The sequence below is a fragment of the Antechinus flavipes genome, chromosome 3 (genome assembly GCF_016432865.1).
Source record: "Antechinus flavipes isolate AdamAnt ecotype Samford, QLD, Australia chromosome 3, AdamAnt_v2, whole genome shotgun sequence".
In the NCBI taxonomy this organism is placed as follows: domain Eukaryota; kingdom Metazoa; phylum Chordata; class Mammalia; order Dasyuromorphia; family Dasyuridae; genus Antechinus; species Antechinus flavipes.
The window spans coordinates 263,702,548-263,846,726 of record NC_067400.1 but is presented as its reverse complement, the minus strand read 5'-3'; the positions used below and the strand labels follow the sequence as shown (position 1 = coordinate 263,846,726).

At 36.2% G+C, this 144,179-nt stretch overlaps 1 protein-coding gene across 1 annotated transcript; it reads right to left on the bottom strand.

Annotated features, from left to right (window-relative positions):
• Positions 1 to 113,164: 113,164 nt before the first annotated feature.
• Positions 113,165 to 113,418, bottom strand: LOC127557906 (transcription and mRNA export factor ENY2-like). Its single transcript, XM_051991187.1, has one exon. The coding sequence runs from the start codon at positions 113,411 to 113,413 to the stop codon at positions 113,165 to 113,167; it is 249 nt and encodes an 82-aa protein (XP_051847147.1). The 5' UTR covers positions 113,414 to 113,418.
• Positions 113,419 to 144,179: the final 30,761 nt, after the last annotated feature.

Below are 144,179 nucleotides of genomic sequence, written 5' to 3'. Positions count from 1 at the left end.
TTAAATTTTTCTAAAAGTTTATAGATATCAGATTAAGAATCTCTGTACTCTGTAGAAACTTCAATAGAAGAGACTTTTGAAACTGGGATTTCATCTTTTTTTTTTTTTTCCATTCATTAATCTGATAAATATTAAGTAGAAGCATGGAGTTTTGTTTTGTTTTAACTTGCATTTATATCTCTTATCTATTATCAATTTGGAACTTTTTAAACTGCTTATACAAGTAATTGGAAAAATTTATCTATTGGGGAATGGCTCTTGTTCTTATATGTTTGAATCAATTCCCCATATGTCTTAGATATCACACTTTTACCAAAGAAAGTAGCTGAAAAAAAAAAAAACAGTTAATTGTAAAAACAAATATCTTCCCAAAAAAATTGTCCTTTTAATCTCCTGTGATATTCTAAAAATACCTTCTTTCCTGCTCTTCTAATTTGCTTATGATGTAACCTTTAAATCTAAGTCACTGATTTTAAATTCTTTTGGAATTTGCTGTGATGTAGGTGCTTTCTAGTTTGAAATCACTAAGTCTTCTTGCCCTAGTATCCAGGCTTTGCTACTAGATTTGTTTGCTTCTCTCTGTTATATACCTAATCTAGTTCAGTGGTCAAGTTTTATAATTTCTTAACTGCCACAAAATAATTTCAAAAATATATATTTTGTAGTACAGTTTGAAATCTGATAATACTAAGCCCCTTCCTCCTCAGTTTTTTCATTATTTTCCTGATTTAGAGTATTTTTTTCTTCTTTGACATGAAAATTCCAAATTTAGGCTATGCCATTTCTTGGAGTTTTCATGCTGAGTTTACTTTTCAAGATTTGGTCAGTGTGTTCTTTTTATTTTTACTTTTCCTCTTGGTTGTGATAAATATGAGTAATTTTCATTTATAATTTTTAAAAACATGACATCCAGAATTTTTATTTGATCATAATTTTCAAGGAATCTATTGCTTCTTAAATTATCACTTCTTAATCTGAGTTTCTAGGTAAGTTGTTTTTTTACCTTAAATTTTCTTGTTTTCTGGATGGCCCACAAATATCTTAAATTCAAAATATCTAAAACAGAACCATTTGTCTTTAAAACAACAATGACAAAATACCTCACCCATTCTGAACTTCTCTATTTCTTTTGAGGATTCCACAATCTTTCAGTCACCCAGGCTCACAACCTAGGTGTTGTCATCAACTCCTTGATTTTTCTTTCCCCAAATATCCAATCTGCAACCAAGCCCTATTGATTTGACATTTGCAACAGCTGTCTAATATCAATCAATAAATATTTATTAAACACCTCTTATGTTTTAAATACTGTGATTGAGTTGATCATCAAATAAACTTGTTACTGTGCACAATGTTCTGTTTTTGATCACTTCACTCACCATTAGTTCATGTAGGCCTTCCCAGACTTTTCTGAAATCAGCCTGCTCATCATTTCTTATAGAATAATAATAACTTTAATAACTTAAATAACAATAATTACTTTCATATACCATAACTAATCCAGCCATTCCTAAACTGATAAAGATCCACAATAAAAATATTTTAAATCTAATGCCTCTTTTAAGTCAAAATCATGATCTTGAGGAAGATTTATCTATTTATTTGTTTTAATGAACATTTACCAAATTATATCTATGGAAACAAAGTTCCTCTCAGTGTATTAGAGAGTATCCCATGCCCTTAGTGTAGTTTTAAGGCTTAGCAACTTCAGGAGTTATTTTAAAAATTATAAACTCATAGAAAAAAGCATTTTAAAAGTTAATTATTTATATTTAAAATATTTATATGTTTCTTATTAAAGTTCAACATAATCATTGTCTTCTGCTGTGCAGCTGCCTAGAGGAAGTTGGGTGGAATAGTTGATAAAGTTCTGGGCCTGAATTCAATCCAGACTCAAAAATTTTCCAGCCTCAGAAATTCTGTGAAACCTTTCATCAGTTGTTGTTCAGGATTGCATTCTATAATGTTAGCCTCAAGATCAGTCAAAAAAAAAAAAAAGAGAGAGAGAGAGAGAGAGATTTTTGAGTCCAATGTGGAGTTTTGATGTGATATCACAAAAAAAAAAAAAAGTCTAATGGAGATAGATCAGGTGACCAAGCTTCCTCTATTAAACCACCAATCTGAGAAAAGTGTCATACAGAAACTATCTTAACACATCATATGTATTGACAGGGTACCCTCTCTTGCCACAATTTAAAAAGCTTTGAATTCATTATTTTAAAAAATCACAAACTGAATAAGTATGGAATAAATTTAAATGATTAAACTTTCAAATAAAAGATTTTTTAAAAACTTGTAACCTTTATATTTTTAAAGTTATTAAAGCTTAAAACTGAACTAAAACTTTTGGGACAAGACAATGGCAAGGAGGACAATATTTCCCCCCTCCAAGAAATAATTTATGGCAAAAATACTGAACACAACACATTTTCAAAATGAAGAGAAGGTTGATTTTTTCAGTTCCCTCCCCACACAATGTCGAACAAATTCAACAAGCATTTATTAAGAGAGTGAGATTCAGGGACAGATATAAAATATCACATCCTAAGTGATTAAAGAGATAAAATCAAGCGCTCTATGAGGTATGAGGGGCAAGTCATCATAGATAGGGGGGCTCTAGAAAAGTTTTCAAGGAGGTGGTATTAGAGATGGGTTTTGTAAAATAGGCAGATATTCAACAGATAGAATAGGAAGAGAAATCAGAAGGAGTCTGAGAAATATGAACCACAAGCATGAAAGAAAAAAAAACATGAAGAATATTTGGAGAAAGAAGAGTAGTATAGATTGACAAGAGCAGAAACCAATCAGAAGGAATTCTTTAACAATCATCCCTGGGAATTAGATCATAAGTTTCTTATTGCAAAATTCAGACTTAAAGAAAGTAGGAAAACAATCAAACTGTATAGGTAAGATCTAATTCCCTTATGAACATGAAGTATAAGTGATGAATAGATTAAGGGATTAGATCAGGTCGATAGTCTGAGGGACTATGGACAGAGGTTCACAATGTTGTATAGGAGGCAGCAATAAAAAATATTCCAAAGAAAAATGAGAACAAGAAAGCAAAATGACTGTCTGATGAGACCCATACAAATAGCTGAGGAAGGGGGAAAAAAAGAAAAAGGGAAAGTGGGGCAGTTAGGTGGTGCAGTGGATCAAGCACTAGTCCTGAAGTCAGGAGAACCTGAGTTCAAATTGGATCTCAGACACTTAAAACATCCTAGCTATGTGACCCAGGGCAAGTCATTTAACCCCAATTGCTTTGGCAAAAAGAAAAAGGGAAAGATATACCCAAATGGATGCAGAATTCCAAAGAATAGCAAGGAAAAATAAAATTTTCTTAAATGAATAATACAAAGAAATAGAAGAAAATAGAATGGGGGGGGAATCTCTTCAAGAACATAACAGATATTAAGGGAATGTTTCAGTCAAAAAAATGAGCACAATAAAAGACCAAAATGATAAAGATTTTACAGAAGAAAAGATTATTAAGAGTTAGCAACATCTTCAGTAACTATGATGGTGTAGTTATTGATCTAGAGCCAGACATCCTAGAGAATGAAGTCAAGTGGGCCTAAGAAGCATTGCTAACAATAAGAGTAATGGAGGTGTTATAATTCCAGTTATTAAAAACCTAAATGATGATCCTATTAAAGTACTGTCCTCAGTACTCCAGCAATTTTGGAAACTGCAGCAATGGCCACTATGTTGGAAAAGATTGATTTACATACCAATCCTAAAGAAGATCAGTGTGAAGGAATGTTCAAATTACTGAACAATCTCACTCATTTCACATGCCAACTAGATTATAATTATAAACTTCAACTATATATAAGCCAAGAATTATCAGAACAGGCTGGTTTTTAAAGAGGAAGAGAAAACTAGAGACCAAATCACTAGATTCTGCAGAAAGCAAAGGAATTCCAGAAAAAAACATTTCCTCTTCATTGACTTGACTTAAGCATTTGACTATATGGATCACAACAAAATGCGGCAAGTCCTTAAAGAGATGGGAATACCAGACCATCTTACTTATCTCCTGAGCAACTTGTATGCTGGCCAAGAAGCAACAGTTGGAACTGAACATGGAACTGAATATGGATTTGTTTAAAATTGAACAAAGAAAACAAGACTGTATATTATCACTTTATTTACCTAATTTATATTCGGGGTATATTGCACAAAAATGCCAGATTGGAGAATCAAAATGGCAGAAAATGAAGAGAAATTAAGAAGCCTCTTGATGAGGATGGACCTTGAAGTTTAATATTAAAAACAACAACAACAATAACAATCTAAGACCTTGGCAACTGTTCCTATAATTTGTTGGCAAATAGAGGTAAAAAAATGGAAGGCGTGTCAGACTTTATATTCTTGGGCTCAAAATTAAGAGATGCTTGATCCTTAGAAGAAAAACTATGGTAAATCTACACAGCATGCTGAAAAACAGACATCACTTCGCTGTATAGTCAAAGCTATGGTTTTTCCAATAGCAATGTATGAGAGTTAGACTCTAAGGAAAGCTGAACACTAAAGAATCAATGCTTTCGAATTGTGGTACTAGAGAAGATTTTTGAGGGTCCCTTGGATAACAAAGAAATCAAATCAGTCAAGACTTAAAGAAATTGGCTCTGGCTATTTAATGGAAAGTCAGATACTAAAGCTGAAGCTTAAATACTTTGGCTACATAATGAGAAGATGGGACTCATTGGAAAAGACCCTGATGTTGGGAAACATTGAAGGCAAAAGGAACAGGAGATGGCAGACGATAAGAAGGGTAGATAGAGAATGCAAACAGTTCACATGAGTTTGGAGAGACTTTGGGAGATAGTGGAAGATAGAAAGGCTTGGGGTGCTATGGTCTATGGTGTCAAAATGAGTCAGATATGACGACAACAACATAATCTAAACTCAGTAGACAACACAGAGCCACTATTTTCAACAGAGAAAGGATATGACAAGATTATTCTTTCATTGATAAGAAGAATGGAAAGGGTAGATAGAGAACAGAATGAAGTTGAGAAAACCTATTAGGAAGCTTGATAAAAGTCAAGGCTGGTGGTAGACTTATCATCTTCCTCACTAAAAATGTTAACTTTTTCTTTAAAATATGCCTACAGGATTTCTGTGGATCTCTCTTTTGCCTCTATTAACTTCAACCTTTGTATATTAATCTGTTGACATGTTGGATCCTTTCCCCAAATACTACTAAACTAATGGTGATCATTAGATTGTAAGTTCTTTGGAAGCTGGAACAAATTTTTGCTTTCCTTGGTTCCTCAATCCTTAGCACAGTGACTGGCTTATAACAGGTACTTAAATGTTTATTGAATTTAAGTAAAATGAAAGATCCATTAGGGCAGAGATAGTTATGGTTTTTTTCTCTGTAGCCCCAGTGTCTGATGGGGCTTAATAATAAATTTTGCCTGAATTAAGATGAATTGAACTGATTTGACTGTTGATAGTGATGATAGTATTTGTCCTTCATTCATGAAGAGGGCCATGATATCAGGGAAGTGATGCCATGACATGAAATTAAATTGGATTTAAATGAGGGAGGGCCATGCAAAGTCATCAGCCTTACCAGGAGCCTTTCTCCTCTAGAGCCATTTGGGTCAGTAGGACTGGATTGGAGTTCTGAATTGACTGTTGTTATCCATGGAACTAAAATTCATCAAAGATTCAATTAAATTTTATATATTGTATCTAATGAGAGAGCATACAGTGTCTAGTATATTAAAAGTGATTAATAAATGTTTGCTGAATCTGACTAAAGTTAACTTAACCAGAACACTCCATTTCCCCAAAATATTCTAATTAATACAGGTTTTACTGTCAATCTTCAAAGACATGAAGACGACCTATAGTCTTTTCTTCAAAATTCAAGACATGGGAATTGTTGTGCATTGGAATTCATTTCTACGCCATATGTGGTATCAGAAATAATAGATGCTGAATGCATTAGAACATAAACAGAAAAAAACTGGTGTTACCTCATATGTGACATTTCTGATGATGATGCCTCTACAGGGAGAAAAATAATCAAACACAAATAAAATCCAAATAGAAACAGACACAACATTTAAGTCATTTTTCTGGCATTTTTATTTTTGGTGAAAATTTTGCTGGTAATTCTTCAGACACCACTTTGTACCTCGCTTTTTTTGGACATTGGTTTATTCAATAGGGATAAGTGAATTTTCTATTTTCAGAAATGATTATTACCAGCAATGCAATTAAGCATATTGATTATTCACTATCAACATTTTAAATGGAAATGATAGTTATTTTAATAAAGATTTGCTTTGGGCAAAGTTACGACATAAGTAAAGATGACCTTAGTACTTCAACTAAATCACCAAGAATAAGCATTAAGGAAAATCAAAGTGATCACCCTGGGAGCCCAATACAATGGGAATCAAAGGGAGAAGCCTACCATTGAGGTACCCTTGGTGCCCAGAGAAGACCACCACTGTCAGCTAGGACTCCTTCCCCTTTATCACTATTCAGCTAGTCAGAATCCATGCAGATGTCAGAAGGCCTGGAAGAGCAAATGCTTTGGGGATGTCATCTTCCAGCCTTTCTACCAATGTCTTCTTCCCCTTTTTCCTTCTTGGCAGGACATTGACCATTGCAACCCCATTCCTGGAGAAAGGAATACAGAATCCCCATTCCACTCAGATTCTCAGGTTTACTTCCTCTTTCCCAGTGATGGTAAATCAGGCCCCTCCAGGACCCATCATCCTTCTCCCTTTGAAGAAGATATGACTGCTCACATTGCTTGGATGAACAGAGTCATCAATTACAATCCTTACCATGGGGTCTTAACATCTGCCCTGCCATTGCACCCTAAGGACCACTTTTTCTTGAAATCTGACACACCTCTGAATTTATAGGACTCTTGGGATCTTCCATCCACAGTATCCCAGAACCCAACTACAGAGGAACACAAGGAAAACACAGACAGTCTTTGGGAGTTCCTGACCACTCTCCTGATTCCACAGCAATAACCATTCAAAAGAGTCCTGGAGAACATCTAGAAAGGAATCACAGAGCACCATATTTGAAGCACTAGAAATTTCCCAAAGTCTTATCCTATTCTCTTTATTACTCTCCTATGCACATTACCAATATGGCCCTGTTTTAAACAATTTTACCTAAGCATTAAATGTAGCGCTCACATACACAAATAATAACAACATTTGTTATTATTATAATAACATATATAACATAATAATATATTATTATATAATACAATATAATAACATAATAACAAAAACTTCTTTCCTGAACTAGATAGCTATCTTTTAAGTTTGTCTCTGGTGACTGGTCCCAGCCATGTCCTTCAACCACCACACATCTGCTAACAGATTGCTCAACTAATATCTTAGAAATTAGCCTATACTATGGTAAAAACATTTAATTTTAATGAAAATTAAACATTTAATTCAGTAATCTGCATATTTCCAAATGTTGTTGTGCCATTTACACTATCTAGAGAAGTCAATTTGATATAGTAGCTAGTGAGTCATCCTTAAAATTATGAAGTCTCGCCTCTGACACATGCTATCTGTTACCTGGCTAAATCATTTAATGTCTTAGATGCTTTTAGACAATGCTCTAAGACTATAACTCACAGATAAATTGCCAATTTTCATCAGTGAGTAGAGTTTTGACAAAGGGACTTTATAAGATCTTAAACTGGATCTTGGTAATCTAATCCAACCAACTCATTTTTTTTTTTTAGGGACTCATAAATTTTATGAGCATTAGGATTAATTTGAAAAAGAATCTAATTATGTTGAGGGCTAGATTTAAGTATTTGATCATAAATTAGAATTTCAGGGAAAAGATTATTAGACTATAAGTAATATATGCTTTAAAACTGGGGATTTGTTTATTCAACCCACCAACAAAATATCTGTATTTAAAAGCAAGAAGAACAAATCAAAGTTAATCAAAGTAAAATCAACCTACTCATTTTACAAATAAGGAAATTGAAATTTCAAAAGATTAAGTATTTGCCTAGGGTAACACAATTAGTAATTGTCAGAGATAAGGTCTTATTTTGGGGGGCTTTTTGAAGTGAATTGCAGTTTAATGATTTGCCTAAGACTCCACAACTAATAAGTCTCTGAAGCCTAATTTGAATTCAAGTTCTGTTGACTCAAGGGTCAATGCTCTAATCACTTCACCTAGCTACCTCTGACTTCTTTTTTTTTTAAAACCTCATGTATTGACTCAAAGCCCAATACTATCCATTCTGCCTCTTCATGATTAAATTTCAGTTTCAGACATTACCCCTCCCCCCTCAAAAAAGACATATAAAACTTATATTTGTTATCAGAATGTTTTTAAATACCCAATTATTATTAGAAGAAAAAAATATAAGAAATACAAAGATTCCAATTCCTACAATTTATAGTGCTGATAAGTTAAGACCCAGCACTCATAAATAAGTGTGGTACCTTTGATTGTCAAGAATATTAATTGATTAATGTCAAATTAAAGAGCTTACTGCTAACTTGTTAGTTTAATGTCACTTCCATAAGAGAATATCAGTCACAAAGAAGTTTGATTTCTTCACAGGACAAATGCCAAACCACATGGAATTGTTCCCCAATATACATTTTATTTTCTCTCAAGTAAAGAGACATCAACTACAAAAACTAATATTGCTTAAAGAAAACCACAGTCCAGGTCTTTGTACTCCACAGGCTCACAATACTCCAGTATTTTATAGAGAGAGGATATTTTGTTCATTTTTCTTGCCTTGTTGTGAGAGGTTGTCTTTACATGTAGCATAGGGGGTGAGATGTCAAAGGAGGATAGAACATACAATTCCAGCCTCTTTCCCTCACATCTTTCTCCAAGGGAGATTTTATTTCCTGGTAGGAGGGGAAGGGGAAAAAAAAGAGATGAAGGCAAAAGAGAGCAAAGAATAAATTGAAATTTGGCCCCTTTTCTTTTAAGAGGGGAGCAAGAATTGTATCTGTCTGTGCCTTTAAATATTGTTAGTCTGGGAGATGAGATTTTCAAATTCAGTGTAACTTCTGATTACCATTTCATTAACTGGGGAAAAAGGAATCCACACTTTACATCTAAGGCTTGACTCCATTTCCCATCAATGACCATATTATATATAGCAATTCTAAAAGGAGCCCATTTACCCAATTTGATAGGCAAACAGAAGTCAGTGAAAGGAGAGGGCAATTGGGTTGTGTAGTAGATATAGTGCCAGGCCTGGAGGCAGGAAGACTCATCTTCCTGAGTTCAAATCCAGTCTCAGACTCTGGGCAAGTCACTTCAACCTGTTTGCCTTAGTTTCCTTACTTGTAAAATTAGCTGGAGAAGGAAATGTCAACCACTCTAGTATCTTTGCTAAGAAAATTCCCAAAATAGAGGCATGAAGAGTTGGATATAACTGAAAAACAACTGAACAATACATAACAATATATACCAGATAATATGAGAGTGAAAGAACTCTCCCACTAGCAGTAAAATAACTCACTAGGAGGGAGAGATAGAGAGAGAAAGAGACAGAAACAGAGATAGTTGAGGAGAGAGAGACGGGGGTGGGGGGAAGAGAGAGAGAGAGAGAGAGAGAGAGAGAGAGAGAGAGAGAGAGAGAGAGAGAGAGAGAGAATTTTATATCTCACCCAAGGAGTTCTTCAAAATCTCTACTGTAGCAAGCTAGAGATAGAACATGATAGAGACTGCCAGTTCCTTTATGTTGATTTCTTCCCAGTTTCTTTTTCTTCACCAATGTGATAAGATATTAGATTGGCTTCTTCTAACTCCTGTCTTGAAAATGGAAGGCAAAAGCCCCAGAAGTACTGTAGAAGAGCTCTCCTCTTTCTTGCTGTTGCCAACTCCATCCCTCCTCTAACACAAGTACATGGCACTAATCATCACCAATAAGGAAAAAGTACCATGAACTAATGCATTTTGGGACTGAAGCTACAATATTTATCTATAAGAAGTTGGAAGGCCATCCATCTCCTTGTCATTTTTTGTAACTCATGATCATAGCTGTCAGCACCACTTGCCCTGCCCTTTCCTTGGTCCAACAGCAACTAAAAGACTGAATTTTATTTTTTTTTAATCTGCTGCTTCTATGACTAACAATTTCTATCCCCTGTTTCTCTCCATCTTTTTGTATTACCCAATTAATTAATTAATACCAATTAATTACCCATAAATGAAAACTATTTCGCATTCCATGTTCCTGTTTCTTCATCCTCATGATAACTTTGTTATTATGACCCAGTCCAACCCTGCCACTATGCACTCTGAATTTTCCATTTCATTGTGAACAAACTTTCCTTTTTCCATTTCTCCCATAAAATACCCTAGTTCTCTGCTCTCCCACAGGGAGTGGTAGAGCTGAACCTTTACAGACATCCCCCACAACTCTGGCCTAAGAGAGGGAGTCAAAACACTCCTTACTTCCCACTGCCTCTTCCAGACCTTCCCCTTTTCACTATTATTTAGCAATTGCTCTTCCTCTGAAGCCTATAGTATTAAATTTTCCACCTAGTTCAGATAATGGTAACTTTTATAGACTGACACTCAGGTCATTTTCCCTTTTTCAATGAGTTTAGCACCTGCTTTAGTGTCTTCCTCTTCTACCTGAATGTTATTTTTACACTAGAAGATTCAATATCCATGTTCACATGTCTTAAAAATCTTTAACCTCCCAATTTTTCCATATCCTTATATCCCACGAACTATTCCCTCATTCCACTTCAGACACAATGGATGGTTGTACACTGTATTTCACAGTTATCCCCAAAAGTGTTCCACTTTCCTAATTAAAAATTCTCGACATCTCTCTAATCATTATTTCCAATAATTCCCTTTCTCCCTATTCTCCCTCACTCCTCCTCAATCCAATCTTCATCTTCTTTAAGACCTCTACCTCTCAGCAATTTCTAATGACATTATCTATGACTAACTCTACTTCTAGTCCTTTTCCAAGTTTGGCCCTGTAATTAACCAATTCAAATCTGCAGTGTCTCCTACTCTCAAATTTCTTATCCCCTTGTCCATCACCAACACTCTTGTCTTCCTGAGCTTCAGATATAAATCATTCCCACTATCCAATTTTGTTTTTACTCATGTGCTGCTAAGGAAGGCTAGAGGAAAGCACATCACCATTCTGATTAAGCATATTATAAATTCACATTATCTGATTTCAACTGAGCTTTCACTGCAACAAGGCAATTCTTTTCTTATTCCCCAATTCATCCTGCATCTCTCTCCTTACATAAGCTTTTACAAACCTTTTCTTTTCTCCTCAATCCTTCTATACTTTCACCTATTATTTTCTCTCATAGCTAAGAAAATCGCATCTTGCTTTACTGAAAAAATAAAATATAGCCTTAAATCAAGGCTATTTACCACAAAATATTTTTTCTCTGTTTCTCTTCATCTCAGAAGATCTTGACTCTCACTTTTTTTCTTTCTCCCACTATCTGAAAATGAGGTAGCCCATCTCCTAGCAAAGTCAATCTGTCCCCATATGCCTTGATTCTATCCCTCTTGTCACAACAAAAGCTTTAATTATACTCTTCCCTCTAAATCTTCAACTTTTCATTATCTATTGGTTTCTTCCATTTGGCATTCAACCATTTACAAACTTCACATTCCAGCATCCTGAAAAAACAAACCAATCAACAAACAAGCAAACAAACAAAAAAGAACAAACATCTTTTCTTTTTTCTTTTTTTTTTAATTTTTATTTAATGATTACTTTATATTGACAACATTATCCCTTGCACTCGTTTCTTTTCCGATTTTTTTCCCCTCCCTCCCTCCACCCCCTCCCCTAGATGGCAAGCAGTCCTTTATATGTTGGATATGTTGCAGTATATCCTAGATACAATATATGTTTGCAGAACCGAACAGTTCTCTTGTTGCATAGGGAGAATTGGATTCAGAAGGTATAAATAACCCGGGAAGAAAAACAAAAATGCAGATAGTTCACATTCGTTTCCCAGTAGAACAAACATCTTTTCGTTAGACTTTTGTTGTTGTTGTTCAGTCATGTCCAACTCTTCATGACCCCATGGACCATAGCATATCGATGCTATCCAGATTTGGGGGATTTTTTTGGTAGAGACATTTGGAGTGGTTTGCCATTTCCTTCTCCAGTGGAATAAGGTAGACAGAGATTAAGTGACTTGCTCAGGATCATATAGCTAGTAAAGTGTCTGAGGCCAAATTTAAAATTAAGTCTTCTTGACTCCAAACAAAGTGCTCTATCCACTAAGCCACCTAGCTGCTTTCTTATTAGACTGTACCATACCCTTTCTCATACTCCTGGGAGTAGGAACTTATTGTCTCTATTTTGCTCCTCTCACTCATTCAGTTTTTTGCTATCTGGTCTCTTACCTCAATACTTATAAACTTTTCCTATTAAAACTAGCAATGATCTCTAAAAGTATTGTATCTTAAAGTCTTTTGTCAGATTTCAAAATTCTCAATCTGTTTACTACATCTGACTCTATTGACCATCTTGTAGATGATCTTTCTTATCTGGGCATTTGTGATCCCAGTCTTTCCTGATTCCCTTCCCTTTCCTTTCCCCTTCCCATCTCTTCCCTCTTTCCTTCCCTTCCCTCTAGGTCTATTCCCAACTTCAGCCCAACCTCCACACTGTTACCAAAATAATTTTCCTTAAACTCAAATTTTACCATGTCACTCTTCTAAATTCATCAAACTCCACTGGCTCCCTCAATCAAAAAGAATAAAAAGGGGATGATCAAGACTATCAGACCCAAAAAATAGAAATGGCATAAATACAAACAAAGCAAAGCAATGAGGGAAAGGGGTTGGGGAAATGGATTGGTATAAAGCCACAAAAAGGAGGCAGAGAAAACTCAAAAATAGCTATTACTTTCACATTGTGGTGGTTAGGAACATAGAACAATGCAATCTGGAAAATCCATGTAAAATTTTTTGGCTTCTCACTTCATCCTATAGAAGTCTGATTTTTTTTTTCTTTCATGGAATTTTTACAGTACCTTATTGTAAAATTTGGGTTAAGTATTTGGTCACAGATTTCGCGTCATCTGCTGGCCCCAGCAAAACTTCACCAAAATTTCCATTTAATTTCTTATGCCAGCCCATGAAATATTAAGGCCACAATGAGGAGAGTCACAGTGTAGAAAGGATAACTGTAGAAAAGAGGAAATTTCAGAGAGAAAGTGAAAGCACTAGGCAAAAGAACACAAAGAAAGAAAAATGGTGGCAGGAAAAAAAAAACTAGGAAAACAGAGAAGAGAAAGATCTAAACTAAGAGGACATAGAGGTAGGGACAATGAGAAAAAGAAAGGAAAATAAGGGAGGAAAGTAGGCTGGAGGAATACGAGAGAGAGAGAGAGAGAGAGAGAGAGAGAGAGAGAGAGAGAGAGAGAGAGAGAGAGAGAGAAGCCTGAAGATGAAAATGGGAAGATGTTGATTAACAGAAAATTAAGTCTCAAGTTTAGACTATGATGTATAGAAGAGAAAACTTTTCTTAAGTTCACAACTGTTTTAGGAGTATTATTATACTAATTATTAGTATCACTGAGCGAATAAGAGAAGGAATGAAGTAAGAATGAAAACATATGATGTATAATGAAGTGTGATGTGTTTGTGATTCTTAAATATGAGTAAACAAATAGACAGGTTTCTAGAACTGTATTAAGAAAAGATGATCCGCAGAAGCAGAGGAAGTAAAGGATGTTCAAGTTTTGGAAGTGATTCTCCTACTCTACAAAGAGATATGTTTAGGGACAAAATTCCAATAAAGTGCTGCAAAAAAATAAAGCAATAGCAGAACTCTCTCTACCCACAATAGGTACCTGGAGAGGCTAAAATACTAGCGTGGACACTGAAAACAATGGAATTTATTGTTTTCATATACAATCATTTATTGTTTATGTGCTTAAATATTTGTGGGGTTTGGCAGCTGCCAAGCTTAAAATACAAATCAATCAATCAATGAACAAATGAATGAACAAGATGAAAGAATCAAATAAAATACTAGTTTAGGGAAGAGAAATTCCAAGAACATTACAAAGTTTATGGAGAAATGTTGAATTACCTAAAAGACATTGCTGTCCCTGTTTCCCACATTGCTGCTTGAAGGCCACTCTTTTCCAGTGAAAAACCAGTGAACCAGCCAAACAATCTTCTTGTCTTTCCTTCTCGTAGAGAAACTTGTAATCACTAATTAAGCTCATTAGTGATATTCTTATTTAAAATGTTAGTATTTCAGCACCCATTTGAAACTTTTGTATCACAAAAGCTGAAAAAGCTGACCAAGTCTGGTGCAGTCCATGCAACAATGTTATCATCCCAGCCAGACCCTCCCCCCCGCCCCCACTCAGGTTGGAAGGAGACAGCCAAATTAAAAATAGATTCAAACCTTCTCATGACTCCATGAGACCAAGGGAAAAAAATAAAAATAAACTCCAACTCACATGAAAATTTGGGTTTCAAGAAAGGAAAGAAAAACAAAAATGAATCATCTTTATGTGTTTGGAAAAGCTGGAGAGTCCGTTGCCATGGACACAGGGTCCTGTTTACAAGCCCCAGTTTTTCCCAGCAAGTCCAAGACCAGCAAAGGAACCAATGGAAAAGCACCAGCTAGACCATTGCATCATTGTCAATATGTTATCACCACTGTATCTGCCATTCTGTAATTCTCAGTATGAAGCAGATGATGTTAATGACTGTCATGTCAAGCTTAATGTCCTCTCTCCGTGGAAACACTCTATGCTTAGGAGGAAGCTTAAGAGGGATGCCAATTGCCTCTGGGATTTAGGAGAGACCTTTCCAGGTTTTGTAATTTTCCTAACAATAGGAGAAGGCAGTGCTGACTTGTGGAGGAGCCAAAAGACAAGGTTCTTAAATCATTAGAAGAGAAAGCATGCTTTCCACCAGACACTAAAGATACCTTGCATTCCAGTGCCCATTGCCTCTCAAATCTAAGACACAGGTCAGAAGACAAAGAAAAATGAAAGAAAAGGCCATGGGATCTTAGAAGACTGCAAAAATGAGGCTATGCTTGTAGAAGAATCTTTCAGAGTTAGCGATCTAAATCACAGATCCACATTGCCTATCAGACCTGTATCTAAGTCAATGATGGTGCACCCCCAAGTAATGGCCCCCTAAAACTAATTTTACATGATCCAGAGTCCAGAACTAGAATTTCAAGAATTTATTCCATTGAAATGGAAGGGAGATTATGACAGTAATTTTACTCTAGCACAAGGTATGTTTTTTTTTTTTTTTAATAAAGTAACTTTTCTACTTTAAGAAAACCTGATGAATAAAAATTCCAACTTGGAAAACAAATAAGTTGCTAGGGGAGAGGAAAAAAAGGAAATTCAAATTATTAAAGAATTCTTCATTGACAAAAACCATCATGGGTTTCTTCTAATAGTATACTTCAAGTAAAATTAGATTTGTAAAATCCTGAGTTATGAACAGAGAAAGCTTCTCTGAATTTTTGAGAAGCTGCTCTCTCTTGATTCTCCTATTACCTGTTTGACTGCTCTTTTTCAGTCTCCTTTGATGGATTATCCTGTATGTCACACCCACTAATTGTGGGTGTAACTCTAAGGTCTAATGCCTTTGTCTCATTTGTCTCTACAGATATCCCTTCCACATTACTGTGGTTTAGGGCATGGAGCTCCCTCAATCTGGAAAATCTGCGTGAAATTTTTTGGCCCTCCCTTTATGCCAGAAAAGAAGTCTAATTTTTTTTTCTTTTTCTTTTATGGGGTATTTAGAGCACCCTACTGTAAAATTTGAGTTAAATATTTTGTCATAGACTATATGTATGTCAATGTTAAATAAAAATATAACATGAAACATAAAATTTTCTGCATTATCTATTGGCCTTCTGTCATCTGTGGCTTCTGAAAAACTCTGTCCCCTTAAATTCCCATTTAATTTCTTATGTCAACCCCCAATATATTGCAATGGGAAAAGTCATAATGTTAGAAGGCATAACTGTAGATTTTCTCAGTTGTTGATTTCAGCAGTTCCCATGAATTTAGTTATCATTACTATGCAGGTGATTCTGACATGATAGATAGATACCATATGTATGTATAGATGCGCATGTATTTGTTTATTATATTTGTATTATTATGTATGTACATGAATAATCTAATTTATATTTCCCATGATCAGCTACCAACTTGATATTCTTAAGTGGTTGTCCTATAAGTATCTCAAACTCAACATGAAATAATATTTGTAAAGCATTTAGCACAGTTTCTGGCATATAGTAGAATAAATGCTTGTTCTGTTACTTCCCTTCCCCCCATGTCTAAAACAGAATTTATCTTTTTCTTCAGTCCCACAACTTTTGATAACTTTCACGTTACTGTCATCATTCTAGGCCCCCAGGCTTACAACCTCAGTGTCAGCCTCAATTTTCACTCTTACTTACTATATATATATATATATATATATATATATATATATATATATATATATATATATATGTGTGTGTGTGTGTGTGTGTGTGTGTGTGTGTGTGTGTGTGTGTGTGTGTGCTCAATTGTGTTGTTTTTATTTCTAAACTACCTCTCATCTCCACTTTCACAACTATCATACTAATTCAGGCTTTCATCCACTCTAACCTTGACTATTCCATTAGTTGCCTGGCTATTGCACCCCACCTCCAAAGACCATGACATCTCTCTCCCCCCAGTCCATTATCTCTACCAACATACAATGATACTATCGTCTTCTTATTCTCTCCAGTCTGTCAGATCATTTCAGCTCCAACTCCTTTGCTTATTCATCAGCATCTTGCAGTCCCTCAAGTGTGGGAAACTTCCTACACTATCTTTTATCTATACTTTCTCTTTTGATGGTCTTATTCACTCCTCTTGGTTCAATCATCACATTGATATGAATGATTCTTATCTTTACCCAAACTTCATCCCACATCTCCAGGTATCTGCCAATGACATGGTACTTTTGCCTAGATGTTTCCCACCACTTCAAGCTCAAACAAGCTGTCCCTTCTCTTAATATAATTAGTTGATAGCAACAGGTATCCTCTTAGTCTCCCAAACATTGGAAGAATCTCTTATTTTCCATGCTCATCTTCTCCATCAAATCAGTTGTCAAGACCAGTTGATCCCAATTAGATTGATACTTTGTTTCTTCCCTTTTCCAATCTTGATGCAATTTTAAAAATATAGTTTATTATTTATTTTGATAGTTTTTCTTTTTAAATTTTGAATTCCAAATTCTCTCTCTCCCTCCTAATCCTTTTCAAACTCACTGAAATGACAAGCAAAATGATATCAATTATACATGTGGAATCATGTAAAACGTATTTCCATATTAGCCATATGGCAAAAAAGCAAAAAAAAAGTTAGATTATACTTCATTTGCAGTCAGTTCTATTTTTTCCATCAATTTTTTTTTCTCATTTTTTCATCACTAGTCATTTGGAATTGCCTTAGATCATTGTATGAATCAGAGTAGCCAAGCCTTTCACAGGTGACCATTATTATAACATTGTTGCACAATGATCTCCAAGTTCTTCTTAGTTCATATAGGTCTTGACATATTTTGTTTTGTTTTGTTTTCTTAAAGTAGTCCCCTCATCATTTCTTACAGCACAATACAATCATATGTCTCAACTTGTTCAGTCATTCCCTAATTGAAGAGCATTCCTTCAATTTCCAATTCATTCCCACCACAAAAGAGCTGCTATAAATATTTTTGTGCATTTAGTTCTTTTTCCTTTACTGTTTTTGGGGTACACATCTAGTAATGGTATTGCTGGTATGCACAGGTATGCACAACTAATTCCTAGTTGTTCTCCACAATGGTTGGACCAAATCATAATTGTTAACAGTGCATTAGTTCCCAGATTCTTAAACTATGGGTTGTGACCCCATATGAGGTCTTATAACTGAATGTGGGGGTTGCAAAATTATGATTTATTATCAGTAAATGTTTGATTTGCATTAAAATTCGTGGATGAAAAGGGGTTATGAATGGAAAAAGTTTAAGAAGTTATGCTTTAGGGTATCTATTTTCCACATCTTCTTCAGCAAGCATTTATCATTTCTGATAGGTATGAAGTGATACCTCAGAGTGGTTTTAATTTTTATTTCCTAATCACTAGTGATTTAGAGCATTTTTTATATGACTACAGATTATCCTCATGTGGGTATAAAAAATAATCTCCCCATTTTACAAGATCACTATATATATATAGTGAGTTCAAATCTGGTCTCAGATCCTTTCTAACTGTGTGACCCTAGGAAAGTTATTTTACCCTGTTTGCTTCAGTTTTCTCATCTGTGAATGAACTGGAGAAAGAAATAACAAACTATTTCAGTATTTTTGCCAAGAAAATTCCAAATGAGTCAGGAAGAGTTGGACAAAAAAACGACTGAATACCAACAAACTGAAAGTAACTCAGAAGGAAGGCATTAGGACAAAGAGAAGAGAGAAATACGATATCCAATTTATGTTATATTATTCCTCTCTACATATTTTATACTTCAACTATAAGCTGCTAAATAGTCTACATTACTGTTTTCCATATTCAGAAAGTCATCTCCCACCTCCATGTATTTCCATAAGCTGCCCTAGCATCTGGAATTTACACCCTTCTCATCTCTACCTGATGAAATACTTCTCTTCCTCGAAGGTTGAATTCAGTGGCCACTTACCACAAAAAATCCTTTCTAATCACCTCAACAAAAGTCTCCCTCCTAAGACATTCTTGGAACATCCTTTTTATATCTTTTCTTTAACTAATCCAAGCATATCTTGTGACATAATTGTTGTGAAGTTGTTGTTCCTACCTTTTTAGACTGGAAACTCTTTGAGAACAAATAATTATTTTGAAATATTGTTTTGTTTTTTATTTTTGTATTCTCACTGTTTTGTCATTCTCAATATAATGAAATCAATGACAATGGAGCAGAAGACTAAAAAAAATTTCTGGTAAATTGAAGCATAGCTCCTCAAAGAAGTAAATAAGAAAATTGGTATGTATTTCCCTATGGGATATATGGTTATTTTGTATTACATCATTCATGGTAATGATTTGCTAAAAGACCACGATGAAAATAATTGAAGTTTACCAGCTCCTACCCAGATGAAGATATGAAACAAACTCTGTGAAAATTTTAATAGAATCTCCCAAGCAATTTTTTTTCAAAATTGGGGACTGCAAAGCAAAAATGGGTACAGATAAAGACAGTGAAAAATATGTTTGAAAATATTGTTAAGGAGAAAGGAATGAGAGAAATTAAAAACTTATAGAACACAGAGAAGCTTTACATCCACCATCAAGAATACTTTCTCCAGGGACAGCTAGGTGGTGCAGTGGACCCGAGTTCAAAACTGACCTTAGACACTTAACACTTCCTAGCTATGTGGCAAGTATTTAACTCAAATTGCCTCAGCAAAAAAAAAAAAAAAAAAAAAAAAAAAAAAAAAAAAAAAGAATGCTTTCTCTAATAAATAAAAATCAAAGAATTAAGAGGCACTGAATAACATCACATTAACCTATAGGAAACATTCTGTTATTGGTAGGTCATGCCTGAATCTGCTACCTCTGTACAGTTAAGTGTCCAAATTGTTAGAGAAAAAATAAAAATTAACACAAAACTAGAAGAAAGAATAAACATTTACATTACATTTACATTACAGTGTACAATTAAAACAATGGCAATCTGGTATATTTAAACAAGTTGTCTGAACCAAAAAAATATGAAATTGATGAACAAAGAACATCGCAAATTTTATAATAATTTTGTACAAAAGTCTAACCAATGAAAATTAATTGCTACAACAAGGATACCAAAAAAGTCTTTTAAAATCCATTAGTCTTGATATTGTTGCCATACAGAGAGGATAATACTAGTTAAGATTATAAATTCATTTTTAAATCTAAGAGAGAAAGATGGTAGAAGACAAGAAGGAGTATTGCCTATAAAACAATGAAAAGCTATGGAAGGAAAACCAACATAAAGAAAGCTAGTGAGATACTCAGCTAAACAAAGTTATCTGTAATGTATTAAAGGAATTAAATTGAAAGTAGGACTATAGAAACCATATGGGAAGCATCTAAAAAAACTGTTATGAATTAATAGTGAAAAGAACAGAACCAGGAGAATAAGTTATGAAATGACTACCAATAAAGTGAAACAAAAACAATTTTGAAAGTCAGGTCAAGTCACCAGTGATCTATTTAGCACCTACTACACACCAATCACTATAGAATTCTGTTTAATGAAATAGCCAATCACTATTCTAGTAATCAGATAATAAATTCTGCTTCCTATCATCTCATGACTGAGAAGTGAAGTATGATATAGAAATATATATGCTTATTTGTAAAGAATGATATAGGTATAGATATATATATAGAAATATATGTGTGTATATATATCTATATATGTGTGTGCATGTATGTGTGTATGTATTAGCAATTTTCCCTGATAAATGAATCCATTTTATTTGACTATACTTATCTGCTATAAAAAAAAAAAGACTTTTCTTTTGGTGAGAAATAAAGGAGAATCGGACTTCCGGTTAAGATGGCGGAGAGGAGGCTCACAGCTACATAAGCTCCACGCTTTCTCTCACTATCCATTTCATTACAAGCCTCTGAATCAATGCTTGACTGAAAAAAACCCACAAATAGTTACCAAGAGAAGCCATCCTTGAGATCCGCCAAGAAAGGTCTGTCTTTACTGGAGGGCTGGGGCGGTTTTAGATCGGGAGCAGGCGGCGGGCAGTGGCAGTGAGGGCACAGGAGCAGACTGGAGAGGGGGTGGAGAGTGATCGTAGCCGTCTCTGCGGGGAGAGCTTCGCTACAGGTTTGGATACTTTCCTCCGCAGCAAGTCAACAGCCCAGCAGAGAAGCTAAAAACACCGGGGCTGAAGAATACAACCCCAAACAGCTGGAGTCTCTCGGGACCTGGCCGCCCCCCCTTCCCCCCCCTCAGTGACTCAGCACGCTTTGGGATCTCAGAGCGCAGGCGCAGCACAGTCCTGCTAGTGCCTCACTGCTGCCCCCTGCAGTCTGTAGAGGAAGCTCGATAACACACCCAGCCCCCCCCCAAAGAAAGACTCCAGTTTTTTCTGTTTTTCTTTGGTAGTTTGTCTCTGATTAATAGACAGAATGAGCAAGAAGCTGAAGAGGACTTTAACCCTTGACAGCTTCTATACAGATAGAGAGCAGACTCTAAATCCTGAGGAGACTAAAAACAGGCAGTCCCCAGGTGAATCCCCAAAGGAGGAGATCGTCTGTTCCTCAGCACAGATGAACCTCATAGAAGTGATTAAAAAGGCTCTCACAAGGGAGCTAGAAGAAAAATGGGGAAAGCAGAGTGAGGCTTGGGAAAAGGAGAGGGAGGCTTGGCAAAAGAGCCTGGAGAAAGTTAAAGAGAGAGTGGATAAAGAAGTAAAATCCTTGAAAAATAGGATTTGTGAACTGGAAACAGAAAACAGCTCTAAAAAACAAAATTGGCGAAATGGAAAAAAATTCCACAGAACAAAAGAACTCAATTGGACAATTAGAAAAAGATTTTAAAAAAGTGAGTGAAGAGAATACTTCACTGAAAATCAGAATTGAACAAGTGGAATTGAATGACTCGAGGAGACAAGAAGAATCAGTCAAGCAAATCCAAAAAAATCAAACAATGGAGAAAAATGTGAAATACCTTCTGGGGAAGACAACAGACCTGGAAAACAGATCCAGGAGAGACAATCTGAGAATCATTGGACTCCCAGAAAAACATGATGAAAAAAAGAGCCTGGACACTGTCTTCCAGGAAATTATCAAAGAGAACTGCCCAGAAGTCATAGGAACAGAGGAAAAAATAAACATTGAAAGGATTCATCGATCACCCACTGAAAGGGATCCTAAAATCAAAACACCAAGGAATATAGTGGCCAAATGCCAGAACCCTCAGATGAAAGAAAAAATATTGCAAGCGGCTAGAAAAACCCAATTCAAGTATCAAGGAGCCACAATAAGGATCACCCAGGATCTGGCAGCATCCACATTAAAAGATCGAAGGGCCTGGAATATGATATTCCGAAAGGCTAAGGAACTTGGTATGCAACCAAAAATAACCTACCCAGCGAGAATGAGCATCTTTTTCCAGGGAAGAAGATGGACATTCAACGAAGTAAGCGAATTTCATCTATTTCTGATGAAAAAACCAGAACTTAACAAAAAGTTTGATCTACAAATATAGAACTCAAGAGAAATCTAAAAAGGTAAAGATTAATCTTGGGAACTATATTTTGACTATATAGATGTATAAAGAATACATGTATACCTTGTTCTAGAAATTGATGTGGAAAGGACATTGTACCAGAAAAAGGGTAAAGTGGGGGTAGTACATCTCATGAAGAGGCATAGGAAACCTATTATATCTGAGAGAAAGAATGGAGGGGGATGAATATAGTAGGTATCTTACTGCCTTCAGAATTGGCTTTAAGTGAAAAATCTTAAGACATATTCAATCTATGGTGAAACTTCTCCCATCTCATTGAAAAGTGAGAAGGGAAAAGTGGAAAGGGAAGGAATAAGCTAAGCGGAAGGGAATACGGGAACTGGGAGGGAAAGGGGGAAGATAGGGGGAGGAACTCTAAGGCGGGGGGAGGGACACTAAAAAGGGAGGGCTGTGAGAAGCAAGGGGTGCTCACAAGCTTAATACTTGGAAGGGGGGGAAAGGGGAAAGAAGGGAGGAAAACATAAACCGGGGTTAACAAGATGGCAAGTAATACAGAATTGGTCATTCTAACCATAAACGTGAACGGGGTAAACTCCCCCATAAAGAGGAAGCGGTTAGCAGAATGGATTAAAAGCCAGAATCCTACAATATGTTGTTTACAGGAAACACACCTGAAGCGGGGAGATACATGCAGGTTAAAGGTAAAAGGTTGGAGCAAAATCTACTATGCTTCAGGTGAAGTCAAAAAAGCAGGGGTAGCCATCCTGATCTCAGATCAAGCTAAAGCAAAAATTGACCTAATTAAAAGAGATAAGGAAGGACACTATATCCTGCTAAAGGGTAGCATGGATAATGAAGCACTATCTATATTAAACATATATGCACCAAGTGGGGTAGCATCTAAATTCTTAAAAGAGAAACTTAGAGAGCTGCAAGAAGAAATAGACAGTAAAACTATAATAGTGGGAGATCTTAACCTTGCACTCTCAGAATTAGATAAATCAAACCACAAAATAAATAAGAAAGAAGTCAAAGAGGTAAATAGAATACTAGAAAAGTTAGATATGATAGATCTCTGGAGAAAATGTAATGGAGACAGAAAGGAATACACTTTCTTTTCAGCAGTTCATGGAACCTATACAAAAATTGACCATATATTAGGACATAAAAACCTCAAACTCAAATGTAGTAAGGCAGAAATAGTAAATGCATCCTTTTCAGACCACGATGCAATGAAAATTACATTCAACAAAAAAGCAGGGGGAAGTAGACCAAAAAATAATTGGAAACTAAATAATCTCATACTAAAGAATGATTGGGTGAAACAGCAAATCATAGACATAATTAATAACTTCACCCAAGAAAACGATAATAATGAGACATCATACCAAAATGTATGGGATGCAGCCAAAGCGGTAATAAGGGGAAATTTCATATCTCTAGAGGCCTATTTGTATAAAATAGAGAAAGAGAAGGTCAATGAATTGGGTTTGCAATTAAAAATGCTAGAAAAGGAACAAATTAAAAACCCCCAGTCAAACACTAAACTTGAAATTCTAAAAGTAAAAGGTGAGATCAATAAAATTGAAAGTAAAAAAACTATTGAATTGATTAATAAAACTAAGAGTTGGTTCTATGAAAAAACCAACAAAATAGACAAACCCTTAGTAAATCTGATTAAAAAAAGGAAAGAGGAAAATCAAATTGTTAGTCTTAAAAATGAAAAGGGAGAACTCACCACTAACGAAGAGGAAATTAGAGCAATAATTAGGAGTTACTTTGCCCAACTTTATGCCAATAAATTCGACAACTTAAATGAAATAGAAAAATACCTCCAAAAATACAGCTTGCCCAAACTAACAGAGGAAGAAGTAAATATCCTAAACAGTCCCATCTCAGAAAAAGAAATAGAACAAACTATCAATCAACTCCCTAAGAAAAAATCCCCAGGACCAGATGGATTTACATGTGAATTCTACCAAACATTTAAAGAACAATTAACTCCAATGTTATATAAACTATTTGAAAAAATAGGGATTGAAGGAGTCCTACCAAACTCCTTTTATGACACAGATATGGTACTGATACCTAAACCAGGTAGGCTGAAAACAGAGAAAGAAAATTATAGACCAATCTCCCTAATGAATATTGATGCTAAAATCTTAAATAAAATATTAGCAAAAAGATTACAGAAAATTGTCACCAGGATAATACACTATGACCAAGTAGGATTTATACCAGGAATGCAGGGCTGGTTCAATATTAGGAAAACTATTAGCATAATTGACTATATCAATAACCAAACAAACAAAAACCACATGATCATCTCAATAGATGCAGAAAAAGCATTTGATAAAATCCAACATCCATTCCTAATAAAAACACTTGAGAGCATAGGAATAAATGGACTTTTCCTTAAAATAGTCAGGAGCATATATTTAAAACCATCAGTAAGCATCATATGCAATGGGGAAAAACTGGAACCTTTCCCAGTAAGATCTGGAGTGAAGCAAGGTTGCCCACTATCACCATTATTATTTAATATCGTATTAGAAACACTAGCCTCGGCAATAAGAGTCGAGAAAGATATAAAAGGAATTAGAGTAGGCAATGAGGAAACCAAACTATCACTCTTTGCAGATGATATGATGGTATACCTAGAGAACCCCAGAGATTCTACAAAAAAGCTATTGGAAATAATTCATAATTTTAGCAAAGTAGCTGGCTACAAAATAAATCCCCATAAATCCTCAGCATTTTTATACATCACCAACAAAACCCAACAGCAAGAGATACAAAGAGAAATTCCATTCAGAATAACTGTTGATACCATAAAATATTTGGGAATCTATCTACCAAAGGAAAGTCAGGAATTATATGAGCAAAATTATAAAAAAGTCTCCACACAAATAAAGTCAGACTTAAATAATTGGAAAAATATTAAGTGCTCTTGGATCGGCCGAGCGAACATAATAAAGATGACAATACTCCCTAAACTAATCTATTTATTTAGTGCTATACCAATCAGACTTCCAAGAAAATATTTTATTGATCTAGAAAAAATAACAACAAAATTCATATGGAACAATAAAAAGTCGAGAATCTCAAGGGAATTAATGAAAAAAAATCAAATGAAGGTGGCCTAGCTGTACCTGATCTAAAATTATATTATAAAGCAGCAGTCACCAAAACCATTTGGTATTGGCTAAGAAATAGATTAGTGGATCAGTGGAAAAGGCTAGGCTCACAAAACAGAATAGTCAATTATAGCAATCTAGTGTTTGACAAACCCAAAGCCCCTAACTTCTGGGAAAAGAATTCATTATTTGATAAAAACTGCTGGGATAATTGGAAATTAGTATGGCAGAAATTAGGCATGGACCCACACTTAACACCATATACCAAGATAAGATCAAAATGGGTCTATGACCTAGGCATAAAGAACGAGATTATAAATAAATTAGAGGAACATAGAATAGTTTATCTCTCAGACTTGTGGAGGAGAAAGAAATTTGTGACCAAAGATGAACTAGAGACCATTACTGATCACAGAATAGAAAATTTCGATTACATCAAATTAAAAAGCCTTTGTACAAATAAAACTAATGCAAACAAGATTAGAAGGGAAGCAACAAACTGGGAAAACATTTTCACAGTTAAAGGCTCTGATAAAGGCCTCATTTCCAAAATATATAGAGAACTGACTCAAATTTATAAGAAATCAAGCCATTCTCCAATTGATAAATGGTCAAAGGATATGAACAGACAATTTTCAGAGGATGAGATTGAAACTATTACCACTCATATGAAAGAGTGTTCCAAATCATTATTGATCAGAGAAATGCAAATTAAGACAACTCTGAGATACCACTACACACCTGTCAGATTGGCTAAGATGACAGGAAAAAATAATGATGAATGTTGGAGGGGATGCGGGAAAACTGGGACACTAATGCATTGTTGGTGGAGTTGTGAACGAATCCAACCATTCTGGAGAGCAATCTGGAATTATGCCCAAAAAATTATCAAATTGTGCATACCCTTTGATCCAGCAGTGTTTCTATTGGGCTTATATCCCAAAGAAATACTAAAGAAGGGAAAGGGACCTGTATGTGCCAAAATGTTTGTAGCAGCCCTGTTTGTAGTGGCTAGAAACTGGAAAATGAATGGATGCCCATCAATTGGAGAATGGCTGGGTAAATTGTGGTATATGAATATTATGGAATATTATTGTTCTGTAAGAAATGACCAGCAGGATGAATACAGAGAGGACTGGCGAGACTTACATGAACTGATGCTAAGTGAAATGAGCAGAACCAGGAGATCATTATACACTTCGACAACGATATTGTATGAGGACATATTTTGATGGAAGTGGATTTCTTTGACAAAGAGACCTGAGTTTCAATTGATAAATGACGGACAAAAGCAGCTACACCCAAAGAAAGAACACTGGGAAACGAATGTAAACTATCTGCATTTTTGTTTTTCTTCCCGGATTATTTATACCTTCTGAATCCAATTCTCCCTATGCAACAAGAGAACTGTTCGGTTCTGCAAACATATATTGTATCTAGGATATACTGCAACATATCCAACATATAAAGGACTGCTTGCCATCTAGGGGAGGGGGTGGAGGGAGGGAGGGGAAAAAATCGGAACAGAAACGAGTGTCAATATAATGTAATTATTAAATAAAAAATTAAAAAAAAAAACAAATAAATCAAGAATTCACAAATGGAAAAAAAAAGAGAGAAATAAAGGAGAATCAAGGAAATAGAAGAAACATACCTATAAAAGAGAATAGAAGGAAGAACAGAAGGGAACACAGTCTAGCAGAGCAGTGTTGATACTCTTGTGTTAAGTTTATTATATACTTCTTCAAAAAATGCTGAAATTCACATTTCATATATAATTTTTGTTCTTTATAAATTTATTAAGTCCTTCTAATAATGTCTCATTCTGTATGATCCCATTTGGGGTTTTCTTAGCAAAGATATTGGAGTTTCCTTCTTCAGATCATTTTACAGATGAGGAAACTGAGGCAAACAGCATTAAGTGGCTTGCTCAAAATCACACAGTTAGTAAGTATCTGAGGCCAGATATGAACTCAGGAAGATGAGTCTTCCTGACTCCGGATTGGGCACTTTATCCACTACTTCACCTAGCTTCCCCTATATAAGGAAATGTTCGAATTTGTTGATGTTTAAATTCATAATGAATTTATGTTTAAAGTTTAAAAAGAAAAAAAAAATCTATAAAGATTTTTACAGCAAACTCTGTTCACCATCACAGATAGCAGAAACACCACATTTGGACTAAAAATTACTGTCCTAGAGGCGCTTAAAGGGGAAGTAAAAATGACCCTTAAGAGAATAAAGCAGAAAAGTGGCTGTAAATGGCCTAAAACATACAGAGGACCTTCATGTTAGAGGCAGCATAATTTTAGAACTCTGGGCCTAGAGTCAGGAATATTTTAAATTTTTAAGTTTAAGAACTGCCTTAAATAATTATTAACTGCTACAAGTCACTATCTCAGTTTCTTTAAATGTAAAATGGGTGATTTAGATTCAACAGCCTCTAAGGTCTCTTCCAGCCCTGAATCTATGACTTTTCTATGAGAAATTCACGAAGGGTGTGCATAGCCCACTACAAAGAATTATGAAGAAGTGGTATAAAGAATATTATCAAATAATTATATGATAAAAAAGAAAGATTGACCAGTCATATAGTGTGAGCAAAAAATAGCCAAGAGTCCACATGATCCATGGGTATCTCTCAATATCAGGATAACTGTAGGAAAACCATATTGTCTTAGTGGGGAACTCATGAGAAGCAGGCAAGGATATTTCCCTGGAGAAAATATCCACATCAATGGAATTGTAGATCCACTAGAGCATGCCCCAGTACTGAGCATAGTGCTTTTTATGTTTGAGCTTTAATAAATGTGATGAATTCAATCAAATTGATGGTGGTATGTTGGCTAGAATACACAATCTGGAATCAGAAAATCTGGTTGGAAATCTGGCTTCAGATATCTGCTAGCTATATGATCTTGGGCAAGTCACAACCTTTTCCTGTCTCAGTTTTCCTCATCCATAAAAAAGGAGTAAAAATAGCACCTATGTCCCATCACTGTGTTGTGAGGGTCAAAAGAGATCGTATTTTGCAAACTTTACACAAGTATACCTCATTCTCTTCATTGGTCTTCTCACATATTGCATTTTTTTTTTTTTTTTTTTACAAATTGAAGGTTTGTAACAATCCTTCCTCAACCAAATCTATCAGTCATTTTTTTTTCTAGGAGCATGTGCTCAAATTGTGTCTCTGACACAATTTGGTAATTCTTACACTATTTCAAACTTGTTCATGATTATTATTATATTTATCATATTGATCTGTGATTGGTCATCTTTGATGTTACTATTGTAATTATTTTAAGTTGCACAAAAGATGAATAAGACATAAAACTTGATCAATAAACATTGTATGTTCTAACCATTCCAATGATCTGCTACTCCCCATCCTTCAGGTATTCTTATTAACTGAACACTAAAATTAGGCCAATTAACAAGCCTCCAAAGACCTGTAAGTGTCCAAAAGAAAGGGAAAGTCAATTGATATGTCTTATTGTAAGAAACTGACACAGCCAATTCACCCTTAACAATCAACACTCTAATCAGTCAGCAGTCATCAACATGGAGGCAAGATCCTCCACCAACAAAAAGATTACTTATTCACTGAAGGCTTAGATGATAATTAGCATTTTTGACAATAAACTATTTTTAAAATTAAGATCTGTACATTGTTTTTTAGATATAATACTATTAGATTTAATGGACAATAGACTATAGTATAACGTAAACATAACTTTTATATGCACTGAGAAGCCAAAAAATTCATGTTACTTTTTTTATTATATTCAATTTATTACAGTGGTCTGGAATAGAGCCTGCAATATCTCCAAGATATGCCTGTATGAAAGTTTGTGATGATGATGATGATGATGGGAATTACTATTTTTGCTAATATTATATCAAACATTTGGTCAATTCGGTTAATAGTTAATAAATATTTATTAAGTACCTACTTATTCAGTGCTTGGCACAAGTGATACAAATAAAAAACAGAAAGACACAATGAGTTCAATCTAATGGGGGAAGACAATACACAAAAGGAAACTGGAAAGAAAGGGAAAGAGTGTGTGGGGGGAGGGGGGTGTTGAGAGAGGTGCCAGAGGATACCAGGCCTAGAGGTGTGATGTATTCTCCAAAAAGGGAAGAACTTATGACTTTGCCTTCAACCCTCCAATCAAAGAGGAGAGGCAATTGAAGCTGCCGAGGAGATATTGAATCACTCAAACTCCATGAGGTGAGAGAATCATGATTTTGGTAATGGAGGCAAAATCGTGTAAAGAAGCTAATAGGAAACAAAGATTTAGGGCTGGAAGTAACTTTAGAGGCCAGCAAGTTCAATCTCATTTTACAAATAAGGAGACCGAGATCCAGAAAGGTGATATGGCTTGTTAAGGCCACATAGGGTATTAGGTGTTAAAAGAAAGAATTAGAACCTGGTTCCAGGACTTCTTCTCATTGTATCATTCATTGGGTAGCCTCAGTGGTTCTCAAACTTTTGCAGGGCTGGAGTCTTTGTAAAGGACTCAGTAATGTTGAATTTTAGCATTGGAAGGAACCTTAGAACCTTAGAATGAATCTTAGAAATCATTTCATCCTATCCCCTTGTTACAGACACTTGTTAAACCCAAACTTATCCACAGTCATTCAAGTGGTCACAGAGCTAAAAATGAATTTCAGGTCATTTGATTCTTCAATTCTTGTGCCACTAAACTAATATAGACTCATTTTTTAATATAATTTTTAATACCAACTACTAAGGCTCCCAAATAAGGGAAGACTGAATTATTTATTTCATATATTCAGATCAACTATTTTAAACCTAATAATATAAGTAAATTACTTGGTGAGAAGGATATGATTATTCATTATCGATAAGTGTTTTATAATTGGAAACAAAATTTAATGTGATAGCTCACCTCATAAAATGTTTCACAACAACTTTCGTTTCCCCCTTTACTTATGTAAGCCTCTATTTGGGGGTTGGGAGAAGATGATTTCAGTTAATCATATTTTCTCTTTGATTATTGTAAGAAACTTTTCCAATTTACTGAGTATTTTTTTCATAAATGAATATTAAATTTGATGTATTCCTGAAGTTATTTTTAGAGAGGTTTTTAACTTTAAAATCTAGCATACACAAATGTATACACATTTGCTATATGATCATGGTTGAGCCATTTAATTTCTTGGTGCCCAAGGTAACTGTCTAAGATTAAGGATTAATTGTTGATTCACATTGGTGGAAAGAATTCTGCAATCCAAATTTCTCATGCTGATGAAATAATAATTCTGAATCAAATAGCTTTATTAAGTGCTAGATGAAGAACTAATCAGATCAATATGGGCATTGATTATTAATAATTACTAATTAGTAATGAGTATTAACAATATTCAAATCAAAACAAAAAAGCAAACAATAAAATCAAATAACAAAAAGAAAAAAATCAGTGGAATTGGAATTAAATTGGACATAGCCATCATAACATTGTGATTTAGTGTTATACATAGGATCCTGTCCTACTGCATCATCCAAATCTTGATTATTGATACTTTTTTTTTCTTGCCTACTCTAATTTTCCATTTCCAAATTATAACCCATAGTAGACATTTTTACAAAAATGCTAATTGAGGGAGGGATGGGCGGATGCCCTCTCCTTCCTCCTCCCAGTTCCTTATGTCTAATTCCTTCCCACCTGTCAAGGCTCAGGTCAAATACCATCTGTTTAACAAAACCTTTCCTGATGGGAGAAATAGATGTAGGATGGGGGTGGGGAACTTGCCAAGAATATAAATGAACAAAAATTAAGTACATGAACTAGTCTGAGACAAGCCTACCACCATGTAACTACATCATAGATTACTGGATAAATTCAGTGATTGATTCCAGACCAATAAGAAGTCTGTTTTTGACCACATGATATGTCTTGACTCATTTCTAATGATTCTATGCATGATTAAATGCACATACTATTTGAGACTGACTCAGGCAGCAAAACAGATAGGTTTGCAATGTATTAGAATCCCTCCTCAAGCTTGATGATTCAATGGAATAGTTTGAAAGCCCCCTTTTTTTTCTTTAAGAGTAAACCTACCCTCTAGCAGAATTTCAGATAAAAATAATCTAAAATAATATACAAACTTGAAAATTATTTACATGTATGTACCCAATCAAGATTTTACCTTTCATTGAGCTGAGTTCAGTAGAAGCTGTCCTTAAATAATTCATAACCTTCTGCTCACCTCCATGTCCCAAGGGAGAACCAGGTATCTTAGGACTATAGTCTTTGCCTATTTATACATTACTATCTATCTATCCTTATAATTGCCAGAGATAAAAGGTCAGTATCTTCTTATATCACTCTTCTATGAGACTTGGACACTGATTCATTTTGCATTATGTGACTCAGCAGTGAGCTAGAACTTTTAGGATTCAAGTCATAACACATTGGAGGTCTCCCTCACTATGTAGTGATCATGTGCATGCACACACACACACACACACACACACGCACACACACACACATCTACATAACATGGGAGAGCTCATTAATGGTAATTATCATCTCCAAGTTATTCTATAATTCATTCAACAGCAAATATCTCAAATAAGACATCATCTCTTTCCACTTAGAGCTTAAAAGTGCAATGAAGGAAACATAAATAACTACATCAAATAAAATGTGAAAATACAATAAGGGATGCACAAGGTTCCTATGGGTATTCAGAAAGAAGGAGATTCAAATCTTGGAATATTAGAGATAGAAAGGATCATAACTTTGAACAGTTCACTAAATTTCTCTGATTATGTTTCATTATCTATCCAACATTTGACACAATAGGCACTGAGTAAGTGTTTGTTGAATGGCTTTTTGATTAATTCTAAATAAAGTGATTGGTTTCCAAGATTCTTTCCAATTCTAAGCTTACAACATAGTCCAATCCCATCTCAGGATCTGTGGACAGTTCTACAGGTCTTAATATAGAAATAGGCAAAGACTACAGTACTTTGGAAACTTGAAATGCAATGATTTACTCAGTTATATTTAAGTTAGCAGTAAAATCAGGACTCCTGACTTCTACTTTACTGTTTATTCCACTATTCCTTGTTGCTTCTGGCTAGAAAGATAAGGAAAGAGATCCTGGAGTGGAAGGTATTTGACCTGGGCTTTGACAGGAAGGAAGGAATTGGATATAAGAAAGTAGGAGGAGGCAGAAGAAAACATTTCAGGTAGAGAGAAGAGTGTGAGGAAAGAGTTGGAGGCAGGAAATCATAGAATGTGTTTAGGTTCAGAGTGGTTGAAGGGCTATGAAGAATATAATTCATAAATATAAATTATAAGTAACACAACATTTTTAGAAAAGATTCACAATCAGTGGGGGCAGTGGAAGATACTAGTAAAGAGAAATTAGTCCCTTTACTAGTAGCTACTGTCTTCTAACTTTAGCATTAAATGAAGGCCATAATTGACTATACTATGCTTTCAATGTTTAGAAGCCTGCTGGTGATTTTCATTGAGGCTTCCTAGGACTGTCTCTAGTTCGAGTACCTCTGTGACAGGAGGTTCAAAAAGCACAGAAGATTTTAAAAATATTAAGTTTTACATTAAATGAATGAATTGTTTTTTAATATGCCCTTTATATTATTTTCCAACTTCAGAGAATGAAAATTGTGATGAAAATTGCTAAAATGTTTTGATTTATTATTACTTTTCTTTGAGATCATATTTATTTTAACTTTTAAAAATATATAACTCAAATTTTTAAGACACCCAAACTGGATGCTAGAGAGAAAAAAAAGATTGCTGGGAATATTTAACTAAAAAGAGCAAAATAAATTACAACATGAAAAATACAAATTTACAGGTACTGTCCTTGTAATGCAAAAAGAAGCTGGCTTGCTGCATTCAGGAAGGTATATATGGTCTATGTTGTTTTCCTTTTTTAAGTGCACAGAAGAAAAGCAAAAGAAGCATGACTCAAACACAAGCCACAAAGAGACTGCTTACATGAAGTCCACCAAGAGTGACTTCTGACCTAATTTAATAACTGTATTTGAATATTTTAAGAATCCTAACTTCACTAGCACTTCCTCCAGCTGTGCAGACACAAACCCTCTAAAACTTTGTGAACAATCTTTGAAAGTTACTGTGGCCAAGAGAAAACTAATCACTGCATTTGACGAACCTTTGATTACGAACATTAGTTGAGGCATTAAATAATGTGAAGCATGTTCACTAAAGTTATCTCTCATCTCTGAGAAGATGGACAGAGAATCCAAGTTGATGAGGGATTTCACATGGAGAGTGAAATTCTCTAAATGTTCCTATTTGGAGATGACATTGTACTGGTTTTCTCAAGACATGGAACTTTATAGAAGGGATTCATATTCACTTAAAAGTATTTGACCTGACTCTTGTCATTGTTGTTATTGTTGTTTTTCCTTTGTTTTCAAAGAGGTCTGATAACATCACATATATTAATTTGGATTTAAGTGAGGCAGAGTTGCACAAAGTCATCAGTCTCATTCTTTCTACCAAAATCATCAAAGTCCAGTAGCAGAAAAGAAGTCAAGACAACTGTCAATGGTCCAGGATGCAATGGGTAACATTGGTATTTTCAATCCCCCACCAAACTTTATATGTTCCACATCACCTGCTTTAGTCACCTTTGAAACAAATTCTTTTCCTCTATCCATTCCACCAGGGGAAATCTTCATATGCTTAGGGTGGACTGTCCATACCATATGAAGAATGGATATTGACCACAATATGACATAAAGTTAGAAAAGCTGTTGAAATCATTCCTGTCTATTTAATTATATTGTCTGCTCAATACACGTCTACATGTATATGTATTTAAATTTTCAATAGATGACATGTCTGGGCAACAAATTAGGCACAAGATTGAACAGATTAGACTAAATTATCCTTAAGAAATGGCAAAGTTCTTTTAACCACAAACTTCTCTGAAAAATAAAGAGTCTTCTTTTTAATACTAATATTTTGGCAGAATTATATGGCTGCAAGTTACAATAGTCTCTGAAGAATTGAATATGAGTATTACTCAAAAGGCAATTGGGAAGCATATAGTGTGGGTAGGAGCTAGAAATAAGGAATTTAGAAGAACTGATAAGTGAAGCTATGGATAAGGTAATGGACATGAGTCAGGAAGACCTGTGTTTAAGCTCTGCCTCCCACACTTGCTAATTATTTAATCTAAAATAAGTCACTTTGTCTTTCCTCAGCCTTAGTTTTTTGAGAATGGGGATAATATGTATGGAATGGGGATGATAATAGCATCAAATTCACAGAATTGTTGTAAGGGTGAAATGAGAATAATGCCTATAAACTGTTCTGCACAATTTGAATTCTACTAATAACTAGAATTAAAGATGTCATCAAGGAAATATTTTAAATTGTCAAAGAACAAAACAATTATATTAATTAAGAAGCATTCAGAAGAAACTGAAAGATGTTGGGTTAAGAGATAACCAGTAGACACCCATGAGTTCCACTGATGTTATCACAATGTCAGGAGAAATTGCAGGAGGATTCCAGAACATCAAAAGGTCTCCCTCTGTTTAAATTATGGAAGGGAATAGATAAGAATCATACAAAATAGGTACACATGGATGAGTTCCATTTGTATTATTGTAGGGAAAGCCCTTAACAATGAAATCCCAGAAAAAAATGAGTTTGACAAATTTATAAGAATTCAAGCCATTCCCCAATTGATAAATGGTCAAAGGATATGAATAGACAATTTTCAGATGAAGAAATTGAAACTATTTGTGTAGTCATATGAAAAGATGCTCCAAATCACTATTGATCAGAGAAATGCAAATTAAGACCACTCTGAGATACCACTACACACCTCTCAGATTGGCTAAGATGACAGGAAAAGATAATAACAAATGTTGGAAAAAATGAGGGAAAACTGGGACATTGACACATTGTTGGTGGAACTGTGAATGGATCCATTATGGAGAGTAATTTGGAACTATGCTCAAAAAGTTATCAAATTGTGCACATCCTTTGATCCAGAAGTGTTTCTACTGGGCTTATATACCAAAGAGATCTTAAAGTAGGGAAAGAGACCCACATGTACAAAAATGTTTGTAACAGCCCTTTTTGTACTGGTTAGAAACTGGAAACTGAATGGATGCCCATTAATTGGAGAATGGCTGAATAAATTGTGGTATATTTATGTTATGGAATATTATTATTCTGTAAGAAACAACTAGCAGGATGATTTCAGAGAGGCCTGGAGAGACCTCTATGAATTGATGCTAAATGAAATGAGCAGAACGAGATCATTATACATGGCAACAACAAAACTATATGATAATCAATTCTAATAGAGGTGGCTCTCTTCAACATTGAGATGATTCAAACCAATTCTAATTGTTCAGTGATGAAGAGATCCATCTACACCCAGAGAGAGGACTGTGGACCACAACATAGCATTCTCACTTTTTCTGTTGTTGTTTGCTTGCACTTTGTTTTCTTTCCCAGTTTTTTTTCTTCCTTTTTGATCTGATTTTTCTTCTACAGCAAGATAAGTGTACAAATATGTATACATATATTGGGTTTAACATATATTTTAACTTATTTAACATGTATTGGACTACTTGCCATCTAGGGGAGGGGGTGGGGAGAAGGAAGGGATAATTTGGAATAGAAGGCTTTTCAAGGGTGAGTGTTGAAAAATTACCCATGCATATATTTTGTAAATAAAAGGCTTTAATTTTTTTTAAAAGTATTCAAATTTGACTGGCCAAATATGGTGATGTCACTCCTAGCTTAGCTTAATTGGTCTTCAGGCAACTTATTAAGTCTATTATGAGCTCATAAGATATGCTGACTATAGTTTCCCCAATTGCAAAGTACCTCTTAGGGTTGTAATGAGGGTCCAAGGAAATATTTATAAGACATTTAACATAATGCTTGGCCCATAGGCACTTAATAAACTGCTTATTTCTTTCCTTCTTTCCTATACGCAAATATCTGAAGTGTCTGAAAATATGGAAAAGTTCTGCTTTTAATCTTTTCAGGATGGTGTGTATCTGTGTCTGTGTCTGTGTTTTGTATGTGTGTTTGTGTTTGTGTTTTCATAGTTGTGTCTCATTACTCTGCTCTTCCAATCCAACCTTTCAACTGCTGCTACAATAATCTTTCTTACACATAAAACGAGGAATAACACTATTCTGCTCAAAATTTTTCAGTGGCTCTTAACGAATACCAAATGTGGAATTATATCCACCAAGGCATCTTATTGTCTAAGAAATGTTATGAAATAATATGCCAGTAGCTTTTGATCTCTCCAGAATGAAAAAACCTTATCAGTTTTCTTTGAATAGAAGGCTTAATCAATGCCAAGAAGTCAATGTCCTAGCCTGAAGTTATTGGTTTCATTTTTATCAAAGACCTGATGGGTTTCTGGTAGCAGGAGACAATCAAATTCTGGAAGGGATCTTGTTTCCCTGAAACTGAAAGACTTTGCCTTTTATGTCTGAACTAAGTGCTCCTTTGGGGATTTTTTTCTTTTTGTTCACCTACAACTAGATTTTAAGGGGAATTGTTGGAGGAAGGTTAAAGAGGGAATGTTTCTTAATCAAAAGAAGTGTTCCTTAGTTTATCAAGGTCTACAGTAAGAGAGATGACCCAATTGTTTATCTTGGACCTGACCTTTATTTTCTAGAAAGATAGGTTAGAGATTAGGTTAGAGAGAATTTCAACAAGTAGGAGGAGACTGTCATTTGATTTTCTTTCTCTATAGAAGCACAAATAATTTGCATAATTAATTAATTAGCCATCTCTTATAGGCTAAAAGTTCCAAGTGCTGAATTTTTCTTCCACATAAATAAAGTTCAAAGTTGAGATCTGGACATCAAGGCCTTCTCCATTTTAGTGCCAGTCTCCTTTCCAGTATTATCCCATATCTTTTTTTTTCCCTTGACAGCTAAGTAGTATAGTGGAGAGAGCACTGGGACTAAAGACAGGAACATCTGAGTTGAAATTTGACTTTAGACACTTACCAGCTGTGTAATCCTGGACAAGGCGCTTAATTTCTGTGTACCTCAGTTTCCTCAGCTATAAAATGGAGACAAAAATAAACACCTACTTCCTAGGGTTGTTGGGAGGATCAAGTGAAATAATATTTTAAAAAACTTAGCACAGTGACTAGCATATAGTAGTTGCAATATAAAAGCTTATTTCCTTCCTTCTTTCATGACTCTAACCTATAGCCATTCTGAATGCCATCTGCTCCTTAGAACATGCATTTGGTTTTCTATGCCTCTATTCCTTTGCTTACATTGTTGTTTATAGCTGTAATGCCATTCTTTCTTCTCTTTGCCACTTGAATTCATGCTCATCCTTTAAAGACCAATTCAAATGTCACTACCATTAGAAAGTCTTCCCAGATCCCTTTAGTCAATAATGATCTTCTTCTAGAATTTCATGTATCACTTTGCTTTGTAATGCTCTAATATACTAATCATGTATTACTGAATATTATATCTTATCCTCCAGTAAACTTCAAAAGACAGAAACTATATCTTAAATAAACTTTTTATCACTCTTTCAATACCTAAAACAGTGAGATCTGTGCTAATTAGGTATTTAATAAATATTTGTGTTTTTCTTGGTGGTCCCACATACTACCACTCCTTCACCTCCAGGTTAAAGCACTTTCTCCATACCCATACTAGAAACCTACAATTCTTGAAGGGGCGGCAACATCCCAAATGCAAAACATAATTACCACCGCTAGTTGTTCCATTGAAAAACAGTCTAAGGAGAAATCTTTCCTTATGACAATTCTTTGAGGTAAGTACTACAAGTATGATTATTTCCATTATCCACAAAAGAGAACTGAAGGTGAGAAATTAAATGACTTAGCTAAAGTCATGCAACTGGCAAGTATCAAAATTGCACTTCAAAGTCAGAACTTTATGCTAATAATTGCAGTATTCTTTCTGCTATTTCATCCTATTGGGAGCAAAAATTGATAGAATCCAGGTTAGTATAGAAACCAACCTACAGTTTAGCCTGAAGTACCAGGCTAAAATTATAAGGAGTAGCAGTCAACTATTATAATTTGTCCCCTTTTCCCCTAAAGAATGTAAGTTACTTCACAGACCAATAGCCAAATAATTATCTTCTGAGCATGTTATCTTAAGCTGGAATCTCTCACAAGATGAAAGCTATTTGAGCAAAGATACCAAAAAACCTGATGTTAAAGAAATTTCAAAGAATGTTTGAACTGAAGAAATATAAGAACAAAATCTTAGAAAAAGAAAGTGGGCTACATTTTGATGTTTCCCTGGATGACTCTAAATCATAGAACCAGAGAGGCTCTTGAATGGCTAAGATGGAAGCCAGAGGATTGATTGACTTGTGGCTAGTTAGACCGTGACTACTGGCAAATTGACACAGAAGATGAAGAGAGATACAGCGAAGCACATGTGAAGAGATTCTTCCACTCAAACATAAAATGCATGGACTCCTGCAAGAAACAGGAAAAACTGAAACATACAAAAAGATAGAAGGGCATCCAAAAACCACGGAAAAGTTAAATTTACATGAATGTGTGGTTTTATTAGAAAACTCATTTGTTGCATCAGCACCCAAAGTAAGACTCAGAAAAATTTTCCCCAGCAAGTTGCAAGAGTCACTAATGAAAATCTAGCCAGCTATCAAAGCTTATACTCATCAAGGCCTGCTGAGCTTTTATAGCAGTTGCCCAGGCGTTTGAGATGGGCAAAGACACATCCAATTCCCTGTAGCTACAGGGGATGAATAAGGGTGTGTGAAAGGTGATTCTCTGATTTCAGTTCCAAAAACATGTAGCTTCCAGCACTGGACAGCAGCTCCCAATTCCTTGATATATTTGGACCATGGACAGCACTCAGGTACTCTCTAAAGGGTCCTTGGAAACCATCTGGTTACACCCATAACAATCCACCACTTCATGAGCACTCGAAAGTGATTTTAAACATGAATCTTTCCCTATGCAGATAAACCATGTAATTGTTCAGTTGGTCTACTCAAAGTAGAAAGTCATTAAAGTCTCAGTATTGTTTGGTTCCATTTGAATCCTTTCTTTTCTTGCCAAGGTACTATCACCCTGATTTGTGCATTTGGAAAATAAAAGTAAATAATATTTGCACTACCTAGCTTAAGGAGTTGTTACAAGGAAAATGCTTTATAAACATTAAAGTGCTAGATGTTGTGGTTTCTTCATTATTATTCTAATTGCTCACATTGTCTAGCACTTTAGAATTGAAAAACACTTTCTTCATAATATACAAAATTGTCATTGTAAATCCCAGCAATGTGGTGTAGCAAAATAGAAAGCCCAAAGTCAAGAAGATCTAGTTTAAAGTTGCATCCTTGATATAATGAATCTGCCTATTGTTTCCAAGCTGGAAGAACAAGAGTTATTCATAAGTCCAGTAGCTGATTCCCAGGGGAGGTTTGCCCTTCCTCCTTAGACAATTTGCTATTCCTCTCTCTATACCACCACACACACACACGCACACACACACACACACACACACACACACACACACTTACTCCCACTTCTTGAGACTCACCATATTGATATTGAGTTCAGATACTAATTGGTACCCGGGCCTGTAGCACAGAATTCTTAGGTCAGGAGATACACCAGCTTCAACTTACTCAGTAGGTTTACAGGATTATAGATATGTGCCTCTATTTTCTACTTTCATACCAGCTATGGACAAATCAGTTGACCTCTTAGCACCATCCACCACCATTCCCTAGGCAATTCTCTAAAAGTATAAATTGCTAATCTGTATCAGGTTGATAATTCATACTTTTAGAAAATAAAAATTAGAGGTGAATTTCCATATTGGGAATCCCTTACATCCATAGAATACTAAATCTGGCTTCCCTTCCCAAATACCCCCCCCCCCAAAAAAAGCAATCTGGTTCAGTTACCTATATACTGCTAGAAAAATTATAAATCTTTACAAATGAAATAAAAGTATGTGAATGAAAAGGTATTTCTAGTGAAAATATCTTGCAAACTCTAAAACACTATAAAGATGTAAAGTAGTAGTTATAATAATAGTAGTTTGGTAGGGATGGTGGTACTGGTGTTGGGATGGTGATACAGGAGAAGGAGGAGAAGGAAGATGAAAAGAAGGAGGAAGAAGAGGAGAAGAAGAAAGAAGAGGGAAGCAGTTAATTGGCACAGTGGATAGAGTATTGGTCCTGGAGTCAGAAAGGCTCATCTCTATAAGTTTAAATTCCACCTCAGATTCTTACCAGTTTTATGACCCTGGATAAGTCACTTAACCCTATATGCCTCAGTTTTCCCATCTGTAAAACTAACTAGAGAAAAAAATGGAAAACCATCCCAGTATCTTTGCCAAGAAAACTCCAAAGGGAGTCATGAAGAGTTGGACCCAATTGAACAAAAGCAATAGTAGTAGTACTGCTAATAGGGATCATAATAATACAGACTGAGGGTTGATTCTCCCAAGAACAGCACCTTGAAATAAATACCCAATAGCATTTATCTTGTATGACTAAGACATTTCAATGAATTATTTTTTTTGAGGAGGGTTGTTTATCAGAAAAATACTGCTAACATTTTTTTATGTGTGGAGCAAGATGGGGATTTCTCTTCATACTTTCAAACTGTTGGGAAATAGATAAAAAGAAAGGATATCAGGACCCAAGGCCTTAGGAAGCAGTAAAAACATATGCTAGCAAGCAGAGCAGTGAGAAATAGAATTCTATGAAACAACATGAATTAATTGATAAATGCTACATATAAACACTTTTCTCTAAAGCCATCACATAGCATCATAGGTTTTGAGCTAGAAGAGTTTTTGGAGATCATGTAACCCAATTATCTAATTTTGTAGATAAGAAAACTGAGGTCCTAAAAAGCTAAGTGATGTGCACACCATGATACAGATATTAAATGGCTGTACTGGCCCATACTTATAACCAAAATTTATTATTTAATTAATTGAGAATATAGCTTACTATGCCCATTTGGATTGTTAGCCATGGCTTCCCTTGACTTAGGAAGACAGAAAATGGCATATTTCTGCTGGGAGAACATTTTAGGGCAGGAGATGAACAACCTAATTTCTGCCCAACAAAGAATTCCCATTCCACATTGGGGGGTAGTAGTGTGGGAGGCCATGTTCTTACCTTTAAAAAAGGAAAAGTCTTCTACCTCCTTATATGCAAGTTTAGACACCCTCAGTTCTCTCAGTAGGAATGTGACAAAAGCAAAATAAAGAGATCTGTGGAAAGTTTTGAGTAGGAGGGAGGTCATGGGGACTGGAGCAGAGAATTCTGCTGACCCCCTTCTTTGCCCCTTTATACTGCCCTCAATAGGGACATTGTTTATGTCTTTCTAGCCCCTCCCAACAATAGACTAGAATTCATCCAGTCATTGGGGAGGCCCCCTGGAGGACCTATTATCTGTAGCATATACAAACTAGGAGGCTGAATCACAGCTCAGGGCTTTTCAGTTCCTCTGCTGGTGAGTTGGACCTTGTCCTGGAATTCAGAGGCCCTTGGAATTACAGGAATCTGGAACTACTAAAAAATCTTACCGTCTGTATTCAACTTTCTGTGCCAGTTACATAATATGCTGAAATCTCAGCCATGTGTTCCTCTAAAGGAGGAATTCTGCCCCTTTCCCACCCCCAGCTATTAATGTATACAGACAGATTCCATCTGTATTCAAACCTGTCAGCCCAGCTGCAAGCTTCAGCCACAAAACCTACTCCAGCCAGTTCTGCTTTTGCCAGCAGATGTCACTGCTGCCTGACCTCGAATTATAGAAAATAGAATGCTAATTTTATTTTAAAAAAGGAGGGGGGGGGGGGTTGGGAATGCACACAATAAGGGCCAGCATCTAAAGAGAGGACTTAGAAAATATCAGTCCTGGACTCTGTTCCTGGCTCTTTTACAGACTTACTAGTTGCCTGAAAGATACTTTATCTTCCTCTACTTTCCCATCTGTAAAATGGATAGATGAGACAATAAGATGACACAAAATAGAGTGCCTGACCTGGAGACCAATGTTCAAATCTTGCCTCAGACACTTAAAACTTACTAGCTGTGTGATCCTGAGCAAGTCATTTTACCCCATTTACTCTGTTTTCCCATCTGTAAAATGAGCTAGAGAAGGAAATGGCAAAACCAATCTAATCTCTTTACCAAGAAAATCCCGCCCCCAAAAAAAAGCATCAAAAAGAGGCAAACACAATTAAAATGACTGAACAACAAAAATGGATGTGTAGACACATTTCAGGCCGGGGTTTTTTATGGTTGTTTCAGAATTCATGAATTTCCTCACGCACAACTTATTATTATTTCATTGTAGCAAATATTGTAAGACTTATTATTACACAAGATGTAGATACAATATCTAGTTTAAAATTGGACCACTGGGATGATAATTGGTTGAATCTACATTCACAGGTGACACTGAACTCCAATTATTCATGTTTCAATCAGCAATAATTTATTAACACTGTATCCCATCATTATAGTAGATAATACAAACACAAAAGGATATTGAAGGGGAAGGGAACAAACATAAACAATACACTATGTGCCGAGCACTACACAAAGCACTTAAAAGATATTATCCCATTTCATCCTGAGAGGTTAGTGCTATTATTACTCCTATTTTACAGTTCAGGAAACTAAGGTAGAGAGGTAAAATGTTAAAAAGATGAAAAGTTTCTAAAAATCGAAGTAACTTTTTAAAAAAACTAACAAAAGTGATACAGACAAAATAGAGGATAACCATAAAGTACTAAAGAAGATTTACATATTTAAATAATGCATCTGGTATGTATCAGAAATAGGCATTCTACAGTTGTGGCTCTCCATCCCATCACATATATTTTCAAGGTACCCAGTACATGTTTCATTAGATTAAGATTTTCTTACTTACATAATGAAAATTGATGATGTTTTAGCAAGACGTTTGGAAGACATAATTTTTATTTGCTCTGCCCTGAGGAGAATAAAGAACTGGAGAGAGGTAGAAGTTCCATTAAACAAGTCCTAAAGACAGGATGCTCTGGGGGACACTGCTCAGTAAGAGACCAAAAGCATTATCCTTCCAATCTCTGGGTGAGACTTCTGCCTCTCTATGAAGGTCGAGCTGCCATCAAGGCCCTGTAACAGATCCTACTAACAGAATCATAAAATTGACCTGACTGAGAGAACACCATAGTAGACAGAGATTACCTTAATAGCTAGTCTGAAGTAAATTTAGACTTGTATTATGACAAAAGAACAGAAGAAATCAATCATCATTTATCATTTTTGTTAATTAATTTATTAATATAATTTTAACATTAATAAATTTATTTATGATATTATATTACTTTCACATCTTGACTTTTACTACCTTGGTTTTCATATATCATGGGTCAGCATTAGAAATTAAATGGGAATTTTGGGGGAGTCTTGCAAAAGCTGCAAACATGACACCAAGGCCAAAATATTTATTTAGAAACTCAGCAATGCACAAAATTTATGTAAAGTATTATGTAATGCTGTTTATTTTATCTTATAATATCGTAATATTTTAGCATATTTATCTTATAATATCATATATTATATATTATCAATATAATATCATAATAGCTTATTTTATCTTGTAATATCATAATAACTCAAGCTTCTCTGGTACAAAGGCAGGGTCAAAAAAATTTTACATGGATTTTCCATATTCAGGGGACAACAAACTCTTAACACCAGCAAAGTGGAAAGAATAACTGTATTATGTTCTAGGAAATGTATGAAGTATTCAAGGAAGACTAGCATCTGATGGAAAGGCTTACTGAACCCTTTTCAAGGCTGCTCATCCACTTTTAGTGTTTACTTATCACCTGTATCTCCAAGAAGCTATAGCATGAATAGTAGCTTCAGCACTATAAATGATTAAATCAGATAAATGACAAGCCTCAAACCTGTTGGGGAGTAGGGGAAAAGGCATATTTACCCCACATATGTGAAACATGCTCCAGTGGTATGGGCAGATGAGAACAATTTGTCCTATTGACTATGAAGGTGGCTGAAGCAGGTGCTTTGGGGTGGTTAGAGCTTGGTCAAACATTGAAGATGTCATTTGCATCCTGGGCCACTGACGGTCACCTTGATTTTTGTCCCACTGCTGGACTTTGATTATTCTGATAAAGAGTGAAGCTGATGGCTTTGTAGAGCTCTACCTCATTTAAATCCAACTCATGTGAAAGTCAAGACTTCACTTTGTAATATCATAGATCCTTTTCAAAGTGAAGAACAAGAAACAAAAACGAATATCAGGCACTATACTAAACAAACACCAAAGATTTAAAAAAAAAAAAAAAAAAAAGCAAAACAGCTCCTGTTTTAAGGAACAAGGTAGGGAAAGGAGTTTGGAGAGGAAACAACACATAGGTACATAAATCAGTGCATATGAGATAATTAGATAAAAGGCAGTCTAAGAAGGAAAGCTAGAAGGACTAGGAAGGGCTTTCTGGAGGAGTATCACTTGAATAATCTTAAATGAAGCCAGGAATTATAAAAGCCACACACAACTTAGGAAGAACATTCCAGGCATGGAGAGAGGAAATTAAAGTGGTATAAAGGCACCAGAGGTGGAAAAGTTGGATGTGAGGAACAGCAAGCAGTTTTCTATGGCTGGATTGAAGAAGGAGAGTCCCAATGTGTTAAAAAGATTAGAAAAATAAGAAGGTGCCAGGTTGTAAAGAGCTTTACATGCCAAGCAAAGAAGTCTGTGTTTGATCCTAGAAGTTAATAAGGAGTCATTGGAATTGATTCAATAGGGAAGTGACACAGTCAGACTTACACTTTGGGGGAAATCATTTGGACAGCTGAGTGGAAACTGAAAAGGATTGGAGAGAGACTTGAAGCTGAGAGATGAACTAGAAGGCTATTTCAGTGATCTAGATGAGAGGTGATGAGGGCTTGGACAAAGGAAGGTTAACTAAGTAAATGGAGAAGAGACATGTGAAAGATATTGCAGAGAAAGAAACCACAATATTTGTCAACTGATTGAATATGTGGGATAGGGCAGAGAAAGGAAGTACAGATATCAGGGAGGTTGCTAACAAATGGCTAGAAGCATGATAGTATCCTCTGCAGTAACATGGGAATTAGGAAGATGGATAGATTATTACAATCATTATTTTGTGAGCCCCTTGAAGGCAGAAATTATTTTTGTATTTCTTTATATCTCTAGCATTTAGCTTAATGCCAGGTAAATAGTGAGCACATTTGTTGTTGTTCAATTGTTCTAATCATATCCAACTCTTCATGACCATATTTGGGATTTTCTTGGCAAAGATACTGGAGTGATTTGTCATTTCCTTTGTCAGTTCATTTTACAGATGAAAAAACTGAGACAAACAGGGTTATGGGACTTGCTCAAGGTCACACAACTGGTAAGTATCTGAAATGATTTGAGCTCAGGAAGATGTCTTCCTGACTCCAGGCCCAGCACTCTATTGACCATACTGCCTAGCTGCTCAGTAGGCATATAATAAGTGCCTTTTTACTTGAGCGTAGTGAAAAATACTTGACTACATTTCAAAGTTCTAATGGAGATAGGAGAAAGAGAGAAATGGAGAGAGTGAGATCTGGGAATGATCAGCATAGAGATGATAACTGAATTCATAGGGAGATGTGATAAGATTACAGGACAGGGCCTTGGAATGTCCATAAGTAGTGGATACAAGATAAGTTTTTCAAAGAATTTAGCTGAAACAGGTAAAGGAGATACAGAACAATAACTGCTATGAATGATAGGGTCTACTGAGGTTTTTTGTTGTTGTTGTTGTTGTTGTTTTTTAAGATAGGCAAGACAGGCATGATTGTAGTTCTCAGAAGGAAGTAGCAAATAGGTATTGAAGAGGAAATAGTGGGAATAATTAAGTGGAGGCAATCTACTACATAACATGGGGAAGGATGGTATAGTAGACCAGATTATAGTAGACCCAATTTGGCTCAGGTGAGGTTGGTTTGAGATTGGAAGGAAATAAACAGTAAATAGTCTATATAATGGTCAATAAAAGGAGATATACTTATCAAAAGTGGAGGAAAGATACTCAAAGCATAGAAAGGATACCAAAGAATGAGATCCTGATTCAGTTAAATACAACTTGTCTGCATTTGTCATATGTATGATGGTCAAAGCCCAAAGAAGGAGCTCCAGCCCCTTGGCTATTTAAAAAAAAAATCAGATGACCAGGAAGCTTTGTTAATGGTCCAAGCCTTAGTTCTTTGGGTCAATTAACCTTCTCTCTCTTTTTTTCAATTATTTTTTCCCCTCCAATTGCATGTAAAAACAATGTTAAACATTTGGATTTAAAAAAAAAATTTTTTTTGAGTTTCAAATTCTCTTTCCCCTTTCCTCATTGTGGAACAATGAAGTCTCAAGGATAGTTTCAATATCTTTTAAGAAAAAATTAGTCTAATATAAATGGTGCTGGGCATTAGAATATTGCATCCACTATAGATACAATCAAGCATTCATAACATGGATTGGCTCTGACAAGCAAAATGGCAGTCTCATCATCAGCGATTGGAGTGAAAATGAAGATAGTAAGGGATGATGTGAAAGCATGTGAAATGAGGAGCAGGGGACAGGAAGGAGCTCTCATAGAATGGCCTCTATTTTTTCAGGCAAGCCTTCGGTCAAGGCTAGGAATCCAAATGAGAGGGTTGGAGAAATGTCTATCCTGGAACACTTGAGAAAAGAGAAAGATTGGGTACAGTTGCTGTGATGAGTATGATAGGAAATCATAGTAGTCGTTGGATTGTCCTGTTGTAATGGACACTGGGCCGAGATTAGCTAGCATCAATTTGTAATGGAATAAGTCTATACCATTTCGTGATTTCCACTAGTCTTGTTCAGCAGTATGTGAATAGGAGCAAAGAAAGTGGATGGTGGGAATAATCCACAGCATTTGTCAAGGTTTGATTGCTGATAGGACACAGGGGTAAGAGATTCAAGAGAAGAGAACTGTGTGGAATTAAACTGATTCACCTAGGAATCGATACTGGGAAGAGAAAAGAGTATGGCCAGCAATAATAATCATAGCTAGCACTGCTCTAATGATTTAAGCTTTGCAAAGCACTATACCTATTTTAGCCAGAGGATGGGTCATAACCTGAGATAGCACTGCAGGATGGTAAGAATGAAGCTTAAAGTAAGAGTGAAGAGTAAGTTTAAGAAGAGTACATAAAGAGAGATGGAAAGGGTAAGATTACCAAGACATTCATCTGATATCTTTGACCTCATACTTCTTTCCTTTCTTTTTCATATAAGTTTCCACTCTCCCAGTAAAGAGAGAGATATAGAGCTGAAAGAAACTTTACATATAAACTAGTCCAGCCCTCTGTTTGTAGATATAAATATGTAACTTTTTTGGCTCAATTTGCCTAAGGTCATAGGTAGTAAAGGTTAAAAAAAAAACCCACCAGGATTTACACCCTGTTTTTCTGCTATGAAATTCAATGACTTTTCTGCTTCTCCCTGCAGCTTTCACCCCCCCCACACACACACCTTCACCCCCACCCTCACCCCTGAATTTTACAGAAGAGGAAAGGGAATTGAAAACCAGAGAGAATTGACTCGCTTAAGGTCACCCAACCAATAATCAGTCCTGCCACCCAAAGCTATCCATCCATCACATGGGATGGTTTTTGTAGATTGGACCATGGAATTCTTTGGAGAGCACAGTTGCTCTTTCTGACCTCCCACTCTTTGGAGGTTACCATGGCCTTGCTGGAGCTTGCTGGTAAGAGTCTGAACGTGTCGGCACAGCTTAATCAAATGCTAATTCTATGTGGCGAAAGAATTTGCTGGAATCTGCGAGGGTACTGCTGGCAGGAGGAGAGTGCATTGATTCACTCCAAAATCTGCTTTGCTGAGAGCCAGGGTGTGATTTAGAATGTAAAGCTGTATTAAATCACAAAGTGCTGTTTGGCTCACACAGGAATCCTTTGTGTCCTTAATGAAGGGAAAAACAGGGCTTTATTCTGAAGCTTTATGTATAATCAGATGCCATGTTGTAAAGCTCTGGAAAACACACCAGAAATAATAATTGGGAGGAAATAAAAGGTTTAGTTCAAAACAGCATATGATTTAAATAAGAAGCAAAAAAAAAAAAAAAAGAAAAAAGAAAAGAAAAGAAAAAAGAAAAGAAAAGAAAGAAAGAAAAGAAAAGAAAAAGAATCTACCCCCAAGATTTTGAGCATTTAAAGAATAAACTTTTAATTCATTTGCATTGAGATTACAGGGGGGAGGGGCAGCATTTAAAATAGTATGAAAAACTAGTTTAGATGTAAATTAGAGATAATGGTCTTTAGCCAGGGAAATAAGCAGGGGGATGAACTTTGTACCCTCAGGAGACCGCATCCTGGCAGTCATTGTTGGAGGCCTCCTAGAGCCCAGATGCTGCAATTAACAATGAGTTTGGGGCAGGCTGGACCAAGGGCATCACTCTGTAGAGCAGGCGACCATCTGGGGAGATTGGGGAGGTTAACTGGCTCATGACAATGGATCATTAACCAGCATTTAGGAAGAAGAAAGAAAGAAGACTGCAGCCTGGGGTGGACACGTAGGGATTTCTGGAGCTCTAGAGGGTGGGGAATGGGGGTGTTGTTTTGCATGTACGCGGTTTCCTTTTTTTAAAGCTGTTTCTTTAGTGTTAACATGTTAATGTCCCTATGAAAACAGTTGAGCTCTTTTGCACTTGTCCTATAGTCTGAATTAAGGAAAACAACATTCCCCCCTCCCATTCCTTAATTCACTAATGATCTGCTTATTAGTTCTGATCAGGGAGCCGGGCTTCTGGAAAGATGTGAATTGGCATTGATTTATAACTCTTCAAGTCTGTACAGCTGTACTTGCTACCCGGCCAAGGAAAAGGCAGAACAGGGGAGTTGGGAATTGGTTGACAGGCTCAGGAAGGGCATATTTATGCTTTCTTTCTGACTTTCCCTCTACCCTCATCCCACTGTTCTTCCCTCCTTTTTGTGCATGTCTACCACTTCACACATAGCACAAAATATGGAACCAATGTGACACCTTGCAAAGGGATCTGAGTTTGGAGTCAAACGCATATGGAAATCCCATAGAGGAAACTCCCTCTTAGCACAGATCATGACCTGCTTTGCAATTTATGATCTTAGAGAATTGCCAGCCAACCACCAAGAGGTTAAGACACTAGTTCAGGATCAAAATGCCAATGTTCATGTCAAGAGTTTAGATTTGACCCAGAGTCTTCCTGACTCCAGACTCACTCTACCCACTACACCAAGCTATTTCTCAAGCAAGACATAGAGTAGACATCTAATGCATGTTTATTTGTTTGAATTAAACAGAGTGGTGGATGCAAGAGACATTTTAGTGGTCTTTGGTTAACTGTATCTGAGAGGTGAGAGAAAGATTCAAAGAAATCTTGCTGGTTTCAGTTATGGAAAACTTGAGTTTCTTTCCTGAGCTTCCTCCTCCTCTCCTCTTCCTTTTCCTTCTTTCTTTTCTTCCCTTCTTTCCTCTCTCCCTCCCTCCTTCCTCTCTTCCTTCCTGTCCCTCCCTTCTTTCCTTCCTTCCTTCCTTCTTTCCTTCCTTCCTTCCTTCCTTCCTTCCTTCCTTCTTTCCTTCCTTCCTTTCTTTTTCTTTCTTTCTTCTTTCTTTCTTCTTTCTTTCTTTCTTTCTTTTCTTCATTCCTACCTTTCTCTCTCTCTTTCTTCTTTCCTCCCTTTCTTTTTCATTTCTCTTATTCTTTCCTTCTTTTGTTTTGTCTTAGTTCCTTCCTTCCTTTCTTCTTCCTCTTCCTTTCTTCTTCTTCTTCTTTGTTCTTCCCTTCCCCCTCCCTCTCTTTATCTTCCCCTCCCTTATCTTCTTCTTCTTTTTCCTCCTCCTATTGCTCTTCTTCCTTCCTCTTCTTCTCCTTTTCCTTCTCCTTTTTCCTCTCCTTCTTTTGGTTTCTTCCATTCCCATGGTTAATCAATTAATAAATATTTGTTAAGCACTTCCTACATGCTAGGCACTGTGCTAAAGCAAAAGGAATACAAAAATAGAAGAAGAAGAAAAAGGATAATTCCTATCCTCAAGAACTTGCAATCTAACTGAGGAAAGACAACACACAAAAAGAAACTGAAAAAGGAGAAGGGACATGGATGGTACCTAATGCTGCAGCATAGTGGAGAAATCAAACAGAGAAGTTCCAAATTAGTGTAGCCAGGTGAGAAAGGAGAAACGGTGTCAAAGAATGTTTAAAAAAATTGCTTTTACATTGTTTTAACATGAAATAGATATAGATATATATAAATTTTCAAAAAAAAAAAAAGAATGATGTCAATTATTGTTTCTGTGCAAATGACTTCCAAATGTACATGTCCACCCCCAACTTCTCTCCATTGCCTCAGGCCCATATTATCAGCTGTCACCTGCTTATTTTCATCCAGATGTCATGAAAACATCTCAAACTCAAGAAGTCTAAAAATGAACTCATTTATCCTCCCAAACCTGCTGATCTCCTTCACTTCTCTACTTTTATTAAATAGAAGACCAGAGTTCTCAGTGACAGGGGAGGGACCTGAAGAGACCTAGGCTGAATAATGGATGCTTGACTGGATGCAACAAATGGTTCTTATGTACCTTGAACTGGCTTTCACTGTTCATCCAAGTAGCCTTTGCTATCTTGCCTATAAAGGGTAGACTCTGAGTTAATAGGATTGAGCTAATAGAAAATATATTAGGTTCATCAAGTATATAATCTGCTTTTTTTCACAACTAGGTACTGCTCATTTCTTGAGCAAATATTTCCTCAGGGTCAGGATTGATTTGGGCCTGTCTACCAATCTAGATATCTTGGTCTCCTCCAGATTTTCCATTTCATGATGTCAACAATTTCATTGTTTCTTGAGTGATTACTTAGTATTCCAGTATTTTGTAAAGAGATCTTGACCTATTTCACATTTTCCCTCTGGTTAATCCTATTTACATTCTGTCATTGTCAGCTCCTAACATGCAATGTAGAGATACACATAGGCTCCAAATACTTCATCAAAGACTATGGAAACAAGTGTTCTAAAGTCTTAGTCATCTCCTATGCTAGAGGTAACCTTTTTTATTTTGATTAGACCTTTTGTTTAAGTGGACTTTTACAGTTCCATCCCAGATGGAAATCTCTGGGAGAATTCTTATCTGAATACCTTGCATGGACAAAACCCATCATAATTCCATTGTTTCTGTATCTAATCAGAAAGTCAAGTTATGATGTCAAACCCCTAGGTTATATTTCCCCTATAAAAGAGACTTACTCTACTATAATTCCTTTGCTAATTCCTTTTTAGGGTTAGCCCATTAAGGCATACTTCCTCTTTTGGTTCTCCTTGTTATATCTAACTCTTTTTAGGGTGATAAATCCCTTTTAGGGTTAGTCCACCAGTCAATGGCATAATCCCCTATCCTTCCCAAATCTTTTGGAGGCTTCCTCCCACTTGATAAGCATCACAATAGCTAAGATTTATTAGTACCTTAAATTCCTTTTAGAGTTAGTCCTATAATCTCACTTTTGCAATGCCTTAATGGTATTTTCCTCTTTAATGATGTCTTAGACCTCTTGTTAATTGCTAAAACCATTTTTCTATGCTAAAAATCTTTATGGATTTAGCCTACTCTTAGCAGCTGTAATAAAATCTTTGTCCCTTGATTTGGAGGAGGTCTAAACCTACAAATTCTTTTGAGAGAACCTGCAACTCCAACCCATAACCCCAATATGCTTTTGCTGTATCACCCCATAAATCATCATTGGTGACTAAACTCTATCATTTAGTGGCCTTGTATGGGGAGAGTTTGACTGCACTCCATAACCTCAACAAGGCTAAGTCATTTGCTAAAGTATAAAAGGTAAGGAAAGTGTTGCCTGGAGCTTGAGGACAGAGAAATAAGCTTAGAATTGGGTAGGAAATGAGATGGGGAGTTAATAAAAGTAGAAAATGTACCTGACCTCTTCTCACTGCAGTGCTTAGAATGACTATTCTGTGTGTATTTTCCATCATTTTCACTGGGTTGCATGATCATATTTGTAGAGGGAGGTAATTTGTTGGAAGGAGGTAACTCCATCATGGGAAGCCTTACAGACTGCTGGGCCCCAGAAATGAAATTACTACCAGCCCATTTGGTTCTCACTTTCATCAATCCCAGTCCCAATTAATATGGAGTCTGTAGCCTTGCCAACAGCAGTGAGTGTCAATGAAACTAGCACATTAGCTAAGGTCTGGGACATTTCAGGAAAAATCTCATAGATGAACCTGTTTCCTAAGAGGATAAATATAAAAAAACTTAAAATTCAGTCAAAACTGTAGGAGTTAGGGCTATAATATGTTTTATCTTTCTCCCATACCCATACCCCAATAATAACAACAACAAAAAATAACAAAACCCAAGTGTGATCTTAAATCAACAGAATTTCAGAGACCTAGAGTGGAAGAAGGAAAAGGGTCCCTTTAAAGAGTTGTTTTAAGGTAAGATTTTCAGTCTCACAAACACATTTTATTTTTAAAAGAGCCACTTGATGGACATTTGGAGTATTAGAATCTCTTTCCTTTTGTAGTTGGAGAAAAGATTTGCTCTCTGCATTCATCTTTGCCTTTGATATTTAGGGCTTACCCAAGGAAGCGAGTGACTCAATTTCATTAGTTCCTGAAGTGGAGATGGGGCACTTCAAACTACTCTCTACCTCTTTCTAAGTTATCTAATCTTTTCAAATATGAAATTCTATTTTTTTTTAAACTGTGGATGTGAAAGCTTCAATTTGGTTTCAAAGAAAGGGAGAGCAGGAGAGAGAGAGAGAGAAAAAGAGAGAGAGAGAGAGAGAGAGAGAGAGAGAGAGAGAGAGAGAGAGAGAGAAAGAGAAATGCTCCAGTCTACAGTCTGTATTCAGATGCCATCAGTTCTTTCTCTGGAGATAGATAATCACTCTTGAATTATTGCATTGCTGACAGTATCTAAGCCACTCATCATTGTTTATACTATAATATTGCTATTACTGTGTACAGTGTTTTCTTGGTTCTGCTCACTTCACTCTATATTAATTCATATAAGTCTTTTCAGGTTTTCCTGAAATCATCTTGCTCATCATTCTTATATTACAGTAATAGCCTGTTACAATCATATACCACAATTCTAGCATTCAAAATTTCAACAAATATATATTAAGTACATAGTATATGGAAAGCACTTTAGTTATATAGGTAAAAATGAAACAATCCCTACTCCAAGAAACTAAGCTACATTTTATTGTGGAAAGAGTCGTGTACATTAAATGTTATTCTTATAATAAATATTCTTATTTTAATAATTCAGATAAATTTTATCTTTCTGCATATGGAGAGTAGTCTGGAGACTAGGTCAGTGATTCCCTTTTGTAAGGAACTTCTGGCATGGAAACTCTACCAATATAAATCAAAACCAATTACACAAGCATAATCTTAAACTAGGGAAACTGAGAAATTAAATTACCTCTCCTAAGTGGCAAAGTCAGTATATATCAGAAGTGGAGTTGGAACTCAGGTCTTATCTGCTATGGTATACAATAAGCCTGTTGGGTCTTCATATTTAAATATGACTTTGCATACTAGAATCTTATCTTAATTCCTCTTAAGAGTTGAGGTCAAAAGTGGCCAGATATTATATAAAGGAAAGAAGAAAATGGAACAAGCATATATTTAGGACCTACTATGTGCCAGACTCAATGCTAGACCCTTAACAAATATCTCATTTGATCTTCCCAATAATCTGGGAAATAGGTGCTATTATTATCCCCATATAGTAGTAGAGGAAACTAAGACAGAGGCTAAAATCCTTGCTTAAAGTCAGATAGCTAGGAAGTATCTGAGATGAGATTTGAACTCAGGTTTCCCTGATTCTCTATCTACTGTATCTCCAATACTGACTAGTAAGTATACTGCTAGAAATCTGCATACTGTACTCTGAAATACACTAGGATAAAATCCAAAAGAACTAGTTTCCATTCTTAGCTTTATCAAATACCAACTATGAATACTTAAGTGAGAAACTTAATTTTTTTTATAATTTTCTTATTGTGAACTTTTAGAAATAAAACAAGCATTTCCAAAACAAAATAGAACAAATAAAAGAGTTGCACATGAAACTGCAATCTATTATGTGCAACTTGCTTTCTTTTCAAATATAAAGTTATCATGTACTTTCTTTTTCCCTTGTTCCCAATTCTCCCATCATAGAAATACTTACTGTCAGTCACAAATGTGTGTGTGTGTGTGTGTGTGTGTGTGTGTGTATGTAAAACTATACTATAAATACTTCTATTTAACAGTTCTTTCTCTGGATGCAGATAGCATCATGTCCTTCATGTCCTTTGCTATTAAATTGGGTCGGTTAAATAGTAGTCAAAATGTCTTGGTCACTCAAAGTTGTTCTTAAAACAATATTATTGTTACTGTATACAAAGTTCTCTTCGTTCTTCTCATTTTATTCTTTATGATTTCATGTCTTTCCATGTTTTTTTCTGAAATCACTGAGCTTATCATTTCTTATAGCACCCAACAGCCTCACAACCACATAACATAACTTGTTCAATCATTTCCTAATTGATGGGCATCCCAATAATTTCCAGTTCTTTGCCACCACAAGCATAATTGCTATAAACATTTTAGAACATGTAAGTTCTTTTCTATCCCTGCTAATTGTCCAGGGAAACAAACTTAATAAAGATATTTTGGGGTCAAAGTGCATAACATAAACAGTTTTTTAGCTCTATGGACATGATTCTAATTTGCTCTCTAAAATGGTTGGAGTTCTACCCACAGTGAATTAGTGTCCCAATTTTTCCACATCTTCCCCCAAATTTGTTACTTTTCCCTTCTATCATTTTAATTAATCTTATAAGTATAAAATGATATCTCAAAATTGTTTAAATTTGCATTTCTCTAGTCAATAAAGATTTAAAGCATTTTTCTTTTTTCCAAATTTATTTTATTTAAAGAAACAGAATAACAAAAAAGAAAAACAAAAAAGAATACAAAATAAAAGAGAACACTGTCATATGCCCAGCAGAACATGAAGGAGAATTCAAACTATATAACAACAAATTACCAGTTCAAGAAAGCATATATATTAATTGAAAAAATTATATTCATGAGTGTCCATCTTCTTACTTCCTTGTAAACTGTTCTTTTATGCTCTGCTGTGCTCCTTTTTTACTTTATTCTTTTTTCCCTCTTTCATCCTTCTCCATCCCCAAGCAGGCTATAGTAAGGAAAGGATATATTTATCTTCACATTTGTAGATATATGCATATACATACATACACACACACACACACACATACTCCCACACATAGACACACACATGTCTTTCCTATCCTGCTGATCCTTTGCTTTAATTCTGCTCCTAATTTGCCTTGCTATTATTTAACCTCTCCCTACTCAAAAATTGTCTTCTCTCCTTACCCTTTGTCTTCTCTCCTTATCCTTTGCTTCCCTGTCCACCCATCCCTCCTTGCTTATCTCTTTATAGATTTTGGAAGGTACTATGCCTTCATAGTATATATGTAGTGTTGCCTATTTAAACCATTCCTGATATGAGTAGATTTTCAAAACTATGAGCCCTCCTACCCCTTCTAATGCCTCTGTATCTATTCTTCCTCTGCATCTCATTTGTGTGACATAATTATTTTTTTTTACCATAACTCTGCCTCAATCTTTGTTTTGAGCTGTTGTATTGTTGGTGTCAATCTTAAATAGATGTATAAATTTCCCATGCTAAAGAAAATAAATAATATATCCATGTTGACTTCCTTGAAATTGCTCTTTGTATTGACTCTTATGTGTTAACTTTTCTATTAAGTTAAGGTTTGCTTGACTAAAAAATCCAAAAATCTGTAAGTTCATTGAATATTCATTTTTCTCACTCAAATGTTATAGATAATTTTGCAGGATATGATATTTTTGGTTGCAGACCTAGTTCTTTTGATTGTTGGTAGATATGATTCCAAGATTTGCAGTCTTTTATTGTAGCTGCTGTTAAGTCTTATACAATTTTAATTGTAGCTCCAGCATATTTGAATTTTTTTTCTTGTTTCTTGAAAACCTTTCTCTTTGATCTCAAGGTTTCAAAATTTGGCAATAATATTCCTGTATGTTTTCCACAAAGGATCTCTTTGAGATGATGATCAGTGAATTTTTTTTTCCATTTCTGCTTACCCTTTACGGTCTATCACTCCAGGACAATTTTCTTGGATTATTTCTTGCATTATTATGTCAAGGTCCTTTTTTTATCATAATTTTAAGGCAAAATCCAATTATTCTTATATTTTCTCTTCTTGATCTGTTCTCCAAATCTATCATTTTTCTTATAAGATGTTTCACATCCTGTTCTATTTTTTTCATTCTTTATAATTTGTTTTGTTTTTTCTTGGTCTCTCAAAGCTTCACTTGCTTCCCTTGCCCAATTCTAATTTTCAAATAATTATTTTCATCTTTGAGACTCTGTTTCTCCATTTCTAGTTGGATAACTTTTCTTTATAACCTTCTTGTTTTGCTTGGATGGCTTTATTTATTTGTTTGTTTTGTTTTGTTTTCTCTCAAGGTCAATTTGACTTGTAAATTCTTTTCTGAGTTCTTTAATAAATTCTCTCTGGGCAAGGAGACATTTCACATTATTCTTTGAGGTGGAAGCTTTTTTTTTCTTCAATGTCCTTCTCTGAAGATGAACCCTGGTCTTCCCTATTCAATGGTATGTTTCTTTGGTGAGATTCTTTCTTCTTTACTGGCTCATTTTAAAAAAATAAGAAGTATTAATGTAAGCATCTCTAATCCTAGGGTGGGAGGATGGTGTCTCTGGTTTCACTTCAGCTCTCCCCTCTGACCAGGAACCCCAAATCAAAAACTCCACAGCTCAGCAAATGCTTGAGGCCAGCAGCATCCCTGCCCCTGATATGCTGATTCCTTTTCTCCCAGGGCTGCATCTCAACAGCATAGTTGGGCCTGATACTCCTAATCAACTGAGGTCCTCTCATTTTTCTGGACTCAGACCCTGATTCCACAAACAATGCAGGAAGTGAAAATTTCAGTGCTCCCTACTGAAGTTCCAGCCACATTCAGCTTGCCTCAGGACTCCCTACTTAATTTTTCTGTAGAACTAGCCCAGAATTGTTTGTACTTCACACAGGTTAATCCTGGCCCTGGGTATTTCTTTGGATCAGTCTTTCTTCAGATCTTCAGAGGACCCTGGTTCTACCCTAAGTCTTCTTGATTTTTCATCAGTCTATGTTTGTCCTGAGGCACAAATTTGTTCTATTGGGGGGGGGGGATCAGAAAAGCTTAAAATTTACCAATGTACTCCCCCAGAATTCTCCCCCTGAGCATTTTTTATATAAGTATAAATTGTTTTGTTTTCTTCATCAGAAAACTGCCTGTTTATATCCTTTGACCTTTATCAAATGAGGAATGACATATTCTTATAGATTTCACAAGTTCTTTGGATATTTAATTTATGAGACCTTTTGTGTGAGAAGTATCCATATATTTTTCCTTCAATTTTCTACTTTTCCTTCTAATCTTGGCTATTTTGGTTTTTTTTTTTAATATAAAACTTTAAAAACTTAATGTAATCAAAACTGTCCATTTATACTTCCAAATACTTTCTAGCTCTTGTTTATTCATAAATTATTCATCCATTCATAAGTCTGATAAGTAATGTATGTTTCATGTTCTTCCAATTTTCTTGTAATATCTCCCTTTTTATCTAAGTCCCAGCTTTTTAAACTTTGGTTTATAATTCTATATGAGACCTCATACCTGAATGTGGGGGTAACAAAATTGTGGTTTATTATCACCAAACTTTAGATTTGTATGCCTACTTTATACATCTATATACCCAGAGTCACATAAAAATTTCTCAGAAAAAAAAATGACAAGTGGAAAAAATTTAAAAGCTCTGATCTGTATCATGTATCTATTTTTATCTCATCTTGGTAAGATTACTCTGTGAGCAATTTCTGCCAAACTATTTTCCACCTTTCCTAACAATTTTTATTCTTATTCCAAATAATGAATTCTTATTCTAAAACATTATTATAGTCATCAAAAACACAAGGTTCATTTGCTACTGTGAATTTTATGTCTGTTCTGCTTCACTGATCTAACTTTCTGTTTCTTGGGTATTAACAAATAGTTTTTGATAATTATTGCCTTATATTATACAATTTGAGATCTGGTACTGCCAAATCTCCTTTTTTTTACGTTGGTTCTGACTATCCATGAACAATTAATATTTCTTCAATTATATAAATTTGAATGTCTACCTTATATTTCTCCTATCAAATTTCCCATTGGGTCTGGTCTTTTTGTGACAAATACTTGAAAAAATTTTATACACACACACACACACACACACACACACACACACACACACAATTTTGTTCATAAAGTTCCTATGTTTGTTTTGACTGGTATATTCCCAAGTATGTTATAATGTCTAGAATTATTTTAAATGGGGATTTCTTAATATCTTTTCTTGCAGGGTTTTGTTTTGATTTGGTTTGTTGTTTTTTTGTTGTTGTTGTTTTTGTTTTTGTTTTTGCTGGTAATATATAGAAATGCTGATGATTTATATGGGTTTATTTTATATACTGCTACTTTATTGAAATTATTAATTGTTCCAGCTACTTTTTTACTTATCATTTTAGGATTTTCCAAGTATATCATCATGTCATTTGCAAAAAAAAAAATAGTTTTGTTATTTCAATGTCCATTCTGACTCCTTCCATTTTTTTTATTCTTATTATTATTGTTAGAATTTCCAATGTTATATTAATGACCATGGGAATCCAAAGTATCACATCTGATCTTATTAGGGAGGCTTCACTTAAGAGCTATTATGAATAATACTTGATGATTTTAGTTAAATGCTTCTTATTAATTTAAGGAAAAATCCATTTATACCTATAATTTCAAGTGTTTTTAATATATCATTATTGTACTTTATCAAAAGCTTTTCCTGCATTTGTTGATGTGATCATGATTTTATTATTGATATAATCAATTATATTCATAGATTTTATTATTTTAAACCATCCCTACATTCCTGGTATAAATCTGACTTGACCCCAATGTACAATTATAATATATTGTTATAATCCCTAACTAGAATTATATTTTTGATTTTTACATCTATATTAATTAATGAAATTGGTCTATAATTTTCTCTGTTTTTATTCTTTCTGGTTTAAGTATCAAGAGCATATTTGTTTCATAAAAGGTATTTGGTATTTTTCTTATTGTTTTAAATAATCCATTTATATTGGAATTTAAATGTTTGATAGAATCAGTTCACTTGTAATTCTGCCTAGTCCTGGTGATTTTTTTCCTTAGAAAGTTCATTTATGGCCTGTTCAATTTCATTTTTCTAAAATAGGTATATTTAGGTATCCTATTTCCTCTTCTGCTAATTAGACAATTTTTAGTTTTGTAAATATTTTTCCATTTCATTTAAAATTTAAATTTATTGGTATTTAATTGGGCAAAATAACTCCTTATATATTGTCTCATTGTTGTCATTCTCTTTAATGAAATTATTGATTCTTTAATACGTAGCTATTTAGTCTTCAGTTAGTTTCCATGATCCTTATTAATTATAATTTTGCACTGTGATCTAAGAAGGATGCATTTAGTATTTCTGCTTTTCTATGTTTAACTATAAAATTATGTCCTAACACATGATCAATCTAAAGGTATCCTGTACTGCTAAGAAAAAGGTGTATTCCTTTATATTCCCATTCAATTTTTTCCAGAACAGGTTCTCTAAAATTCTATTCACTTTCTTGCCTTCTTTCTTATTTTTTTAAATTAGATTTATCTAATTTGGAGAAGGAAAGGTAAAAGTCTCCCACTATTATAGTACTACTGACTATTTCCACTTGTAATTCATTTAGCTTTTCTTTTTAAAATTTAGATGCTATAGTATTTAGTGTATATTGGTTTAGCATTGATAGTAATTCGTTGTCTATGATTTTTTTTATCATAATGTAGTTTCCTTATTTATTTCTTTTAATTAAATCTATTTTAGCTTTAACTTTGAGATCATGATTGCTACTCCTGATTTTTTTACATCAGCTAACATACACTAAATTTTACTTTAGCTTTTTATTTTAACTCTGTGATGCCATTTTAAAGTGTGTTTCTTGTAAACAACATATATTTGCATTCTAATTTTGTAATTTTGAAGTATTTGGTTTTTTTTTCTTGTTGCTTATATTTTCTCATTAATCTGGGAGCTTTGAAACATGTCTATGATATTCCTAAAAGTCTTCATCCTAAGATCTTTTTCAGGTGGTGATTGGTGAGCTTTCTTCTATTTCTACTTTCCCCCTCTTTTTCTAGATCTGCAGAGCAATTGTCCTCAAAAATTTCTTGCAATACGATATCAAGTTTCTTTTTTAATTGTAGCTTTTGGATAGTTCCAATAATTTTTATCTCTCTTGATCTGTTCTCTAGATTAGTTGTTTTTTCAATGAGATGTTTCAAATTCTCTCATTTTTTTCACTTGATTATTGTCTTATAATATTTCTTGGTGTTTTATAATGAAATTTGCTTTTTCCTTGCCCAATTCTAGTTTACAAAAAAGAGCTACTTTCTTCCTTAAGTTCTTGGATGTTTTTTTTCAATTGAGTGAGTCTTTTTTTCAGAATTTTCTTGATGTTTTTAGATTGCTTTAATATTTTTTTCCTATTTTTTTCCTTGATCTCTCTTATTTGCTTTTTGAATTTTTTTTTTTAACATTCTTCCAAAAAGCCTCTTTTGGGGGCTTGTAACTATTTGATTTTTCTTTTTCAGGTAAAACTGGTGGGGTTTTTTTTAACTTTTTAATTCTTCCTATGAATTTGAAAACAGTATTTTCTCTATCCCCATACCATGTTTCCCCGATAATAAGACCTATCCCAAAAATAAGCCCTCCTCTTACTGTGTAAGATTCCTCTAAAATAAGTCCTCCCCTGAAAATAAGCCCCATTGAGATTGCTATTGTAGTGAAGGTGATCCCCTGCACTACACACTACATTACAGTACCCTCTGTATGCACCATCCCCTCCCCCCTCCCTCCGTGAAACACATGCGGCACTCCGAGCTGCATCCAATCAGAGCTGCAGCAGTGAGCACTTCATCCTGTTCTTCCTTTTTTTTTTTTAATAACTTTTTATTGATAGAACCCAGGATAATTTTTTACAGCATTATCCCTTGCATTCACTTCTGTTCGATTTTTCCCCTCCCTCCCTCCACCTCCCTCCCCCAGATGGCAAGCAGTCCTTTACATGTTGACTAGGTTACAGTATATCCTAGATACAATATATGTGTGCAGAACCAAACAGTTTTCTTGTTGCACAGGGAGAATTGAATTCAGAAGGTATAAATAACCCAGGAAGAAAAACAAAAATGCAAGCAGTTTATATTCATTTCCCAGTGTTCTTTCTTTGGGTGTAGCTGCTTCTGTCCATCTTTGATCTATTGAAACTCAATTAGCTCTCTTTATCAAAGAGATCCACTTCCATCAGAATACATCCTCAAACAGTATCATTGTTGAGGTATATAATGATCTCCTGGTTCTGCTCATTTCACTTAGCATCAGTTCATGTAAGTCTCGCCAGTCCTCTCTGTATTCATCCCGCTGGTCATTCCTTACAGAACAATAATATTCCATAACGTTCATATACCACAATTTACTCAACCATTCTCCAATTGATGGGCATCTATTCATTTTCCAATTTCTAGCCACTACAAACAGAGCTGCCACAAACATTTTGGCACATACAGGTCCCTTTCCCTTCTTTAGTATCTCTTTGGGGTATAAGCCCAGTAGAAACACAGCTGGATCACAGCATCCTGTTCTTCCCCAGTGATTTGCTTGCTGGTGCTATTGAGAGCAGTGCCGCAGAGGAGAGCTGAGGCAGGACAACATAAAAACCCGGTATGTAAGCGGAAGTGAGGGGGCATGATGGAGGATAAAAGAAGAACTCAGGGGGCATGATGGAGGATAAAAGAACTCAGCCAGCACTCACCGCGCTAAAGAAATGAAGAACTTCCTTGCAGAGAGAAGAATAGATCAAGTAATGATTCCTGCAGGAATCACTGCCTATCTCCACACCCTTGATATTGCAATAAACAAGCCATTCAAGGACCATTTGAGCATGGAAGTCAATGACTTCATTGAAAATAGAATGGAAAGAAATCAGCGTGGAAACTTTGTGAAGCCCTGTCTGCAAGAAGTCATGACTTGGGTGAAGAAGTCATGGGATAAAATTACTGACAGCTGTGTTGCCAAGGCACTACGAGCAGGTTACCCGGACAAGACATGTTCATTTAAAGAGAGCTATATTGCTGGACATGACAAATTGGGTCCACTTCTTCTGAAGGAAATAGAGGCGCAAGACATCCAGGACAGAATTCAGGGTATGGATACTTATGATGATGTTGTTGAAGAAGATGACATGATCATTATTGAATAAAGGTACTTTTTTGTTCACATTTACCTGTTTATTAAAATTGCTGTGAATGTTCATTAAAATAAGCTCTCCCCTGAAAATAAGCCCTCTGGTGTTTTTTCTGTCCAAAAAAATAATAAGACAGTGTCTTATTATCGAGGAAACACAGGAGTAGTTACATATGGTCAGGTTCTTTCTCCTTTGTTTAATTCATTTGTTTTCTTTTTAGCAGCTTATTACTAGAATCAAGTTCTAATCCAAGGTTTGAGTAATTGCATCCCAGGCCTTGGATCCTTTATTATTTTCTGAAATGGGTCTGGGAGTCCAATCTCAGACACTCCTCTTTACCCCCAAGCAATGGCTATGGTCCCCAGTGGTTAGGGTCCCCAGCCACATTATCCCACAAAAGCTCTTGTTCCTTGAATTCCTCCCAAATCGCAAACTTCAGGTCTCCTCTCTGCCCTGGAATCAGAAGTACTCTCCTGAAAGTGCCACAGCCAGCAGGATCCCCACCTCTCTGCTACCATAGTCACTGAGCTTATGAGTTCTTTTTTATTCACAGCAACAACCCAGGACTGCATCTAGTCAGCACAAGTATCTACATCCTAAGACAGTGGAGGGTTTTTTTAATTTTTCTCTACTCACCTGTCATATTCCATGTTGTCTATGGGGATGAAGCCTTCTGAAGACCAAGTCTACTTCCTGATTCAGCTGCCCTAAACTTTGTTTATTGATTCTGCAGAGTTGGCCTGGAGGTATTTGTACCTTCAATTGGACTAAACCTCCTCTGGTGATTGAATTTGTTTTCCCTGAAATCCCCTCAATTAGTCTAAAAATAACTACTTCATCCCATTTTGTTTGCTGTTGCTGTACTGTGTTTACTTTGAGGTGATGTTCTGTCTGTGTTTATGGAGACAATATGGAGAGTATGGAATTTTCTGGCCTTCTCTGCCATCTTCCTAGATCATTTAACTTTTTAAAAGTTTCTTAGTTTCTTCAACACCAGGGCACAAGTTGCTCTAGCATCATACAGAGTTGTGTTGATAATTAAATGATATAATATGTGTAATGTACCTTGTAAACTGCATAGTACACTACAAAGGTAGGTACTTATGATAATGATTATGAGGAGCTCCCATCCCTTCTCTCAAAGGAAGATATCCATTTGAGAATAAATGATGAGACATATAAATCCTATTTCTGGGAGAGACCAACTCAATTTCTCTGAACTCTGGATTATGGAGAATGATGATAATGACAGCTCACATTTATATATCATTTTAATATTTACAAAATGCTTTACATATATTATCTCCTTTGATTTTTCACAACAACCTTGTAAGATAGCTGCTAATAATTCTGCTTTCCAGATGAAGAAATTAAGGCTCAGAAATATGAATAACCCTATCAACCATTTTCTCCCTTTACTTAACTATATGCAATCTTGCATCACTAAGGAAATTGTTTCCTATGCACATTCATTGTTTCTCTGTCTAGATTGTAGGCTTTCAGTAGGCATGGATTGTGCCTTCCATTTTTTTGGTTAAATCCTACCTTCACTCCCAGAGACTAGCAGCTCCAGGAAAATATCAAAATTACCAAAAAAAAATTTCTTCAAAATGCCACATTTGCTTCTTTCTTAACTGTTCTAGCTCTAATTATTTTTTCTAAAGTATGTTTGTTCAAATGTACTCATAGGAGGACTTTGGTATAGCCTGAGTCCTGATCGTGAATGAGGAATGAAGAGGCAGGACTCAGGAGGATAGTCAAGGAGTCAGTTTATTCAAAGAAAACCTTCACATTATATACCATATGCTTACATAATATACTTACATAACTAAAAGGTATTACACATGAGCAACCACATAAATAACTTGCTATTATGTGCAGATGTTTCCTTACCACATCTGCATACTCTGTTCCAAGTACAACATAGATTATCACATCCCCTGATTTCTCAGAGGGATGGGGAGCCAAACCAGACACTGTCAGCAGAGTTCCTTACTGGGATTAAAGGATCTTATGCCTTACCCAGGTTCCCCACTATCTGTGGCCCTCAATACATGTCTACCTCATGGAGTAGCTTGACTTGGGGAGCTCAGCCAATCAGATGTCATTTCTTCCTCCAAAGTCATACTGATGAGGTCATGGTAGCAATTCCTAGTTCAAAACAAACATGTGACAAATTCACAATGGCCATTCTCTTTGCCAAGAGACATTTATTTAAGAGAAGAGGTTACAGGTGAAATGAAGAGGCAAAATAGACACTAGGAGTGGTAAATATGAAATCGATTTGGAAGAGCAATAGGTTCACTAAGGAAAGGAATTAAGAATCCATTAAAGGAATAGATCATGAGGTATGAGTATTCCATGGATTGGCAGGCTAAATTCATAGAAGTATACCAAACAAATCAGAGTTAGCTATAGTAAGGAGAAAGATATCACTAAAGAAAAGATACTATAAAGAGGGAGAGAGGTTTAGTCCTGAAAAGCACTTAGCAAAGATCTTCATCATGGGCACATCTTTATATAGGGAAAATACAACCTTGGGAGTTTCTCAAAGGAGGAGGGGAAGTACTAGGAAAGAATGGTCATAGCTCAGAGAGAAGAATCAAGTAGGAGTCAGATGAAATCCACCTGGCAAACTAGGTTGCAGACCAGGTTCCAGACCTGTCTAAAGATATGCTAATCAGTATCTCAAAGGTTGTTTAAAGATGGCCATCTTTAAAGAGATAGTCAATACCAATAGGGGCTGATAAAGAGTTTCATCCTTATAATCATTCCATACAAGCAAGATAATTTGGGACCTGTTTATGACTTTCTAACTTAGGTTTCATTTCACCAATCTAATTTTCATAACTGTGGAAACCAAATACCTATTTCTCACAATTAGATTAACCTAAAGGAAAATAAACTTAGATAGTTCTAAAGAGGTATATGGTTTTCCATAAATGGGATTTAACATTTAGGATTTAATACTTTGAGTTCCTAGATCAGCAACCAAATCTCCTATGGACCTACAGTTCATAAGGATTTTAGACAATCAGTCTGGACTTTTGTTACAAATAAGTCGAACTGTCTGGTTCTTCTTAAAAGAAAAAAAATGAACATTTGTGATCTATTATTATATGCTCTAAACAAACTTATAGATACTGATATTTTAGGAATTCAAAATCCATCTTACTTATAACACCCTCCATACTTAAGATTTAATAAATATATCAAAACTTAATTATATGAATGAGCAAAAATGTTAATTTCAGAATAAGTATACTGATTTATAAAGGAAATATTCCAGAAAACAGGCTGCCCAATTATAATCTTTTTTAAAATCCTAATTTTTTTTTTTCCTAATGAATAATCTGAAGAGTAGGGCATTCAAGAATGACAATCACAGATGGAGGATCTCTCCCAGGAGTCCATGTAAATCAAAGAATCTCAAAATTATACCAGTCCCTTAGCATACAATACCCCTTCTGGGGCCATTTCCCCAATTACCACTTGAATTGGCAAGCTAGATCCCCTGAGAGGACTGACTACCACTTTTAGAATTCTGGTACTTTTTTCATCTCGTTTCCCTACCATTATCAGCTACTGGTATCAATTAGCTGGGAGGAGGGGGAGGGGGGAGGGACAGATATAGTAAGAACAGTAGTTACATAAGTATTTCCCCTAAACTGGGGAGGGGAGGAACACTCCCTTTATTCTCAAGATTCTCTGTAGAGAAGAAGCTCAAATTTAAGAATACAATAGTCATGGGTGGCACATTCATACTCTCACAGATATGTAGATAAAGAACAGAATCATAATTCCTGGTTACCAATGTCCTTTTTTCCCTCTTTGGAATCTTCCTGAATTTCCCTTAGGTTCATTCAGCTTTCTGCTGAGCTCTGAAGATTGCTACCTTAGCATGTCTATCTCAAGTTTCTTATGGTCAGATTCCCAATTCCTATGGGCTAATCTTCTACTAACTCTGATCATGAGTGGACCCTCTGATCAGACTTCAGGTTCTTAGAAATTCCCACAATTAATTGCCTGTGTGGGGAGAACAGAGATTGAATCTTTCTCTTCCCCCTGAGCAAAATTTCCTCTGAGGGGTTTGCATGCAGATCTTCTGCAACTAAACTGGCTCCCTGCTGGACTGACAATTCTGAATTGCTTTCTCTTTTTATACGTGGGCCCAGAGGCATAATTTGATGGTCTTAACTAATCACAAGGAATTTCCTTTGTGCTGGCATCTGCCTTTCATCCCTTAGCCCAGTCTCATTGTCCTTTTAAATTGATTAAAGTCTTGTCCACATACTGTGATGAAGTTATAGGAAAATGCCTTAAAACCTGGTTTATTCTTTTGATTGACAGATTAATTAGGTGTGAATGGACCCTTACTTTTTTATTGTGTATATTGTTTTTTTATTTCTATTTTCTTTACTCTGCCTTGGTTTAAAAAAGTTTCCCCATGTTTTTCTGCAAACTTTGTTTTCATAGTTTCTTTCTGGGCAGCAATATTCTATCATATTCATATACCATATTTTGTTCAGCTATTCCCCACAATCCTAGGGTACATAATTTATTTCGAGCTTTCTACTACTACAAATAGTAATGCTGTGAACATTTTGGTACAGTATGAGACCCTTTTTTTGTTCTTGATTTTTTGGTTGAATAAACTCAATAGACGGTATGAAAAATTAAATAACTTCACACAAAATCCCCAGATCTGTTTCAGAGTAGTTTGACCAATTCATCTCTACCAATACCATATTAGAATTCCTTATTCCTCATGGCCACTTAAACATTAATCATCCAGGTTAATATGATATATGTAAGATAATACTTCACAATTGTTTTAATTTTCTTTTTAAAATAATTTTTCTCTTTTTAAAAGATTAACAAAAAAATCAATTTTCTCTCCTTCCTGAATCCCCTCCACTAAGGGAAAATGAACAAATAAACAACTAAGCAGAACAAATTTCTGCTTTCTGACCATATTCAAAAGAAAAATAGGTCTCGATCTGCACTAAATCCATCACTTCTCTGGCAGGAGGTGACTAACATGTTTCATCATGAATTTTCAAGAATTGTGTTTGGTCATCAGGTTGAGCAGCGTTCTTAAGTCTGAGTTTTTAATTTTTTTTTTCATTTCCCTCATTAGTGATTTGGAGAGTTTGCCATATGGTTGTTAGATTTCAGCTATTCCACTAAGTGCTAGGCCAGAGCAAGACCATACCATCTAGCAAGAGGCCCACATTTGGGATTTCAAGTATAAGGGGAAAGGAAGGAAGATTAGAGAAACAGAGATCATGTGTCAAAAACAACAGAAGGCCAGTCTAGTTGGACCAAAGCATGGAGGGGAATGATGTATAGTAAGGCTGGAAAGGTAGCATTCAGTTTCATTTGGAAGCACTCTAAATGCCCCAAAGAGGATTCCATATTATTCTAGAGTCAAAAGAGAATTACGGGAGTTTACTGAATAGGGGAGTAATATGGTCAAAGATATGTACTTTAGGAAAGTCATTGTGGCAGTTGTGAAGGATGTGTTTGGGTGAGGAGAGACTTAAAGGTAGAACCAATTGGGAGGTGACTACAATGGTCCAGGCAAGAAATGATAAGAGCTTAAATTAGGATGATGGCTATATGAGGAAAAGGTGGGAATGTGTGACAGAAATGCTGTGAAAATAGAAACAAGATCTGAATTCCATAGGTGGAGTGAAGTCCATAGAGAAATTGAAAGAGGGAGAGGGAGAAAGGATTATAGACAATCTGCTAGAGAAAACAGGAAGGCACTCTAACAAGGCTATGTGAAGAGGTTAATAACTTTGTAAAAGAAATGACCTCTTCATCTAAGAGCAAGTAATGCAATGTTCCTTTCTTTCCCACTTTCCTCCTTTTTTCCCCCTTTACATTATTCTAAATGAATCGGGTTTTAAAGGGTTTTTTTAATTATCATTTTTTAGTCATACAATAAGCTTTTCTCAAGCACTTACAATGTGTCAGACTTTGTGCTAAACACAAAGAAAGAAAAAACATTTTTCCTTCCTTCAAGGAGCTTGCATTTTAATAGGATATATGAGATGAAAATATCAATGAGTATTACATATATATACACAGAAAAAAACTGTAAAATAACCTCAGGGGGAAAGCAGGGATTAAGAGATGGGAGTGGGGGATAAGACACTGGAAAGATATATTGTGAGAGGTAGAATTTGAGCTGAGTCTGGAAGGATGTCAGGAAGGACTGGAGGAAGATGTAAGAAGGGAAACAATTTGAAGTATAGAGAACAGCCAAAGAAAAACATAAAATCTGAAGATGATATGTCATGCTTGGGGAAACAGCAAGTAGACTACTATAGTTGGATCATATAGTATATGAAGGGCTATAATGTGTAAGAAGACTGGAAAGATAGAAAGGAACAAGGTTGTAAAGGGCTTTAAATGGCAAACAGACAATTTTTTCATTTGATCCTGGAGATAATAGGAAGTCACTGAAGTTTGTTGAATAGAGCAGAGAGTGATATACCTGTACTTTAGCATGATCAATTTTACAGTTGAGTGAAAGATGGATTGGAAAAGACTTGAGACAGTAAACCCAGCAAGCAAGCTACTGAACTTGTCTAGGAGGGAGGTGATAAGGGTCTGTCTGTATGAGGGTAGTGGCAGAATCAAAGGAGAAAAGAATTGACAGAACTTGGCAACAGATTTGATATCAGGAATAAGAGAGAGTGAAAAGTCAAGAATGGCACTTGGACTGTAAGCTTGGATCATTGGGAGGATAATGGTACTCTTCAAGGGAATAGAAAAGTTTGGAAGTAGGGAGGGTTTTTAGAAGAAAGATGACTAGTTTTAGAAATGCTAAGTTTAAGATATTAAAATATTAATATTATTACATATAATATTATTGTTAATATTAATAAGATATTAAGACAAGAAAATATAAGGTATATACTATTTTTTAAAACAGATCTAGAAACATAGGTAAAAGGAAGACCATTTAAGAATCTTTGGATTCCTGAAAATCATGACCAAGTTATAAGTATGGATACTTCAAGAAATGAAGAGGTAATGGTTTTGGGGAAAAGACAAGTTCTCTTTGGGACTTTTTGAATTTGAGATGCCTAATTGTTGTTCTTTGTATTAGAAGAAGATCAAAATAACATCTTTATGTTGGGACTATCCACACAGATAGATGTAGAATGCCTATTGTCCAGAATAATACCTGATGGATTTCTATCCATCCTTTAAATACTTAAATATGAAAAATCTACTATCTCCTTCCTTTAGTTGGTTGGTTATTGTCCTTGATTCTCGAAGAAGACCAAAATGACATCACTATGCTGGGTTCAAAGTATAGTGGGAGCATGTCCAACTGGCTGATCATGGAATTTGAAAGACTACTGTAGGTTGGGCACATACAATCCATATGAACATTTGGAATAAAAATGTCTCTCAATTTATGCATCTCACCTATAAATTGGATTAAATAAGGCAGAGTTATGAGGAGTCATAAGCCTCACTTTCTCTTCCTTCTCAGTCCAGTGGCAAGACAAAAGACAAGATCACTGGTGACAGTGCGGGATGTAATAGATAACTATGGTGTCTTTGACATCTAATCAAGTTTTTAAGGATTCCATCTTCATGGCCATTGGAACAAATTGTTCTCATCCACCCATTCTGCCAGAGGAAGTCTTCATATGGGTGTCATTCCTCTTAACTTATTGATGGGTTTGAAGCCCATTTGTTACTCTCAACCTAGTTTGACCAATCTGATCAAAATGGTCTCCTAGTGTGTAGATGCCACAACTTCTTGGAGTTGTAGTTGAGAACTGAGTAATAGATTAAACACCAAAGGAAACAAAACTAATAAAGATTCAGCAAATTCTCATGCCAAAGGCACTAGACTTCTCTAAACACTCCTCCATCTCTATAGGATGCCTCCAGTATATTCAGTTGGAGATGTTCAAAATGCATTTGGTGGTGCAGGCTTGAAGCTCAGGAGAGAGACTAAGGTACATACATCTAGGAATCATCTTCACAGAAATGAAAAGTCAACCCACGAGAGTTTATGTCCTCATCAAGTATAGAATAAAATGAGAAGAGGACTCAGGACAGAGCCTCAGGATAACACCACTGATATTGGGTGAGACCTGGATGAAGATTGGGAAAGAAGACTAAAAAAGAGGGGTCATGTATGTAGGAAGAAAACCAGAAAAGAAAGCTAAAGAGAGTGACTAATAGTGTCAATAGATATAGAAAGATCAAGACAGATGAAAACTAAGAAAAGTCCACATTTGCAGTGGAATGATGAAGTAGAAAGCCAAATTGCAGAGGGCATAAAATCTAATGAGAAGAGAGGAAATGGAGGCACTGCATATAAACCATTTTAAAGTAATTTAGCTAAGAAAGGAAGAAAAGATATAGGACAAAAGATAGTGGAAATAGTCAAATAAAATGAGGAGTTTCTAAGGATGAAAAAGTTAGGAACATATATGTAAGCAGCAAGGAAGCAGTCAGTAGAAAAAGACTGGGAGACAATGGGAATGATATTGGATGCAATCTTCTGCATAAGACAGAAGGGGAAGGGATCAAGAGTCCATGTTACAGGAAAGAGCACTTCTTTGTGTGATAAGAGGAAAAGAGGAGATAGAAGAGGAATACGTCTGGATGATTTGAACTAAGGAGGAGGAAAGAAGAGGATCCTTTCAGTAAATGGCTAAAATATTTTCAGTGAAATACAAGGCAAGATCCTCAGCTGAAATGGGGTGACAAGGGGTGTCATAGGATGCTTGCAAAGATACCAGATATGCTTGGAATAGCCCTGCAATGACTAGGGAAACAAAATGATTAGGAGATATGAAAGGCTTACCTTGCTGCAGTGGAAGCCTGGTTGAGATTATGAAGCAAATTGATAGTGGACCCAGTCAGTACAATTTTATAATTTGTTTTTTCCACAGCTCTACTATACCAAATATGTGGAATTTTATCATAAAGGCTAGTGTAGGTTGAAGTGATTCACCAAAGGATTTAAATAACAGAAGGGAGGACAGTGTGGCCAGTGTAGAGGTGATGGTCAGGGAAAAACCTGACTGACAGAAAAATTTGAGGTCCCAGAGAGTATGAAGAACAATTCTAGGGATTGAAAGATTTGTAGCTTATAGTTTTATACTGAATCCTCTATGTTCTGTAGTCTACATGGAAGTGTTCTCTTTTTCCTCTCTTTTTGTATTTAAGTTCAAAACTAATTTTAAAAATGAAAAAAATAAACTTGAAGAAAAGACTTGTGGCTTATAAAAAGAAGAAAGAATATCATAATCATATAAATAAAGGCAATATCAAGGATCTTTGAGTAGTAATGGTGGAAGAAAGAGAGGAGTAGGTCATGAGTATTTTATGTTGAAATTCCCTAGTATAAGAACAGAAATACAAGGTAAAACTATGAGCTAAGCACTGGACTGATTACAAAAAGAGGGAGAATGTCCATTGCTAACTGCCATCAGACACTCGATTGGGTGATAAATTTGAATAGCTTGGAACCTAAAGGAGAACGTGTTAAGTGACTCTAGAAGAGCATAAGCTTGGAATTAGCAAGAGGGAGCAAATATTTGGAGTTAGGAGAAAATAAGTGAATTTATAACCAGTGTTGGAATATAAAGCATTCTGAAGTTATAAGAGGACACAATCACTTCCATTTGTAGGGATCAATGAAAATTTAATTGAGAGGTTTTGAATAAAGTCTTAAAGAAAAGATAGGAAATTTAAGATCAAAGAAATTGTTAATTATGAAGCAGTAAGTACAGACAGAGAAGGACCTGATATTCTATAGTCCATGGAGTCATGAAAAGTCAGACCCAATTGAATTACTGAGCAACAAATACAGATAGCATGATGGAAGGGACAAGTATCTCTGGAGTGAAACTTAGGGATGGAGAGTAGGGTTGAGAAAGAAGGAAGGTAGTAAGTAGTTTGGGATGGGGAATGAAGTTTATAAGCTGGCCGTTGGGTGTTCAGAATCACTGGGGAAAGATTGGGAGTATACTAATTCGTTAAATAAGAAGAGAGAGGCCCAGGGAGGGAAAGAGGCAGGTGATTACACTGTTGAAGATCCTCTCCTGAGATCCAACCCTGTGGCAGGTGATGCTATTGTGTTCTGTGAGGCCCAGGAGACCCTCCTCATTGAAGGCAAGATCTGACAGAAATATGGCCTGAGGGAGTCTAGTCAGGAGGCAGCAGGTGGCAATGGAAAATAGACATGCTCTGGAGATGACCTCTGGAGCAATGGAAAAAGGTACAAAGGCAAAAGAACCCAAAGATAGATAACAGATACCTGAATGATGTTGGACTCACTTTCTCTTATAGTGAAGTTGCCCTTTGGTAGTTTGATTGGTATGAGATTAAATCTATAAATTAATTTAAGTAGCATTATCATTTTGTACATTTTAGCCCAGTGCCTGGCACATAAATGCTTAATAAATAGGAAACAAATAATACATATTTATATATAATTATTATACATATAATTACATAAATAATTATTAATTATTATATATTACGTTAATATTACATACATAATTATATATTATGCATAATATATTTATATGATTATAAATACATGAATGCTTAATATATGCTTGTTTTTGTTATTGTTGAATTATGATATTCTTTATTATATTGGTGTGGCCTAGCCATGAACATTGATAATATTTGCAATTATTCAGGTCTTCTTTTATTTCTCCAAATATTATTTTGTAACTATGTTTGTATACAAGACCTATGTTCATCTTTGTAAATTAACTCCCAAATATTTTATGTATAATGTGTTTTTTAAATGGAATTTCTATTTCTGTCTTTTCCTCCTGGCTTTTGTTAATAATACACAATAGCACTGGAGATGTCTTTGTACTTATTTTGTATCTTGCTACTTAGTGGAAATTATTAATTGTCTCAATTAGTTTCCTCATTATCCTTAGGGTTTTCTAGGAAGACAATCATAATGTCTACAAATAGAATTGATTCTTTCCTTGCCCTCAAATGTTCTTCCCTTGCTCTCCCAATGGCCTTCAGACAAAGCAAGAGATTTGAAAAACAGCATTTCCCGCTCTTCTATTATCCAGATTTGACAGCAGAGCTGTCATTCTCTGGATTTTGTGCCTCCCCAGTTGAAAAACCTTCATCTTTTCAGTCCCACCTGAGAACTGTGAATTTACTTATGAGGGATCCATACTTTCTAACAAATTTTTTAAGATTAAAAAAAAAAGTTTAGTAAAAAAATTAATAATCCACACATCAACTGAGTTTGATAAGATATTCCATAACTATAGTCCTCCATCTCTGCAAAGAAAAGAGAAAAGTGCATTTTCTCATACCTTCTCTAGGACCAGCTGAGCTTTTTGATCATTAAAATTGCATAATATTCAGTTCCAGGGATTTTTTTTCCACTTACATTGCTAAAGTCATATAACAATGAATCTATTCCTTTCTAATATTTCTCAATTCATTCAGCCTTTAGGATAATTCCTGTTCCTGCTTCATAGGGTTCACCCATGAATGTTCTCTCTTGGCATTCTTAATGATTCTCAAGAAAGATGAAATTTCTAAAGAAGTACTTTTGGCCTTCCCCTTGTATATTCCCCATAGGAATGTGTTTCTAGTTCCCTTTCTTACCCACACCCTCTACTCCCACTCCACCATTCCTCCCCATATCCTCATGTTTCTGTTTTAATGGCTTTTATATGTTTGAGTTACCTTCATTTCCAATTATTTATTCAATTTCCCCCTCCTTCCCTCTCCTTTACATATTTTTGTTAACTTGCTTTCTGAGCTGTGGATAATAAAACAGCCCTAACTGATTCACATGGTGCTTGTTAACAGAATTCAGTTAGTCCTAATTTCTGCCAGATAGCTGTCCATTTTCTCCAGCAATCATTGTCAAAGTCTTTCCCCCAGTATGTTGGATCTTTGACTTTATCAAATTATATGCCACTGTATTTGTTTCTATATATTGTATTCCACTAATCAACATCTCTCTTTTTTTTTAAATCAATACCATTCTGTTTTATTGATTACTGTTTTAGTAGTATAATTTAAGATTTGCTACTAATAAATCTCCTACTTTCCCAGCTTTTAAAATTAATACCCCTAAATTCATGACATTTTCTTCTTCTGGATGAATTTTATTATTAATTTTTCTAGCTTTATCAGATATTCTTTTGGTTGTTTGATTGGTATGATGCTAAATAAGAAAATTAATTTAGATAGTATTTGTTATTTTGAGCAATTAATATTTTTCCAATTATTTCCCTGTTTCTATAAGAAAAATTTTGAATTAAATTTATATTATTGCTGTCCTTTTTTCTCTAAGAGAACCAAAATGATATCACCATGTTGGGGTTAAGAAACAGTGTATCCTAGTGTGGCCTATCAGACCAATACATGCTCAAAAGACTCCTCCACGGGTAGAGCACAAATAGTCCATATAAACATTTGGAGTGGAGATGTCTCTAAATTTGTGCATCTCACATTTCTTTTGAGCTACTACAATTCTACTTTGCTCATAGGGTATAGCACCTTCTTTGAAGCAGGCACACCATATTGGGTGTTCCTGTGTCTGTAAAGGGTGACCAATTTCTTAAAAACTATAAATGACTGAATCCCATTATGCATTTCTCAAATGTTTGTTGTTGTTGTTGTTTGTTTGTTTGTTTGTTTTGGTCATTTGTAGCTATGTTTCTTTGATGATGTTATTTCTATGAGCTCAGAACCATAGGACATCACCAAAAGAAAAATTGTGTTTAAAAATGATGGCCTTTGAACTAGGTTGCTATTTTAGATCATTAAGAACACTGCATGATTACACAAAATTTCCTATTAAGTCCTAGATCCAAATCATGGTCTATAGGCAATTCCTCTCCCAAATTGATATGGGCATCAGCATATTTCCAATGAATTCTCTCTCTCTCTCTCTCTCTCTCTCTCTAGCTCTATCTTTCTCTCTCTCTATATATATAGATAGATAGATAGATAGATAGATAGATAGATAGATAGATAGATAGATATAGATATATATATATAATTGAAAGAAATATTATTATTAAGGAAAAACACAACTGTAAAGGAAATGGATTGGCCATATGACAAAAGGGAAAGTGAATAGATGAATAATGAGAGCATTAGTGATATCTACAAAAAGATAAAAAAAATTAGAGGAAAATCTTTGGAAGTTGGGTGAATTCTTGTTAAAGAATCTCTCTAAAAAGAATTAGTAGTAGAATAAGAGAAAGTATAGATGGTTTGTGATCTGCTCTGATTGGGGAAGTAAAATGTATTGTGTATATTTATACATGTATACATATTTTACTGATAGTATAGATAACATCACTTAAAATATGTATTTAATGCCTGTTCATGTTAAATATCATTATTTATATTTAATATATGTATTATATATAATGAATGTCATATTGTATATAATATAAATAAGATGACAGATCCATGAAATATTAAACTATTCTGGGAGATATTGCAAGGTTGTCCCAAAAAGAATCCCCTCACTGAGCTGTCCAATCCTATTTGTCACTGCTCCACTATAATAAGGCTAGTCTGTTCACTGTCCTACATACATATTATTTGAGTCAGTAATTGGTTATATTAAGGGAGATGAGAGTGGGGAAAGGGCATTAGTATCAGAAGGGATGTAAAAGTCCTGAAGGTCCTTTGTTAGCTAGTAAACATAAGGTGGAAACTAGGGTATTTAGTGGCCAAATGACTTGTACTAGGTCACACAGCTGTGTGGTGGACCTAGAACTAGAACATCATTTTCTTGTCACATAGTCCTATCTCCTTTCAACTGTACCATGCTATTTTGTTCCTCATATTATGACCTGACTATTTATAGGGATGTCAGAAGCCAGAGATATCACATAAACTCCTTCACATCTTCCCTTTATATTCCCTCTCCATTGCTCAGTTTAATTAAAAGAGAGGCAATATGGTACACTGGAAAGAATACTATTCTCGGATTCTTTGATCTAGACCTAACCTCCATTCTCACATTTTCAATTGCCTATTGCAGGGAAGTGATATAGTGAATAGAGTGGCCACCTGGAATAATAAAAATTTGAGTTCAAATTTAGCCTCAGAGACTAGTTGGGTGATCCTGAGCTAATCACTTGATCCTATTTCCTTCAGTTTCCTGTAAAAGGAGCTGGAGAAGGAAATAGCAATTCACTCCAGTTTCTTTGCTAAGAAAACCCAAAATGAGAACCTAAAGAGACATTCATGACTCATCGATAAAAACAAACAAAAAGAGATGTGAAACATTCAAGGGAGACCACATTGCAATGGCAACATTCCCCAATGGGGTCAAACCAGATTAAAATGTAATAGGAAAATATTTTTAAATAAATAAAAATATAGTAAAACATACTAGCATTGATATGTGGTTATCTAAATCAATATATGTCTACAGGAATCTTTATGTATGGTTTAGTCTTCCATTTTTATTTATTTGATATCGTTATCCTATGAGACATTTCAAACTGGAAGTTCTATAGAAATCTTCAATTTAACATGTCTAAGATGGAACTCATTATAGCTACCTCTACTACCCTCCCAAATCCTTTCCTTCTTTCTAATAATGCTGAGGGCACCTCCTGTTACAGAGTTTATAACCCAGGAGTTAGTCAGTCAACAAGCATCAGGCAGTGAGGTAATTGCTGAAAATATAAATATAAGTAAAACACAGACCTTGCTATCAGGGAGCTTACATTCTAATGAGAAAAGACAATATATGAAAAGAAGTTGAAAGAGAGAACAAAAGCAATCAGGAAGGGAATGATGGAAAAAGTCCAGAATGCAACTGAATGAAAAGTCCTAAGCACCCCTCTAAAAAGGGGTTGTAGGAAGAAACATATAATTAGAGATAAAAGCATGGATGGAAGATACCTCCCAAGATCCCTTCCATCTTTATTTTTAAATGCCAAGTCATGCAAAACATATTTTTCTATTAATTGTGTTAAAAAATAGAAAGAAAGAAAATAAAACAAAAATGAAATGGAAAAAAATAAGCTTCAATCTGCACTCAGCATTCATCAGTTCTCTTTCAGGATGTGGATCACATTTTTTTTCCTCATGAATCCTTTGAAATTGTCTTGGATTGTTGTACTGATCAGAATAAGTAAGTCTTCCATAATTGATATCCTGTATTGCTGTTACTATATACAATGTTCTCTTTGTTCTGATCATTTCATTCAGCATCAGTTCATATAAGTCTTTCCAGGTTTTTCTGAAATCATCCCCCTTGTTATTTCTTATACCACCACAGTATTCCATTACAATCATAAACAACAACTTGTTCAGCCATTCCTCAAATAATGGATATCCCCTGAATTTCAAATCTTTGCTACTACCCCCCAAAAAATGATATAAATATTTTTGTACAAGTAGTCCTTTTCCTTTTTCATTGATCTCTTTGGGATACAGATATAGTAGTGGTATTACTGGGTCAAAGAATATACATAGTTTTAAAGCCCTTTGGGCATAGTTCCAAATTGTTCCTCAAGATGATTAAACTATTTCAAAACTCTATCATCAGCACATTGGGGTACTTATTTTTCCACATCCTTTAAATGGAGGGTATTCCCAATACGTGAATTACAGGGTTAGAGTGAAATTTAACATAAGTCCTTACTTTTATATGGTCCTGTCCTTCCTCCCCAGGGCAGGTCTTTAAATTACCTCACTTCAGATTAGTCTCCTCAACCCAAATTTCTCTCCCACTCCAGTCTCTCATTCACTTAGTTATCAATGTGACCTTCTTAAAAGTGCAGATCTGATTCTCTCTCTCTCTCTCTCTCTCTCTCTCTCTCTCTCTCTCTCTCTCTCTCTCTCTCTCTCTCTCTCTCACACACACACACACACACACACACACACACACACACATACACACACACACATATGCACACACACAAACTCCAATGATTCCCTGCTATTTCCAAGATCAAATAAACAACCTGGCCCCTTCCTACCTCTCCAGACATCTGACACTTTACTCCCCTACATGAACTCTATAATCCAGTGATATTTGTTTCCTTCTCATTCATCAAACAAGACATTCCTTCTGTGCCTGGATGTGACTGGAGTTCTCCTCCCTCCTCATCTCTTCCTCTTGGTTTCCCTGATCTGCTTCAAGTCCCAGCTAAAATTCCATTTTCTACCAAAAAAAAAAAATCCCCCTTACTGCTAGTACCTTTCCTCTGGGATAACCTCCAAGTTATTTCAAATATGTGTGTGTGGGTGTGTGTGCCTACACATATTTATAGGTATATTTGTGTGTATATTCAAAAATATATATGTATATAAAAATCTTTTCTATACATAGATATTTATTTGCATTGTTGTCTCCCCCATTAGATTATGAACTCCATGAAGACAGTGATAGTTTTTGCCTTCCTTTTAGTCTCTCAGCCCTTGACAGAGTGCCTGACGTAGAGTAGGCATTTAATAAATGCTTGTAGGACCAGGGTTCAAATCCTACATTTCCTACTTGTGTGACCTTAGACAAATTATTTAACTTTGATTAGCATCTATAAAAGGAGAGAATTAGACCACATGAACTCTAGGGTCACTTCAAACTCTATAATACTAAAGGAAAATCATTCTTCCCTCTCCATTTTCCCACTTTGGACCTAACTGAATGGGTAGAGAAACTAAATAATTTGTAAATGCTCTCATAATTCTGAGATTCCATGATTCTATGAGTAAATTTTATATAAATCTGATTTCAAATCCTAGTACCTTCAAAGGATATTAACAGACAATTTTCAAATGAAAAAATTAAAATCATTTCTAATCATATGAAAAGGTGCTCTACATCACTATTGGTCAGAGAAATACAAATTAAGACAACTCCAGAGATATCATTACACACTTCTCAGATTAACAGGAAAGGATAATGACAAATGCTGGAGGGAATGTGGGAAAACTGGGACACTAATACATTGTTGATGGAATTGTGAATGGATCCAGCCATTCTGGAGAGCAGTTTGGAATTATGCTCAAAAAGTTATCAAACTGTGCATCCCCTTTGACCCAGCAGTGTTTTTACTGAGCTAATATCCCAAAGAGATCTTAGAGGAGGAAAAAGGACCCACATGTGCAAAAATGTTTGTGGCAGCCTTTTTTTGTAGTGGCTAGAAACTGGAAACTGAGTGAATGCCCCTCAGTGGTGTATGAATGTGATGGAATATTATTGTTCTGCAACAAACGATCAGAAGGATGATGTTAGAGAGGCCTGGAGAGACTTACATGAACTGATGCTAAGTGAAATGAGCAAAATCAGGAGATCATTGTACATGGCAACAATAAGATTATACGATGATTAATTCTGATGGATGTGGCTCTTTCCAACAATGAGATGATTGATGCCAGTTCCAAAGATCTTGTGATGAAGAGAGCCATCTATACCTAGAGAGAGAACTGTGGGAACTGAGTGTGGACCACAACATGACATTCTCATTCTTTTGTTATTGTTCGCTTGCATTGTGTTTTCTTATTTATTTACTTTCCTTTTTGATTTTTCTTGTGCAGCAATTGCAATGCAGCAGCATTGTATAAATATGTTAACACATATTGGATTTAACATATATTTTAACATGTATAACATATGTTGGATTGCTTGCCATCTAGGGGAAAGGGTGGGGTGAGGGAGGGGAAAACCTGAAACACAAGGCTTTGCAAGGGTCAATGTTAAAAAATTATCTGTGTATATGTTTTGAAAATAAAAAGCTATAAAAATCTTAGTACCTTTAGATTTTAATATTGAAAAACAGACATATACATATTTATACACACTCACATTGCTTTCAGTTTTTATTTTCTTCTGTACCTTGCTTGGTAAGGAGGCAATATCTGAAGTAGAGTGTGTGGCACTGAAAATCAACCTTGGTTAGTATTTCATTGTCACATATAATGGATAAAGGTTATTCAAGCTCATTTATGCTAAGAATTTCAACTGAGTTTTTATCCTTGGTGTTAATTAGCCCAAGAATTTAAATATGATGCATTAGGACAAAACAATTCTAAATGCTTTAAGAAAAATTAACTATACTGATCTTGAATCTAGTTGAAAAATCAGGAAAGATGAGCACTGACATTATTAAACATATATATATGTATATATATATGTGTTTGTGTGTGTGTGTGTGTGTGTGTGTGTATACACACACACACAAATATAAATATAAAACACAGACACATTGAGCACTGGCCTTCTATGCCCCTCCCTTAGTAAGGAAAAGCTCCCTCCTGACAGATGATGAATTCCATTTTGGAGGTGAGAAAAGATAGTTGACGTTCTTATGGCTGGTTAAGAGAGGAAAATGAATCCCAAATGGATGGTAGAATATAAAAATTACAAATCTTCTTTGCACCATGAATAATATGTGGAGGTTGGGGAGAGGGGGAGGAGGGGAAGGAGGACAAAGAGAGAAAACAAAAGAAGAGGAAGAAAATTAAGAGGATGCTGTTTCCTGGAAAGCTAGCTATTGATTTCCCAAATAGGATCGGTCAGTAACTGACTTGTACTCTTTAGCAAGTCTCTACCTTTGTCATACATTGTCCTTTTCCCCTTTAAGACAATCTCATGCACCAGGCTATAGAAGTATATGAATGGTTTTATTCAGTGTCCTTTAGTCAGATGCTTCGGGTGTGAGACTTGTGGTCCAAGGTGATCTCATATTGAAGACACCAATTTTCCTTCCTGTTTATAAAAAGAAAGTGACAAAAACAAAGGATAGTGCAGAACTGTGTTGAGTCAAGGCTAAAGGCAGCCATCCAGACCATGAACAAGGGTCAGAATTCACAAGTATTACAGACATAGGTCTGCAAGATATATTTTCCAAAATTTTAATACTAAATCCACATATTGTACTGAAGTGACAAATATATTTCTTTGTCTAGCAGATGTGTGTATATGTGTGTTTTCATGGTTCCCACCCTCAATTTTGGGTTTTTAGGACTAATCATGAAGCTGAGTCACACTGGTAAGCTACCTCTAATAAAAAAAAAGAAAGAAAATACCCTCAATCTCTATCTCAAGGACCAAGTGAAATTTCATGGAGCTGAGAAGCAGTGCTGGATTTGGAATGAGAGGACCTAAGATCAAATTCCACTTCTGAAACTTAATGGTTTTGTGACTTCGAACAAACTGCTTACTGTCTCTGTTTCTTCAACTATAAAATGGGGGGGGGGGGGAATTGGACCATATGTCCTCAAAGGACACTTTCAGCTCTAAATGCCATTATTCCTATCAATTGGTCAGTCAACAAGCATTTAAGTGTTTACCATGTGTCAGGCACTGTACCAACTGCTAGTGATATAAAGGAAAACAAAACAGGCTTTACCCTTGAGAAGTTCACATTCTAATGGGGGAAAGGAGAATGACAATGTGTAAATTAGTATATGTAATATATATTCAGAGTATAGGGAATGTAATCTGAAAGGCAAGGCACTAGCAATAAGGGACCAGAAGAGACCTCTTGCAGAAAGTAGAACTTGAATTAAGTCTTGAAGCCCACAATTGCCAAGTATACCAGGCCTGAGAGATATAGCAGATATTTCTGACCTGCTTTCTGTGTGGAGTACAGGGATAACATAATCAGGGGATAAGCAGACTGGGCAAAAATTCCACTCTCCTTCTTGCCATACAGGTCAACCAACTTCTCCCCTCCTCCTTCAAGTCTACTTTAGGCCACAAGTATAATATAAATTCAATTTACTCTACCAGGACCCAAGTCCCCCTGCCCTTGAAATAGAAAGTTGTAGCAAAGAGGAGGTCAAGATATCCATTGCAAAGCACACAGAACACCAGTTCTGAGTTGCCTCCATCCTCCATCTTGGAAATCTGACCCACCTGGACTATAAACACATCTGGTTTTTTAGTCCTTCACTCATGTCCAACTCTTCATGGATAAACTGTTCATGGATTTTTTTGGGCAAAGATATTGGAGTGGTTTGCTATTTCCTTCAGTGTTATTCAGGGAGTTAAATGAACTGAACAAGGACACATAGCTAGTAGGTGTGTTGGGGGGTTATTTTGAACTTCAGGCCAAGCGCTCTACCCACTGTGCCACCCAGCTGGCCTTCCCAAATCTTAAATCTAATTAAAGACATTCTCTGACTTTAGTTACAGATAATGAAGGCCTATGGACCATTTTAGGGAACCTTCATTTCAAGGAGATCACTGTATGAAAGAGAAATTCCTTTAAATTCCGTGAATTTTCCTGTTTATAAATAATGGAAATAAAAAAGAAATCCAAAATCTAGATAGGAGGCAATTCCAGAACCTATAGAAATAGAGACATATGACATATACATAGGCAATTATAACATAAAATAATATACAATAAGAATCTCAGAAAGGGACAATTCAATTCAATAAACATTTACTAAGCACTTACTGTGCCAAAATCTGGGGATACAAAAAGAGGCAAAAGGCAGTCCCTGCCTATTAGGGAGCCCAAACTAATGGGACAAAATAAAATGCTAAATGAAATAGGGATAGCTAAGTGGTAAAATAGATAGAATGTTGGAGCTGGAGTCAGGAAGACTCATCATCAGTTCAAATCTGGCCTCAGACACATTAGCTGTGCAATCCTTTACAAGTCACTTTGTCTCTGTTTCCTCATCAGTAAAGTGAACTGGAGAAGGAAATGGCAAACTATTCCAGTGTCTTTGCCAAGAAACTCCCAAATGGGTCGTGAAGAGTCAGACACAACTGGAAATGACTAAACAACAAGAACAAAATGAGATAGGAGTAAGGAAGAGTAGTTTCCAATAGAAGTGGAACCAGGAAAAGATTCATGGACAAGACAACAGCTGAGTTGAGTTTTAAAGGATGGGAACATCAGATCCACTGACATATTAAAGTATTTAGAGGATGGATTGGCATCCATCAGGCATACTCTAGGGACATCCAAAACATCCCACTGTGTCATAGTTCAGAGGAATCTCTATTCTATTTTTCAACTATCTCTATACTTTTTATAAGGACTCTGCCTTTGGTCTGGTTCCTTGCTATTACCTGGAATTCCACCATCTACATGTGGTCTGTCACATGCTTTGCTGATGTCATTACCATTAATTGCAGCTCACCTGTGCTGTTAAGATGCTCTGTCATCTGGTTTGAGTACAGAGCAACTCGACCTGTCATTTCAGAGACTACAAGTCATCATGTATTGCAACATATTGAGTTGGGGGTGGAACAGGATAATAAGTTTCCTTCTTTCTTTTTTCTAAAATAATTTCTTTTGTCACTATGAAGTTGACAAATATCAACAAATATGAGCATTTCCATATACAAAAAAGAGAACATGTACATGAATTGCAAATCTCCACTATTTGCAGCTTTTTAAAAAAGTATATAATGTATTCAGCATGTTAACCCTGCACTATCTGGTTTGTCTGTGTTCTGGACCTCTTTCTGTTTCTTGTTCTGTTCACTTTTATGTTTTATCAATGTCCTCATCATTTTTTTAATCTGTCTCATAATCATTACCCACTCTTGCCCTAATTCTCCCCTAAACCATTAAAAAAATCTGTAATCATTAAGCATAGCCAAGCAAAACAAATCTAACCATTGGCTATGTTTGCAAGTGGATATCTGATTTTTCACCTCCGCTCCATCACCTCTGTCAAGAAGTAGGAAGCATGGCTCACCTTGTATCCTCCCACAACTTATTTCTAATTTGTGGAGAGACCCTCACTGGTCAACTCAGTCAAGCACAAGCACATTTCTTTTCCTAGATACATAAAGTGAATGTGAGTAATAAGTCTCCCTTATTATTTTCTCTCCCTAAATCTTATTATAAAGGTGGCTTATATCAAGGAAAGAGGCTATACTTCCTCCCCACTATAATTAGAGGCTAAAGCATGAAGGCTTCTGGGAGCAAGCCTTTTACTTAGACTTCAAGGGCCCTCCACCCCCAAAAAACTTTACCTTTTGTCCAATTTTCTCTAAATCCAAGTGCCTAGCCCCCACTGAGCTCCTTAAGAGAAGGGACTATGTTGGGTATAGTTACCAACACCTGATTTGAGAATTTCCTATATATTCTAATGATCAGTTAAAAACTGGTTGCCAGTGCAGTGATCCATTACAAGGTTGAAATTCCTTTCACCATCCCATATTCTACTTGTTCCAAGCAACACAAGCTGGACAGCTCTAAGGGTACCATTTGATGACAAGTATAAGGTATTTTGTAACAATGTTTGTTTTTTCTCTACCTTGTCCTTTCTTCTCCTTCAGAAGAATAATGTTCCCAGCTATCTTATGAACTGAATTGATTTTTTCATGGGCTGTGGAAATGAACCTCCTTTTATAACATTCCTAAGAGAAAATGCATGTAACCTTCCAAATTATTCATTATAACTTCACTTTTAAAATATAATTTATTTAGATTTAAAATTTTTGTCAAGTAGAGATTTCTTATATTTTTTAAACATCAATTTACTGTGATTATTATATAATAGACATATGACTTTTTTTGGTGTGGTAATTGAGATTAAGACTTGCTCAGGGTCACACAGGTAAACAATTTCTTTTAATAAATGAAAGAACATTCTCCAAGACAGCTAACATTCCATGTGATTTTGTTGGAGGGATATATAGGGCTAGAGTTAAGAAAGACAGAATATAGAAGACAGAAATGATCTTGTCAGAGTAATAGAAGTCACTCAATAAATGGCTGAATGCTGTCTGAGATGATTTACTCTTACCCCAAGCTCAGAAATATCACCTACCCCCACTCCAGTCTTTGAGGATCGTTTTTAAGGTATCTGCTCCACACAGGGTCACAACTAATTTCTTCAGAGGAAGTCAGAAAGGCATCTAGGTGGTGCAGTGGATAGAGCACCAGTCCTGAAGTCAGGAGGAGACCTGAGTTCAAATCTGGTCTCAGACACTTAATATTTCCTAGCTGTGTGACCCTGGGCAAGTCACTTAATCCCAATTGCCTCAAGGAGGGGGAAGATACAGAGCAGGTCAATAACCACTTCACTGTCCTGTTAATAATTTTCTTCCCATCTCCCATTTTCCCCACCTTGCCTCTCCCCTAGCAGAGTAAACAGATGACACTCATTTATTGAGTTTTGTGCAGTTTTTGTTTATTTTTTTTTTCTGGAGCTTAGGAGGAAAGATAGGTTGTTTGATCCTACAGTATGGATAGGAAAATGAATTCTCCTTCTGAACAGAATGCTATCATTTTTCCCTTTTTTGATAGATTAAGGAGACAATATACAGCTATCATTTCCCCCAGGACAGTAACTCCTCCTCCATCACCACCATCACAAGACTGAATGCAGTCTACTAGTGGTAGGAATGATGTGCTATGTAGTTGGTCCAGGATCAGTTACTCTCTCCTCTTTGTATGTTTAATATTCCAGTGTCTGTATGTGTCCTTCTCTGCCTCTTACCTCTCTGTCTCTGCTCTCTCTTCTCCCTTCCCCCATCCCAATCATTTCAAGTTGCCACGATAACGATAACACAATAAATCTCCCTTGTTTTGGAGCTACACATTAAGGATTAATTTAAAGACTTTCTTTTTCCCATAAGCCTAACATTTTGGAAGGAAGGATTTTACCGTGCATTTCAATGGGGCATTTGTCATCTCATACCCAATCTTTAGAAATTTCCCTCCTTCAGATCATCCTAGCCTAAAAAGGCTGAGTTGTCACACACATCAAACCTGATCCTCTGGACAGCTCAGTGAGAAACGGTCCTTTGGCGGATCAAGAAGCATTAATGAATGAGGCAGTCAGACAAAATCAGTGTTGCTGCTCCACACAAGCCAGGATTCATTGGTACGGCTGGCTATAGAGGAGTCAAAGTGGCAGGTTGGGCAGGAGAGCCACTGCGCTCCTCACGGTTTCATTCTGGTGGCAGATCTTCCAAAGTCAGAGAAAGCTAACCTACAAAGCTCAGGATACTGCTCCTTTCAGATTTCTTAAGAAAATCCTTCTCCTCCAGTCCTTAAGGGAACAGTCCCTATTTCTCTTCATAGTAGAACTGAATTTCACTTCATAGCATTAAAATACAATAATACACATTACTTTGATTTAACAATCTCAAAGAAGTGCTTTCTCCTCAACAATCATTTATCCTTATTTTAGGAAGATGAAAAAACCAAGACTCAAAGTTTTTGTGATTTGTTCTTATAAAGTTTGTGTCTGTCAGATCCAAGTGTTGGAACTATTGTTGTTCAGTCATGTTCTAACTCTTCATGAACCCATTTGGGGCTTTCTTGGCAAAGATCCTGGAGTAGTTTGCCATTTTCTTTTCCAGCTCATTTTATAGATGAGGAATCTGAGGCAAATAGGTTAAGTGACTTGCCCAAGGTCACAGCTAGTAAGTGTCTGGGGCCAGATTTGCTTCAGGAAGATGAGTCTTTCCTGACTCTAAGCCTAGCACTTTATTCTCTGTGTCACCTAGCCACCCCTTGTTCTAACTTTGAGTCTAGGGCTTTTTTTTCTAAATGATCTACCTCACAGGGCTATTGCAAGAATTAGCATAATATATACAAAATTATTTGCAATCATAAAGGGCTATATAAATGTGAGTAAATAAGACATTGTGTGTCGGTTCTGTATTCCAGAGGAAACTAAGCTCCTTTAGAGATTGCTTCTTTTGTGAAGGCAAATTAAGCCATCTTTTGCTTCAATTCTTAGCTAGTCTTTAATCGCTGAATATGTGTTGCCTCAGACAAACTGATATCTGAGAAAGACCTTGGCTCAAAAAGGCGAAGGTCTCCCACACATTGCCAATTGTCCTGACCTATGTCTCACCACTAGACTCTGAAGACTCTGGGGGAGAGAGCGAGGCTGATGACTTTACACAGCATTGCTTTGATTAAATTCCATCCACTTGCAAGTCAAGACATTATCCTCCTGATGTCATTGGTCCTTATCAAGAACAAAGGATAAACAACAATAATTATATGCCAGGCACTATACTAAGTACTATGGCAAAAAATCAAACAGTCCCAGTCCTCAAAATCCTAAATTCTCTCAGGGAAAAATGACATTTATATCTAAATATAAGAGATATACACACACACATATATACACACACGAAGTAAATTCAGTTTTATGGGGTGGGCAGCTGAATGAATGAGGAAAGGCTTCATGTAGCTTAGATAGTGTTTCAGTTGAATTTTGAAGGAAGTAAGGGAATTTTAAAAGATGAAAAGGAGGAGGGATTATATTCCTGGCATGAGGGCTAGCCAGTATAAATATGGAGATGGGAGATGGTTTACCAAACGTGAGAAATAGCAAGTTCTGGTTAATAAATAGCTGGATAATTCCCACTGATGGCATGTATATTTGTGGGAAAATATGCCCCCTGTTTATGGGGGAAATATTTTACTGTTCTTGTGCTTACCGTACTAGTTTGTTAAATGCCTTAGTTCTGAATTGTGTCCTTTGGCTCAGCTGGGACAAACATAGAGCCCACATGTTCCACAACACTACCCCGGGGTGCTAAACCAGATTAAAATGTAATTGGGAAATATTTAACAAAATAAATAAAAATACAATAAAGTAGAGATATATCACATTTCAAAATTAAATCAATATGCAGCCCACAGGGATCCTTATGTGTGGTTTAGTGGCCCCATTTCTATTGGAATTTGACATTGCTCTGAGTAGAAAAGGTAAAACACATTGGTGAGGGTTTATGAGCTATGACTTTGAGTGGATGCAGACCCACAACTACCTTGAGCCCAGTGGACCCATTGTGCTGTTGAGGGCAGAGAGGCAGGAAGCAGTGTTTTCAGGTGATACATATAAAAATTTGAGTTCTGGAGCCAGCTGGAGCTTGAGAGAGCCAACTGTTCAATTTTCAGTGTGAGCATTTACACCTTGGAGATCAGCAAATGCTACCAATCAAGGCTTGATTTTTTTTTAATTTTCTAGACTTAAGAAAATGATGAAGAAAATGTTACTAATGCAGATTAAGCTTAAATGTTCAGCAAGCATACATTCCCCCCCCACCCCACCCCAGACAGTCATTTCATTAAACATTTACCAGCATATTCCTGGTTACTTACAAAACATGAAGCTGGCTAAATAGTGCAGTGGACTGAGCACTGGACTTGGAGTGAGAATGATCTGAGTTCACATACTGTCTCAGACTCTTACTAACTGTAGGAATCTGGAAGAGTTATTTAACCTCTCTCAGTCTCACTTTCTTGATCTGTAAAATGTAGATAATAATAACACCTACAACTCACAGAATTGTTAACAGACTCAATGTTTTCAGTAGCTGATCCCTGAAACAGTTTCTCTCTTAATCTCTGCCTATTGGCCTTCATGACTTCCTTCAAACACTGAAAATGAAAATAAAGTACCTAAAAATAGAGAAGATGGGATAATAAGCCCCATCTTCTACAAGAAGCCTTTTCTTATCCCTCTTAATTTTATCACCATTCCTCTAAGAATTATCTTTAATTCATCCTGTATTTATCTGTGAATGCTATATATTGACTTAGTTTTGAAATGTAATATTATCTATATTTTATTATATTTTTAAAACTTTGTTAAATACTTCCCAAGTATATTTAATCTGGTTTGCCACCACTTTGGGAAAACTGAACTTGAAGAGCAAGATCTATCTTTCAGCTAATTTCAGCTAAGATGGGACAGATATTTAGAAAACAGCCTGTTTCTGTTCAAGGAAAATGTTTAGAGAGCATTGTCAAAGTTATGGAAAGCCAAGATTTAATTATAAGTTTACAGCAAATCACTGAACTTTTACAAACTATAAAGGACATATGTCCTTGTTTCTCTCTTGATAAGGAATTAGATCTAAATGAATGGAAATTGGTTGGAGAGGATCTTTGTCAATTCTATGATAAAAATGGGCCTAACTCAATAATTAATACATATAATGTAATACAATTGGCTATAAGAAGTTATTTAAGTGATAGAATGATGAAAAGGAAAGTACAGGAGGAAGAAGTGCCAACTTTACTAGGTGAAAAGGAGGACGAATCAGATGAGAATGGAGTTAATTACAATTCTGAGTATGATACTTCACAGCAGGAGGAATTAGGTGATTCCACATCTCATGGTGCCTGGCACACAGTAGGTGCTTAATAAATGTTTATAGATAATTAACAATGTAAAGCACTTTACAAACCTTAAAGCATTATATAAATGCTAGCTATTAATATTATTAATTAACTTTGGGCTAGGCAATAGGATTCAAAGATAAACAGTATAATCTCTACTCACAATGAATTCACAAGTGAATGATAAAGACAAATAAAGTAGAATGGAATGGGTTAATGGAAAGTTCCTATGAGTATAGATCAAGGTAAAGGAGCCTTCCAAGGAGGAGGTTGAACAGAAGAAAAGAATTTCAATTGGCAGTGAGAGAAAACTACAAAAACTGGAAAGATAAATAGGAAGAAATGAGTCTGAAGAGCAGTTTGGGGTCTAATTTGGCTCGTTGTGTTAAATGAGTGAAGCTTTAGATTTGTCATTGCTGTTATTTAGTCATTTCAGTCTTGCCTAATTCTCAATGACCTCACTTTGGAGTATTCTTGGCAAAGACACTAAAGTGATTTGCCATTTCCTTCTCCAGTTCATTTTACAGATGAGGAAACTGAGGCAGTCAAGATTAATTGATTTGCCTAGAGTTAAACAGCTAGAAAGTATCTGAGGCCAGATTTGAATTCAAGAAGATTCCAAGTCCAGTGTTCTTTCCACAGCATCACTTTGATGCCCTCAGGGTTAGAATGAGAGTGGTTAAATTAATTATTGGAAGACCTGTTAAAAAATAAATAAAAGCCATGAAACCAGCCATGTATCTTGACATTTTTAATCCTTTTCCTTTTCTCTCTGATGTTAAAGCTGAGATAAACAGATAAATAAATTTTCATGGCATACCATCACCAATCAATATTTATTGATTTCTATGTCTAGGGGCTATACAAAAGACCCAAAAGACACATTCCCTGTCCTTAAGGTGCTCATGGTCCAAGACTGAAACACATACTCATCTGTCCCCTTTAACATAAAGTATTGGCTTGATCTGAAGATAAATATAATCAATAGTTACTATATACAGGAGTGGAAACATGGTTTGGCCATGTTAACACAGCATAATAAAAACAAAAATACTGGATGGAGGGTCAACAGATCTAATTCTTCCACTAACTTGTGTGGCTTTGTATAATTAACTCCATATTTCAGTATCTTCATCTAAAGAATGACAGGGTCACTTTATCAGTCCTGTTCAATTATTCATGAGTTCTACTATTTATGATCTCGGTTTGGTGATTTTCTTGGCAAGATATTGGAGTAGTTTGCCATTTCCTTCTTCAGCTCATTTAACAGATAAGGAAAATCAGGCAAACAAGGCAAAGTGACTTGTTGAGGGTCACACAGCTAGTAAGCATCTGAGGCCAGATTTGAACTCAGGAAAATGAGTTTTCCCGCCTCCAGGTTCAGTCCTCTATACTGTGCCTTCTCGCTACTCTTAAGGTTGGACTAGATGATCTCTAATGGTCTAGTTACAAAATTCTATTTTTTTTTATTAATTCTAAAAATGGACAGAAGATGATAAGCAAGAAATCTATGGTTTCCAGAATTCATTCAACATATTTATTTGTTGGCTAAAGGGAAAGGATCAGTACTAGAAGCTTGTAATTCTCTCTTCTACTTGGGTAGTTAATTTCTATATGATCATGGCAGGACATTCAGGAAGATGCCTTGAGCATGTGTGAGGGCCAGTCACATTCTGTCTGTTCCCACTCCACCCAATATTTTCATACAATTGGAATCTGACTAAAATCTGGTATCAAGAACAGACTTAAAGACAAAAATAAGTCATAGAATGGTAAGGTGGATTTTGAGTGTATCTATAAGAAGGGGGAATAAAGAAGATATTTTTACTCCTTTGTTGAAACAGAGGTTTAAGTTGTCTTGTACATAATAAGACTTTAGTCATTTGCTTTTTAAACATTATCTCTGCATACTGGGGGCATTAGGTAGCACAGTAGATAGAACAGTAGGTCTGAACTCAGGAAAACTCATCTTTCTGAGTTCAACTCTGACCTCAAGTGTTTATTAGCTGTGTGACCCTGGGCAAACCACTTATTCCTATTTTCCTCAGTTTCCTCATCTATAAAATTAGCTGTAGGGGGAAATAGCAAACCACCCCAGTATTTTTATTAAATAAACCTTGAATCGGGTCAAAAAGAATCAGACATGGCAACTCAACAACAACTGAACAGAAAGGATATTTCTAACCCTTTGTTTCAGAAAAGGTCATTTATAGTCTATATTGTACAAATGTAGGGTTTGTTTGTTTGGGATTTTTTAAAACATCAGTTCTATATCTGTATCACCTCTTTCTTCTCATCGGGTTTCTACTCTTAGTCAGAGACTGGTTAGCAGTCACTGTGTTACTGTGTTCATTCTGTGTGAATCCATTCCCAAAGGCCAAAAAAAAAATCAATTTCAAGTCTAAATTGTATCCCCCTCTCCCAAGCTTAAAATAATGAAAGGCAGTGTAGTATAGTGAATGTAGAGCTGATCTGGGTTTGAGTCTCACTTCTGAAGCATCCTAGCTTGAGCCTCAATAGTCCAGGCCACTCTCTAAGATTACAAGAGTCGAGAAGGCATTGACCTGCATTGGTAGAGGAAGCTTCCATATCAGATAGTTCCCACTATCCATGAAATTATAGGTGTGGTCCCTGCCCATTTCTCCAGTACCTTGTATACAAGGGAACCTGCTAGGTTCTCACAACAAATCTGGGAAGTGCTCCAGTGACCATTATTCTTACATTTCAGAGGTAGTACTTTGGGCTCAGAAAGGCTAGGTAATGAACCCAACCTTATACAGCTCGTACTGTATTGGAGTTGATTCCAGGTTTTTTCACTACACAGAGTTGCCTCTGATAGGTGAATGAAACACACAGTGGAAATGAATTTAAATTATTTCACCCACATTGAATGGGATAGGGGCACAGCATTCCCCATGATCTGGAAAATCCATGTAAAATCTTTTGCTCCTCCTTTCATACCAGAGAAGGAGTCTGAATCTTTTCCCTCTTCTTTTATGAGGTGTTTACAATCCCTTATTGTAAAATTTGGGTTAAGCATTTGGTCATAGGCTCTGTATTATTTGCCTGGCTTCCATTGTCTGCAGCTTCTGCAAAACTTCTCCAAAATTCCCATTTAATTTCTTATGCTTATCCACAATATATCTAAGCCATGATGGTGAAAGTCACGATGTGGAAGGGATAACCGTATATTCCCAAGAACACACACACACTCACACACATACAGAGAGAGAGAGAGTGAGTGCGTCATAATCACCCACTGGGGAGAACATCTTCCAGGTGGTATTCTAGCTCTCCTGCTCTTAGCGGCATCTAAAGCCTCTTAGAAATACACGGTGGGTATTGAGATGCTCAGAGGGAGGGGTTAGGAGAGTATAAAAAAAGGAGGAAGGCATTTTGCCTTTTTTATTTAGAAGCAGCCTCGCACGCTCATGTTAAAGGTCACTACTGTACTGCTGCCGTGGGACTGACGAGGCTCCCAGCGAGAGCCTGCTCCCTGCTCCGTCTCTGCGTGAACCATTGCCGAACCAGTTTCTGCTTCTAGCAGGGTCAGTGAGCACAGACCAGCCACGTGTTTGAATGCCAAAAACATTTAATGATTTAAAAAGATCAAGATCAATGGCTTCAGCATTTTCTGGGAAGCAGTAATTCAGCGAGCTGTGGAAGGTTCTCAATTTGCCGTGCCCAGGCTGGCCTCGGTTGGAGGATTTATGCTGAATGGGCTTTACAACCTGAATGTATCCTGGGATCCAGGCTGATCGGATCACCCTGATCGGGAGGTGCTCTCATTGACATCATTCACATAGCTGCCAAGTCCTGCTTGCTCTGAGGGAGATTCTTTCATTTCACATTAATTATAAAGCTATTTTCCAAGCATTTCCTTCCCATAATGAAGGGCTTTTTGCGACATCTCGGTGAAATATTAAAAATCTAACTTGCCATCTTTTTTCTTTAATACATCCTGCCTACTCAGTCTGTGTCTTTTATTACTCTCAATACTCTCTAAGGGAAAAATTTTGTTCCGAAACAGGATTGCTTCCCTAAAGTGAACAGATGGGCTAAGGAGGGTGGAGTTAGGGAAGAAAATAGGATGACTCCCTTCTTCTCCCTCCCCCTACTACCATCAATACCATCCTTCCCTCCTCCAGGCTAACCTCAAGCACTTTGGGCTTTGAGAGTTAATGACATAGAGTCAAAGGAAAAGGAATGGTGGGGAAGAAAAGGTGAGTAGGAAGGCATATGAGAGGAAAACTTTGGGACAAGGGAATCTGTTTCATTCATTTATTTGCTCCTAACTTATTCATTCACATATGCAACAAAAAAGTCATTGAAAGCAAGGAAAATAAGAAAGGCACCACAAGACAAGAGTAATTTTTTTTCTACATGTTATGACCCAAACCCTCTAAGTCTGAGCTAAAGCAACGTCTAATCTCAAAAAATGATCCAAAAGAGTAACTTTTTAGACTCCTGTTTTCAATGAGAGTTTATGCAAGGAAATCTACAAATATATTCATTTTGTCCATGATTGTGGATAAAGGAGGTCCCCAGATCCTATACAAGCATGGAAGGTAACAAATGTATAACAAGGAAAGGATAGTCTTTTACCCCCATGGGAAACAAACAAGATAGAAATGGTTCATTCAACAGACACATAAAACACTTGAATATTCACATTAATTCAAAAGTTCCACTCGAAAGGAAATTGAACTTGAAGTTGCCAGCAGGACCGCCTCTTGACATTAGAGCAAAATCTTTCTTCCCCACAGTCTTTCAAAGATTGGTAGCATCACTTTGCAGTTTGGACTCTCTCAGGAAGGCAAATACACTTTGAAAGTGCTAAATAGGTAATCCCCCTTCTCAATGGAATTATACTATTCAAATCAATCACTCTTTGTAATGGTGTGTGTGTGTGTGAGTGTGTGTGTGTGTGTGGAGAGGAAGACAACATTCTGATCTCTTACCCTTTTCATATAATGACTTTAATTCCTTTCTACTGTTTGTACAGATGTTGGGGCCATGTGGGCAATTCTCTTTGCTCAAAAGGTATGTTATTCAGAACCACCACCACCAAGTCAGTTGTCTATTTAGGATAACTCATATATCTCTTCTATTCCTTCTCTGGATAGAGGTAAACTCCGGGACCACATAGCCTAGGAAATCAAAATCCCCTGTCCTCTATCCTAAAAGTTGGAGTTCAAGAATATTGTGCATAAACACCTGTCTCAGGCCTTGTGGGCAAATGCAGCTGTTTCTGCAGGAATTCTTGATACTCCACCACTATTCCATCTGTTGCCATCTTTTGGCTGGACAAGTCCATTCTTGGGTCTTTATTCTTTGCCCTGTATTCAGAAGGGGAAACAAAGACAGGAATCTAAAGTTCAAGAATGTTATTTCAGACCATTTGAGAAAAGCAACATGCAACTCTTTTTATATATACTTACTTAATGTTGCAAAACATCATTAATTACTCTTAAGGATGGGCATAATGAGAGAGAAATCATCTTCTCTGTTTCCTCAATAATACAAAAGAAATTCACAAGGAAAAAATTTTGGAAACAGGAACAAAAAACAAAGTGAGCAGGTCTCTAGGTTCACTTTTATAAACCATCACAAAGAAGTAGTGCCTCCTACTCAAAAACATCCTCCCAGGCTTCCTAATCAATCAAATCATCTTGGGGGCAGCCCAGTCACTGAGACCTATCCCCTAGGGAGTGTCAAATAGTGACTCCAAATCAGCCAATCCATCTTCTTATACAGGGTTGCCTTTTGTCCTTTTTTTTTTTTTAATGTCCATATTTTATAGGAATAGAAATAAGCTCACAAATTGATGGTGGAGAAAGAACTTACCTATTTAATCCCCTTGCATCTGTAAAGCAGCCATAATACAAATTGTCCTTACTACTAATGATCTCAGAGCTTTATCTTCATACCTCTACAAGCCTGGTGCCTGGATACAAAGGAAAACAAAAAGGGAAAATATGTCTACTGATGGTGAATGTGGACTTCTGTGTCATCCCCATGCTGTGTCATATTCTGGGGATTTGGCACATCAAAGGCTTACCTTTCCCTTTCTGATATACCTTTTTTAACAGAAAGTAGGAGCCACTGTTGAGATTTGATTTTTGTTTCCATTTCTGATTAAGATTCAGTGTGTTTATATTTTTATAGACCCTAGGAAGATCTCAAACCATTTTTAATTGGAGCAGCAGAGGCTGATTCCCAATCTCTCAGCATTCCTTAAGAAAATCAGCAGTGGTGATCCATACTTATAGCCAGGATGAATAATCTTCTGTGACCAAGGATAAGGGGTATGATTTTTGTTTCCATTCATGATTAAGATTTAGTGTGGTTATATTTTTATAGATCCAGAGAAGATCTCAAATCATTTTTAACTGGAGCAGCAGTGGCTGATTTCTGATCTCTCAGCATTGCTCAAGGAAATCAGCAGTGACAATCTATATTTACAGCCAAGATGTATCTTCTGTGACCAAGGAGAGGGGGTAAGTTCTTACCCCAGTGTTTCTAGTTTTCCTAAGCTGATCTTAGAGCCAAGACTAAAATAATATGTTAATGAGCCAAGAGTAATGCAAGAGTTGGGAGGAGGTAAGATTATTTGTTTAAGACCACAGGTATTGGGAATGTTTGACATTAATGAACTTATAAAAATATCACAGTGTTTTCTCATTTAGATAAACCATATTTGTTATCTTTCTGATATGAGGTCATTTAATAAATCCTGATTAAAGGAGGAGATTCAATAAGTGGGATTTTATGAATAGTATTGTGAATAGTATTTAATTAACCCCCAATATCTAGGATTTTAGCTTTCAGATCTGTCACACATGGGATAACTCTCAGCCAAAATAATTTCCAATTTTTTAAATTCAGGATCTTTTTTTAGTGAGATTGCTTTGAGTATGGGGTCAAGCTAAATCTGTTTTTCCTAAAATTGCTAAAACCCACTGAAGATAGCTGACATTTTTTTCTTCTCTCTAGAATGCAACTGATAGTAAAAGGAGTTTTTCCCCATCCAGTAAAATTCTTTCTAATCAAACTAGGTGTTTTCCTCTATCTCATGTTATTATATGGTGAGTGTCACTGCAGTATTGCTCTTGTGATTTCAGTTCCAATTCTGTAGAACGAGTGATTGAAATTGACCTTTAAAAAGCACCATAATTTTCTAGTTACTGAAAAGTTGGTATGCATTAGTGGGATTGTACCCTTATCAAAACTGCAAGTTTTAATAGTTCCTACTGGTCGCTATAGTAAAGGAATTGAAAATATTTTATTCAGTGAAATTGACAATGTAGGGTCTTTCCACCACAAGTCTAAATTAAAAAAAAAATTTTTAAGTGATGTGTTTTTAGTTTTAGACAATAACCCAACATATTTTTTAAAAAGTCACCAGACAATATTTTTCACATAACAGGCAATTGATAAATGCTTGTTAAATTGAAGTGAAATTGAAAGAATATTTTGTCAAGAAGTCCTTGGACCTATTTTAATGAATTAAAAAGAATAATGTGTAATTAATGTGTTAATTGCAAATGCTCCTTCTAAAGATGCTTCAAAACAGTTTATTTCTGCAAGTACATTAAAAGGCCTCTCCTCCCCTGTTGGCTATATTAATGATTTGCTGAGCAATCCCTTTTTTCATAGATAGAATAAAGATAAATTCAAGCTACGACCTTGTCTGAATGAAAACAAATTTTGCCTCAGTGGATTTTCAATTAATGTGGTTATACTTTATGCGAGGGTCTCTAGGAATAACTGGGTATTCTTGTGGCACAGCTTTAGAAAAGCTATTGAGTAGCAAGGCTTTCCTTTTGAATGAGACCATAGAATTTGGAGATGGAAAATAAAATGCTCTAATCCAACTCGTTCATTTTACAGGTGGGGAAACTGAGGTCCTGTGTACAAGCTTTGTTCCTCAGCCTAGGTATAAACATCAACTCATAAATATTTATTGATAACATGCTATGTGTATTAAGGAGTGTAGGAGGGAAACAGGGAAGTATGAGATACAGTTTCTACAAGAGTTAAAAATTTACAATCTAATTTATAATCTAGTCCTAGTACAAGGAATAATAGAGAATACTGACCTGGGATTTCATCCACTACCAATGAAGGTCAGCACCTTTTCTACAATTTAAGTGCCTTGGAAAGTTGCTAGAAACAGTTGGAGATTAAGTGATTTGCCACAGTCTACACAATTTGAGTCAGAAGTGAGACTTGCACACAGCTTTGAGGTCTTCTTTGTCACACTGTCTCTTATTGAAAACACAAAGTATAAATACCAACAAAACTAAGTACACTTGATATTCCTGGATGAGAAATTATTCTGACCAAGAGTAAGAATGAAGAATTGGCCATTGAAGCCATGCCTCCCTCTCCAGAGGCCATAATCATGCTCCTGTTTAGTCTAAAAGTCCACTCCAAACTAGGGACTTTTTTTGTTCAGTCGTTTTTCATTTGTGTGAAAAACAAAATGTCAGAACTCCATGGACTCACTGATGAATCCAAGACATGATTTTATTTTATGGTTTTTGCAAGAACAACACTACAAAAAGTAGGCACGCCCTTGAAACTCAAAAGCACAGCTTTTTATTCTCTATCCCAAAATGCAAGTCACTCCGCTGATTCCCCATTGACTGCATCCTACAAAGATCCCTCTTCCCCCTCACACTATAGGCGAGGATTTTCATCCCTGATTATATTTCCCCTTGGTATTTACTTTATGGTGGATGTAGTTCAGTTCTTCCCTTGATTCCCTATTGGCTGGGCACTACAAAGGTTACAGCCCATCTGGGAGTGTCCACCCCTAATTACATCATTACATCTTTCTCCCCTACTTAAGTTTAAATCTCCACCTCTGATTACATATTCCCCTCACTTGAGCATGAGTCCTTAATTATATCCATTCTTCCTTTGTGAGTCTGAGTCCCCACTTCTGATTACATTTTATAACATGTTTCTTATTCTAATTTATGGCTTCCCTCCTTAAGTTTTGTAACCTTCAGGATTCAGTTAATTTCTCTGATTTAAGTTTCATTTCTCTGCATTTCTCTAATTTAAGTTTTGTAACTCTGTGGAAACTAAGCCCTCATCCAATTCTCACAATTGTGCCCAACTCTTCATGACCCCATTTGGGGTTTTCTTGGCAAAGATACTGAAGTGATTTGCCATTTCTTTCTCCAGCTCATTTTATAGATGAGAAAATTGAGGCAACCAGGGTTAAGTGATTTACCTAAGGTCACACAGCTAGTAAATTTCTGAGGCTAGATTTAAACTGAGAAACAGGAATCTTCTTAATTCCAAACCTAGTGCTCTATCCACTGTACCACTTAGCTATTATCAAAACTAGAGGAGAATGGGCTTTACTCCATTTTGGTCCAGGCTAAGGTTTTAGAGCTGAAGAAATCTTAAACACCATCTTGCCAACCATATTTTAGTTTTTGAGAGGTTGTTACTCTTCTTTAGTAATTGGAATACCACTGTAGGTCTCCTGATCCCCAAATCCAGTGTTTTTTCCTCTATACCAATGTTTTGTAAAATGAGGGGCTGTGCTAGTGTAAAGAATGCCTTGGCAGCTAGGAGGCACAGTGCATAGAATGCTGGCCATGGAATCAGGAAGACCTGAGTTCAAATTTGGCTTCAAACACTAATCCCCATACCAATAATTTGACCCTGTTTGCCTCAGTTTCCTCATCTGTAAAATGAGGAAGGAGATGGTGAACCATTTCATTATCTCTGCCAAGAAAACGCCAAATGGGTTCATGAAGAGTTGGGTACACCTACTCAACTAAACAACAATAACTTCCACATTTCTCCCATCAGTCCTCTTGTTAATATTCATATAGTCCAACATCTCATCAGCTCTTACCTGGACAACTGCAACAGTTTTCTAATTCGTCTCTTATGCCTCAAGTCTTTCCAACTTCCAACCCATCTTTCACACACAGATTCCAAAGTGATTTTCCTATCTGGTCAGAAAATGTCACTTCCTTACATCAAAAATTCAAATGACTTTAGAATTAAATATTTATTTCAATTTTCATCCTTTTGTGTAAGTTTAGTAACGTACAATTTAATTGTCTTGGGAAGATTCTGAAGATCACCTAGCAGGATAAGATACCAGACACTAAGATCCTTTCTTGAACTAAACTGTCAAGCATTCTGACTCAACTTAAAAGAGCACAACTCCATTGAGCTGGCCACAGTGTTCGAATGCCAAATGTAACACTTGGCAAAAAGATTATTTCATGAAGAACTCATATAGGACAAGCGCTCACAAAGTGGTCAGAAAAAGGGATACAAGGACATTCTCAAGGTCTCTCATAAGAACTTTAGTATTGATGGGAGACACTGGCACAGGACTGCTCAGCATGGCGTGCCCTCATCAGAGAAGGTGCTGTGCTCTATGACCGAAGCAGAATGTAATTATCTCAGAAGAAATATAAGATGCTCAAAGTTAGAGAAGCCAGCCCAAATGTTTGTAGGACTATTTGTGTCAGATTTGTGACAGAACATTCTGAGTTCACATTGGTCTGATCAGCCACAGTTGGATACATTGTAACTTGACTCTAACATAGTGATGTCCTTTTGGTCCTTTTCAAGAGTAGACAACACCAACAGTATAAGTTGTACAGGTGTGTGTGTGTGTGTGTGTGTGTGTGTGTGTGTGTGTGTGTGTATACAGAGAGAACTGAAAAATACAGGTATGTAAAGGATGCTTATACACACACACACACGTGTGTATGTATATGTATTTGTGCCAAATGGAAATCATACACACACACACACACACTTATACATACCTGTACAACTTACGTACATACATACGTATGTATATACATGCACACATATATGTATATATAGTTATGTAGATATGTCTATGTATGTATGGAGATATATGTCTATGTATATATAAGTAGCTAAACATATAATGGGGATTTGTTCTCAAAATTGTTTTATTGATAAGGGTAAATGACCAAAAAACCTCTAGAGACCCCTGCCCTCTGCCACTGGAAATGAACCTTCAATTATTAAAGGACCCCAAGATTTGGTCTGAAGACCAGCTCTAGAATGTAGATTTCTCAGCATTCAACCAGAAAACTTAAATTTATATCCAGTTATATATATAATCTTATATATATACATATATGTATATTTATGATTATATTTATATTGTGTTTACACAACTTTTGGGTTGCATGGAAAGATACAATATGGGATTTAACATACCTTTTTGGGTGACACATGAAGAGTCCTGCTGGGATGTCAGTGGCCAGGAAGGGCAGGTATGACAGAGTCCTGGATATCTAGAGCTGAGAGATTATTTCTCCAGTTTCAAAGAGGGGTACTGGGTTAGAATTATATCTATCTATCTGTCACACTTCAAATAGCTAGTCTAAGGGTCAAAGTTTGAGTTCAAAATGAAGTCATTTCCCTGATCATTCTCAAGGGAAACATTAACCCTTAGTTTACACAAAGCAGCTTCTCCTCTTTCCAACAAACTCTAGTTACACAAAATACCATCCAGAATACCTAGTAAACCTATTAATCAAAGAAAGCCACAAAGGCAAATAGAGAAATTACACATATTTAGAATATGCCAAAGAGCACTAGAGTAAAGGAGCTATTTAGCTGGGAGAACGATCTCAAGGAAAAGAGAAATAAGTTCTCCCAGGGCTATAATCTCTGAAAGTCTACAGATAGGATGACCAGCTCCCCTATGTTTTGGGGGGGTCTGGGGCTATAATCTTTCTCTCAAAAGGGAAAAAGGGAAAGAGCCCATATGTTCTAAAATATTTTATGGCAGCTCTCTTTTGGTGGCAAAGAACTGAAAATTGCAGATTCCCATCAATTGGGGATGAACAAGTGTATGATTGTGATGGAATATCATTGTGTTACAATAAATGCTAAATTCAATGATCTCAGAAAACATGGATAGATTTGAATGAAATAATGAAAAGTGAAATAAGCAGAATACAGTATATAGTAAAAACATGGTTTAAAGAACAACTTTAAGTGACCAAGCCATTTTGAGTACTATAAATACCCAAATGGACATATGAAGGAAGATATTATCTGCATCCAGAGAGAGAACTGATAAATACAAGTATGTAAAGGATGCTTACACACACACACACACACACACACACACGTGTGTGTATGTATTTGTACCTAATGGAAATCATCTCTAAAACAGGAGTAGGAGGAGGGAGAAGGGAAGAAAAAAAAAAGGGGGGGGGGGGAAAGTTATATGATAACTTTATCATATACTTAAAAGGAATATAAGTTGTACATAACAAATTTGCAATTTTATGTACAATCATTTTTTTCTATTCTATTGTATTATAAAAATGCTTGTATTATTTAAATTCAGAATAAAAAAATTTAAAAGTCTGTGCCCCCTTCTCTTTACACATCTCTCATCTGTGTTTGCTGATCTCTGTCTCTTTTCTTTGCCTTCCTCCCTCTCTCCCTTTCTCTCCCTTTCTCTCTCTCTCTCTCTCTCTCTCTCTCTCTCTCTCTCTCTCTCTCTCTCTTTCTCTCTCTCTCTCTCTTTCTCTCTCTCTCTGCTCCTTTCCTCTCTTTTCTTCCTCTCCTATGTTTCCCTCCTTCCCTTTCTTCCTCTTTTTCTTTCTCTTATTCCTTCTCTCTTTCTCTTTCCCTCCCTCTTTCTTCTTTCTCTTTCTCTTCCTCTCTTTTTCTCTTTCCCTCCTTCTTCTCTTTTCTTCTCTCTTCTCTTTCTCTTTCCCTCTCTCCTTGATCCTTCCTCTCTCTTTTTCTTTCCCTTCTGCCCTCTCTTTTCTTCCCTCCAACTTTCTCTTTCCCTCCCTCTACCCTTGTCTTTCCTTTATTCCCTTTCTCCCCCCATCCCATTCACTCTCATATTTTTCTATCAGCCATCAAAGCAGCATGATCCAGATCAGTTTCCTGAATCTCACATGATTCCGTTTAGAATAAACATGCTGAGTTTCTTTCTTTATGGCATGTTTAGATAATTAAGTGCAGCTCAACTGAAACGTTCCTAACAGGGACTCATTAGAGGTTTCTCCTATTTCCTTTTTCCCTGCTTCCTCCCCAGTCCACCTCTAACCCCTTCCCTTCAGAATGGCATTTCTTATCCCCAGATCATCAGGTTCTTACTATTTGTCATATTGCCATATTAATGTCACATATCATATTGATGGTTCACTTTGACTGAGAGGGCTTCCTGGCTGCCCAAGACTCAGAGCTGCAGTATTTCTCAGAGGTACCGAGTATCCTTTTCAACTTAATGACGTAAACCACTAAGCACATATGTTGAGGGTAGAGGTAGGGACCCATTACTTCCCTACAGGATGAGTTCAATGTTACTACTATGCCTGATACAAAGAGTATTGGGTTCCTATGACCTACTGCCAGTGAATTCTTATTCTTGGAGTAAAGACATTTTCTATCAGGACTGCTAGTGGCAATAATTACTATTGATCAACAGGGCACATGGAGCAAACCAATTGAGGGATGTTGTCATTAGGGAGGCCATTTCACATTTTCAAGATAGGGAGACTGTAAGAATATCCAATAAGGACAATTCAGAAAAAAAGAGAACAGGAACCAAAGAACAGGAGTCAAGATACAGCAGTATCAGTGCCAGTGGAAAACAAGATTTGGGCCTTAGTTTCCTTATTTATAAAATAAGGGAATTGACCTAGATTGCCACTAACGCCCTTTTTAGTTCTAAATCTTACGAGTCTTTGAGCCCCTACCACTGCTGGGTATCAAGATTTATATGGCAAGAGGGTCAAGCCCTAAAGACAATCCAGCAATTGTTATGTGCAAAATGCTTTTCACTTGGTTCCTCTTTTAACAATCTGCACCTGTGTTAGAGTCTGAACAGTAATAATAATGAAACTCATATGCTAATTTGATCTAGACCCTAACACTAGAGACCAAGGCCATCTTGGTAGCAGAATAAGCACATAATCTCTCACAAAATTTCTTGGACTCATATTTCTATCCCTGGAGACATCAAGATTTGGTTCATCTAAGTCCTTTTAATTTCCTTATACGTATTCATGTCAACAACTCATTGCAAATAGGACAATTTTAATTAACGCAACCAGCAACAACACACAAGAAAAAGAATAGGCTCATATCTAAGTCCTTGCTAGAAAAACTTTGTTCTGCTTTCAAGAAGGCATTAAACACTTCTGATTTGGAACTTTTCCTATGGATCTATAGTCAGTATGTCTCATTATATTAGGGAAGGGACAAATCAACTCTTTAGTGCATGTTGTTTCACTGTTGTATTGACCCTTATTTCTCTTTTGGGCAATCTATATAGTATGGACTCTACAAGTCCAAGAAGGTGAAACATCGCTGTTTCTAATTCTATTTCTAATCCTATCTTCCATGATCGATATTCCAACTCTTTCTCTATACTCCAGCCCCAATTCTATGTCATCTTTCTTCAAAGGTCCATCTTCTCTTCTATGTTTTACTCTGAAACAATTCTCTAAAAGCCCAATTCCTCTGTGTTCATAACTGAATATTTCATTATTTTTATAATTCATTTTCATATTTCTTTCCCTAGTAATATAAATATTATGCCTATTTTACAGATTTAAAAAATGGACTCAAAGAGGTTCATCAATTTGTTAGTCACAAAACCAGTAAGATTCAGAGCCAGCTCCCCTATCCCAAATCCAGCCTACTCTTTGTCCCTCAGCCCTAGAAAACTAGAAGGACAACCGGTTCTTTGGTACTATATCCTCGTCCTCCCCCACTTAATTTCTCAACCAACATACGATCATAAATTTAGAGCTAGAAGGGACCTTTGAAGCCATCAAGTCTAACCTTCTCATTTTATAGAGGAGGAGCGTAAGGCAGACAGAGGTTAAGTGAGCTTTTCTCTGAGTTATAAAGCTAGTAAATGACTGAGGCAGGATTTAAACACTGACCTCACTGACTCCAACAATCCAGTACCCTATCCACTACTCCACCCCCAAGCTCCCTTTCTGCAGTCCATTCTTGCTGTTCCTCTACAATGAACCTATTTCACTAGGTTCTAGGGGGTAGTAGGAGCACATGGACTCTCCTCACCTTCATTCTTACCTCCATTGATGAAGTAATAAGAGACAATTTAGTAGGGCTGTAAAGGGATACTCTAAGCAGTAAGAGATCACCAAATACAATAATCTCCCTATCTCCTCAATTTTCATTATCCTCACATTCCCCCAATCTATTAGCCAACCTCCACAGACTTAAATAGGAAATTAGTATGAAGGAAGAGCCAAAAAAATATTTTTCCAGATGGTGAGTGTCACACCTCTAACCCCTGAGATAGGGAAAGGATAATAATAGATATAATGGGAAGTCTGTTCAAATTAGGTAAGATACTTGAGAAAACCTTGGTGGGCTTATATAAAACCAAGGAGTTAACGCGATAGTTCAAATAAATGGAGGTTCTAAAGATACATGAGGAGATGAAGTGAAGGCAGAAATCTGATAGAGCTAACAGTGAAGAGGCAACCAAGGAGCATCATGGACAAAACCTGGCAACATTCTGTCTAAAGATGAGTCAATATTTCTTTTGTGAAACTACATTATGATATACATTATATATAATATAATTGGGAAGGTATATAAAAGAAGGACAGGGACAAAGGGGACTGGAGAGGAGTATGTGATAGAACAGGATCAAATCAAGGGTTAACTATAAGGAAAAAATAGTCTCAGAAAAAGAAGAGTGGAGGGGGGAGGTAGAGAAGGGAAAGAGAGAAAAGAGGGAGAGAGGGAAGAAGGAAAGAGGCCGCTTTTAGAGATGGAGAGTTCCACTGTTGAATGCTCCTTTGGGTGAAGAGAGAAGGATCTTACATTAGATGAGGCCTACGGAATTTGGTGCTTGAAAAGTCCACTTATCCTTGAGGGAAGGTAAAGTACACATCCTAGAGGATAACTGGCCATCTGGTGAAATAGGAGCTTATGGAGTTACAAAGAAGATTCCCAGATAAATGTGAAGGGGATGAAAAGTCAATAAAAGAGGGTATGAGGACATCGGCATTGGAGGGGTTCTATAAGGAGTAAGTTCTACAAGACACTGGCAGAAAGTCCTCAGAGAGGAGAGAGTCTAGAATAGACCTTGGAAGCTTCGATTACATGAAGAATACAGAGAAAGAAAAGACTAGATAATTATATGGGTCATGAATCAGAGAATGAGGGTCTAGAGTAAACAGAAAGAGAAGATGGATAATGAAGAGAAAGCAATCCTTTTTAGAGAGAGCCATGAAAAAATTTAAAAACTAATGAACTGAAAGAGAATAAGCTGAATAATTAGCTGAAGGAGAGAAAAGAAAGGGAAATCTATTTGACTTCAAGGGGAAGAAAAGAGGGGGAAGGAATACATAACTAGATAAAAAGCAGGAAAGAAAAATTCAAGCTATCAATAGCCATATGAAAAAATGCTCCAAATCACTAATAATGAGAGAAATGAAAATTAAAACAAGTATGAAGCTCCATTTCACATGTATCAGACTGGCAAAATTGGGAGGGGGAAAAAGAAAATGATAAATGCTAGAGGAATTGTGGGAAAACAGGCACATTATTGCATACTGATAAATAAAACTCTAAAGGGAAAGGAATAACAAATGAGAAGCATGAACAGGGCAAGGAGTAGAGAGCCAGTGAGAACAGAGCCACCTTAAAAAAGATTAAAACAAAATAACTGAAGGAATATAATACTGTGTTTACAGCAAAAAAGAGTGGAAAAATCCTAACTTCAAAAAAAAAATTTCAGAGACAGATGGAAGAAAATATAAAGCTAACTCTTATAACTTTAAATGTGAATGGATTAAACAATCCAGTAAAACAAAAAAGAGTGACAGATTGGATTAAAAAAAAACCCCTACAATCTGCTGTCTATAAGAAACCATTAAAAAAAAAAGACATACATAACATAAAACTGAGGGGCTAGAATAAAATTTATTATGTATCAAGTAGATCCAAAAAAAAGAACTCCATATACTCCAAAATCTCTATAGCAGTATTTTTTGTGATAACTAAGAATTGAAAACTCAGCAGATGTCCATCAATTGAGGAATGGTTAAACAAATTGTGGTACATGAATGAAGTGAAATATTACTACACTGTAAGAAATGATTAAGTGATTGAATAGAGAAGAAAGGAAAGATCTATATGAGTAATATAGAGTGAACTAAACAAAGCCAATTTAACAATATGCACAGTAACTACAACAGCATAAACAAAAAGAACACTACATTAAAAGAATAAAATTAAAGGGAATGAAATTATAAAACTGTGTATGCACATCTTGTGTCTATACCACTAGCTCATTAAACTTGACCCAGCAATAACACTATCAGGTCTAGTTCCCAAAGAGAGCAGGGGGGGAAGGAAAAGAACCTATATGTTCAAAAAAATTAAATCAGTTCTCTTTGTGGTGGCAAAGAATTGGGAATTGAGGGACAGCCCATCAATTAGGAAATGGCTAAACATGTTGTGGTATGTGACTGTTATGGAATTCTACTGCATGATAAGAAATGATGAGCTGGTTGATTTTAGGGAAAAAATGCATGAAAAAATGAAGAGTGAAGCAAGTAGAACCAAGAACAAGTAACAGCAATAGTAACAGCAATAATGTTCCAAGGATAATTGTAAATGACCAAGTTATTCTGAGTATTATCAATACTTAAATCAAGTATAAAGGATTAAGGAAGAGGCTATCCACCCTCAGAGAAAGAATTGATAAACAGAAAGAAGTACACATAGTACAGTTTTATATACATTTATAAATCTGCATGAAATGGTGGCTTTCTCTATTTTGAAATAGGTAAGGAGGGAAGGAGACACTTCAAAATTGAAAATATAACCCCCCCCAAAAGAAGGGAAAAGTCACAGGTTTTTATATTTGATCCTTATCTGTTTACATGTTTTATCAAATAGTAGCTTTAAACTCCTTGAAGACAGAGATTTAAGAAAAAAATTATTTGTAGCTTTCTTATGAGATAATCTCTAATGGTAACCTATGCATAGTTAGTCTTTTCAAATGCTTCTTATTTTAGTGCAAATATCATTATCTCTGTTATTTATTTTCCAGAATTATGGTTGATCATTGCATTGATCTGAATATGGCCAGTATGTGAATTTGTGTTGCTTGATTTCATATACATATTTTTTCAAGGGTTTTCTTTTCAGTGATGATAGTAAAATTGAGACAGAAAAAAATAAATGCTGGTTAACTAAAAAATAAAGAAAATTTAATTTAAAGAAAAGAGCAAATGGAACTCAAAGAACGAGATATGAGAGAATACCTCAAACCTATAGTTTTCTGAAGGGGCTATACATTATATTTTCAGATTTTTTTCAATGTATTAACAAACTATGTTTTTTATTGTATAAAAATACTATTTGTCATATGAGATGGCTCTCTAGGAAGAAGAGGAAGAGGAATAAATGGGATACAATGGTGATATAAAAAAATAGGAAAAAAATATACATTAAAAAAACACCTTAATTGATCCAGGGGAATTAAGGCTTGGACAATTGATGCAGCTTCTAAGTGGCTCAACATGAGGAGACCCCCAGGAGTTGTTCTCCCTCAGATTTAACTACTCGGCCCTGTTGGTCTACAAAGAATCAGAGTTGTTCATAATTGAAGTAACGTTGTATTCTTGTTGCTATCTTTATATCTGTTGTATCCTTGCTGGGTATCCTGGGTGATTCTGAAGTGGCTTCTATGCTTTTGATGGCATTTCTGATAGAACTCATTGTTCCAAGGTAATTTGAGAGAAAAACCTTCTTTGGAAATTTAGCAACCAGGTACCTGTGGGGATGTGCTCTGCATCTAAAGAACAATGCCCCAAATATAACAAATGTCAAATATCCTTTTTGAGTTTGCATAATTTTTGCATTTGAAACTGATCACAATCTCCTGGGCCCTTCCTAAAGACTGGAATTTAGGAATTATCTAAGGATTATGCAAAGGAACTGCTAAGATTTGTAATATATAGTCTGGGAGGCAAGTAACATCTATCATGTTAACTCTTGGTATTTTGTGGTACAAGGCACTAAAAGGGAGATGGGACTTCCCTATGAGCCCAGATATGTTTCCAGTACAGGGTATATGAATCATCTTGGCCAATGCATGTTTCCTGGTTTGCAGAGAGCAAGGAGGACTGCAGCATTTTAAAAAGGTAAAACTTCCCATTCCCAATCTTATGGACAGTAATTCTCCCCAACCCCCCTATTCCCCAGGACTCTCAGTGGGAGAAGTATTGTCTAGTAAGGCCATAAAATAGCTCTGTTTCTTTGTCCAGGCTCTTTCAGCAACAAGCCAAAGTGAATTCTAGTATGATAACTTTGTCTCTCTGAATGAGAAACTCTCTCCACTGTTTCAAGTCTCATGATGATTTCTCTGAACTACATTTTGGATCTAGGTGATTGGATCCATGATTGGGTTCATAGGCAAAATGTTCTGGAGCTAGCAGAATTCAATTTTCCTTGGAATATACCTTACTCTTCACCCTCATGTTTTCAACATCTCTCAGTCTCTGCAATGTCTAGTCATAGTCAATCCACTGTCAGGTTGCTAAAATGCCAGGAGGTGCCTCTTTAGTTCCAGAGTGGCCAGCAAGTTATTAGCTATATGTAAAAGTTATTAGCCATTTATTCCACCTTAACTGGTAGGACTGTGTCCATTCACATGAGTCACAAAATCAGATGCCTTTAGATTGCTTGCTTTTTCACCTGTTTTGTGACCTAACTCCTCATGATCCCATTTGAGATTTTCTTGGCAAAAATACTGGAGTGGTTGGTCATTTCCTTTTCCAGCTCAGTTTACAGATGAGGAAACTGAGGCAAATAGGGTTAAGTGCCTTGTCCACAGTCATAGAGCCAATAGATGTCTGAGGCCAGACTTGAATTTAAGAAGATACGTGTTCCTGACTCCAAGCCTGGCATTTTATCCACTGTGGTATTAAATAATCAAATCTGGATTTTCTTTGTTCCACTAAATTTAGTCTTTGACCCTTGCAAATAGTATAACATGGCAGTAACAGATCTGACTTCAAACACAGTATGAAACCAAATGCTGGTTTTCTGAAGCATCCATTGTTCTAGTCTATTTCCATGAACAAGTCGTTGGCCATGGCTGTAGAACTTCAATGATGTATCTCAACTGGTTTCATCCCTGAATTGTTGTTTTTCCTTCATTCTCAAAGAAGACCACGACGTCAGGGAAGGGATGCCAGGACATGCAGATGAGTTGTATTTAAGTGAGGGAGGGCTGGGCAAGGGCACCTGCCTCACTTTCCCCTCCAGAGTCACCTGGGTTCAATGGCAAGATACAGATCAGAATGACTGAAAATAGCTCTAAACAAAATGGGAGACCTTAACTTTTTAAACTGGAGTCTTCAACAGGTCTCAACAGTTTGACTAATGCCCCACTCATTCAATGATCAAGGTTAGGTAGAAATTAAGGCAAAAGATTTTTTCTTTTACCTAGGAAGAATCATCATCATCATCATCATCATCATCAAAATCTTAATAAATAAATCTGGAAGGGGAAGATAATCGGTTTCTGGCCAAAACAGAAATGATTGCTATTAACATTCACTCTGAGTCAATAAGGACACAAACAATGACCATTTGGGGCTCAGTCTGGGATTTATTGTTAACCAATTTATGAGAGCCAGAGAAGTTGAAACTTCAGCTAAGGGCATTGTAAAATACAGAAGCCTATGAGTATCTTTAGCACACTTCAATTCCATAGTTATCTCTTTCTCTAGCATCAGTCCATCTCTTGATTCTCTTCAGCTTAGGATAATTTTGACTCTATGGAGTATCTCCTTATCCTCAATGAAAGGACTAATATTCAGTTTCTCCATAGTCTTGAAATTTTATTTCATAGTGTAGTCATTCAGATAATCTACAGAAAACAGGTAGGATTTGATGTCTCCTATCATTTAGTATGTACTCCACTTTTCTGTAAGATACAGCATCACCTAAGGCATTATCAATGTTTTTATTTTTTAGATCTTGAGACATTTATTTAAATCCATTATGTTCCTAGGTATACCACTAAAAATCCATGTTCTAAAGATTTAATATCTCTACTCCCAAACTGATAAATAGTTGAGGAATATGAACAGACTATTTTCAGAGAAAGAATTTCAAGCTATTAATAGCTTGTGGGGAAAAAAAAAACCTAAATTACTAAAAATTAGAGAAGTGGAAATTTTTTAAAAACCTGAGATTCTATCTCAACACTCATCAGATTGGCAAAGTTGGGGGGGAAGGGAAGGAAAATGACAAATGCTAGAGCGCCTATGGGAAAAACAAGAATATTATTGAATTGTTGCTAGAACTGTGAAAGTGGCCCAGCCATTTTGGAAAGCAATTTGGAATTGTGTCCCCAAAGTTACTAAATTGCACGTGCCCTTTGACCCAGCAATATCACTCATAGGTCTAAACCCCAAAGAGATCACATAAAGAAGAAGAGGCCATAAGTACAAAAACATTTAGAGCAGCTCTTCTTGTGCTAGCAAAGAATTAGAAAATGAGGAGACGCTCAACAATTAGCAAATAGTTGAAAAAACTGTGGTATACCATATATGTGATGAAATATTATTGTGTTTTAAGAAAGGGATGATTTTAGAAAAATGGAGTAAGACTTGTAAGAATATTATGTTGGAACCAAGATAACAATTTATATTGTAAATATAATTGCAGCAATATTGTAAATATAAGCAACTTTGAAAATCTTAAGAACTCTGATCGATAATACAGTGACCAACTATAATTCTAGAAGACTTGAGTTGACACATGTTACCCATCTCCTGTTAGAGAGATGATGAACTCTGAGTACAGATTAATGTTTTTTTTTTAAACATGGCCTATCCACAATTAGAAACTTGGCATCTACTATCTTTTTAACCCTGGGCAAGACTCTTAACCCTGATTGCCTTGCTCTCCCTCTAAAAAAAAAAAAAAAGTCAAGGCAGGAGTTTATTTTACTTGACGATAAATGTTTAATAGAGGTTCTGTTAATTGTGGCAGAGGGAGAGAAAGAGAAAATGTAGAACTGAACCCGAAAAAAATTAGTTTTTAAAAAATTTATTATCTATGTTTCTCATTTGACAAAAAATACTTCAATGGACCCTGCATTATCAGGGCATACAAAATGGAGATCTAGAATGTGCCCTTAAAATTTTAGACCTGGGATCCCTTTTCTATTACTTATGAGTGCTCCAGAAAAGCTACCCCAAGTATTCTATGAGTACTCATCCACTCAAAAAAAATACTCTCAAAATATAATTAATCAGTTTCAATAAATATTTTTACTAGTCAGAGGACACAGTTCAAAACAAAGACATTTAATGAAATAATATAGCTAAAAATATAAATAAATAAAAAGTAACAAGAACATTTCCCCCTATATGCTAATGGTGGGAATTCTGAATCCCAAACTAAGTAACATGCATGAATGAGCACCCACATAGGGACACACTCATATTTTAACCCCTAACTATAAATATACCCCAAGGCTTTGGTCCACGCTCTCCTCTCTTCTGTCACCAAACTTTCTCAATAACCTCATTAGTTCCCATGGGTTTAATTATTATCTCTACACAGATTACTCATTGATCTCTATAACCAGCTCTCCTGAGCATCCAATCCTAGATCACCAACTACTTATTTTGCATTTCAAACTGATGAACTCAATTCAAAAGAATTCAAATTGTAAAAACACAACCCATATCTCCACCAAATTTCCTGTAATGGGCCAGAATTCTTAGAGAAAGATGATAACATTTATAGTCAATGTTAAAAGTTGAAAATAGAGAACATAGAATCATACAATAGAAATTTGTAATTTTCAAACATTTAAATTTTGTTTTTATTATTAAAATAATCTTCAAGAAAAAATCAATACAACATGCAGATTATTACCAAAACATGATGTAAAATTCATCATACAAAAGAAGGACTAATTTAGAAAATGCATTCCAAATGTATGGTATGTTGTTTTTCTAATGGATCAAAGAAATCAAAGTACATGGTGGTGATGTTTAGACTATCTTAAAGGCTGGCATGCTGAGCAAGGAAAGGTCTTATTCTTTGTCAAAATTCCTTCTTCACACTTTCGGGTACAAGTGCTCTGCTTTTTGGAGTTATCTCTGCTACCAAGTCATCAACAGTAATGTGTTCTAATCCTTTTTCTTTAATCACATCTTTACAATGAGCTTTTAATTGATCTTTCCAACCACATTCCATTAATTTAGCTCTTAGCAATTCTTTAAGCTGTTCTTGTTCACCAGTTTCTATCAGTTTCTGGTTAATAGTTGCTCTCATCTGTGCATCTTTGTTCATTTTGTTAATCTTTGTTTCAGCAGAGTAATCACCACAATTATGATAAAATCCAAATTCTTTATCACCTTCACAGTCTGTCTCCTTCATCTGGGGCTGGGCTAACTTTCTGGAGGTCCTCTGCACAGGTCTTAGTTTCAGTGGAGGAAGCAGGAGGAAGAGGAGAGGCCTCTGTCTTGAACAGTCAACAAGCTTGAGCTTGAGCTCCAGCCTCCAGTCCTCTCTCTTTCCCTGGTCTGTACCAGTCTCTCCCAAAGCGCAGAAAGCAGGAGAGCCACCTGGAGCCTGATTAAAGATGGAATGTTTCTCCTCCATTGGCTCTTATATACTCTATTATAATTACATCATCATAGGTGTGAATCTTGTAGAACTATATTAAGTACTAAATACATGTACTGAAGTAGAGAACTATTAATCACCATGCTAAACTAGATAATCATTGTCTTATTAATTCCACTGAGTTAACACCTTTCTCCAGAATTCTGGCCCATTACAATTTCTCTATTTCTTTTTAAAGTATCACCATTCTTTCCAGCAGCCCAGGTTTATAATCTCAGCGTTTTCCTCAATTCCTCACTCACTCTCAACAATTGATCCAATCAGCTACCATCTCTCTCATTGAACCCCTTCTCTCCACTCACATAGCTACCACGACTTTAGTCCAGGGCCTCATAATCTCTCACTTAGATTATTAGAATAGCCTCTTGTTCTCCTGTTTCAATTTTCTCTTCAGTCCTATCCATCATCTCCATAACTGCCAACCCGATTTTTCTGAAGTACAGACCTAATAGCAGACATGTTTGAGATTCACACCAAATGTGAAATTAATGTTCAGGCATTAAATGTTGGGATTTGGTCATGTGAAGAATTCACAATGGCCATTCTCTTTGGCAAAAGATGGGTTTACTTATGAGAAAAGGTTACAGACAAAATGTAGAGGTATAATAGATACCAGTAGTGGCAAACACAAAATAGAGTTGTGAGAGCACATAGTTTCCAAGGAAAGGAGTTTGGAAAAATCCATTAAGGAAATATAAGGTGGGAATACTCCATTGACTGGCAGCTAAATCCATAGAGGGATTTAGCACTTTAAAAGAGTTAGTTAGCTATAAGAAAGAGAAAGACTCCATGAGGCATAGGAGAAGAATAGAAAGACAGACACCACTAGGCAGAATACCCTAGCCACCTTAATCCAAAGGGATTCGGCAAAAATGGACAGATTTATAGGACAGATTGATATAACTTGGATTTCTGACTTGACATAGCAAGGTAGGGCAACCCACAATCTCCACAGAGAATGGGACTTTAAGATTGAACTGATCTCCATCAATGCCCTTCCTTGCTTGCCTCATGAAGTAATTTTATCAGTACTTCAGGCTTTCTCTGCCAACCTCAGTGACCCAGGACATCATCAATACTGTCATAATGATACTCAATAAACTCTGGTGACTCCCTATTACCACTAGGCAGAATGATATAGAGGGAAAAAAAAATAGCCTGGAAGTCTAAAGATATGGATTTAAATTCTGCCTTTGATATTTACTGTGCCTATGTATGATCTAGCATCTTGTCAAACCTCAAATTCCACATCCATAAATGAAGGAGTTGGACTAGAGAGCCTCTGGGGTCCCTTCCAGACTGATAACTTAAACACCTCTGCTGTTATTCCCTGTCTCACACCCAGTTCAGGAAAACCGACTTTCTTTCTTCCAAACAAGGCATCCCATCCCCCATCTCAGGGATGTTGCACAATTAGGCAACTTGGGGGCTCTCTCTGACCTTAAAAGGAGCAGTGGAAGGTGTACTGGATCTGGAGTCAAAGGATCAGTGTGAAAATTTTGAGTCTGTCACTTAACTCTTCCTTTGGAGAAGTCATTTATTAGTTCTAGCTCTCAGTTTTCTCACCTGTAATAATGAGAATTGGACTACTCGGACTTAGGTTCCTTCAGGATTTAGATCTGGGATCCCATGAGCTCCATTTATTGTTCTAAATATCTACCTTTACTATGCATGTAGAGTCCCTTATAAGACATGTATGATCTTTACCCTCATGGAGCTTCCTGATTTAGGAACCGATGAGCCACTGACAACTATAGCACACAATATTCTATTATTATTAATAATATTAGATTAGATGGGCACATTAGAGAAGCACACTAAATGCAATGTGAGGGCCTGGGGAGAGGTTATTATTAATAGGAGAAATAAAAGAAGGTTTTATGGACGAAAGGGCATTAAAGTGCAGGCAAGAGGAGGAAGAGAAGACGTTAAGCAAGGGGGGAAAACGAAGCAAAGGCATCGAAGAGGAAAGTATAGGATGTTGCTTCATCGGTAATAGCACTATAGGATTTCTAAGGTCACTTCGGGCTCTATAGCCTGTATAACCTTACAGATAACTTGCAGGACCTTAGGGAAGTCCCTTCGGGTCTGCTTCGTTATTTGTGAAAATGAGGGCGGTTTGACTCGAGATCACGGCTAAGATCCTCTTGGGCTATAAATGCTACGCTTCTACTCCGTGATCTGTAAAAGCGAAGCTCATTGAATTCATCTGCTTCCTTCTGGATATTGCTAATAAACAGAAGCTCCTTTTGGTGGGGGTGGGGCGATGTGGGAGGAGGTGGAGGGATGAGGAGGACGTGTACCAACATCAAAACATCATTTCGTATCCCCTCCACGGACTGCTTGGGGCGGGGGAGGACTGGGAGGTTTCACTGTGTCATAAAAGCTGTCCCGAAAGGGCATCAACTATGCCCGCATCTTCGTGTTTTTGCACAGTTTGCTGCAGATGCTAGCTCTTCACTCCTCGCTGGATTAATTTTCATTTCAAACGCTGCCCCTACCTGCTCCGCTCTTATCTCGCTCGCAGCTTTGCAGGCTCCAGAGGCGTCCGGGCTGCGCTCGGCTCCCCTGCCCTCCTCCCTTTGCTCTCCTCCCTTCCCCTCCCCTCCCCCGCCCCCTCGCCTTTTGTCTCGCTCCCCGGTACAGCCGGGGCGCGTTCTGAGCCAGCAAGCTGGGTAATTGCAGGACTGGAAGGAGGAGAAGAGGGCCGCGAGTCTGGAACTGCTAATGAGCGGGTGTAACCGGAGGAAGCGGCGGAGTCCGCGGAGAGACGCTCGGGTCTGTCAGGAAGGCAGCCAGCTGGACTAAAGAGCCCCCGAGCTAGAGCGAAGGGCATTGGCTGCTCCGCTCCATCAAAGCCCGGGAGCGCTTAGCTGCGCCCCAGCACTGAGAGAAGGGGGAAAGAAGAGCGGGGAGCGAGACGCCGTGGTGGCCAACCACGCACTCCGCATTGCACCGCCCTGCATCGCCCAGCTCCCGGCGTGGATAATCTTTCATTTGTCACACCTGTAACGCTTGCCTGGCCTCCTTGATTTCTCGCCTATTTCCTCGCCAGCCACCCCCACTCCCCTCCACTCCCCTCCCCTTCTGTCCTCTTCCAAGGCGGCTGTTTGCATTTTGCGAGACACTCCGACCCGCCGGCTGTGTCGATGACCCCTGGCTCGTTCCAATTACCCTCCCGCTGCCCCTTGGCGCGGCGGCGCCAGCCCCCAACCCAGCCTGCTGCCCCTGCAGGCCCCGGGCTCGTTCCGCTGGCTCCCGGGGCCTAGGGGAGCACCAGTGTCCCGAAGGGACCGCAGATGCCACCCCCGCCCTTCTCCCCTTTGCGCACTGGGTCGCCAGATCCAGACGCCCGCGTTCCAGTCATTTCACAAGCGAGTGAAATGGGCTTGTTTTCTGCCCAGCGCTGTGAGACAGTGGGAACTAGGGCGGGCTTGGGAGAAAAATTGGCCGCCAGGGCATGGATAAACATCCCAAGGTGTGTGTCTAGTTAGGTGCTTTTACATGCCAGTGTTTGAAGTTGCTTCTGAGGCAGAAGACCACTAGAGGATTGATGGCGAAAGCTCTGGCCCTGGAGTGTCTGGAATTAGTGATTCCAATCCCGAAAACCCGTTTTCCCAAATGCAAAATGAGGGTTGCAGCCCATGATCTCGAAAGTCCCTTCTCTCTAATTCTCTATTTCTCTGAAATGCTTTGTAAATTTTGAAGTACCTGAGAAATATGAGTTATTTATCTTTTTTTTTTTTTATGTTTTCATGTCCTCCAGATAAAAGTTTGAAGTTGGAGGTAAGGAAAGAATAAGTCGGATAGATGTGAAGAATAATAACTTCCACAGATCATAAGATGAGAGTTAGAATCCTGTAATTTCACCCCGTAATAGTTATGAGATACGATTTAAGTATTGGACTAGTTCCGGGTAAGATGAAGCAAGAAATAGGTTGGCATCCCGAATCTCGATGCCCCTCCCCCATCTTCTTCCATCCTTCTAGTTGTTTCCTGGTCTTGGGGACTAGGCATGTAGCAAACCCTCCGAGGAGAGTGCTTCCACAATCAAAACTATCTTCCTTCATCTATGCAGGCATCGAAATGACCTTGGTTTCAACTACTTATCATTGAAAGGACTCCAGAACAGCGCAAAGCCTTAACCCAATGCAAGCAAATGAGAGGGTGTGAGAGGCACCATGGATGTGACCAATTTATTCTCCTACCCAAAAAACTTGGGGCGTGGATGAGTGGGAGGGAGAATAGAAAGGCCCAGAGAAAGGGAGGAGAGAGAGAGGGAGGAATGAAGAAGGAAGGAAGAGGAGATGAGGGAAGAAAGAGGCAGGAAAGGAGAAGAGTGGAGGAGAGTATGTAGAGTGTGATTTAGTCAAAGTGAAAAGAGCACTGGATTAACTCAAACTACTTGAGTTTGGATTTTGGTACCCCTAACTTAAAATGTGTGTGATCTTAGCTGAATAAGTCACTTAACCTCTGGGTTTTGGTTTCCTCCTTGATAATCTGAGCACCTGGATTTATATGACCTCTAACTTCTTTCTTCCAAATCTTAATCTTATGATCCTTCTTCCCCCGTAGGATAAAATAAAAACTTCTTAGCCTGGCACTTTTAAGCCCTCCACAATCTAATTCTAACCTATTTTTTTCTGCATATTTCACATTAATTCCCTTCACAGACACTACATTCCAGCCTAAACTGAACCATTATCTTTTCTTCATTTGTGCAGGAATTTACATCCTCTCCAACTCTGCCTTTTGAAATGTTCTTTCCTTTAAAGCATCCAGGCTTCTAACTTCCTCCTGTGATTTTGGTGGAGAGAGTTCCCTGAGATCTTCCCTGCCACCACCTTCACAGGCAAGTCAAAACATCCCCTTTGAGGTCATTGGTCCTCTAGAATGACCACCACCACCCAAAAGATACTTGCTCCTGATTCAAACTCCCACCATCATCAATTCACCCTAAATTAACTAAAAGTGAATTCTTCCACACTTAGAGCACTTTAGGTAGATTTTTCTCTTCATCCTTGTATATAATGTTTATTTCCTTCCCTATATAAACTCCTTGAAAGCAAAGATTGTTGTTTTTTGTTGAAACAAATCAAACTTGGAGCTTCATTTGGAATCAGCTCTTGTTTCAGGTGCCTATTCAATCATTTACTAGTTGTATTGGGGAAGGGGGTCGAAATTAGCTCTCTGCACTTCAGTTTACTCATCTGTAAAATAGGAATGGAAATACCAGCTATAACTACTTCACAAGGTAATCGTGTAATTCAAATGAAATAGCAAATGTGAAAACTAAGGTTTTAGATTAATTTGAAGTATTATTAGAAGTGATAGATGTCACTCCCTTGCTCAAAAATCTGAAGTGTCTCCCTATTGCCACTAGAATATAATAAACAGCCAGCCTAACATTAAAATTCTTCCACAATTCAATTCCTTATTTCATATTGTTACTCAACATGCACTCTTCCTGTGGGAAACTACCTTCCGGCCCTCATGCCTTTTCATAGGTGATCCTGCAATGCCAGGAATGTTCTTTTTCCTCCTCTCTGACTATTAGAAACCACTGCTTCTCCCAAGTCAAATGACACTTCTGATTCTCCTCCCCTTAAATATTAATATTTTCTCCCTCTTGAAATAACTTTGAATTACAGAGCCTGGAGGCCAGAAGACTCTGCTTGCTGAGTTTAAATCTAGTTGCAGTTTAAATCAGTTCTAGCAAGTCCCTTAACCTTGTTTGCCTCAGTTTCCTCATCTATAAAATGAACTGCAGAAGATAATGGCAAACGACTCCAGTGCCTTTGCCAAGAAAACCCCGAATGGAATCACTAAAAGTCACACATGACTGAAAAATAGCTGAATGACATATGTACTGTGGCTCCCCAATAAAATGCAAATGCCTTGAGGGACTAGGATGGTCTTGTTTTTGTCCTTGTGTTTCCAGTATTTATCCTAATGCCAGAATAGCTACTTAAGAAAAATTTGTTGAATTGACTTCTTCCACCTAGATTATGCTTTCTTTCCTTTTTATTATTTGTCCCCTCCCATTTCTGCCTCTTCAAGCTTCCTCTCCCACTCTCCTCCTCCTCCCTTCTCCCTGCTAACTTTCATTGCCTTTCAATCCACTTCTGTCTTCCTCCTGCAGCCCCCACGAGAAGTAATTTACAGCTCCTGTCTTGGCCAAGTACTTAGAGCTCTGGGAATCCTTAATGTGTGGATGCAGACACTGACTGTGTGTGTATCCGTTATAGAAGTGCTCTTAAAAGGCCTTGCTCAGACTACCAGTGGTCAGATGGGGTCCATGTCCTAAAAGATTCCAACATGGCATGCTAAGGAAAGTGTTTTTAGGTCTCAGAGTCAAAATTAGTATAGAAGACTAACACCTAGGGATTCTTATTTCCACTGGCTTGACCCTTCGCTGTCTACCAAAGGAGAATGGGAGATTTCTTTTCCCCACCCCGAAAACTGATCCTTGGTATTCACAGGCTTTAATCAATCAGTCAATTAACATTTATTCTGCACTTACTGTGCATCAGGCACTGTGATAAGCACTTAGGATACAGAGAAAGGCAAAAAACAGCCCCTGCTCTGAAGGAGCAGTGGGGAAAGATGATATATAAACAAAACAGATACAGGGAAAATTGGGGAAGGTTGCCTGAGAGGAAAAAGGCTAAGATTAAAGAGGATTATGAAAGACTTTTTATAGAAACTGGGATTTTAGTTGAAATTTGAAGGGACCCCTGGAAAAAACCCCTATAATGCAGGGATGAAGAGAAAGAGAATTTCAGATATGGGGAACTGCCAGTGAAAATCCTTAGAGGCAGTTTTTAAGAATTCAGTGTTTTTGTTAAAAAAAAAAAAAAAAAAAAAAAACACCAAAAAAGTCAATATCTCTGGAGTGAACAATATAGGAAAGGAGTAAAGTATAAAAAGACTGAAAAGGTAAGAAAGGGCCAAGTTAGATTTAAAAGCTAAACAGAGGATTTTATATTTGATCCTGGAGGGAATAGGGAGTTTACTGTATAGGTGGGATGATATATGGTCAGACCTGCACTTTAGTAAGATCAATTTGACAGCTCAATGGGGAAAGAACAGGAATGGGGAGAGGCTTGAAGTCCATCAGGCTAGTCCAAGAGTGGAGTGATGAAGGCCTGTACCAGAGTGGTAGCAGTGTGAGAGGAATGAAAGGGCCATATGTGAGAGATGTTATGAAAATAGAAACATCAGGTATTGACAACTGATTGGATATGAGGCATGAGAATGAGTAGAGAATGTCTTCGTTGGTACCCTTCCCTCACAGCACCCACCAAAGAACACTCATAGAGAAAATCATCTAACTGCAATTGTAGGGAATAGAATACTTGGAGTAAGGCTTGGATTTCAGGCTTGGATCTGCTACTTATTTGATCTTACTGGGCTCCTGGGCAGCAATTTCTTCATCTATAAAAACAAGAGGTTGTACTCTGATTTCTAAGGGCTCTTCTAGGTCTGACAGTCTGTAATTTCAAAATTTAAACTATATATACAAAACAGCTGCAAGATGTGTACAAATATCATGTTGCTCAACTCAGTTTAATTTAGCTTAAGGCTGTTTTTAGTCTCCTCCAGCTCTCCCTGTTTCATCCTCAGGTCAGTCGGCTCCTCAATTCCTAGAGCTAAAGGCCAGTTCTTAGAGACAGCTGGGTGGTACAAGAACATATACTGGGAGGTCTGGAGTCAGAAAGACCTAAGTATGAATCATTTCATTTCTGTTTGCCTTAGTTTCTTGGATTGTAAATTGGGGGTAATTATATCATCTACTTCCAAAGATTGTTGTAAATCTCAAATGAGATAATAATTGTGCCTAGAACGTAATGTTATTGTTCAGTCATGATAGATGCTTCATGATCTCATTCATGATTTTCTTGGCAAAGACACTGGATTAATTTGCCATTTCCTTCTCCAGATCATTTTACAGATGGAAAAACTGAGGCAAACAAGGTGAAGTAACTTGGTAGGGACTTATATCTAGTTAAATGTCTGAAGCTGGATTTGAATTTGGAAAAGTGCATCTTCCTACTTCAAGCCTGTTATTCTAACCACTGTACCACCTAATCGCCCCTTTATCAGCCTCTTTACCTGTTATCTGTTTTTTTTTTTCTTTCTGTAACTATATTAATAAGATTAAGGGTCACACACTTGTATCTGAAGCCAGATTTGAATTCAGAAAATAAGGCTTCCTGATTCCAAACCCACTTTGGCTTTATCCACTTTGAGATCTAGCTAGCCTAATGCCTAATAGACATTGTGTAAATGCCAGCAATTATTATTTGGACTGACTATCATTAAGGAGCTCACCCTTATTTTCTCTCATGAGGAAACTGAGGCCCAGAGAGGTTGAGAATCTTTTCCGAGATCACAAAGGTAATATGGGGCAAGTTGGAGATTTGAACCCAGATCCTCTGACTCCAAATGTAGCATTTTTTCCCTTATAACAGGATAAGGATTTAATTCAACAGAATTAAACATTGAAACATAATGGATAGAGTCCATTTACTTTTCTGAGTTTACTCTCAGTTTACTCATATGTAAAATGTAAAATGGGGATAATGTTTGCAGTAACTACCTCACAGGATTATCTAATTCAAAGTAAAGGTTATAATATTTTCAAACTTTTCCCCCATCACTCCACTTTTTAAATGTAAGCATCTTGAGGTCCTATACATATGCAATAAATGCTTAAAATGAAATGAAATTTAATTCCTATCTCTGATCTCTAAAAGCTGTTCCATATACATACAGATAACCATTTTGTTGAGAGGTAACCTTAATAGCAAACAGACAGCATCAGGCTGTAGACTCTGGATTATATTGAATCCTGCTCCAGATCCTCCCTTCTATATAATCCTACGCAAGTCATTTAATTTTTCTTCTAAGACTCTAGCTAACTCACTAAGTAGCATAAAAATGTATGCTAGGCATAGGATAGAGAAAACCAAACTGGCTCTTTAAGTCAGAGGAGCTAATCCTACTCTGATAACTTTTACCTTTGTTTTCATGGGCAAATAATTTATTTCACTTTCTTTAACCTCAATTTATTCATCTCTAAAAATATGTGAGTTCAACTAGAAGAACACAAAGGTCCTTCTTCCTTTAGATCTAGGATGTTAAGTTTCAGACTGATATGCATCAATGAAAGGAGCTATATCTTGGTGGAAGGAATTTCCAAATTGGTCATTATGTACATCAATAAAATCACAAGTCAAGACCTACATATATATATATATAAAATACATCCTGGTAAACTTCTGCACATATGGCTTACATTATCCATAATCAGAGGAGGCAATTGCCTACCTGTTATGATTTGAAAAGTAGGAAATTTCTAAACAGATACATCCTGCATGTACCTCAGTGATGCTGAAGATTACATCAATATTGTTTATTCAACTCTTTGATGAAGTTCTAGCCTCTTCCTGAATTCTTCTTTTTAAGTTTTGTGCCCCTCCATACTCTTCGTTGTTTTCTCTGACATCCCTCTCACCTTTTTGCCCCAACCTCTAACTTTTGTGAACAAGGGATTTGGCCAGGGTTAACAATTAAAAAGTAAAAAGAGAGGTCTGAAGAGGAAAGGACCTGTGATAGAGGTCAGACTCCCGACTTGAATTGGCTCCTGAGTCCTGCTTTTTAGTGAGCTGGACAAGCAGGAAAATAGTTAGTGGCTATCCTCCCTCAAAAGGAGACCAGATCAGAGCAATCTGGAACAATACCCAAAGGGCTATAAAACTGTATTTATCCTTTGATCCAGCAATACCATTACTAGATCTATATTCCAAAAGTAATCATGAAAAGGGGAAAGGACCTATTTATATAAAAATATTTATAGCATCTCTTTTTGTGCTAGCAAAGGATTGGAAATTAAGAGGGATGGCTAAATAAGTTGTGATATATGAATGTAAAGAAATACTATTCTACTATAAGAAATGAAGACCAGGATTAAAAATAAAATCTCAAAAGACTTACATGAATTGATGCTAAGTGAAGTGAGCAGAAATAGAACAATGTATACAGTAACAACATTGTGCAGTGATCAAGTATGATAGACAGCTTTTCTTAGCAATGCAATAATCCAAGAAAATTCCAAAAGACTCAAGTTAGAAAGTGCTATCCACTTTCAGAAAAAGAACTATGGAGTCTGAATGCAGATGGAAGCATACTATTTTCACTTTCTTTAAATTTTTTGTAGGTTTTTTTTTTCATTCTGGTTCTTCTTTCACAAAATGGTTAATATGGAATGTTTTGCATATATAATTTATATCCCATTAAAAAGTGGTAAGGGAGAAAATTTAGAAACTCAAAATTTTATTTTTAAAAATGAATGTTAAAAAATTTCTTTACACTTGATTGGAAAAAATACTATTTAAAATAAAAGGAGACCAGACCTCTAAGAAAAGGAAAAACACAGACACCTGAATTTCAATTCACATAGGATCTCTATTTCTACTCTTTGGTCTCATCTGAGATCCTTAGTTCTCTGACATCTTGAATGTATGCCCTATTGCACATATTTAACTTATATCACATTAAGAAGTGGTAAGGGAGAAAATTTGTACCTCAAAATTTTATTTTATAAAATGAATGTTAAAAAGTTTCTTTATCCATAATTGAAAAAAAAAACTATTTAAAAGAAAAGAGACCAGATCTCTAAGAAAGGGAAAAACACAGACACCTGAATTTCAGTTCACATAAGATCCCAACTTCCACTCTTTGGTCTCATCTGAGATGTTCAGTTCTCTGACATTTTGAATGTATGCCTTCTTGCATAAGTCTTGGGAACAGTATTCTTACCTCTTCATTCAGTTAGTTAAGGTTGTAATGGGCACTCCATCACCTGTTCAAAGAGAAAACAAGTGGAGAACCAAAAACAAACTCAAATTTCACCAGCCCTCAAATCTCTGGGCACAGATCAATTTGTGTATCAGGGGAGTTCTGGAGTCTGGAAGTGGTGAATCAATGTTTCATGTTTTATTCCCAACTGTGTTCTTGTCATTAAGTATTATTTATTTGCTTATTGATTCTATGCTAAGAGTAAATGCAGCATGCAGTATCAGGGCAAGCTTGTCTTTCTGTGTAAAGGCAAGACCATTATACCAAGGTCATGTGGGGAGCTCTCATTTAAAAAGACCCAATTCCAAAAGAGACAAAGTTAGCCAGTAGTTGGGGCTCAGAACTAATGGGTAGAGTCAAAAAAAACACACGCATCCTTGATAATTAATCACCACCACTCACCAGAAAGGCTTAGCTGAAGTATAAAAGGTCATGTACTCCCTGGTAGCCATGGGGAGCATAGTAGTCATTCAATCTTTGTGTAGGGCATGCCCAGACTGCCAGGGTGAGCATAGACCTCCCTAGTGAATGGCAATTTAACAACCAACTGGTTGTTAAATAAGATATAAATCATCAGGGGTTAAAAAAAAAAAAAAAACACCTTCAGCACCTAACACTTTAATTTAAATGAATTTATCAGTCATTATCTCCCCATTGAAAATTCAGGGCACTGACTTGGGTGGGAAATTTGAAATGAGGAGCCTAGAAATGTGTAGAAATCCACAAAGGGGACAGGTAATAGAACAAAAGAAGAGGGAAGGAGAAGGAACTTGCATTTATATAACTATGTTCTAGGCACTGTGCTAAGCATTTAAAAACATCTCATTTGATCCTTAGAACAACCCTAGGAGACAGGTACTATTATAGTCCCCATTTTATAGTGAAGAAAATTGTAGCGGACAAAGGTCAAGTGACTTGCTCAGGATCACATAGTTACTTACTTAAGTAAGATGAGATGGGATTTGAACTCCTCTTTCTGGCTCCAGACCCAGGACACTTTACTATGTCATTCAACAGAATCATAAAAAAACAAATTTGGAGGCAGATCATTTAGACCAATTCCTTTATTTTATAGATGAGAAAAATGGCTCCAAACAAGATAAAATGACTTTACACATTAAGATAATAATGAAATACCTACTGTGTCTTTAAGAAGCTTTGTCAGGATTTGACAAAAAGATAAATCAATAAAGCATAATCCCTGCCCTCAGGGCACTTAAAATCTAGTAATATGACAATTTCTCCAGAGTCTTGGAGTCTACTCCTGATCACATGTTTGAAAGGATTTAAGCACTTTCTTTTTAATTGTACATTTAACCTATCTTGGAATACTCAATGTCTAAGGAAGGGAGAGAGAAAGAAAAATTTGAAACACAAGGTTTTTTTTCCCCAACCAATATAGTATATAAATCTACCCAAAAACTCTATACACATGAAATGGAGTCAGCAGGTGCAATAAAAAACGAATCCTGTGAATTTATGCAAGCTACATCCTTCCCTTCAACACACCTTTTTAGATAAAGCCTAGCAAGACTTGGGACTCTATAAATCAGCACATGTGAAGAAATGGACAAATGAGTCCAGCTTTTGGTTGGAGCCTTTGATAAACATATCAAACATATATGTTGGACCTTCTAATGTATCATAAATCCAGAATCCATTAAGGAATACTAACACATTCCATATATTGATGGAATGGATGTCTATGACTTGAAATTTTTCCTTTTTCCTTTATTTTCTTTTATTCGCCCTCTTTCCCCCCCAAAAAAAAGCAAAAAACAAATTAAAGTTCAGTTCTTTTCAAGATTCATTTAGATTCTGCTTAATTGTTGCCAGGTATTAATTAATAACTCTGCACATTGATAATGTATGAATTGAGTACAGTAGACCTCTAATCATGGACACTGAAAATAAATAATATCACAGCTGGGAAGGAAATTTTGCCTCCATAAAATGGAGCACATATTTTGGAAAATAAACGGATCTGTCATGCCAATAATGTTCAGAGAAAATTGAAGAGGTGCTCCTATAACACCTGTCATTTGAATTGCTTTGAGGTTGTGTCTCCTTTAGGACCTGAATCATCCAGTTTGTCTATTTATATCTATCCAAGGCAACAGATAATTGCTAAAGCTCCACTTGACTTTGAGTCCTGCAGCTAGGGCCCGGAGCTAGGGCAGCTTCATGACCCAGACTTACTCTTAAATACTGCATTTTGATGAAATAGAGAACTTCTGTCCTCAGCTTAAGAGTGGAAAGAGTCAGGCTCATAGATATTGAGTAGATTCACCTGTAGTACCAAGAAACCAGGGACAAACAATTCACCCTTTCCATAACCCTCATTCATCAGAACAGGTCACGCAGTAAGGAATTGTCTTCAATGGGAACGGAAGTCAAAGAAGGTATAAAATTTTTGGCATTTGACTTTCTGCTTGAGATAATTCTATGGACAAAAATAAATGATTACAGCCCCTATTTGTATGAGGGCTATGGCAAGAATCTGTTCATGAAAACAGCAAACTGAGCAAATTAGCATCATATTGTAGAAAAACAATTATAATTTATTTCAATTGAACAATCATTTATTGGGCAATGTAGTAAGTACAGTTAGCTCTTTCACATCACAACCTTCCCCAGTGCTCCATCAAGGTTTCACTATATCTTGGGTCAGCATAAGAAATTAAAGGGAAATTTGGGGGGAGGTTTGTGGAAGCTTCAGTTGGTTGAAAAGACCCGAAGTTAACAAAAAAGTTTAGAAACTCAGAAATGCATAAAATATCTGTATAATAATATTTAACATTAACATATTTTATCTTTTAATAGCAGGATAATTTAGACTTCTTCTCTAGTACAAAGGAAGGTCCAAAAACTTTTATTCAGATGTTCCAGATAAGGAAGGAAGGTGTCATGCCCCTAAGCCCTTTGCTGGGGAAGGAATTGTACTTTATTTAAGTACAGTTTGTACTTAAAGAGATAAAAATTAAATCAGTTCCTGCCCACAAGGACCTTACGTTGTACAGTTCTCAACCCAGAGGGGACAATTGATATTATGCTACAGAATATCATATACTTTAAAACTAGAACGGCAGAAATAAGCATTTATATATACTAAACCCTGTTGTTTTTATTTGTTTGTTAAATAAATGTTATCTCATTTGAGACCTATTACAAGTCTGTAAGGTAACTGTTGTTTCCCCAGTTTTAAATTTGAGGAAACTCAAATAAAGATTAAATGACTTGCTCAGAATCACATAGCTACTCAATATCAAGTTTAAACTCAAGTCTTTATGAGTCCAGGCCCAGCAATCTATCCACTGAGCCATCTCACTGTCTTGAGGAGGGAGCAGAAAATGCTTCCAGCATAATCATTAGGCAAAGAGAACAACAGGTGAGAAGTGACTGATATTTGGATACCTCCTCTCACAAACAGCTGCTGAACATAATTTATATTTGTATTCAGGGCTTTGCTAATTATATTTGTTTTTTAATTTTAAAGTTTCATTATACTCTGAATTCAACAAATACCTGCAAACATGAAGAAGAGATTAAAAAGTACTGCACAAAAAAATTGTGAGTACAGCTTACCCTTTTGTCTTTAAAACATGCAATAAATTCAGCATATTAATTCCAAAGATATCCCACTTGTCTGGTTCTCACTGAAGCTCTTTTACTCCTTCTTCTCATTGACAGCATTTTTTTTTTCTTTTTGCATCACACATATCCCCTTTACCCCCCAAAGAACACCTTCTTTTAAAAATATTCTTCTTGGGGGGGGGGGGAAGGAGGGATTGGAACACAGGGTTTTGTAAAGGCTAATGTTGAAAAATTATCCCTGCATATCTTTTGAAAATTAAAAAGTTTTAATAAAAAAGCATTCTTCTTTATAATCAACATAGTTGAGGTAAATAAATCCACATATTACCCTTATCCAGAAATATATGTCTCCTTATGTAAGTCTAGATCATCTCTATCAAAATGCGGGAAACATGTTTCTCCATCAGTTTTCTGAAATCATGGTTGGTAATTACATTGATCAGAGTTCTTAGGTATTTCTTCACATTATTTACAACATTATGGTCAACAAAATACGAAAATATGTGTAAAAGGATTGTTCATGTCTAAACTATATCAGATTACTTGCTGTCTTGGGGTGGGGAAAGGAGGGAGAAAGAATTTGAAAAACAAAATCTTACAGAAATGAATGTTGAAAGCTACCTTTATGTGTATTTAGAAAAATAAAATATTATTGAGGGAGAAAAAAAGAATATTTGTAATAAAATAATGAATCTTTTAAAAAAAACTGCTCTGTATTCAGACAAATCCTAAGTTTTTCTGATTATTCCTCTTATTTCTCTTACAATTCAATAGTAACTTTTTGTTAATATACTATAGTTTGTCAGTTATCTCTTAATTGATGAGTACTTTGTTGCAACAAAAAGTGCTATTGTAAATGTTTTTGTATATGTAGGTCTCTTCCATTTTTTTTTCTTTTAACTTTGAGATTTAATTCTAAGAGTTGTATCTGAGTTAAAGGATATACCTCTTGGGGGGTAGGGTGAGGAATAGAATGCAATTCTAAATTGTTTATAGAATGGAAATTTCTAGAAATGTGTACTAGATTTCATGAAGGTGAGATTTTTTTCAAGAGTTCAGAAAAAGGACTAGATAGCCTAAAATAATTTTGGAAAGGTGGTCTAAGAAATATGGGAAGCTCTCAAGGTTGAAATTCTAATAATTTTAAAAAAAACTACTTTATTGAAGAAAATGGTATGTTGCCTAAAAACAACAATGAAAAAACAAAAAAACAAACAACAACAACAACAACAAAAACGTACCATACAGATCAGAGCACACCATTTCATGAGATTTGAACATGAGATTGGGACAGCTCCTGGATCTGTCCAAGAAAATATGTAAGTAAATGCTCTGTCAATAAGGAAGAAGGCATTAAGTCTCCAGCTATGTCAAGTCAGTAGACAGTAATGACCCTCACAGCTTTGAGGAGCTTTGGGTGTGGCTTGTGAAATATAAGTAGAAAAAATGATTGATCATCAGTCTATGAGGATGTTAGTAAAATAATTTCTCAATCTCCAGGATGGTAGGAACTACAAATGTTTTATATTGCTAGGCCAATTTCCTTTTCAGGGGACAAAGAAACTGTGCTGGAGATTGTTGGTCTCAAGGATTAGGGCTTGAATAATTTTCACAACTTTTTTGTCACACAAGGCATAAAAAGATTACACAACTCAAAACCTCCCATAAGCCAAGTCTTGAATAGTCAGTGTTCCTGAAGCTTTGTGGAATTCCTGCCAAGAGGCCATCTTTTTTGACCCAGCATTGCTACCCTAGTGAATGTGAAGGCAGAAGAGAACAATGTCTATTTTTAGTTAATTACATCCTTTGAATGCTATTGTAACTTTATTTTTATTGAATTTTACATTCCACAAGTATTTCATTACATTCCAGTCCCAAGACTGAATCACTAGATGACCTGAATTAAGACTCACTCAGAATACTCCTTCCATCAACACTACAATCAAGTTAACCAGGTGAGAGAAATGATTACTAATAATCAATGATTTGGAGAGATACAGAGTTGTTCCCTTTTCCAAAAAGCCTGCCTTTAAAAGTTCAGTCTCTCAAAGGGCATTACTGGTAATGAGATTGGGGTCTTGTTCAGACCCCAAACCACCCCATTGTGTTCTGCTCAGGCTTGGGTGGAGATAAAAATTGTCGAGGCTGGGGGTAACTTAGAAGTAAATGACATAATCAAAATTCAGGTCCAGCCCCTCATTGTAATATTCATTCTCTCATTGTTAATCAATCAGAGTTGCTTGATATCATTGGGAACACCCCGTGTCTAAGTGAATTCCATTGCCATGACTATCTTTGGTGTAAGAAAGAGATAATCAAAGAACCATCATTTAAAAAATGTTGCCATTATTAATAAAATGATTAAGTTACCAGAAATTATGTATCTTGAACTTTATTAAATATCACACTGGCCTTCTTACCCTGATTTTCATACATAAGAGATTAGGGGTGGGAGGGAAGGGTAGAGAGGAGGGTCTTCTTAAAAGGAAGGTATCAGTTTTAAGTGTTAACTAAAATAATCAATAAATATAATTTCAAAAATTATAACCCATCTGTCGTGAGGGGGGTGTCTGAAATCTAAGTTATATCAAACCCCAGAGACCCTATGTGTGTGTATGTCTGTGTGTGTGTGTTGGGGGATGGGAGGATATTTGACTGGACTTAGCAACCACCTGAATGAGGAGAAATGGGGAAGGCTGCTTCTTGGAAGGGAAGATGCTTACAGGAATGATAGAACAATCCACTGACTCACCCCTTCCAAAGGCCAACATAGTGTTGATTTGATTAATTAGCAGGAGCTATACAGAGACCAGATGGGGAAGGTACAGAAATTTTGGTATTAGGGTTGAAAATCTTTGGGGTGTTATAGATGAGGATGCATGAAATTCAGTCAGAGCATACAAACAACTTCCAAACATCATATTTTATTAACATAATTATCATAATTAAAAACAAAAAGGACTCATATGAATCCTTCTAACACTAAGATTTTATAAAAAATATTTGTTTCTTGGATTTTGAAAACTGATGACAACTAATTTCAGTTTTGTTTTCTCTTTCCTCTTTCTTCCCCTTTCCAGTTTAAAAATCTACTTGCCAACAGTCTTGATGTAGAGCATGAGAGATCTGAAGGGAATAGACTGTCAGCCCCAATGAGTGAAAGAGAAATAATACCTAAATGTATGAATAAATGAATGACTATGTGAGCAGTTCAAGGTAAAGTTTACAGAAGTCAAGAACCTCCCTAAAGGAAATCAGGGCATTGTTTCTGCCATTGATAGACACAGAACCTTTTCTTCCTAAGACAGACTAAACATCGGGCTGCCCAGTGGCCCATCTGAAGCTACAACAGATAGTATTACTCCCGCCATGGACAAGACAATAAAAATGTTCATTAGAGATGAAGGTGGGAGTAGCAATGAAACACCAGACAGAAAGGTGAATATCTTTGTTTTTATAAAGCATTAAATTAAAGAAAATCAGAGACTCTCAAGAAAGCATTGTGAAGTTCTCTTGATTAGTCAAAACATTATTCCCTGAGAGCAGACCTTCCAGTTTTATGACATAAAATAATAATGATCAAATTAAAATAAATTCTAACAGAGCCAGAATCCTTACAACAGTTCTATCCATTAGAGAATTCCAGAGTTTCACATCATCCCCTTGAGGGCAACAACAATGGCCATGAGCCAATCATAATGAAGAACTTCCCTGAACAAAAGTCCTCCCTGAAACTACCTTGGATCACCAAACAAAGAAGCAATCAGCTGAATGTTTTGGGAAAATTCACTTATCTCCAGAGAGGACCGCAGTTTTGGTTCAATCCAGGAAAGTCAGGTTAACCCTTTGTACCCTTTGTATTGTTCTTTGTCAAATACTAAGAAGAAAAACTTCCAACTATAAACCTTATTACTCTTCAAAGGGCTTTCTAAGGACCAGAGATTTATATTGTAAATAGCCCACTAAGGGGATGGTTCCAAGTTCTACTGGCTGAACTAGCATGAACATCTTCATCTAAGAAAGACTTGATTTTCCTGTTTGGTTATTTTGTTTTTTCTCTGGTAAAAATGACATTGTCCAGTACACAAATACTTTGAGTTCTCTCCCCAGTAAAGACCATCAGTTTCCACAGATTTCTATTCAGTGCCATTTGAAACTTACAATAGACATGTGGCCTGTCTATTTTCCTTTCACTTTCTTTTACCCATTCACTGACACACTTTGTCTTTCACTTTCACTCCTTTGCTCTGATTGTCCCCCACAGTTGGAATGCTCTTTCCCCTAATTTTTACTTCTTTGAATCTTGGCTCTTCTTGAAGATTCAACTCAAGTACCAATATCTTTAGAAATTATTTGATTTTCATTCCAGATAACAGTGACTTCCATATAATCTGTATGTCTTCCAAATTGTTTCTCACATTTATGTTCATACTGTTTCTCACATTTGATTGTATTATTCTTGAGGGAAGGGATTGTTTTCATTTTTTTCTTTATATCTCAAGCACTCAGGACAATACTTAATCCAGTGTAAATACTTAATAAATATTTTTTGATTGATTGATTGATGAGACAACTGACTGGAATTATCAGTGCAGGCTAAAACCATAGCATCAGAGTCCAAGGCAAATGGGGTTAGCTCCAGGATTCCACTGCCACATCTTATTGCAGTATCTCTATTGATTTCCTGGAGAATACTCCATTCCTTGCCCCAAGATTATCTGTGGTGGTGTTGTTCAGTCATTTAGTTGTGTCTAACACTTTGTGACCCCATAGACCATAGTATCCCAGTACTGTCTATGGGGTTTTCTCAGCAGAGATACTGAAGTGGTTTGCCATTTCCTTCTCCAGTAGATTAAGGTAAACTGAAGTTAAATAACTTGCCCAGGGTCACACAGTTAAATAATTATCTGAGACCACATTTGAACTCAAGTCTTCCTGACTTTGGGCAACTAATGGTGAACTGGATAGAATACCTGGCCCGGAAAGAGAAATATTCATCTTCCTGAATTCAAATCAAGCCTCAGATACTTCCTAATTGGGTGACCTGGGTAAATCACCTCATTCTGTTTGCCTCAGTTCCTCATCTGTAAAGAGATGGAGAAGGAAATGGCAAACTACTCTGCCAAGAAAACCCCAAATGGGGTCACAAAAAAAATTGGACATGACTGAAAAATGACTGAACAACAACAAAGGACTACCTGACTCCAGGCCAGTGCTCTCTCTATTGAGCCACTTAGCTGTCAGGATTACTAGATCCAGTCAAATTGACCTCTGTGCCATTTCTGCACTTCTTTAGACAATGCACTTAATCTCACTTTTCCCATTTTCCATCCCCCACCTATTCTGTCTCTACTGTTTTTGTGCCAAGTTAAAAAAAAAATACTAATTAGAATTCTTTCCATCTGTGAGATTCAGACATTTCAAAGAGCACCATATATGACTTCTAAATATGTTTAACAATGCCATTCTTGAGTGGGAATTCCTTTATGTAAGAGTTATTCCAACTAACTCTAGATTCTGGTTGCTGAGGTCGATTACTACTCTCAAATTCTGTGAGAATGTCAAAACATTCTTTGGTCTCCATGTCCAAACAGCTACTTACGAGCTCTCCTTAAAGTTGCAACTTATCATTGACTTTTCCATCTTAAAAAACATAGGAGAGGAAATGTTGTTGAGAGTATATGATAACTGTCAATACTAAGAGTCAAATGCAATAGTAGGGTCTACATCTCACATTCCACTCGATTTATTTATTTTTGACCTATAATCTCAATCCTCCTTGACTTTGCTCTCACTTTGCCATGTTCAAAATGACCTTCTCTACAGTCTCAGTTACTATCTTCCAGCAATTCTTCAAGGAGCCATTTAAGTAATATCTCCTCAATTAAGCTTTCCCTGATCCCTACAAGTAGAAGTGATTGCTCCCTCTTATGATGTCATAATACTTTAGATACTTCTTGTGCACTTATAATACTCTAATCTGCATTTTTATATATTTCTGTGTGTTATGTTATAAATTCCTTAATTAGGTCCAGGCTTCTCATTCTCAATTTCTCATTCTCTTTCACTCCATATATCCAATCATGTACAAGGTTATCTCCATATCTATTAGATCATTTTGAAGGAATCACAAGAGATCTCTTCTTTCTATTCACACAGACTCTATCTTAGTTCAGGCCCTCATCATCTCTCACCTGGACAACTGACATAGCTACCTCATTGATCAAGTCTTAGCTCTGGTCCTTCTTCCACCCACCTCCCTTAAGAGCAGATCTGACCATGTCAATCTTATGCAATAAATTCCTATGGTTCCTTATTGCCTCAGAGATAAAATACAAACTCCTCTGTTTGTCCTGTAAACTTCTTCATGACCTGACCCCCACCTATCTCTCCAGCCCTAATATGAAGTCACAGACACTTATATACAACTGGCATGACTGAACAACAAATAGGGGGAGAAAGTAGTACATTCCAAGTCTGGAGAAGAGTCTGTGTAAAGGTATGAAGAGTACAGTAAATTCTCCCTCAACATCTCTGTCTTTTAGAAACCCTTTCTTCCTTCAAGATCCAGCTAAAACACTCAGTTTCTACTTGAAGTCTTTCCTGGTCACTTCAATGGCTTGTCACCTTACCTCCATAAGTAGCTTGTATTTAACTAATCTTTATATTTAGTAAATAGATATTTACATATATGCCATACATGTACTTCTCTTTCCCATTAGAATGAAAAATTCTTGAAAATAGGGATGGTTCCATTTTTTTTTTTGTTTTTATATCCCTCAATGCTTAATAAATGCTTGCAGTTTGATTGAAGACTTCTGGACTTACTGTGCTTTTCACACCTTTACACAGGTTTACCTCTAGCCCTAGAATGCAGTGCCTTCTTCCCTGTTTGTTGTTTAGGAATTTCAGTTGTATGCAACTCTTTGTGACTTCTTCTGGGGTTTCCTTGACAGAGATATTAGAATGATTTGCTATTTCCTTTTCAAGCTCATTTTACAGATGAGGAAACTGAAGCAAACAGGGTTAAGTAATTTTCCTACCATCACATAGTCAGGTCACATTTGAATTCAGATCTTCCTGAGTTCAAGTCCAGCACTCTATCCAGTGTGCCTCCTAGTGCCCTTTCTTTACATGTACCTGTACCTGACTTCTTCCAAGGATCAATTTAAATATTACCTTCTTGATTTCTTCTTGATTTCATCACCAACCCCCTCAAGTTAATGGTGTCCTTGTATCCAGAACGATTCTTTGTAATCCTTTTTATATATTTTGTATTTAGTTGTCTCTGTTCATATTAACCCTCTTCCCAGTAGAATGTAAACTTCTTGAGGGAAAGGGGTATTTAATTTTTGTTTTTCTGTCTACAATGCCTGACACTTAGTTAAGATATTTAATCAATGCTGGTTGAATGAATGATTGACTTTGTCCTTGTATAACATATGAGCTACATCCAAAGTTTGGAGTTTACAACTACCACATTAGATTCTGGGAGTTGCTCACTAGTTATTATATTGGCCCATACTCCTATCCAGTGTTTCCCGAGAAAATATCAGAATTTGGTTGCTTTGCCCTAGCCAGAGGTTTCTCCTGAAAACTTCAGAATTTAGGCAGCATTAAGGTCTTTACAAAAGAAAAAGGCCATACAAGAATAATACTATAAGGATGAAGGCCTAGTTAGGACTTTGGAGAAGTCAAGAAAATTGTCTTGACTATTTAAAGGCTTGAGTGTGAGTCCTTTGTTTTTTGTTGAGTTAAATACAGTTTATCGTGTTCAATAGAATCATTTTTTTATTAAAGCTTTTTATTTTTCAAAACATATGCATGGTTAATTCTTTAACATTCAACTTTGCAAAACCTTGTGTTCTGATTTTCCCCCTTTCCCCCGACCCCTTCCCCTAAATGGCAAGTAGTCCAATATGTGTTAAACATGGTCGAAATATATGTTAAATCCAATATATGCACATGTATTTATACAATGATCTTGCTGCACAAGAAAAATTGAATCAAACTGAAAAAAATGAGAAAGAAAATAAAATGCAAGCAAACAACGACAAAAAGAGTGAAAACACTATGTTGTGTTGTTCAATATGATCTTAAGAACTTGCATGGGGACTGTCTTTTGTTTTTGAGACTTAAACATGGGCCAAATTCTGACATTCCCAAGAGAAACTATGGTTGATGGTAAAGTGAGCCAAGTTTTGGTATTTTCATGGAACAAACCTTGGCTGGGGAATGAGCCAAAGAAAGCATGATTATTGAGAAATCTCAAAACTGAACCCCTCTGAAGACCAAGAGTTTCAGTCCTGGGCCAAAGGTTATATCTAAATGTGTTTAAACCATTCCTCTTATCCCTTCTCTCCCAGATCAAGAATAGAGAAAAATTGTACACAGTAGGTATTTAATCAGAGAAGGAAATAGCAGAACACTCCAGTATCTTTGCCAAGAAAACCCCAGATGGAGTCAAGAAGAATCAAACATGACTAAAAATGACTGAACAAAAACAAAAAGGTATTTAATAAAATCTTTGTTTGCATGAATGGATGAATTATGATCCTTTTCCAGTCAAAAAACCTTCAGATCCTATTCAAGTAGGTAAACTTGAAGAAAATGGGATAGTAAAGGAATGTTAGAAAAACTTCAACTATATTTCGTCTCCTTGTACTGATTTTCATATGGCTACTACCTAAGATCACCCTGGACCAAATATGATAATTTTGTATTTGACCAGCCAATGGAGGTATCAATAAACTTTTTAATGTTGTAGATTGACTTTAAGATTTGACTAAAGGGATTTCTAAAAGCATGGGGCTATCTTCCATTGCATCCAGACACTAATACCCAAAAGTCTAATTACAATTCCTACTTTATGTTATATTTAGGTATAGCCTTGATTGAAAATAAGTATATTAAAATAAATTCTATGCATTTTTCCATATTACTCTGAAATTTTAAGTAAATTGATAATAAAGCACCTTTTTCCCTGTTCACTAATTTGAGGATCATATAAACTAGTTTATGGTACATATTATTATAGTTCATAATAATAGAAAGTTAAGCTTTAGCCAAATTTCCTTCCCCAACACATCATCAGTCAGTCAGTCAATCAATAAGCATTTATTAAATGCTAAATTTGAGGAAAAGAGAGTGGTACAAGGCAACAACATCTCTGGGATCCCTCTTCCTTTCTGCCTGGAGTGAATTATAAGAATTAAAACACTCCTAAATTTTAGAAAAACTAGATTGTTGGGTGAGTTCAATTTGTTTTGTTTCTTTTTGTAATCAGGCAAACATTTTACTTAGGGTTTTTATTCATTCACTCAAATAAAATATTAAAATAATAAAACATTTTCCATTCAATTAAAATAATCTCCCTGTACTAAGCCCAAGTATTAAGCACTATGAAGCAGTGGCTTAACTATACATAGGCATTTTGGAGCAGTGGTTTAATGAAAACTGAGCATTGGGAAACAATGATTTAAAGATTCCTAGATTGCAGAGAATTTACAAACTACCACAGATGATATCAATAAGCAAAGTAAAAATGCTGAACTATGTGCAAGGTTAATTTGTAAAATATACACAGAAAGGTAGGTTTAGTGACTTGCTTTTCTAGTGACACTCTCATATCCATACCAATGACATATCTTGTGACACTCTTATAAGTAGTTATGTAATACAGTGAAGATTACCTTGAACCTGAAGCTAGGAAGACCTGAGTACTACTGGCTTGTGATCATGGGCTCTGTTTCCTCATCTGTAAAATTGGGATAATGATACAGCACTTACCTCCCAGGTTGTTATGAAAATAAACTGAAATGATATTTGTAAGACTCTTTCAAAACTAGCCATTATCCTTATTTTTATTATTGTTGTGGTACCATATCCTTTGTAGTGAATAATTTTTCATGGACTCTGAACCTTAGGATTTTTATACATAGTGATCATTGAGCAGCACATAACTTTTATCATCAAGGAATTATATATATATATATGTTATACATATATATAATATATTACATATTATTATATAATATAATATTATATTTTATAGTCCCTAAAAAATTGCCTAGATCTAAAAATTGGGATAAAAGAGTCAACCCCATGTTCTTGACCATGATTGAACCTATTTAACACAAAAGTGTATCAAACTCTAGATTTGATTAATATCAGTGCAGTGTAGATTAGCCAGCTTTGATTGGAATGAACTGATAGGGAATGAGTCTCTTATGCAGGTTAGACTGTTGAGAAACAAGCAATAATTAAAACATCTATGAGGCTTCATTTCATATCCATCAAAGTGGCAAAGATGACAAAATCCAATGACGAAAAGAAGCTACTTTTTATCGATCAGGAAAGAGGCACAATGAGGTGATTTGCACAAGGCCAAAGAACTAATTAGTCAATATATGAAGCAGAATTTGAAACCATGTCTCTCCTGGCTCCAAGTCCAAAAAAACTGTTGGAGGGGCAATGAGAACAGAAGTCAGTACCCTACTGGGAACTGTGATTTAATCTAACTACTTTGGGAAAAAAAAAAAAAAACTTGGGGAGGGGGGAAGGAAAAAAACAACTGGGAAGTTCTCTTAAGAAAAGTTAATAAACTATTTATATGATTTGGCCCAGCAATCTCACTATTGAGTATATAATCCAAGAAAGTTTTTTTTTTAAATCCCCCAACAATATAAAAACACTTATAATGGTACTTTCTATGGTAGTCAAAATATGAAAACAAATACGTATTTATAAATGAATCAATGACTGAATAGTGAGTGAATAGTGAATTATGAATAGTATAATTGATTATTATTGAGCCAATAAAAATTATAAATGTGAGGATTCTGAGACCTATGGGAAGGCTTGTATGAACTTGATAAGGAGTAAAAAATAAAAAGCATAGCCAGGAGAACAGTGATTACTATACTAGAGACAGCTGGTGGCAAAGTAGATAGACTGCCAGGAAGTCTGAATACCTGAATTCAAATCTAACCTCAGATACTTTCTAGCTGGGCAAATCACTTTTCCTCTATCTGTCTCAGTTAACTGAGCTATAAAATGGGGATAAAAACAGCATCTACCTCCCTGAGTTGTTGTAAGAATCAATATTTGTAAAGCACTTGGTATAGTGCCAGGCACATAGTAGGCACATAATAAATGTTTGTTTCCTTCCCTCCTATTCTGTAAAATGAAAATAACATCAAAGGATTCATGGCTGGAAAATAGGAGATCACATATCTCTTACATATAATGTGAAATAGTGGAAATAGTGGAAATTTGTGTCCTATGGACTCCAGTTGGTCACTTGCAGCCTCATCACTCACATCTACTCATGGTAGTTTTGTAAAAACAGAGAATAAAGGGGCATACAGCACTAAGTCTCATCTGTATCTTCTTGCTTTAGGTTCCTTTTTCTCAGAAGGAGGAAGAGGAAGGAAACCCAAAACCCAGAGGAGCTCCTCAGTTAATGGGAGTTGTTTCTTTCCCCAACATGGAATAGAAGGAAATGATGTCTGAAAGGAGATCTGGGGCATTATCTCCACAGATATGGCCAACATCAATATAGCAAGTTTCTGCATCCTGGGCAGTGATAGAGACCACCATCTTTCTTGTAAAGGAAAGAACAGGTAAGAACAAATTCAGAGACCTAGCATATTGCTTTGACCTTGGAAAATCCATACAGTAACAAAATGGAGTACAACCTCTTGAATTCTCTCTCCTTTCTCAGCTCCTCTTCCAAGGTCATTTTTCTCAGAAATTCTCACAAAGATCTTTCCAAAAATCCAGTTCTAAAACATCACTAGCTGATGGATTCTGGGGATAGTGTCTGTTGGAACTTCTCATCTCCATGGCAACAAGGGGACCTGTAAAACAAGACCAGTGGATGAGATGACCTCTAAGGTTCTTTCTAGCATTAAATCTCTGAGCCCACAAGCCTATGTGCAAGGTAAAGGAGGAATTAGTGGGACTGAAGTTTGCACATGTGGTCACTTGATCAGTCAATTTTGTCTGTTATATTCTTGTACAAGGGACATTTCTGTGGAGGAGGAGGAACAAAGAGAAGAATACCAGTGAAAGACTATGAGATTAAAAAAAAAAAAACAAAAGCAAAAGGCATCCAAAAAACATTTTTAATGGGGAAAAAACAAACCCATAGTATATGAGACCTTCAATCCAATGATAAAACAAGCTACAAATTACAATCACCCAGACAATTTATATCCCTAAATCCTGCTTCTGATTTAAGTAAATGAATGATGCACATCTGCTGTGAGGTAATCATGGTTATATAAACCTTTCAAGAGTTTTGGGTGGTTGTTTTTATTTTAGGACAAAAACCTCATCTGCAGTTCTGTATATTGCTCTCTGTATGTGGCAAGTCAAATATTGTTTATTTGACCAGCCAATGGGGTGTTGAAAACATGACCTTTTTAATATTGTGAATTGACTGTGGATTGCTAGCCCTGGGTAATTTTTGAAGCTCCCCATTATTAGCTAGTCCCTAATATAACCAATCAAAGGAACTGGGGCTGAAAGAAATTTAATCCAACTTTCTCATTTCACAGATAAAAAACATAGAGCTTTGGAATGTGATAATGCTTCACAGAGGGAGTAAGCAGGATAAACCAAGAATCACAATCAAACTCTGTCTTCCAAGATTTTTTCCCATTGTATCACACTACTTTTAACAGACTGTCCAATTGCCAATACCTTATGTTATGAAGGAGTATTATTATTATTATTATTCTATTTATAATTGCAATGACATTAATATTTTTGCCTGCTTAAGTCATCCCTTCTTATTTGTTAGATTATAAGTTCCTTGAAGGTAGGATGCAGCTTTTGTCCCCATTACTTAGTACAATACCTGGCACACAGGTCGCACTTAAATATTTATTGCCTGTCTGACTGACTGATTGATTGACCAACTTCAGGCAAGGTATCATCAACACCAAGGTTCCAGTCATGTTCCTTATATAAATTAGATATATTTGCACAAAAAATTCTGTTCTATGGCCACAAACATGGCCATAGACACTAACTGTAAGCAAATTACTTAACTCCCTTCTTAAATTGTGGTTCAAGATTCCATAAGGGTTCCCATAATTGAATGTGGGGGGCTCATGAAATTATGATTTATTATCAGTAAATGTTTGATTTGTAGACTATTTTATATACCCATAAAAATTTCTCAGGATAATTACACATACATATATAAGCATATAGACACAAACATGCCCCCTCCAATGATAATAACTCATATTTATAGGGCATTCTAATGTTTGCAAAGGGCTTTACATACATTATTTTATTTGCTCTTTACAACAACCATATGAAAAAGATGACATGTTTATCTACTTTTTATAAACCAGGAAACGAAGACACAGTGAGATGCTTTGCCCACAGTCATCCAACTAGTCTGAGTTGGATGTATCTAAGGCAGAATTTGAAATCATGTCTCTTCTCATTCCAAGTCCAAAGAAACTTGATATGCTATCCATGCTTTCTTGTTCAGTGGCTTCAATCATGCTCAACTCTTCATGCACCATTTGGAATTTTCTTGGCAAAGATGCTAGTGTAGATTTTGATATTTCCTTTTCCAGTTCATTTTAAAGATGAAAAAACTGAGGTAAATAGGATTAAGTGAGTTGCCCAGGATCACACAGCTAATAAGTGTCTGAAGCCAGGTAAGAAATCAGAGAGATGAGTCTTTTTGATGCTGGGACCAGCATTCTGTCCACTGAGACATCTCTCTGCTTACTACCCATGCTGTCTCTCTCATGTGGTAGAGAGTGTCAATCAGAACATTCAGCACCTCTCTTAGGAAAACCATTTAAAGAACCCATCCTGCTGATAGGTGGTATTCATGCCAGCTTTGTGGAACACATCTTTAAATTCCAGAAATCACTTAAGTGAGGGAAATTCAATAACAGCAAATTCTGATGGTAATTTAAGAGACTTTTAAACGGGATAAGAAAAGATGAAATCTCCTGTGGCAAAGATAGCTTAGAAAAGATTGCCACCTTTAAGGTGCTAACAGCTATAGTATCTGTTGTTTTTTGCAATAGATATGATCTGGGAAAATGCTGCATAAATCAAAATTTTGTAAATTCAAGTGTTAAAAATCCAGCAAAGGAGTAAATCAAAATTTTGTAAATTCAGGTGTTAAAAATCCAGCAAAGAAGTTTTACCTTTAAGATAATCCTGCAGTGATTCATTTTTATAGCATTTTCTGGTGGTATCAGAAGAATTTGTACTCATGTCCTCCCATTTCCAAGACTGGTATGCAGTGTTTTATATAAGGGATTAAGAAGTACACCTACAACAGTCAAAAAGTGTCATTACCAATGCCAATGATGTGTTAGTTCTAATTTCTATTATGTCTTCCCTCTCTAATCCATCCTCCACATAATCTCCAAAGTGATTTTCTTTATTTTTATTTCTATTTCCCCCACTTACTAGCATTTTATTTTTCCAATTGCATGTAAAGATAGTTTTTAACATTTACTTTTATAAAATTTTGATTTTTGTTTTTTTTCTTTCTCTTCTTCCTCCTCCCCAAGTCAGCATGAAATCTATAATAGGTTATTCATTGTACAATCATATTAAACATATTTCTACATTAATCATATTGTGAAAGAAGAGTCAGAACAAAAAGGAAAAATCATGAGAAAGGGAAAAAATGCTTCAATTTGCATTCAGACTCCATGGTTCTTTCTCTTGATGTAGATGGCATTTTCCATCATAAGTCTTCCAAAGTTATTTTCTTAAAACACAGATCAGACTGTTTTGCTCCTCTACTCAATAAATTTCAATGGCTCTTGTAAATGTTGATTTTTTCCTTCCTTCCCTCCTCCACTACCACCACCACTACCATCCTAGAAATGTCTATGATTTGACAATAAATTACATACAAATTCTTCTTTTCAGTCCTTCACAGTCTAGCTGCAACATACTTTCCCAGCCTTATTATGCATTATGAGTTCATGTGAGCTCTAGTCTAGTCTAACTGGCCTTCCTGCTAGTTCTCATAACCAATACTTCATCTCCCATCTGTGAACCTTTCTATAGGCAGATTCTGCCATGCTTGTAATGTACTCCTGGTCAGTTTTACTTTCTAGAATCCCAAGCAAATGCGAAAGCCTAATTCCAGCACCACTATCTACTTCAGGCCCTTCCTAATCCTCCCAAATGCTAGTGTCCCTCTACCAACACCCTCGCCTTAAATTACCTTGAATGTTTATGTGCACACATCATCCTTCCCCCCACACCTCCTCCTAGACAATAAAGACTGCTTCATTTTTGTCATTCTATCCCCAGGGATAGAAGGATGACTGGAACACAAGAGTGGTCCAATAAATGTTTGTTGAAGAATTAATTGACCATGTGAATATAAAGGCCTGCTTTGTTCTAAGTGATTTAAATTTGATGCCCAGCCAAGCAGCACAGTGGATAGAGTGCTGGGCCTAAAATCAGGAAAATCTGAGTTCAAATCCAACCTCAACCCGGGCAAGTCACTTAAGCCCTAGCTTCTTAAACTGTAGTTTAAGATTCCATAAGGGTACACATAACTGAATGTGGAGTCATGAAATTATAATTTATTATCAGTAAATGTTTGATTTGTAGGTTTATTTTATATACCTATATACCTGGGGTCACATAAAAATTTCTCTGGTGAAAAGAGTAATGAATGGAAAAAGGTTAAGAATCCCTGATTTTACCTATGTTTGCTACAGTTTCTTCATCTGTAAAATGGGAATAATACTAGTACATAACTATCATGATAATCAGAGAAGATAACTGTAAAACACATATAAGCATATAATAAATGCCATATAAATGTTAGCTATCATTATTATTAAACTATTTGCCTTAGTTTCTTCATCTGTAAAATGAGGGATAATACTAGTACATAACTATCATGACAATCAGAGAAGATAATTGTAAAACACATATAATCATATAATAAATGCCA

Excerpts from the sequence above, each read along its gene's own strand:
- LOC127557906 (XM_051991187.1), bottom strand. The coding sequence starts at position 113,413 with ATGAACAAAGATGCACAGATGAGAGCAACTATTAACCAGAAACTGATA.